Genomic DNA, 144,179 nt, shown 5'->3' with positions numbered 1-144,179 from the left:
CGTTTGTGGCAAACAAGGACCAGAATCCTATAGACTCTGGGTCTCCAAGAAAGGATGGCCTTTCTGATGCCTTGATTTTGTACCTCTAGATTTGCAAGCCATGAGCCAGTAAGTAATTCCTGTTTTGTTTTGTTTTTTAAACATGGGCTGGCACTGGGAATTGAACCCAGGTCTCTGGCATGGCAGGTGAGAATTCTGCCACTGAGTCATCATTGCACTGCCCTAAATTCCTGTTTCGAAGCCAATCTATTGAGTAGCACTTGTCATAGCAGCCTAGAAAAATAAGGAGGATTTTTTTGCTATCATTTACATTAGAACATTGACAATATTTTCAAAGCTAATGGAGAATATTGCTATGCAGAATTATCTTTAAGTTAAAACATGGCAGTGGGTTATCTGATCATTTTTCCTTCTAAATGGATTTCTAGGTTAAGGAAAGAGCCTAGCATACTGAAGGTAACTCTTATTCCATTACCTACAAAATCTGACCCAATGAGGCTAATCACATATCAGTTTATTCCCTGTTGACCCATGCCAGAAGAAAAAAAATCTATGGCTTTTGGTGGGGCTGATTTAAGACTAAATTCTCTGTTTTCAGTGAAAATATTTTGCCAGTTTGTATAAGCACCAAATCCAGATTCAACTGATCCCCAATCCTTCCTGCCTCTCATCAAGATAATACATTCTGGGATTAATGGTGGTGCTAACATTGTTAATATTTACTCTGTCAAAACAAAGGCTGCCCAATTTCCTAACCATCTTTGAGCTTTAGTTACAACCAATCCAGGTGGTCCAGGAAGAAACAAAATTGTTTTGGATAGAAAGTATCTGAATTGGTAAACTGGATCATTGTAAATTCAGTAAATTCTGCTTTTCTTCACTAGTGAAAGACAAAACCATGCATTGGTTTTTGGCACAATAATATGATTTTTCAGGCTATCAATGGAGAATTGATGTGCAAATGTATTATGAATGAATTATTTGTAGGAGATATTCTGTGTTGGGTAATATATCACTTAATATGAACTAGAGTTTTTAAAAATAGTTGAGTTGTTTATGAAGCAATTCTAAAATTGATTGAAAATCACAGATATATCTACTTTGTGTGACCAGAGATAAAAGGAAAATGAAACTTCCTCTTCTTATTACTACCTTTAACTAAGAGCCTCTTCATTTCATATTATGTTTTGAGGATTGATGACGAAGGCAAGAAAAAGGAAAGAACAAATACCTTAGCTGGAAAAAGAGATTGGGTATGGAGAAAAACAGAAGTGAAGAACATTTTTGAATGATTTTTTTCCATCTAAGAAATTGAAACGTTTTACTAAGATGCTAGAAATCCCTCCATATTTTTCACTCCATCTTAAAATGTGTGTGTAGTTCAACAATAATAGATATGGTGCAGTCTCCTGGGAATGATTTTGACCACTTTAACAGGTCGTTGAAACTTTTCATGAAAAGTAGTGGTGACTAAAGTTATGTTGAACCTTATTACATATAACTATGGCAGTAATAATGCATTTTAATTTTTTATAAAAGAAGTGATTATATATATATATATAAAGACTCGTTTTTATCAAATTAAAAAACATAATGTAGTTTTCTCTGAAAATATTTCACTTGGATAAAAAAGGATTATATGTAGCTATGTTGCATAATTGAGAGCTTTTAATATTATTCTCTCTCAAATAAATTTTACTCTCAAGTTCTTGAAGGAAACTGCACATTTATTTACTTTCACCCAATGACAAATAAATAGAAACACTGAATTCGGCTACTGACATGCTAAAAGGGGAAAACAGCCATTGTAGGGTCAAGGGCTAAGGAATGAAAGTTGGTGCTACTACCTTTTGTCTATCAAAATTCAGAAACAAGCGCTATCCTAGAGGTTTTCACTTTTAAGAATGTTTGCCTATTAAATCAAGTCAGTAGTGGAATTGATAGTAACTTCTCTGGCCTGTCTCTGAAGAGAGAAAAATTTTACTAGAATTATTCATAATGTGAAAGCTGAAGTTTGAACTTTTGGATACTGAAGATAATTTCAACCATAAATAAAATAATTGTCAAGGGAAAGTTTTGTCCAATAATAAATTCTCTGCTACTCAAAACAGTGCCTGGTAAATGGTAGATACTTAAGCACTTAATAAATATTTGTTTAATGAGTAAATGATAGAATAAATACTTAAGGTATATTCGATTATAAAACATTTTATTTCATGATATATTGGGAAAATAGTAACATTTCTCATGAATGTTTTGCTTTACTCAGTTATTTTTAAATATAGATAAATATTTTAATTTTAATTCCTTAAAACTTGACACATCAACAATTGGGAAATGTTTGTTTCACAAAGATAATCTGGTTGATCAGAAAATGTTAGTGTTATTTTCAATTTTCTCTGCTGGGTACTCATTCAAGCAATTTATATGGATTATCTTCTTTACTATAATTACCCAATATGGTATTAAATACTATCACCCCCAATTTACATTCAAGGGAACTGAGGAAGTGAGAGATTAAGTAATCTACTTGAGATTGTCATTTAATATAGGTTGTCACCTGATATAGATTGGAATTCAATTCATCTGAGTTCAGAGTCGACTCTCTTAACCACCAAACATCCCACAAGAGCAGTGCATACGTTGCTTCCCTTCACCTAACACTCATTTTTTATTAAAGTGAAATTTAAGTCAAATGTAATTGTTAAACATCCTCTCTGGATATACGTTAAAGTTCAGTGATAAAGGTGTGAAAATACACCTGCTATTAATGATAAGATTTGATACCTCATGCTTGTAGGTATGTAAGGTTTTTCACAAATTCATATACACCAGCTTTAAAGCTGATATAGTTATTAATGGTTGGTCTATTTTTGTTTTATGTATTTAAAAGAAGTTTTACAGCCATGAATATTCATATTTGTAATACTACAAAAAAGAGCTACAGTCATCTTTTCATGACTTGCTTGAGAACTTTAAATCTCAATCTACCCCCATTTTTGTAGAACATGAAAGTTTACTTCATGTTTACAAAATTCAGTATCTTCAGAAGGAAAATAGATAATAAAGTAATAAGAATGTCAATTGCTCACACAATGGATCCCAGGCAATCAGAGTCATCTTTTAAAGACTTTTACTTCTTCCAGCCAAGGCCACCTCCCATTCCAGCTGCATCTTGATGCCAAATGAACTGGAGGCCAGGTAGCCTAATTCTCTACTGGAACCAGAGAGGAGTTTTTTTTTTAATAGAGAAGTTTTGGGTTTAGAGGACAATCTTGCATAAAATACATGATTCCCATACACCTCCCTATCATCAAGGCTTGTATTATTGAGGAAAATTTGTTACAATTGATGATCACACTTTTTTTGTAATTCTGCTATTTTTTTGCAGTAATTATATTTTTTACAGTTGATGAAAGATTATTGAAGTAGTACTATCACTGCCCATAATCCATGTATGGGTTTTTCCAATATTCCCGGACTATTTTTTCATGCATGTCTTTATTTTATCACTTGTCTACCTATCCACTGTGTAAAGGAGGTATCAGTCACAAGATTTCTACACTCATACAGTCACAAGATGAAGGCAATATAGCTATACAATCATTATTGAAAATCAGTTCAGCAATGACAGGTATTACCTTCTGGCTATTCCAATACACCAGAAACTAAAAAGAAATATCTATATAATGAGTCAGTAGTCAAAATCATTTGTTACATCCTATCTTCTCGGTTGTAACTCCTCCCTCTCATTTGATCATTCTCTCAATCTTCAGGGACACCTGAGCAATGACCATTCTAAATTATTTGTTGAAAAGTGATGTCAACATTATAGGGTAGGGGAATGCAACTGGATGATCTTCTTGGACAGGCTGGCCTCTGGATTTCAGGGCCTGTCTGGCATAGAAGTTATCTGGAGGCTTTAAATTTCTGAAAAAATAAACTTAATAGGTAAAAATTTTATAGATTCTTAGATAGAACCCAGGGTATACTTTAGGGTTTTCAGAAATACTATTGGTTAAGGTTTACCATACCGTAGTACTTTGCAATATCTGACTGAAGCTTGCAAAAGAGTAACTTCAGACTCTTTTTTTTTTTTTTTTTTTTTTAATTTTTTTTTATTAATTAAAAAAAGAATTAACAAAACAATTAGAAATCATTCCAATCTACATGTACAATCAGTAATTCTTAATAACATCACATAGTTGCATATTCATCATTTCTTAGTACATTTGCATCGATTTAGAAAAAGAAATAAAAAGACAACAGAATAAGAATTAAAACAATAATAGAAAGAAAAAAAAAACAAAAAAAACAAAAACAAAAAACCTATACCTCACATGCAGCTTCATTCAGTGTTTTAACATAATTGCATTACAATTGGGTAGTATTGTGCTGTCCATTTCTGAGTTTTTATATCCAGTCCCGTTGTACAGTCTGTATCCCTTCATCTCCAATTATCCCTTCTCTTTTTTTTTTTTTTTAATTAACGGAAAAAAAGAAATTAACCCAACATTTAGAGATCATACCATTCTACACATGCAATCATTAATTCTTAACATCATCACATAGATGCATGATCATCATTTCTTAGTACATTTGCATTGGTTTAGAAGAACTAGCAACATAACCGAAAAAGATATAGAATGTTAATATAGAGAAAAAAATAAAAGTAATAATAGTAAAATCAAAACAAAACAAAACAAAACAAAACAAAAACCTATAGCTCAGATGCAGCTTCATTCAGTGTTTTAACATGATTACTTTACAATTAGGTATTATTGTGCTGTCCATTTTTGAGTTTTTGTATCTAGTCCTGTTGCACAGTCTGTATCCCTTCAGCTTCAATTACCCATTGTCTTACCCTGTTTCTAACTCCTGCTGAACTCTGTTACCAATGACATATTTCAAGTTTATTCTCGAATGTCCGTTCACATCAGTGGGACCATACAGTATTTGTCCTTTAGTTTTTGGCTGGATTCACTCAGCATAATATTCTCTAGGTCCATCCATGTTATTACATGGTTCATAAGTTTATCTTGTCTTAAAGCTGCATAATATTCCATTGTATGTATATACCACAGTTTGTTTAGCCACTCTTCTGTTGATGGAGATTTTGGCTGTTTCCATCTCTTTGCAATTGTAAATAATGCTGCTATAAACATTGGTGTGCAAATGTCCGTTTGTGTCTTTGCCCTTAAGTCCTTTGAGTAGATACCTAGCAATGGTATTGCTGGGTCGTATGGCAATTCTATATTCAGCTTTTTGAGGAACCGCCAAACTGCCTTCCACAGTGGTTGCACCCTTTGACATTCCCACCAACAGTGGATAAGTGTGCCTCTTTCTCCGCATCCTCTCCAGCACTTGTCATTTTCTGTTTTGTTGATAATGGCCATTCTGGTGGGTGTGAGATGATATCTCATTGTGGTTTTGATTTGCATTTCTCTAATGGCCAGGGACATTGAGCATCTCTTCATGTGCCTCTTGGCCATCCGTATTTCCTCTTCTGAGAGGTGTCTGTTCAAGTCTTTTCCCCATTTTGTAATTGGGTTGGCTGTCTTTTTGTTGTTGAGATGAACAATCTCTTTATAAATTCTGGATACTAGACCTTTATCTGATATATCATTTCCAAATATTGTCTCCCATTGTGAAGGCTGTCTTTCTACTTTCTTGATGAAGTTCTTTGATGCACAAAAGTGTTTAATTTTGAGGAGTTCCCATTTATTTATTTCCTTCTTCAGTGCTCTTGCTTTAGGTTTAAGGTCCATAAAACCGCCTCCAGTTGTAAGATCCATAAGATATCTCCCAACATTTTCCTCTAACTGTTTTATGGTCTTAGACCTAATGTTTAGATCTTTGATCCATTTTGAGTTAACTTTTGTATAGGGTGTGAGAGATGGGTCTTCTTTCATTCTTTTGCATATGGATATCCAGTTCTCTAGGCACCATTTATTGAAGAGACTGCTCTGTCCCAGGTGAGTTGGCTTGACTGCCTTATCAAAGATCAAATGTCCATAGATGAGAGGGTCTATATCTGAGCACTCTATTCGATTCCATTGGTCGATATATCTATCTTTATGCCAATACCATGCTGTTTTGACCACTGTGGCTTCATAATATGCCTTAAAGTCAGGCAGCGCGAGACCTCCAGCTTCGTTTTTTTTCCTCAAGATGTTTTTAGCAATTCGGGGCACCCTGCCCTTCCAGATAAATTTGCTTATTGGTTTTTCTATTTCTGAAAAATAAGTTGTTGGGATTTTGATTGGTATTGCATTGAATCTGTAAATCAATTTAGGTAGGATTGACATCTTAACTATATTTAGTCTTCCAATCCATGAACACGGTATGCCCTTCCATCTATTTAGGTCTTCTGTGATTTCTTTTAGCAGTTTTTTGTAGTTTTCTTTATATAGGTTTTTTGTCTCTTTAGTTAAATTTATTCCTAGGTATTTTATTCTTTTAGTTGCAATTGTAAATGGGATTCGTTTCTTGATTTCCCCCTCAGCTTGTTCATTACTAGTGTATAGAAATGCTACAGATTTTTGAATGTTGATCTTATAACCTGCTACTTTGCTGTACTCATTTATTAGCTCTAGTAGTTTTGTTGTGGATTTTTCCGGGTTTTCGACGTACAGTATCATATCGTCTGCAAACAGTGATAGTTTTACTTCTTCCTTTCCAATTTTGATGCCTTGTATTTCTTTTTCTTGTCTAATTGCTCTGGCTAGAACCTCCAACACAATGTTGAATAATAGTGGTGATAGTGGACATCCTTGTCTTGTTCCTGATCTTAGGGGGAAAGTTTTCAATTTTTCCCCATTGAGGATGATATTAGCTGTGGGTTTTTCATATATTCCCTCTATCATTTTAAGGAAGTTCCCTTGTATTCCTATCTTTTGAAGTGTTTTCAACAGGAAAGGATGTTGAATCTTGTCGAATGCCTTCTCTGCATCAATTGAGATGATCATGTGATTTTTCTGCTTTGATTTGTTGATATGGTGTATTACATTAATTGATTTTCTTATGTTGAACCATCCTTGCATACCTGGGATGAATCCTACTTGGTCATGATGTATAATTCTTTTAATGTGTTGTTGGATACGATTTGCTAGAATTTTATTGAGGATTTTTGCATCTGTATTCATTAGAGAGATTGGTCTGTAGTTTTCTTTTTTTGTAATATCTTTGCCTGGTTTTGGTATGAGGGTGATGTTGGCTTCATAGAATGAATTAGGTAGTTTTCCCTCCACTTCGATTTTTTTGAAGAGTTTGAAGAGAATTGGTACTAATTCTTTCTGGAACGTTTGGTAGAATTCACATGTGAAGCCATCTGGTCCTGGACTTTTCTTTTTAGGAAGCTTTTGAATGACTAATTCAATTTCTTTACTTGTGATTGGTTTGTTGAGGTCATCTATGTCTTCTTGAGTCAAAGTTGGTTGTTCATGTCTTTCCAGGAACCCGTCCATTTCCTCTAAATTGTTGTATTTATTAGCATAAAGTTGTTCATAGTATCCTGTTATTACCTCCTTTATTTCTGTGAGGTCAGTAGTTATGTCTCCTCTTCCATTTCTGATCTTATTTATTTGCATCCTCTCTCTTCTTCTTTTTGTCAATCTTGCTAAGGGCCCATCAATCTTATTGATTTTCTCATAGAACCAACTTCTGGCCTTATTGATTTTCTCTATTGTTTTCATGTTTTCAATTTCATTTATTTGTGCTCTAATCTTTGTTATTTCTTTCCTTTTGCTTGCTTTGGGGTTAGCTTGCTGTTCTTTCTCCAGTTCTTCCAAATGGATAGTTAATTCCTGTATTTTTGCCTTTTCTTCTTTTCTGATATAGGCATTTAGAGCAATAAATTTCCCTCTTAGCACTGCCTTTGCTGCGTCCCATAAGTTTTGATATGTTGTGTTTTCATTTTCATTCACCTCGAGGTATTTGCTAATTTCTCTTGCAATTTCTTCTTTGACCCAGTCGTTGTTTAGGAGTGTGTTGTTGAGCCTCCACGTATTTGTGAATTTTCTGGCACTCTGCCTATTATTGATTTCCAACATCATTCCTTTATGGTCCGAGAAAGTGTTGTGTAAGATTTCAATCTTTTTAAATTTGTTGAGACTTGCTTTGTGACCCAGCATATGGTCTATCTTTGAGAATGATCCATGAGCACTTGAGAAAAAGGTGTATCCTGCTGTTGTGGGATGTAATGTCCTATAAATGTCTATTAAGTCTAGTTCATTTATAGTAATATTCAGATTCTCTATTTCTTTGTTGATCCTCTGTCTAGATGTTCTGTCCCTTGATGAGAGTGGTGAGTTGAAGTCTCCAACTATTATGGTATATGAGTCTATTTCCCTTTTCAGTGTTTGCAGTATATTCCTCACGTATTTTGGGGCATTCTGATTCGGTGCGTAAATATTTATGATTGTTATGTCTTCTTGTTTAATTGTTCCTTTTATTAATATATAGTGTCCTTCTTTGTCTCTTTTAACTGTTTTACATTTGAAGTCTAATTTGTTGGATATTAGTATAGCCACTCCTGCTCTTTTCTGGTTGTTATTTGCATGAAATATCTTTTCCCAACCTTTCACTTTCAACCTATGTTTATCTTTGGGTCTAAGATGTGTTTCCTGTATACAGCATATCGAAGGATCCTGTTTTTTAATCCATTCTGCCAATCTATGTCTTTTGATTGGGGAATTCAGTCCATTGACATTTAGTGTTATTACTGTTTGGATAATATTTTCCTCTAACATTTTGCCTTTTGTATTATATATATCATATCTGATTTTCCTTCTTTCTACACTCTTTTCCATATCTCTCTCTTCTGTCTTTTTGTATCTGACTCTAGTGCTCCCTTTAGTATTTCTTGCAGAGCTGGTCTCTTGGTCACAAATTCTTTCAGTGACTTTTTGTCTGAGAATGTTTTAATTTCTCCCTCATTTTTGAAGGATAATTTTGCTGGATATAGGAGTCTTGGTTGGCAGTTTTTCTCTTTTAGTATTTTAAATATATCATCCCACTGTCTTCTAGCTTCCATGGTTTCTGCTGAGAAATCTACACAAAGTCTTATTGGGTTTCCCTTGTATGTAATGGATTGTTTTTCTCTTGCTGCTTTCAAGATCTTCTCTTTCTCTTTGACCTCTGACATTCTAACTAGTAAGTGTCTTGGAGAACGCCTATTTGGGTCTAATCTCTTTGGGGTGCGCTGCACTTCTTGGATCTGTAATTTTAGGTCTTTCATAAGAGTTGGGAAATTTTCAGTGATAATTTCTTCCATTAGTTTTTCTCCTCCTTTTCCCTTCTCTTCTCCTTCTGGGACACCCACAACACGTATATTTGTGCGGTTCATATTGTCCTTGAGTTCCCTGATACCCTGTTCAAATTTTTCCATTCTTTTCCCTATAGTTTCTGTTTCTTTTTGGAATTCAGATGTTCCATCCTCCAAATCACTAATTCTATCTTCTGTCTCTTTAAATCTATCATTGTAGCTCTCCATTATTTTTTCTATGTTTGCTACTTTATCCTTCACTTCCATAAGTTCTGCGATTTGTTTTTTCAGTTTTTCTATTTCTTCTTTATGTTCAGCCCATGTCCTCTTCATGTCCTCCCTCAATTTATCGATTTCATTTTTGAAGAGGTTTTCCATTTCTGTTCGTATATTCAGCATTAGTTGTCTCAGCTCTTGTGTCTCATTTGAGCTATTGGTTTGTTCCTTTGACTGAGCCATATTCTCAATCTTTTGAGCGTGGACAGTTATCTTCTGCTGCTGGCGTCTGGGCATTTATTCAGATTTCTCTTGGTGTTGGACCCAGCAAGGTTGTAATATTTTTCTGTGAAATCTCTGGGTTCTGTTTTTCTTATCCTGCCCAGTAGGTGGCGCTCGTGGCACACGTTTGTCTGCGGGTCCCACCAGTAAAAGGTGCTGTGGGACCTTAAACTTTGGAAAACTCTCGCCGTCCTGGGGGTTCGCTAGCCGAAGTGACTTGAGCCGGCCCGGGGTCCGAACGCAGGGAGGGTGTCCGAACGCAGGGAGGATTGCTGGTCGCCGCAGCCAGGGAAAGAGCCCGTCCGAATTTCCTAGTCGGCCCTGGGCAACAAGCGTGGCGGGAGGGCGCCAGCGGCAGCGGCCCGCCCGAGAGAGTGCACGTTCCCCGGGAGTCACGGGGTCACCGTTCTCCGCGGCCTGGGGGTTTCCGATCCAATTCTCTCAGTTGGTCCGGGGGCTGCGCGTGATGTGGGCGCCAGTCGCCTTGGTTTCAGGGGACCACCTCTCCAATTCTCCCAGCCGGCCCGGGAAGGGGGAAGGGAGTAACTCCGGCCGCTTGCCACCCCGCCCGGTAAGGCCCGCGCGCCTCGGCGATCTCACCCGAGCTGCTTCTCTCAGCCAGCCAGCCGTTCCAGGATGGGGTACGCTGTCTTTTTTATCTCTGTTGTGGCTTTGAGCGCTTTCTGTATCGTTTCTACTCCCCTAGTAGGTGTCCTGGAGAAGAAACTAAGATCCGCGCGTCTTACTAAGCCGCCATCTTCCAGGAAGTCCCCAGACTGTCTCTTGACTATTTCAAATCTCTTAGCCACTGCAACTTTATATCTCTATCCTGTATTCTGATTTACCTTATTCCTAACCATATCATCTGCATTCATGTCTCTAACTGAAGTCTGATCTCTTTTTCAGTCTATGTAACAGTCGCCGTATGGAGTAATGCTGGCTTTTAGACCTGCAAAACTCTAACTCTGAGTGTCAGGTGCCACACATACCTAAAGTTCCAGGGAACTGCCAGGCTATACACAAAGAGCACAGAATCTCAGAATTTAGAAATAACAGTTAAAACTCAATAGTAAATGTGACCGCTGTAAGAGCTTACAATCTAGGAACCTTTACAATAAGCTTAATTGAACATTCTGTACTCCTTAATCATTGATTGCCCTATCGTTGCCTACTTCCTATCACCTATAACCTATACTCTCAAATTTAATTTTCAGAGTTTTCTCATTATAGTTAATTTATATTAGTGAGATCATACAGTATCTGTCCTTTGTTTCTGGCTTATTTCACTCAACAAAATGTCCTCATGATTCATTCAACTCTTTGCATCCCTCAAAACTTCATTCCTTTCCGCAATTGCACTATATTCCATTGTACATATACACCACAGTTCACCCTTCTTCTCATCAGTAGATGAACCCTTGGGCCACCACTATCCATGGGCAATCATGAATAATGCCATAAATGCCAGTGAGCGAATGTGTATTCTTGATGTTTCTGCTTTCTGTTCTTTTGAGTATATTCCTAGTAACAGGATTTCAGGAGCATATGGCAACCCTACACCTAGCCTCCTGTGGAACCATGACACTGCCCCAACAACAGTGACTAGGTATAACTCTATCCCCACGTCTTCTCCAGGACTTGTATCTCTGTTTATTTTTAAACAATATTAGTTACACACCATATAATCCATTCTAATTGTACAGCCAGCGGCTCCTGATACAATCACATAGTTACAGCACCACATTCACCACCACAATCTAATCTATACGAAAACATTTACATTTCTTCCACAAAGAAAGAAGAGAAAAAAATCCTGTACTCATTGTTCTAGTTTGCTGGCTACCGGAATGCAATATACAAGAAATGGAATGGCTTTTCTAAAAGGGGAAATTTAAGAAGTTGCAAGTTAACTGTTTTTAGGCTGTGGAAATGTCCCAATTAAAGCAAGTCTATAGATATGTCCAATCTAAGGAATCCAGTGAAAGATACATTGGTTCAAGAAGGCAGATGAAATTCAGGGTTTCTCAAGTGAGAAGGCACATGGCGAGCAGGGTCAGGGTTTCTCTCTTATCTGGAAAGGCATGTGGCAAACATGGCACCATCTGCTAACTTTTTCTCCTGGCTTCCTTTCATGAAGCTCCCTGGGAAGCGTTTTCCTTCTTCATTTCCAGAGGTCTCTGTCTGGTGGACTCTGCTTCTCGTGGCTATGTCAATCTCTGCTCTCTCAGAATCTCTCACATTCTCCAAAATGTTTTATAGGATGTTTTACAGGATTCCAGTAAACTAATCAAGACCCACCCAAATGGGTGGAGACACATCTTCACCTAATCCAGTTTAACAACCACTTGATTGAGTCACATCTCTAGGGAGATGATCTAATTACAATTTCAAATATACAGTACTGAATAGGGATTAGAAGAAATGGCTGCCTTTACAAAATGGGATTAGGATTAAAACATGGCTTTTCTAGAGTACATACATCCTTTCAAACAGGTACACTCATCACTTACATACCCCTCTTATTGACATTTAGTCTTGGTATACTGCCTTTGTTACAATTGATGAAAAAATATTACAGTGTTACTGTTAACTATAGACTTAAGTTTGCAGTAATCTTATTTTTTCCATTTACCATTCCATTTTTAATACCCTGCAATTGTAATTCTTGATCATGTACAACACTTTCTTATATTTGCACATTTACTCACCATCAATGACCACCTTAGGTTTCATTAAGCTATACAGTACCAGTTTTTAATCCTCTATCTGTCCTTCTGGTGTCATACATGCCCCTAGCTTTCCTCTTTCAAACATGCTCACACTCAGCTTTGTTCATTATACTTACAATACCTTGCAAATATCACATAATATTGTGCTATCCATTTCTGGATCTTTACAATCAATCTTGTTAAATATTCTGTACTCCTGAAAAATCAAATGTGTAATCTCTAACAAATCTCTCTGAATAACCTGTGTTTTCAGCTTTAACTCTCAGAGTTTGCTCATTAGAATTGATTCATATCAGTCAGCCCATACAATATTCATCCTTTTGATTCGGACTTATTTCACTCAACGTAATGTCAACAAGTTTCATCCACTCAGTTGCATGCATCATGACTTTATTCTGTTTTACAACTGCATATTATTCCATCATTTGTATAGACTACAGTTTGTTTATCCACTCATCAGTTGATGGACATTGGGCTGTTTTCATCTCATGGCAATCATAAATAATGCTGCTATGAACAATGGGGTGCAAATATCTGTCTGTGTCCTTGCTTTCAGTTCTTCTGTGTATATATGTCATAATGGGATTGGTGTATCCCAGTATAAAGCAATTCTATACTGAACTTCCTGAGGAACCACCAAACTGCCTTAAAGAGCAGCTGCACCATTCTACATTCCCAATGGCAGTGAATTTTTATATATTTCTTTATATCCTTTCCAACACTTTTTGTTTTCTTTTTCTTAAATATATATAATGGCCTTTCTAGTAGGTGTGAGATGGTATCTTACCGTGGTGTTGAATTGTATTTGCCTAATTAGCCAATGAAGTTAGTGTCTTTTCATATGGTTTTGAGTCATTTGTATATACTCTTTGGAAAAGTATCTATCCATGCTTTTTGTACATTTGTAATTGGGTTACTTGACTTTTTGTTGTCGAATTGTAGGATTTCTTTATATAGTCTGGATATTAAACCCTTAACTGAAATGTGGTTTCCAAATATTGCCTCCTATTGAGTAGCCTTCCTTCTCACTTTTCTGACAAAGCCCTTTGTAGCACAAAAGTATTCAATTTTGAGGAGATCTCATTTCTTTGTTTCTTTCTTCATTGCTTGCACTTTGAGTGTAAGGTCTAGGAAACCACCTCCTACCAGAAGATATTTATTTTCCCATTTTTTTTCGTAAAAGTTTTATGTCCTTAGCACTAATGTTTAGGTCTTTGATCCATCTTGAGTTATTTTTTGTATAAGGTGTGAGATAGGAGCCCACCTTCATTATTTTTTGATACAGATATCCAGTTCTCCAAGAACTATTAATTGAAGTGGCTATTCCATTCTAGTTGAGTGAACTTGGCTGCCTTATCAAAAATCAACTGTCTATAGTTACAAGGGTCTATTTCTGGACTCTCATCGCAATTACATTGGTCAGTTTATCTATCTTTATGCCAGTACCACGTTGTTTTGATCACTGTAGCTTTGTATCGTGCTTTAATGTCAGGTAGTGTGGGACATCCCACTTCATTTTTCTTTCTCCAAATATTTTTAGCTACTCAGGGTAACTTGTCCTTCCAAATAAATTTGATAATGCATTTTTCTATTTCTGCAAAGTAAGTTGTTGGAATTTTAACTAGTATTGCATTGAATCTGTAAATCAATTTGGATAGAGCTGACCTCATAACTATATTTATTCTTCCAATCTATGTACACAGTATGTCTTTACACTTATTTAAGTCTTCCTTGATTTCTCTCAGAAATGTTTTGTAATTTTCAGTGTGCAAGTCCTTTAGATCCTTGATTAAGTTTATTCCTAAATATTTGATTCTCTTAGAATTTTTTCTCTTGATTTCCTCTTCATATTGCCCAATACTACTGTATAGAAACACTACTAACATTTGTATGTTGATCTTGTATCCTGCCATTTTGCTATACTCATTTAATAGGTCTAATATCTTTACCAGAATTTTGGGGGGATTTTCTGCATATAAGATCATATCATCTAGACAGAGAAAGTTTTACTTTTTCCTTTCCATTTTGGATGCCCTTTAATTTTTTTTCTTGCCTGGTTGCTCTAGATAGAACTTCCATCACAAGTTGAATAACCAGGGTGACAGTGGGCACCCTTGTCTCCTTCCAGATCTTAGAGGGAAAGCTTTCAGTCTTTCCCCATTGTGTACAGTGTTAGCTTCAGGCTTTTCATATATTCTCTTTGTCATGTTGAGAAAGTTTCTTTCTATTCCTATCCTTTGAATTGTTTTCATTAAGAAAGGATGTTGAATTTTTTTAAGTGGCTAAGCTGCATTAATTAAGATGATCATGTGGTTTTTCTACTTTGATTTATTGATTTGGTGTATTACATTAATTTATTTTCTTGTGTTGAACTACCCTTGCATACCTGGAATAAAGCCCATTTGATCATGGTATATAATTCTTTTAATTTGCTGCTGAATTCAATTTGCAAGTATTTTGTTGAGGAATTTTGCATTTATATTTATTAAAGAGATTAGTCTGTAATTTTCTTTCCTTTTAGTATCTTTGTCTGGCTTTGGTATTAGGGTGATGCTGGTGTCATAGAATGAGTTAAATCACTTTCCCTCCTCTTCAGCTTTTTGAAGAGTTTGAGCATGATTGGTGAATCATTTGAGCTAGGTCTTTCTTGGATGCTTATTAGAATTTCATATGCAAAACCATCTGGTCCTGGGTTTTTCTTTCTTGGGAGGTTTTTGATGATTTAGACAATCCCTTTACTTATGATTGGTTTGTTGAAGTCTTCTATTTTACTTTTTTAATCAATGTTCGTTGTTCATGTTTTTCGAGGAAATTGTCCATTTTGTTAAGTTGTCTAGTTTGTTAGCATATAGTTGCTCATAGTGTCCTATTATTATTTCCTGCTGGGTCAGATTATGTACCCCCATGTATTTTTTATTTAATTTATTTGCATTCTCTCTATTTTTTATTTTGTCAGCCTAGCTCAGGGTCCATCAATTTTCTTTATTTTCTCAAAGAACCAACTTCTGGTTCTGTTCAGTGTCCCAATTGTTTTCATGTTTTTAATTTCATTTATTTCTGCTCTGATCTTTCCTTCTTTAGCTTTGGGGTTAGTTTTTTGTTCTTTCTCTAGTTCCTCCAGATGAGCAATTAATGTTCTCAATTTTTTCTTTTTGTTTTTTTTATTTTTTTAAATTTTTAGGCATTTAGGACAATAAATTTCCCTCTCAGCACTACCTTTACTGCATTCCATAACTTTTGATTTGTTGCACACTCGTTTTCATTTGCCTGAAGATATTTACTGATTTCTCTTGTATTTTCTTCCTTGACCCACTGGTTGTTTAAGAGTGTGTTGTTTAGCCTGTATAGTTTGTGAATTTTCTAGCTCTCTTCCTGTTATTGATTTCTAATTTTATTACATTATCATCTGAAAAACTGTTTTGCATAATTTCAATCTTTTGAAATTTATTGAAAACTGCTTTATGACCCAACATGTGGTTTATACTAGAGAATGATCCATGAGCACTTGAGAAAAATGTTTATTCTGCTGTTGTTTTTGTGGAAGGTTCTGTAAATGTCTATTAAGTCTAGTTTATTTATCATATTATTCAAGATCTCTGTTTCCTAATTCATCCACTTTTCTAGATGTTCATCTATTGATGAGAGTGTTGTATCTAAGTATCTATCTATTATTGTAGATGCATTTACTTCTCCCTTTAGCGTTGTCAGCTTTTGACTCATGTATTTTGGGGCACTTCAACTCAGTGCATAGCTATTTATGATTGCTATTTCTTCTTAATGAATTGCCCCTTTTATTAATGCATAGTGCCCTTCTTTGTCTCTTTTAATAGTTTTACATTTGAAGTCTAATTTTTCTGATATTTGTATAGCTACCCTTCCTTTTTATGATTGTTGTTTGTGTGAAATATATTTTCCCAATCCTTCACTTTCAACCTATTTTTCTCTTTGGGTCCAAAGTGAATCTCTTGTTGACAGCATATAGATGGATTCTGTTTATTACCCATTCTTCTAGTCTATGTCTTGATTTGGGTGTTTAGTCTGTTAAAATGTAATGTAATTACTGTAAAGGCAGTACTTTTTACAACCATTTTGTTTCTTACATTTTATATGTCATATCTTTTCTCCCCCTCTCTCTAATAGCTTTTTAGACCCTTACTGATAATCTTTATTTCTACACTCTTCTCTAGAACTCTCCTGTCTTTCATTTCTGTCTGTAGTATTCTCCTTAGTATTTTTTGTAGAGCACATCTATTTTTCATGAACTCTCTCAATGTTTGTTTATCTATAAATATTTTAAATTCTCCCTCATTGTTGAAAGACAGTTTTGCCAGATGTAGAATTCATGGCTAGAAGTTTTTCTTTTTCAGTAACTTTAATATATCATACCTGTGCCTTCTCACCATCATGGCTTCTGTTGAGAAAATTGGACTTTGTCTTATCAAGCTTCTCTTGAATCTGAAGAATCTCTGTCCTCATGCTGCTCTCAGAATTCTCTCATTGTCTTTGGCATTTGACAATTTGATCTGGAAGTGTCTTGTAGTAGTTTGATTTGGGTCTATTCTTTTTGGAGTTTCATGTGCTTCTTGGACTTGTAATTTTATGTCTTTCATAAGAGTGGAGAAATAGTCAGTGATTATTTCCTTAATTATTATTTTTGGCCCTTTTTCATTCTCTTCTCTTTCTGGGTACCCATAACATATACATTCATGAACGTAATGTTGTGTTTCAAATCCCTGAACCCCTGCTCATATTTTTTCCATTGTTTCCCTGTCTGTTCTTTTGTGTGTAAGATTCCAGATGTCCTATCTCCTAGTTCACTAATCCTTTCTTCTTTCTTTTCAAATATGCTGCTATAAATTTTCATTATTTTTTTCATCTCTCCTATTGTGCCTTTCATTCCCATAAGTTCTGTCCTTTTTTTTTCTGCAAGCTTCCAGGTACTTCTTTATGGCCACTCAGTGTCTTCCTTCATCTCTTTTTGCACATTTTCCTTCAAATTGTTGATTTGATTTAGCAGATTTGTGTGAACATCTTTAATTTGTTGTTTCAGCTCCTGTATTTCATTTGAGGTTTAGTTTGCTCCTTTGGCTTGGACATTTGTTGGTGCTTTGAGTTTGACACATGAGTTTTCCTGGTGTCTGTGCATATGATTTTCTTGATTAGTTTATTCTGGAGGTTGTTTTCTGTCTTTTGCCTAAGGTTTCTTGTTGATTGGCTTTGTTCTATAACTATTCTTTGAGATTTGGGTTCAATCTATTCTAGACCTCTAGCTTAGCTTCTGTTTATACTGATCAGAATTTTTCAGCTCCCATTTTACTGATTATTGCCCTGCCTATATTTCAGTTCTCTGAAACTCCCCTTTTCTGTGTGTGTGCAGTTGTTTCACTACCAAGGCAAATCTGCTACTTGTTTTGTTTTTGCCTCTATATGTTTTTAACACTCCTTTCATTACCTCTAGCAACTTTTATCTGGAAGTCTGTCTCTTAGCAGACAGTCCCCCTAGACAGGATTGACCCCAGTCAGGTCCAAACAAGACAAGCCCAGGATTCCTGAAGGGGGTTGAATTAGTGTCAGGGCTCCCTGGGAATGAGACCCAGCAGGGTTCCAGTCTTTTCCATGAGAATGCTTAAGTCTGTGTTTTTTCTGTCCTGTTCAGAAGATGGTGCTTGTCAGCCTGTTGCTGCTCACAGATTTCAAGTGGCATTGTGCCTTTAATCCCCAAGAGACCCATCACTGTCAGGGGCATGGTCTGGATAGAGGCTGAGACTGAAGGCAGGCTTAAAATGTTTCTGTTTTCCAGCTCCTGAGTTCTGAATTCTCTAAATAACAGTCACCATCAGTGCTGGGTCTTTCTTCCCTTCTTTTTTTGGGGGGGTGAGGGGTGAGGGTGAGGAAGTGCCACTCTTCAGTTCTGTATTCCCGGCAGTTTGGAAAAATTGCAGGTCTCTCCAACAGCCCATCTTCTCCTCCTGCCAGGAACATGTTTGAGACAGGTTGGTCTCTGCATTTGTTAGGTTGAAACTGCTACTGATATCCCAACCCCTGTGGTCTAAATTCTCTGATTGAGAGCCACTACTTGTGCTGGGCCCTGCCCCCACCCCTTTCTTGAGGACGATATACCCTGTAGAGAACTCTGTCCTCCACCTAATTACTTTTTCTTTCATTTGGTCTTACCTCCACCCTTTCCTGGGCATGGCTGAAAATGGAGAATGCCTGCTTTTTTTGTTGTTGTTGTTGTTATAGTTGTTGTTGTTCTTGTTTCAATGGGTTGCTTAAATAAAAAGGAAAGCGAAGGGAAAAAGAAATCTGTTTGCAGACCCTGTCTCCAGCTCTGAGGGTTTGCCAATCAAGAACTGGGGCTGGTATCCAGCTCTATGTGCCCATTTTCTTGGAGTACAGCCCTTTTCCAGTGTTCAACTTCAGTAGTCTCTGATTTTTAATTATTTATTTATTTATTTAAATCGATTCCTTTATTTTTTCCCTCAGCCCCACCTTCTCTCTGTTGGGAATGGGGTTAATATGGGGTTTATTTCTAGTTGGTGCTATGGTTTGCCTGTACTCAGAGCTAGTATTAAGCAGTCCAAGTTTGTTAATCAAATCTGCAATTGGAGTGTGGTTGAGCTCCCCTTCTCCTACTTCTAGTAGAGCAGGCTTCTGCTCCCACTGGGAAGAGACTCTGAGTCAGCCTGCCACACCTGTGGTGAGGAGCACCAGCCTCTGCAGCATGAAAGGATTTGCTTGCAGTTCTGTTCTGTGATTTATAGTCTTGGCCCTTCAGGTCATTCCTGGTTGGTGTATGATGTGCATCTGACCTCAGAAGTCCTCCAAAAAAATTGTGCCAAGCAGCTCCTGGCTATTTACTAGCTGCTGTAGAGAATGAACTAAATTCCACAGCTCCCTATGCCACTATTTTGACCTCCCCAGTCACCAGAATGGATTTAACATGTTATTAAACAGGGCATATTTTATATGAGTTTAGTTGTTCCTCAACTGAGTGAAAAATATCAGACATCCCTTAGGCATCATTTAAAACTCCAGTGGAATTGAATGATTACCAACAAAGATTAAGAATCTAATGGAAAACTCTTGCTCGCTCTACTGGACACAACTTCTCTTGGTGCAAGTGTGTACATCTCATGAAATTCAATCCAGTTCCATTCTCCTATTGCATCACTTATTTCTTCCCCCCCAATTTTCAATGATTAAGGAAAAGGGCTATGGTTTTTCTGGTAGTTTTATAATTTTTATCTGAATTAAGATAATTTCAAGATCCAAAAATATGACAATTTAGGATCAACCTCTTCACAAATATTTTTTTCTGAAAATCCCCTGAGTTGAATCAGAAATAGAGAGATCATGAACCATGAACAAGCAGAGTCACCTAAAAGAAATCAAGCTTGGGTACTTGGCTCAAGTCCAGAATACTGCAATTAGTAACTAATTAAGAAGGGAGAGAGGCAAAGCCTTGACATTAAATATTAAAGCTTGCACCGTGAACCAGCACTGGTGTTTCGACTTCAGGAGAATAGATTTGAGAACCTTCACCATTCAAAGATGTTGGCCAAGTTACTTTTCTATCTGATCTTGATGGGAAAGGAAACCTGCCAAACCACTTAACCATGTATTTTATTTTTCCAGCTGCTAAAACAAGTACTATGCAATGTATTGGCTTTGCAGTGGAAACTTATTGACTCATGGTTTTGAGGCTAGAAGAAGTCTAAAATCGAGGCACAGCAAGGTGATGCTTTCTTCCTGAAAACGGTGGCGTACTGTGGCTAGCTGAGATGATCATTAGTCATTGGCTTTCCTGTCACAGAGTAATTCACATGGCAGCCTCTTCTCCTTTCCCTTCCAGGTTCCACTGACTTCTGGTTTCTGGCTGCTCCCTGTGGCTTCTCTTCATCTGATTTTCACTCTGCTTATAAAGGACACTAATGTTCTGGATTAAACCCAGCTTGATTCAAACTAACCATGCTTTAACGGAAATAACATCTTAAACACGAAATTATGACAATTTACATACCAGAATGTGGACCAAGATGAAGATCAACAACATGGCCAAACTGGGGCACACAATTCAATCTACCACACCACGTTTTGACTTGCAGTGACTGCTCTGATGGAAACTTTTAACTACCCATGAACATTAAGGATGTTCTTTTTCTATAGTGATAGACCCTCTAATTTTCAGATGGACACATACCCATTTCCAGTAAACACCATACTTGTTTGCATATGTTCTTCTTACAAATCAAACCTTGACCTAATCCTCACATTATACACAAAAATTTACTCAAAATGGATCATAGATATAGATGTAAAATGTGAAGCTATTAAACTTAAAAGTATAGGAGAATATCTTCATGATTTAGAATTAGGTAGCAAATTCTGGGAGAGAAAGAAACCAAAGGCACAATCCATTAAATAAAGTTCAATCATTGAACTTTATCAAAATTTAAAAAAAATTCTCCATGAAAGACCATGTTAAGAAAATGAAAATATACGCCACTGACTGAGAGAAACTATTTATACATCACAAATCATACTTAGTACTCATATCCAAATTATACAAAGCACTCTATAAACCCAGCAGTAAGAAAACCAGCAATCCTATAAAAAATGGGTAAAAGATTTCAACTGTCATGTCACCAAAGAATATATACAGATGGCTAATAAAGACAAGGAAAGATGTCCAGCAATATTAGCCATTAGGAAATGCAAATTACACCTGTATATACAATATCAGAATGGCCAAATTAAAAGAAAATGATAGTGTCACACATTGGCGAAGTGAAGAAACTGAACCTTTCATACATTGCTGGTGGAAATATTAAGTGGGACAACTACTTTGCACATAACTCTGGCAGTTCTTACCAAGTAAAATATACACTTACCATGAAAATTGACCTAACAATATCACCCTTGAGCATTTATTCTGAAGAAAGGAAAACTTATATTACTACAAAAAACTGTACATGAATATTCAGAGCAGTTTTCTTGTAGCCACCAAACTAAAAATTACCCAAATGCTTTTCAATGGTGAATGTTTGAACAAACTGAGATACATGCAGACAATAGAATTCTGTGCTGCAATAAAAAGACTGAACTGTTGATTCATGCAACAACTTGGATCAGTCTTAAGGGCATTATGTTGTGAGAAAAAGTCAGTTTCAAAAGGTCACATGCATTTTGGTGGTTCTGAATGCATTGTTTGCTTTCTTAAATAAAATATTTTTTAAAAAGTTACATGCTGTATTATTCTATGTATCATAACATTCTTGAAGTGACAACATTGTAGAGATGAAGAACAGATTAGTGGTTGCTATTGGTTAAGGAATGGAAAGTGGGGTGTGACTATAATGGGGCAACATGGGGAAGAGTTCCTTTGTAGTGATAGAACAAATCTTTATCTTTTTATAATGATGGGTAAAAGGAATCTATATATGGGAGAAATTGTCATAGAATTAATCATAAGATATATAAAAAAAATGGGCATCCGTAAAAGAAATAGTGAAATCTGAGTAAGGGCTGCAGTCTGGTTGAGTTGACTCTTCCAATTAACTTCCTGGATTTGATAATGCACTACAGTTGTGGAAAATGTCACCTTGGGGAGATCTGGGCAATGGGTAGAGGAGAGCTCTTTAAACTATTTTTGCAACTTGTTTTCAGTATGAATCTACAATTATTTCAAAACAATTTAAAAAAAAAAAAAAACATTGAGGGCAATGGAGTTACTTAAAAGGGTTTAAAGGGGATAGAAAAAGTCAAAGCCACCACTAAATAAATTTCAGCACACAAATACTTGTAGTATAGATATCTTCAACTGTGTACAGATGTTATTGTTGTTAATAAAATAGAAATTCATCTGAAAGACAAACTAAAACAAACAAAAAAGGCAAAGCCCAGTTGTGATGGCTGGAACTCAAGCTGCTTACTTGGATCAGAGGGTGGAAGCTGCCTTTAGAATATGGCAGAACAAGAAAGCAAGAACTTATGTCCCTGATAATTGTGGAGCTAGCCTGGAGTGACTGTGTTTACAAGTGGTCTTATTTATACACATTTTGGTTAAGCTACAAATACTTTGGCTCTCTTTAGCTCATAGTCAAATAATCCTAACAGAGCTACTTATAGATGACAAATTAATCAAATATAGTTAGCATTTATTGTCAAAGCTATGCTGAATCAAATAACTAAAATTAGGAACCAGTTTTACAACTTATTTATTTGTTTATTAGGATTTCAGCGGATGTGCTTTGCATCATATTCATGGTGTCAGCAGTCTTTTTCCATCTGAATATATGAAAATCACACCATGGAAACTTTTATGGCACTGAAAATAATATTGAATTCGATCACTATTTTCTTTCTTTCTCCAACATGAGAGTGTAATGCATAATGAGAAGATTTAATTTCAAGAGCTCATGGATTCTTATCCAAGCTCTGGAAACCAAACTCCCTCTGAAGCTGAGTAACTCTTTGATTCTGGACTAAAGACAATACTTTTGGTAGATCAGTGACTTGTATTCGATATTATACCCAGATCACAGAGCATCCTCTTTCATACATTTAACCTTATATATTTAATATTTTATCACTTTATAATTGACACTTTATCCTAATTTCCTTATTGGAATGTAGTTTAGAAAACTGACCTCATTCTAAGCACTATCATATAAACATGGGGGCATTTAATATAAAATTCTTGGCATCTACCTTTCATTACAAAGTGGCTGATCTCACTGGGTGCTGCTGGTTGCTGGAATGTCACCCCACACCATCCTCATTTCACTGATACTTTCAGTGACAGCCATTTGGTAAGTGTCCTTGGCTTGTGATTCTATTTTATACATCGCAGATTTCATTCTGCTAAAGAAACTATTTTACATTTCATGCATTTGAATATAATTAGATGCCTCTCAAATTAAGGTTTTTTTTACATGGGCAGGCACTGGGAATCGAACCCAGGTCCTCAGGCATGGCAGGCAAGTACTTACCTGATGAGCCACCGTGGCCCACCCTCAAATTAAGGTTTTTACTTGAAATATCTTTTATATCTCTTAAATATCTTTTAATGTATCTCACATAGTCCACAGTACAGGACATTACAACTAACTCAATTCCATTTCTAGCTTTATTCTGGCTGTATTTTTTACCTAATAGAGAATTTTTATTAGGAAGCCTAAAGTTGCAAAAGAGGTGAGTCATTCTGATTAATGGGTTAATGTGATGGCTTCACTTATCTCAATTAACTATTCATTCTTCATCTGCCATGACAGAATACAGCTGCCTACTAGTCATGTCTGTCCTTCTGTCTATTTCTTTACCTACTTTAGTTGTGATCAAGTATCAGAGGTTCATAATTTACAGAAAGAACAAAGAGAAATAACAGAACATTTGATCATTTAATTTGTTCCACTAACAAGTTATATTATTAGCATCTTTAATGATAGGATGTCAAAACTCTCCTTCTAATTAACACATAAAATTTTCAAAATTTAGCCTAGTAAGAATCCCTTAGTAAATGATGACCCATCTAGCATATATGGTTTTATTTCTTTCATGTTTAATTGTTTAGTGATGCAAACAAGCAAAGCATCATCTTTGGCACTGAATAATAAATGGTTTATCATGGTACAGGGGTTGGGCAAGGTTGGAAAATCATTTTCCAGGAAAATTTGGCTATGTGAGGACATGAAGAAGCTAGGCAAGGAGAGAAAAATTATAAATCCATCACAAATTTACAACAAACTGCTGGATGAGAAGAGCTTTAGTTGGACTATATTTAGACATAATCTAGTTTAATAGAAAAAATCAAAGTCGAATAATTGGATATTTAGAAAGTTTTGCACTCAGTACATAATTAAACATCTTTAAGCTTTTCATTGCTGAATTTTTGGTACAATTTCCCCTCTTGCTATGAATATATTGGTCTCTTTATTTTCCCAATCTGATTCATAAGAAATTTCTAATAATCCTGATGTGAAGAGCAAGTGCTCTATAAATATGTCCTATTATCTTTCCAACTGATCTCCTCAGGGTTCTCAAAAATCGTGAACATTTCATTCAGGACTTTTGAGGTCTTGACTCATTATATTTTGTGATGATTGTAAAAGAACATCCAAGCAAAGATTATTTCCAAATTTTGGATTAGGACCCAATTAAATTCTGTCTTTGACCCACTGACTAATCCATATATTGTTTTCTTCTAAATTGGGAATTTTAATATTGAGTGGGATGGGTGCTATTTCCAGGAAACGACTCGACATATTTGGCTCCTTTCCACAAATATCTAAAGTTTTAGAAGAAGAATTCCATTTCTTTTTTTATAAATGAAAAGTTGTGACTGGTTTTCCTTTTTTTTTGGTTTGGAGAACAAGAGATTAAACAGGGATTCAGTGTCTCATGTGTGTAGGGCATTTTTCAACTCTTTGTTTAAAATAATTAAGGTGTTCTACACAATTCCCACAGGGTGCCTTAGAGATAAGATCAGTTAGATAACAGCTGAGCTGACTAATAAAAATAGCTCAGCGTGCAACTGAAGTCAGTTTATGCAACCTGTGGTTTTCAAGTTTCAAACACTTCTGGCTAAAAAATAAAGGATATTGTCAACACATTCGTGCACCCATATGTATAATAAACTTCACATGCAAATTAGTTCAGACATTTTCTGCTGAACTAATTTTCACTCATCCAACTATTAATGTTAAGAATCAGTGGACATTAGCTAATAAACAATCACTAAAGGAGTCAGAATACTTTAGCAGGGATAGGAACATAGTCTTGAGTACTTACTGAGCCTAAATGTTTACTTGTCAAGCAAAAACAGCAGCTTTCAGGTGTCAACTTTTTTTCTACTTCATGGTCTCAAAATATGATACTTTGGATTCAATTTTCAGAGCAGATTGCACTTTAACTTTCAGGTAAGGAAAAAGGTCCTTGAAGTTTTTTTGATTTTCTAATACAAAGGCCAATATCCTAGTCTGGAAAGGAATGCTTGGAAGTAATGAAAAGCCAAATATTGGTGCGTAGTAATGAAAAGTTTTTCTTTTAAATTGAGCTGCATCTTTGGGATGGTTACCTTTCAGGTAAATAAAACAATGAATCAACATAAAATATCAAAAAAGAAAACAAAAACAAACCTCACATTTCCTCTCTAGAAACTTCAAAAGGATGAGAGGTTGGATTTAGGGAGGAGTCTAGGAGAACACAAGCCTATATGGGTGGTGACCTGGACTTTTGAATAGCAGTACACTGGTGGGTGAGAGCTACAGCCATCCAATCCGGGAGCCTGTGGAGATCCATGGCTTAAAGTATCCAATTTTTCTTCCTTAATCTATGTTTGGCATTTCTTTATCTTTTTTGCTCTCCACAAGTCTTTGGTGAAGTTATGCTGAAATTAAGAACCAGGTCTGAGAATTGCTTTGGACAACTCAAAGAAGGGGTTAAGTTATCCTTTAGGATAAACCGCATAGCAAAGAGGTAATTTCTGGAGTAAGGTTGGCAATAAGACAAAGGAAAAGCAGGGGCTGAGTGGCTATTGGGTGGCATGAAACACAAATACATTTATTGGGGTTTCACAAACATAAGGAGGGGCAAAAACTTGGCTTCTTCTGCCCAAATAATATAAGGGCAATTTGTGCACAAAAGAAGAATGATCCCTAAAGATTAGAGAAGTTGAAGACAGGTTTTGCAGGAATGTCTGCTTAAGTAGACTGTTTGAATTGAACTAGTAGACACTTGGGAGACATGCCATTTATTGAAGTAAAATGTTTAAAAATAAATGATCATACTGAGTTATGGTTTACTGATTTATTTGAAAATATATTTAAAAATCACAAAAAAATGTTGTTGGTGAGACACAACTACATGGAATGCTATAACTAAGTCATCTATGATTAATTGATTCAAAGATTCAGTTTGAAGAGACAGGACTGAAGTATACCCCATAGGGTTTAAGGCTTCAGGACACAAAGTCCATGCCGAAAGACAAAGCCAAGTGATTAATCAATCCAGTGAATTAGATTAATGCAGCCAGTCAACCTGGATAATATGGGAGAAGTCTTTTTATTTTTCTCAACTGCAAGTATTTTTCTCTGTACTTGCTGTTAATCATTTGAATAATTTCATTAACTACTTTATTCCGCTTGTGTGAATGACTTTCTTCATATATTTTTTTTCTCTGTAAGTTGAATATTTCATTTCTAAAGATTTTCTACCATGTGCCTTGCCTTTCTGGATGCAAAAGCAGTCCTTGTGATGTGATTTTTTTCCTCCACAATATGTATCATTTCAATTTACTGATGTTTCTCCCTTTCTTTATCTTACTATTCTAAATGAGTTCTACAATAACCACACAGATTGTGGCCTTGACCTTTCTTGTATTAAAACCCACTTTACCTACTCTATAAAATTTTCATTTACTCAATCTTAATTATCCTCCAGTTATTTCAATTAAGTATATCTCTATCAATGTTTCTTGTGACCAGGACAAGTGTGGATCACACTGCTATTTTAAGCAAGCATGAGTCAGACAACTGCAGCTCCAGGAAAGCTGTCATTTTCTCCTCTTTGAAAGTCCAAGGACCAAGAGAAGGACAAAGAAGTTATTAGCATGAGAGTTATGCCTTTAGAGTACAGGCAGGCTCTGGTGCTGTTCCTCAAGTTCGTTGGAGTGTCTATCAGGAAAGATTTTTGTTGATGTGACGATAATAAGGTTAGTCAAGTACTTAGATGACATTAAATGAAAATCAGACATTTATATAAGAATCCTTCAGATTTTGGACAAATATATGGCTTATTTTGAATAGGATGTAGATTTATGACAACTCAATTCTGCAGACATTTAACAGAAAAGAGAGTTCCTGCTTTAGTAAAAATGTTATCTTAGGTTGGGAAAGGGGACATTAACCCAACACCTAATAGCACTTGATTTCCCTATTTCTCTTGTCTGCATGGAAATGGAGAAAATACTATTATGAAAACATAGAAGCATTAACTTTTTTTCATGATCAGAAAGCTCTTGGAAGACAAATTTTCCCCTAAATGAAAAGAATATGTGGTTCATAGAGGAAGACATAAGTACTATAGGAAGACATAAATATATTCAGATATGCACACTCATAAAATTGTTCTTAATCTATATAATTTTTGCTCAGATCATATTTTATTTCCTTTGCAACCTATATGAATTGTTTTCCCATCTCTACTTTTGGACTTGAAGAAGGATTCTTGAAGAAATGTTGCTTGTTTTATTACTAGAAATTGCAATTCTATTGTTTTTATAAATCTTCTCTGTCTTTCAAAATGAAACTGTAGCTCAGTATATGTAATTAACTCATTGTTAAAAGAAAGTACAAGTAATAGGGGGATACTAAAGAAAATAAATATATAGGCTTAACAAAAACAATTTTTTGAATCTCAAACTCAGAACACAGCACTTTTTTTTTTTTTTTACATGAAACAATCATCAGATTTTAAAGCTGCAGGGCATATTACAAAGGATCTCATCCAATATCTTTTTGTTTCTAGTGGAGAAACTATAGCCCAGATTTCTTAAAATACTTATTCTGAGCTCTTGGATCAGCATACAATCAATCAGTTGTCTCGTGGTTCCCTGATGGGAGACTTAGTTATAAGTTATAGAAGGATAGGAAGACAGAGAACTTAATATATTTTAAACCTAAACTTGAACCTCTGGTTCCAGGTTGATGAGGGGCTGAGTCCTTTTTTCCCCTAAATTACTCAATTATTACCTCCCCTGCGCAGGCCAAAGCCAGCTGTGGATGGAAGCCTAGACTAAACATCTGCCTATTTAACCTCCCTCTGTACCATGCCTTAGGTTAAGAAAATACTGGGCTGTTTTTTCCTTTTATTCCTGCCCTTCACCTATTCCTTAGTCTCCTCTTCTGATCAATCATTTTTAGAAAAATCTGTGAACTGAATCCTCCAAGCTTGGCCCTTATCGAATAGAATAAAAAGAACTGGAAAATCTCCATTTTCTCATCATCAAATCCTATTTTGAATGCCAGAAATGAAATAACACTTCATTTTTTACTCTAAATATTCTTTGGGTAACCCAATGAAGTTCCAGAAAGACAGCTTCCTTAGCTGAAAGTCAAACCGAAATGCAATAAAGAAAGCACATTAATAATTTTCAAGATACTCTTCAGGTCACATTTATTTTGTAGGAGAACAAAAAGCCCAGGAAGAAACCACTAAGGAGAGGTCTATACCTAAGGCAATTTTGCTAATAGCTAGTAAATTGTGACAAAAGTCATATAGAATTCCTGAATGCCATCAATCAGGAGTTATAGTGTTTCCACCGAGGATGCACATTGCACTGCAACTGGAGGAATCCCTATGAGACATCAGAAAAATGGGGAGTCTAATAGATTTGAAACACAAGCTGGGTATCAGCAAGTCTGAGGGGCAGCTTTCTACCACAGAGGTTGCATAACCTAGTACAGAGAGCAGAAATCTGCTAAAGGGATGAGTCATCCAGGGAGAACTTGCATGATTTTCCCCATTCTCTCACTCTGTGAATCTATCAGTTTTGCTCTTATCACGAAGGCAAATTGCAAGAGACAGTTCACTTAAAATGAAAATAATCAAAGACTGGCAATTTTTCAAACTCATAGTCTTGTCCTCACCTCCCTCTTGGCCTTTAGCAAATATAAATAATCAAAACCATTCTAGGGCTTTTTATATATGCTTAATTATTTCATATGCTTGAGTATTTTCACTGTAGAAAGCAAATTTTAATTACCTAATCTAAAACACAGTCTAAATGCAAAAGAATGTTCGGGGCAACGAGGAAAGGCTTATGACATGAGGATCACTCAGCTTGAAGGCTTTTCTTCTTTTGGTGTTTTTATTTCCACAGGATTCAATCTACTATAGTTTTTTGAATAGCTCTAGTGATTTTGTCTGGTCATTCTTTTTTTTTTTTTTTAACAATTTCTAAGATGCTTCCTTGCAATTGCTTTGGATTTTTTTCACTTAATTCCCACTTATGCCCATGTTCTATTATTTTTAGGAATTGAGAAATTAAAACTTTGGTTATGTTCTAGGGTATTAAAGAGCCCAGGTACTTTAGTTGAAAACCTCTTATTATTTTGTTCTGGATCTAGGCTTCAGTGTGAAAAGATAAAGGGAAGAAGTTAATATTTATCAACAATACATATTGGCTTTCATTTTTATTTACCTTTAATAACCTGGGAATATTTCCTATGATTCTACTGCCACTGGGTAAGAAAAGTGATATCCATATATAAATTTTACCTATGGCATGATATTGTAAATCTATAATATTTGAATGTGAATCTCTCTATTTGAAAATGAAAATGAATAATCCATTTTCAATTTTCTAAATTAGGTAATTATAGACCATCAATCACAGATTTAGTGTTGTTTAGTAACCCTGTGATGAATATCTTCTCCAGGACTTCAGCTATAATTTGATTACCTTTGAATCAGGGACATTTTGTGTCATGATTCTTAATATACACCTAAATTTTACAAACATGATGATTTAGTCTTTTTTAACTATATATGCAAAAGGTAACATAATGAAGATGATCCAGAAACAGAAAACCAGGAAATGCACATTCATGAAAGCTTCTTAATGGGCATCTTATTACAATGAAGAGTTCACATTACAGGGCCAGTCCCTCTAAAATCTTGAAAAGGACTGTTTATTCCTCAGCTGTATAGGAAGAGCATCCCTTTTTAGATCTAAATATTCTACAAGGTGTAAAAACTATGCACCTGGATATTAATTCATCAACAAATACTTATTGATCACCTAATATGTGCGAGGCTATGATTTGGTCACTAGAGATAGACAGCAGGGAAATAAAAACAGTTATTCAATCCAGAGATGAGAACTCAATTCTGGGCATTGCAGGGGGCACATGTCACTCAGGACAGAAGTTTCAGGAGTCAAAAATGACAGTGTTCCCTGCTCTGTTTCAGGACCTGGCCATAGAGTTATTTTCACTAATCTGAAGGACCTTTTTTTTTTTTAAATAAACAACATTTTCAATGTAAAATAAAACACAGACACAAAAATATGCAAAACAGACATTCAGCTTAAGGAACCACCATAAGGCCAACACTGTTGTGCCATCACCCAGGTGAAGGAGCAAAGCTATGATCAGAACCCCAGAAGCCTCTCTGTGCTCTATCCCATAACAATCACTTCCCTCCCCACGAAAGTAACCATTTTCTTGACTCTTTTACCAGTGATTTCTTTGGAATTCTTTATAGTTTCATCACTCAAATATCCTAGTGACTAGAACAGAGACTCAGGAGTAGTAAGAATTCAGTAAGATCCTTAACAGGTTGTCACTGATGATGCATTCTCAAGTGTGAATTTCTAGTCACTGGAATTTAATCTTGGCTGTACTGTTTTTTTGGTGATTTTTGGATATGTCTCTTATGTTGCTTGTTGTTCTACAGTTTGCCCATCCAACTCTTACATTTTATAGAAAATTATTTGCTGAAGAACTAGGTCCACTTGACCTGTGGTTTTGCATATCTCCCTGGCCTTCTGTACTTTCCACAATTTGGCAACTTGATACAGAGTTTTGATCAGACTCAGGATCAGTCCCTGCAAAAAGTCTACAATTTTTATTGCGTTCTTTCATTAGAAGACATATGCTATTTAATTGTCTTTTTAAAATTTGATATTTAACAGCTGTTAATGGTATGCTTAGATCCACAGATTTGATAGGCATTATAAAATGGTGGTATTCTAATTCTGATATTAATTTTTCACTTTTTGAGTGGAATAATTCTACAAATAATGGGTGTCCTTCAACTCTCATTTTGATAGCCAGCAAAGTAAGTAAGACAGGATAAATATTTGCTTCTTTCATTTTATTTCCTACCCTTTACAATAATGAATTTGCTCCTAATCATTCTGAAGGTGACATTCACTTCTTTTTCTTCTTTGCAGAATTATGAACTCATAGATTTAAACATATTCAGTGGATTTCAGTGTATCCCTATTATTAACCTTACTAGAGTTGCAATTGTTTGGAGTGGCCTCACTCACATGTTTGATAGTTGTTAGTGGCTGTCAACTGGGGTGATAAGGGTGACTGGGCCCCGGGTCTCCTGTCCTCCAGCAGGCTGACCCAGAGTTATTCACGGTGCTCAGATGGTCCCAAAGAACAGCAGGAGCCTGCAGACAAGAATGTGTATGTACTTAGTAAGTCTCTGCTTGAATCAAATTTTGATCTTGTCTCATTGATCAAAGCAAATCACATGGCCTGGCATAGGGTCAACAGGTGCAAGGACTCATTGTAGAATAGAGGGGACAAGAATTATTGACCCAGTTTTGCAAACAATCTGCCACATAGTCTAATTTTATTTCCCTTATAAGTCATTTACTCTTTTTTGACCAGATGCCTAAATCCTTTGTTTGGTCTTTTTCTCTGAAATCCAGTACTTTATTAGAGTATGTCTGGTTATTGATCATTCTGGGTCAATATTGTCTGGTATGAAGTTCGCTCTTCTAACATATAATTTCATTTTTTCTTTAATAATGTTAAGGTAGTTTTCTTGAACTATAATTTTTCAGGGTTTTTTTTTTTCTTGTTTCCTGTCTTTGGTTTTCTTCTTCAGGTACTCCTATTATCCATATGTTAAATCTTTTCTGTTTCTATTTTTGGTCTATCTTCAAGGTCAAGTATTTTCTCTCAAATCATTTTTATCTATTTCATTCTATTTTTTTTTTAATTCTGTTGGTCTTCATTGTTTTATTTCCCTTAGGTCATTATCAGTTGTACACATTTGCTCTCTCAATCTTTCCAATCTATTCTTCATTTCCGAATTTTTTTTCCTTTTAATTCTTTCCTGTCATCTGTTACCTTATTTTTTTATATTCTAATATTGATATAGATATTTTTGATTTATCTTATATCATTTCTTAATATGTTTTAGCCTATTTTTAAAAACATTAGGTTATTGTTTTAATTACATTATGGGCATATTCCTTATTTTCTTTTCTTATAATAACTTTGTATAGGATCATTTTCTGTTACGCATTTTATGTAAGATTAGTTTTCCTAGGAGTTAAGAGGAGATGTTCACAATAGTGTTCTGGGATTTCCTGGCTTTTCACCTTTTCTACTTATATCTGGATCTTTTCTTCCTTCCTCAGTATTGTCCCTGTGCTGCTTAATTTTAATTACACTCCCATCAGTATCTTCCCAGGGTGTAGCACTGTTCAGGAAGGGCTGGTCAGTGTTGAAAGTTGATAGAATCTATACTGTTCCAGCGTCCATACTCTACAAGAAGCCAGCCCCTTGCATATTACCTATGGTTTTGAGCAAACCCCTTCTAGGGTAGCTTCCTGCTCTCATTTAGCCTGATGTGCTTTCAGAAGACAGTCATTGCTGAATGCGGTTACCTTGTTTTTAAGATCCACCACATTGCATTTGCCTGCTGCTTCTTTCTGCTTCTTCCCACACAGATATAACACAACTCAGGTTAGGGCTTTTTTCCCTTAACTACTTATGTTTTTAATTCATAGTAATACTGTGTTTTCTGGTTTATTGTAAATATTGTACATTAGTATTTGCTTTGCTATTTAGTTATTCTGACTCTTTAGGAAGGGTTTGGGGAAAATTCAAAACTTGTGCCAGCAGGGCTGCCATCTTCTTTCCAGACCTTCACTTTCCTTTTCTTTCTATTTTCCCAACTTCTGTACTCCTATTCGTATCCTATCAACCTAAAGCATTGAATATTAAATGCACAGTAAAGATTACTATTAGTTATGGTGATTATTGACATTGCATATGTCCTTTTCTTATTTGAAGGTATTATACAAAAAGGTAAAAACTGGTCTGGATGTCACCATCTTAAGAAATTGCTGATAAAATATTTCCCAGAAGGACATAGTAAGAACTGGGACATGGCTTTCTGAAATCTAGTTCCAAAGTCTTTATTTTGATTAAAGAATGCAATATGGAGGAGAAAAACTCTTTTCCCTAGAGCAGCATGCCACAGCGTTCTCTCAGTTACAAATTAATTCCAATAAAATATGCAAACCAGTTCTTGCCTGCCATGCTGAAGACCTGAGTTCAAATCCCAGTGCCTGCCCATGCAAAAAAAAAAAACAATATATACATTTATATATATACAAGCCAAACATGTAAAATCACAACAGGGAAATAAATGGGGGAAGTTTATATGAATTAGGGACATATATTTGTTTTCTCTGGTGAACTTTGCTCTTTTTTCTCTTTTTCAGGGTTAGTTTGCACTAAAAGATGTATAGTTTTAGCCTGATAACCCTTGTTAGTTGCAATAACCTCCTAATCAGTTGTAATAGCAAACAGACTTGACTGTGTTGTTTGTGACAATGGAACACAGTGAAATGGATTGGCTCATACTTTGTCTGACTCAAACACAAAGCTCTAACCAACTGATCTTATCAAAGTACAAGAAGTTTTTAAAAGAACAATTAGCATGTTATCTTTAATGCAAGAACTAAAGTAACAAAGTCATGTTTATTCATTTATAAGTAAGTGACATATTTTTCTATATGCACCAGGAGAAAATGGCCCCTGTTGAATTCAAACTAAGTATTGCAAGCCTCATGTTTATAGATTTTTTTTCTTAATTATAAACATTGCCAGGAACCAGTCTTTGACATAAAACCTGTCAGCCTGCATTGAGTTACAGTGCAATTTCCATCCCCCTGACCCTGACGTAATTGGTCAGACACAGTTTGATTTGTTTGATGAGCAAGTATAAAAATAGTGCAACAATACTCCTACCTTGGAAAGAGATGTAAAATGTCTTCTTCTAGCTGACAAAGTTTCCTTAGATATATCTACAGTTCCAATGTCTGAGAAGCCAAGCAGCTGATGGCAGTGAGAATTAAAGACCCAGTACTAAATCATCATGATTTTAGCATAAGGAGCATAACCAAGGCAAAGTCTATAACTGCACCTGCTTTTGGGCTCCCCTTGAAAAATGGTTTAATAAAGTTTTGTTTCTACACCAATGCAATCGTAGATGGGTGGTGGGATGGTACATGTGATATCCTGTATCTTATGTTTGATTGTTCTGCAAACCCAGGGCTTTCTCTAATTTAAAAGAAATCCCTCAATGTAATTATGGCACTTAGAGTTTTTCTTGTATGTGTGTGTGTGTGGGTGTGAATGCCTATATGTACATGTTTGGGGTCAGGGGAATAGATACATGGAGAGTAATATTGCTGTAACAAATTACTCGTCCTTTTCCCCATAGCATTGTCTGTTTTGCCTCACAGGATAATCATTTATGTACTCAGTGGTCACTCCCTATAGCAACTGCAAAGGCACAAAGGGTTTCCAGAATGATTGAAACTAAAATTATGAAAACGTTTAATTTGCAGAGCAGTGGGGAAAGTTCATGACTCAATGTAGAGTCAAAATGCACTGGCCAGGAAACAAAGCAAAAATACTTAAGTCAGAACACATTTGTTTATTCATATCACTGCCATTTATATTTTCTCAGTAATTTGCATCCTTCTTATACATATTAAATTTCCTGTGTGACTGAATTACCACATTATATGTCTTGATCTGCGCTTCTGAGCTGAGACATGTTCATGGTGTCACTCAATTCTCATTAAAGAGAATCAATGGGAGTTAGTTCTCTATATACTAAGGTCAAGGATTCTTACATAAGATTTTGCTAAGTTTCTAGAGCTTGGAATCTTGGATTAGTGTGTAAATTTGCACTGAAGAGAGATTTATAAGGATATTCCCATTGAAAAATGTTCCATGGGTTTCCTGGGTATGAAATATTCAAAATAATGTTTGTACACCTGACATTTTAATGTTTTGTTATAGCTATAGTATTCCAATATGACAAATGTGGTGGATTGATTTATGTTCTCCACAAGATGTATATTCAGATTCCAACTCCCGGTCCTATAAATATGGACCTATTTGTAAACAGGAACTTTGTAGATGCTACTAGCTAAGGTGTGCCCGATCTGAATGAGCGTGGGCCTTAATCCATGTGGCTAGAATCCTTATAAGCAAAGGAAATTGGACATGGAAAGAAAAGCTCCAGGAGCATTCAGAAGCCAGAAGTCAACAGAACACAGAAGATAAAGAAGATACTGCCATGTGCATCATCATGTGACAGAAAAAATAAGGTCCAAGTATTTCAGGCAGGCAGCCCCCAAATAGCACAGTGTTGAGAATGTGTCACCTTGCTGATACCTCAATTTTGGACTTCTCCTAGCCTCAAAAATGTGAGCCAATAAATTCCCATTGTTTTTAGCCAACTAAAAAAAATGTGCGGGAAACTAAAACAATAAGAAATAAATCATTTATAAATTTAAATAATTAAACAAATTGGCAAATCCATTTTCTCAAATTATCCTTTATCCTATCTAAAATAATCTACTCTGTACTCTCAAAGTTACATCTCCATGTACTCTGGAATCATGTCCACATATAAACCTTCATAGCTCCTAATTTCTTCTCATATTATCCCACTGAACTTTCTGAAGTCACCAGCGGCCTCTTAACAATCATTACATCTTTTATATTAATTCACACCAGCTATACTCTTCTTGTTCATTCATTTCTTCAACAAATTCTTGAGTATCCTCTCTGAGAAAGAGACAAGCCTACGAAATAAGGGTAAAGCGGTGACCAAAACAAGAAATTCTCTGCCCTCATGGTGCTTAAACTCTGAAAGACAGGAGAAAACATCTATATTAAAATGACAGATTGTTAGAATTTTTCTGAAGTAAAAGAAAGTGCATAATGGGAAAGGATTACTAATGATATTCAGGAAGCCCTTGTCTGGTGCTTAATCTGAGACATATGAGTAGAGCTGTTAAATAGGAAATTGGATATGGGTTAAGTAATGAATAAAACTAGGAGTTGTCAGTTTACAATGGTATTTCAAGTGATGAGTCTGGATGAAAGAATCAGGCATTGAATACAGATAGAGAAGAGAAGAGTGGTGAAGAGGAAGACGAGGTCCCCAAACTGAGCACTTATTTGAAAAAGGAGAATCTCATGAAGGTTATTGAAAATCAAGGGCAATGAGAGAGGAGGAAACCAATGAAGTGTCCCTCCAGGATACCAAATAAAGAGAGTTTTGTGAGAATGAACAACCCTGGAATGTTCTTCAAGAAGGTCAAGAAAAATGAACCCTTGGAATTTACCTTTGGAACTGTCAGTATAGCAGTCATTCATGGCATTGACAAGAGTGGTTTTCATCAAATGTTGGGAAACCAAAATGTCGCTGGTATAGGCTTGAGAGAGAGAGTATCCAGTGATGGAATGAATAGCATCTTTAAGGAATACTTTTGGTAAAAAAAAAAAAAAAAAAAAAAAAGAAGGAAAAGGAAATGTGGTAGTAAATATTATGTTGTGGTAGTAAATACAGCAGCTACTGCTGTAAGAGTTAAGTCAGAGCTAAACTGCTCAATAAAATTAGGGAGATGTTTCATAGTCTATCGTCTATCTGGCAGATCTGGAAAGGCAAGCTCCAAGTAAAACTATAAAGTATGTATGGGTACACCTATTAGGATCAAAGAGAAAACAAATTGGAGTAAGAGCAAGAGAGGGACAAGTAAAATGGGTTCCAGGATCTTTGCTTGGCATAGTTTCTGCATGGTGTAGAATACAGAGTAAGAGAGGACACTTTCCTTACTAAATTCTCTTCCTAAATAACCAAATACACTATCATAGACTTAAATATTGCTTCTGTGTAATTTCTCAAATTTAAAATTGCATTGTTAATTAACTTTCTAGACAACGGACCTGATTAATAACTGCCTATTGATGTTCTTTCTCTAGTTCTTCCAAGTGGACAGTTAATTCCTGAATTTTTGCTTTTTCTTCTTTTCTGATATAGGCATTTAGGGCCATAAATTTCCCTCTTGGACTGCCTTTGCTGCATCCCATAGGTTTTGATATGTTGTGTTTTTGTTTTCATTCACCTTGAGATATTTACTAATTTCTCTTGCAATTTCTTCCTTGACCCACTCGTTGTTTAAGAGTGTGTTGTTGAGCCTCCACGTATTTGTGAATTTTCTGGCATTCTGCCTATTATTGATTTCCAACTTCATTCCTTTATGATCCGAGAAAGTGTTGCGTATGATTTCAATCTTTTTAAATTTGTTAAGACTTGCTTTGTGACCCAGCATATGGTCTATCTTTGAGAATGATCCATGAGCACTTGAGAAAAAGGTGTATCCTGCTGTTGTGGGATGTAATGTCCTATAAATGTCTGTTAAGTCTAGCTCATTTATAGTAATATTCAGATTCTCTATTTCTTTATTGATTCTCTGTCTAGATGTTCTGTCCATTGATGAGAGTGGGGAATTGAAGTCTCCAACTATTATGGTATTTGTGTCTATTTCCCTTTTCAGTGTTTGCAGTGTATTCCTCACGTATTTTGGGGCATTCTGGTTCGGTGCATAAATATTTATGATTGTTATGTCTTCTTGTTTAATTGTTCCTTTTATTAGTAGATAGTGTCCTTCTTTGTCTCTTTTAACTGTTTTACATTTGAAGTCCAATTTGTTGGATATTAGTATAGCTACTCCTGCTCTTTTCTGGTTGTTATTTGCATCAAATATCTTTTCCCAACCTTTCACTTTCAACCTATGTTTATCTTTGGGTCTATGATGTGTTTCCTGTAGACAGCATATAGAAGGATCCTGTTTTTTAATCCATTCTGCCAGTCTATGTCTTTTTTTTTTTTAATTTTTTTTATTAATCAAAAAAAAAGGAAAGAAATTAACACAACATTTAGAAATCATTCCATTCTACAAATGCACTCAGTAATTCTTAGTATCATCACATAGATGTATGATCATCATTTCTTAGTACATTTGCATCGATTTAGGAAAAGAACTAGCAAAACAGCAGAAAAAGATATAGAATGTTAATATAGAGAAGAGAATTAAAATAATAATACTAATAAAATATATATATATATAAAAAGGAAAAAGGAAAAAAACAAAAACAAAAGATACAAACACACAAACAAACAAACAAAAAACCATATTTCAGGTGCAGCTTTATTCAGTGTTCCAACCTAGTTACATTACACTTAGGTATTATTGTGCTGTCCATTTTTGAGTTTTTGTATCTAGTCCTGTTGCACAGTCTGTATCGCTTCAGCTCCAATTACCCATTATCTTACCCTGTTTCTAACTCCTGCTGGTCTCTGTTACCAATGATATATTCCAAGCTGATTCTTGAATGTCGGTTCACATCAGTGGGACCATACAGTATTTGTTCCTTAGTTTTGAGCTAGACTCACTCAGCATAATGTTCTCTAGGTCCATCCATGTTATTACATGCTTCATAAGTTTAGTCTGTCTTAAAGCTGCATAATATTCCATCATAGGTATACGCCACAGTTTGTTTAGCCACTCGTCTGTTGATAAACATTTTGGCTGTTTCCATCTCTTTGCAATTGTAGATAATGCTGCTATAAACACTGGTGTGCAAATGTCCGTCTGTGTCTTTGCCCTTAAGTCCTTTGAGTAGATACCTAGCAGTGGTATTGCTGGGTCGTAATCCATTCTGCCATTCTATGTCTTTTGATTGGGAAATTCAGTCCATTAACTTTTAGTATTATTACTGTTTGGATAATATTTTCCTCTACCATTTTGGCTTTTGTATTATATATATCATATCTGATTTTCCTTCTTTCTACACTTTACTCCATACCTCTCTCTTCTGTCTTTTCGTATCTGACTCTAGTGCTCCCTTTAGTATTTCTTGCAGAGCTGGTCTCTTGGTCACAAATTCTCTCAGTGACTTTTTGTCTGAAAATGTTTTAATTTCTCCTTCATTTTTGAAGGACAATTTTGCTGGATATAGGAGTCTTGGTTGGCAGTTTTTCTCTTTTAGTAATTTAAATATATCATCCCACTGTCTTCTAGCTTCCATGGTTTCTGCTGAGAAATCTACACATAGTCTTATTGGGTTCCCCTTGTATGTGACAGATTGTTTTTCTCTTGCTGCTTTCAAGATCCTCTCTTTCTCTTTGACCTCTGACATTCTAACTAGTAAGTGTCTTGGAGAACGCCTATTTGGGTCTATTCTCTTTGGGGTGCGCTGCACTTCTTGGATCTGCAAATTTAGGTCTTTCATAAGAGTTGGGAAATTTTCAGTGATAATTTCTTCCATTAGTTTTTCTCCTCCTTTTCCCTTCTTTCTCCTTCTGGGACACCCACAACACGTATATTTGTGCGCTTCATATTGTCATTCAGTTCCCTGATCCCCTGCTCAAGTTTTTCCATTCTTTTCCCTATAGTTTCTGTTTCTTTTTGGAATTCAGATGTTCCATCCTCCAGTTCACTAATTGTAGCTTCTGTCTCTTTAGATCTACCATTGTAGGTATCCATTGTTTTTTCCATTTTTTCTTCTTTGTCCTTCACTCCCATAAGTTCTGTGATTTGTTTTTTCAGATTTTCTATTTCTTCTTTTTGTTCAGCCCATGTCTTCTTCAAATAAGTTCTGTGATTTGTTTTTTCAGATTTTCTATTTCTTCTTTTTGTTCAGCCCATGTCTTCTTCATGTCCTCCCTCAATTTATTGATTTGGTTTTTGAAGAGTTTTTCCATTTCTGTTCGTATATTCAGCATTAGTTGTCTCAGCTCCTGTATCTCATTTGAACTATTGGTTTGTTCCTTTGACTGGGCCATATCTTCAATTTTCTGAGCGTCATCCATTATTTTCTGCTGGTGTCTGGGCATTTGATCAGATTTCCCTGGGTGTGGGACCCAGCTGGTTGAAAGGTTTTTCTGTGAAATCTCTGGGCTCTGTTTTTCTTTTCCTGCCCAGTAGGTGGCACTCGTGGCGCTCGTCTGTCTGCACGGCAGTCGGCCCGGGAAACCGCACGTGGAGGCGGGGGTCGCCGGCCGTGGCTTGGGAGAGTGCCGGTCCCAACTGCCCAGCTGGCCCGAAACGCCAAGCGTGATGGGAGGGCCCCGCTATCCAATGTTCCCAGTCAGACCGGGGAGCCACGTGAGTGGAGGGGACCCCAGTCGCCAGCCACCCCGGCTGGGAAAACGCGCACCCCTCGGGTATCTCACCACAGCAGATTCTCCCTGCCCATTCAACCGCTCCAGAATGGGGCACGCTGTCTCCTTGGTCTCCGTCGTGACTCCGGGAGCTGCTCCGCACCATTTCTGTCTCTTTAGTTGCTTTTCTGGAGGAGGAACCAAGACCCGCGCGTCCTACCAAGCCGCCATCTTCTCCGGAAGTCGCTTGTTTCTGCCAGTCTATGTCTTTTGATTGGGGAATTCAGTCCATTAACATTTAGTGTTATTACTGTTTGGATAATATTTTCCTCTACCATTTTGCCTTTTGTATTATATATATCATATCTGATTTTCCTTCTTTCTACACTCTTCTCCATACCTCTCTCTTCTGTCTTTTTGTGTCTGACTCTAGTGATCCCTTTAGTATTTCTTGCAGAGCTGGTCTCTTGGTCACAAATTCTCTCAGTGACTTTTTGTCTGAAAATGTTTTAATTTCTCCCTCATTTTTGAAGGACAATTTTGCTGGATATAGAAGTCTTGGTTGGCAGTTTTTCTCTTTTAGTAATTTAAATATATCATCCCACTGTCTTCTAGCTTCCATGGTTTCTGCTGAGAAATCTACACATAGTCTTATTGGGTTCCCCTTGTATGTGACAGATTGTTTTTCTCTTGCTGCTTTCAAGATCCTCTCTTTCTCTTTGACCTCTGACATTCTAACTAGTAAGTGTCTTGGAGAATGCCTATTTGGGTCTAATCTCTTTGTGGTGCGCTGCACTTCTTGGATCTGTAATTTTAGGTCTTTCATAGGAGTTGGGAAATTTTCAGTGATAATTTCTTCCATTAGTTTTTCTCCTCCTTTTCCCTTCTCTTCTCCTTCTGGGACACCCACAACACATATATTTGTACGCTTCATATTATCATTCATTTCCCTGATCCCCTGCTCAAATTTTTCCATTCTTTTCCTTATAGTTTCTGTTTCTTTTTGGAATTCAGATGTTCCATCCTCCAGTTCACTAATTCTAGCTTCTGTCTCTTTAAATATACCATTGTAGGTATCCATTGTTTTTTCCATCTTTTCTACTTTGTCCTTCACTCCCATAAGTTCTGTGATTTGTTTTTTCAGTTTTTCTATTTCTTCTTTTTGTTCAGCCCATGTCTTCTTCATGTCCTCCCTCAATTTATTGATTTGTTTTTTGAAGAGGTTTTCCATTTCTGTTCGTATATTCAGAATTAGTTGTCTCAGCTCCTGTATCTCATTTGAACTATTGGTTTGTTCCTTTGACTGGGCCATATCTTCAATTTTCCTAGCGTGATCCACTATTTTCTGCTGGTGTCTGGGCATTTAATCAGATTTCCCTGGGTGTGGGACCCAGAAGGTTGAAAGATTTTCCTGTGAAATCTCTGGGCTCTGTTTTTTTTATCCTGCCCAGTAGGTGGTGCTCGTGGCACTCATCTGTCTGTGGGTCCCACCAGTAAAAGATGCTGTGGCTCCTTTAACTTTGGAAAACTCTTGCTGTGGGGCAGGATCGCCAGCCGAAGCGGCTTGGGGGAGTGCCAATTCAAATCTCCCAGCCAGCCCGGGAATCCGTGCATGGGGGGAGGCGCCGGCCTCTGCGGCTTGGGGAAGTGTGGGTCCAAATCTCCCAGCCAGCCCGGAAAGCCAAGCATGGCAGGGGGCACCAGCCACCGCGGCTTGAGGGAGTGCCAATCCAACGTTCCCAGCTGGACCGGGAAGCCACGTGTGTGGAAGGGACCCTGGTCGCTGGCCTCCATGGCTTGGGGGACCTCCGATCCAATTCTCCCAGCCGGCCCGGGGAAGGAGGGAGGGAGGGACTCCAGCCGCCAGCCACCCCAGCCCAAGGAAGCGCGCGCCCCTCGGGTATCTCACCGCAGTGGATTCTCCCAGCCGGTTCAGCCGTTCCAGAATGGGGTACGCTGTCTTTTTGGTCTCTGTCGTGGCTCCGGGAGCTGTTCTGTACCGTTTCTATTTCTTTAGTAGCTGTTCTTGAGGAGGAACTAAGACCTACGCATCTTACTATGCCGCCATCTTCTCCGGAAGTCAATAACTGCCTATTGAATAACTACAATGGATGTCTCACTGATGCCTATGACAGACATGCTTAGAATAAAAATCATTGCCTTCCTGAAATCTGCCTTTGCTCCAGTTGTCTTTGTTTAATATAATAGCCTCACTGTTATCCCCACCTCCTTGATTGTAACCGTGGCTGTCTTGTCTTTGTTGACCCTGCACCCATTTACTAAACTACCTGTACAGTATCTTCTACTTTCACTGTCACCTTTCTATTTAATTGACAGTGCAATAGATGCTGATCTGTTTTAGTTTCCTCAGGCTGCCAAAACGAAGTACCACAATAGAAAAGAATCTTTCCTTACCTCTTCCAGCTTTTAGAGGCTGTTGACATTCCTTGTGGCTGCATCACTCCACTCTCTGCCTCTGTGTTCACATAGCCTTCTCTGAATTTCAGTATCTCTTCCTCTTCTGTCTCTTTTAAGGACACTTATCATTTGATTTAGGGCTCACCTGAATAACCCAGGGTTATCTCATCTCAAGATCCTTAACTACATCTTCAAGTTTTTTTGAGTAAATGTGGTAACATTAACAGTTTCCAAGGATTTGGACATGGACAAATCTTTTTAGGGGACCACGATTCAATGTACTGCATTGTATGTGTTCCCTATTATTTCATATTCTAGCTTTTACATTGTTAAATTATTCTCTTATATGCGAAATCATATAATTTACATTCTCCTTAATCTTCTTGTATGTAAGGAATCTAACTCCTTAGGGAAACTTTCAAGTTATTCAGTCAATTGATTTCATTCTGAGTTTGAAGGGAAAGTGTTTGCTGAAAGGTTGACATCTGGGAAGTGGAGAACAGAAACAAGGGATGCCAATATGTTAAATGTGTGCTTTTAACACCCTAGAATAGAATATGGTCTTGATGTTGAATTAAACATGAGGTAAGAAAGCCCAGCTGCCTGTAATTTTTTTCTATCGAAAGTATAAAATGTTTGAACACATTTTTCCTGAAAACTGATGATAATCCCAATTATAACAGTATAAAAGTACTGGGGTACAGTAAGAATGTAATCTTCTCAGATGCAAAAAGTTCATAGTATTCTTGGACAGCTAAGCGTTCTTGCCTACTACATCTCAGAGACAAGACGGATATTCTTTAAAGGAAATGGAGTCATTGTAAAAGCATTCTTTGTGTAAAATCATCATCATCAACATAATAATAATAGTAGCAATAACAACAATAATAAGCAATAATAATAATAAACAATAATAATAATCTAAATTTATGGTGTGAACTCGTTCTTTTCTCAAAAAATCCAAAGTTCGTTATGAGTAGTTACATACATCCTGCCTCATTCCAGTATATAGCCTTTATATTATATCTTTTGGCCACACTGTGTGATTCTTTCATGTTTTCCATGCCACTGCCTCTACCTTTAATATCCTTCTCTCCTTCATCTCATATTGAAATTTGATTCGTTTCCTTTAAAATGATGTCACTTCTTCCTTTCTCTACCCTCAAAGAGCTGTAGTCATAGGGTTGTCTTACTCCTATTGTTTAATGAAATGTTTACAATGTTGGGAACTAATAGGGCAACTTAAATATCTTTTCTAGTACCATCTTCTATTGTAGCAAGATCCTTTGGGAGAGGATATTTCCAAAGTGAGTCTTCAAGAATGAATTTCAGGTGGTGTATTTATTTTTTAATCCTGTTTTTATTAAGAAAAAAATTCATGTAACATAAAATTATTCATATAGCTGTTTTAAAGTGTACAATTCAGTAGTTTTTAGTGTATTCCCAAGATTATGCAACTATTAATACTTTCTGATTCCAAAGCATTTCCAACATCCCTTCGAAACAAATCAGTAGCTCCCAATTTCCCTATATCCCAACCATCACTAATTCCCTTTCTGTCACAATGGACTTGCTACTTTGGAAATTTCTTAAGAATGGACTGTAGAATATGTGGCCTTTCATGTCTGGTTTCTTAGCCTAATGTTTTCAAGGTTCAACCATGTTGTAGCCTATATCAACACGTCAATTCCCTTTTAGAGTTGAACCATATTCCATTGTATAGATACATTACAGTTTGCTTCTCTGTTCTCATTTGATGGGCACTTGGATTATTTCCACTTTTTTGGCTATTATGATTGACTTGCTGTGAACATTTGCTCATGTTTTTGCATGAACATATGTGTGGTAGGTTGAATTATGTACCTCAATTTAGACATGTTCTTAAACTTAGGCCATATCTCTGTGGGTGCAAACCTATTGTAAATAGGAGCTTTGGAAATGTTATTTTTAGTTAACGCATTACCAACTGCATCAGGTGGGTCTTAAACCTATTGTTGGAGAACTTTTATAAAAAGTCACTAGTAAGAGGTGGATGTTGGAAGCCTGTGGGAAACTGGAAGAGAATGTAGAGGACATCACAATGTGATAAGAACTAGAGATGCAAGCCAGTTTTACTGTGAAAGGAATATGATCATAAAAAAAAATTCCAATTTTTATCAGCAAATACTGTTAAAAGATACCAAGAAAATACTGCTGAAGATTTGGAAAAGCAGGTAATAGATCAAATTACTAGTGTGGGAAGTAGAATGGAAGTAGATATTTCTAACATGTCTTATCTTAGGATAACTGATAATGATGAAATACTCAAGTTAATTTTCTGTATTTTATTTATTGTGCTTTAAAATAGTTATATGATCGATTTTATGTTGCATGATTTTTTTCTCAATAAAAACAGAATTAAAAAATAAATACACCACCTGAAATTCATTCTTGAAGACTCACTTTGGAAATATCCTCTCCCAAAGGATCTTGCTACAATGGAAGACGGTACTAGAAAAGATATTTAAGTTGCCCTATTAGTTTCCATCATATCAAACATTTCATCAAACAATAGGAGTAAGACAACCCTATGACTACAGCTCTTTGAGGGTAGAGAAAGGAAGAAGTGACATCATTTTAAAGGAAACGAATCAAATTTCAATATGAGATGAAGGAGAGAAGGATATTAAAGGTAGAGGCAGTGGCATGGAAAACATGAAAGAATCACACAGTGTGGCCAAAAGATATGATACAAAGGCTATATACTGGAATGAGGCAGGATGTATATAACTTCTGATAATGAACTTTGGATTTTTGAGAAAAGAACGAGTTCACACCATAAGTTTAGATTGTTTATTATTGTTGTTATTTCTACTATTATTATGTTGATGATGATGATGATTTTACACAAAGAATACTTTTATGATGACTCTCTTGAAATACTCAAGAGAAGATATACTGGATGAAATCTTGACAGTAAATGATTCATAGAATAGGAAAAAAAACTTTAAGAAAAAATGAATGCAACTACAATTATTGTGGATTGGTTATCTTGATTGCATTGAAAAAATGGATGGAGAGCAGGTTGAGGAAATAGCATCATGTATGAAATGCATGTATTGCCCTATCTTTTAGCAAGCTATTGTAGCCCAGACAATAAAGCCAGAAGTGTACAAAATGCTTCATTAAGTCAATATAATTAGTTAAAAGTAAAGATTTTTCTAAATAGTTGTCCTTAAAATGACGTATAACGAGAAGTGGTCTGACCTCACAAATTTCATATATTACTTTAGAAATGTTTTGCCTACATGTGACGAAATATTTAGGAGTTGAACTTAGATATTAACTATGCACATTTAAAAGCATTATTTTGGAAAAGAAAGGTTTTCCAAAGTTTGAGACATTTTTCTCATAATTAGTATCTCCAAGAGATTTTATTTTTAATCTCCCCTTTCAAAGTACAGTGACATTTTAAGAGTGGACCAGGAAATTATTGAGTTTTTGAAAGAAACTTGTGCTATGGAGTGAAAATGCTGGATATGACTGGTAATATTTCTATTATTTGATGAAAATAATATATCTCATCTATAAAAATTCGCATATTTGAAAACTTAGCTAATTTTCTAACATTTAAAAATCTTTGCTGCTATGCAAAAAGAGCCTCTCTACTAGTTTGTTAGCTGTGCAACTCTGAAAAGGGGCACAGAAACCAAACACGAAAACTAGGCTTCGGAGGAGAGGCAAAGTCTGCGCAGTCCTTGCTCGGAAAATGGCCTTCGACCTCTTCCCAGCCTGTACTGGAGTGACCACAGCCACTGGGGCCACACCAGACCCTCTTCAAATCATCTAAAATGCCTTCTTTTTAAATAAAAATCTCTGTAGTACTGATTTTTCAGCCTTTTAATGTCTATAGCAGCCATGGTGATAGCGCCTCTTTCATTCATCATATTGGTAACTTATGTCTTTCTCTTGCTCCCTTGGTCAGTTTAGCAGTGGATTTCTTAATTTCATTTGTCTTTTCAAAGGACCAAGTGTTGGCTTTGCTGATTTTGTGTTTTTCTTTTTTATTTCACTGATTATTGCTTTTAACTTTGTTACTTACATTCTCCTATTTAATTTAGTTTAACTTGCTTTTTTATTTCTAGTTTCTCATGATGGCTGTTTAGATCACCGACTTTAAACCTTTGTCTTTTAAATATAAGGATTTAGAGCTATAAGTGTTTTTCTAATAACTGTTTTGGTGGCATCCCTCAAATTTTGTCATGTTATTTTTAGATAAAATTCAGTTTGAAATATTTTAAAATTTTCTTGTGATTTCTTTTGGCCCATGGTGTGTTTAGAATTTGTATTTAATTTCCAAATAGTTGATGATCTTCCAGAAATGACATTATTGTTCATTTCTAATTTCTTTCCATTATTTAGAGAACATACTCTGAATGATCTTTTATATTCTGTTGAGGTTTATTTTATGGCCAAGCATATGGTATATTTTGTTGTATGTTTCCTGTGCACTTGAACAGAATGTGTATTGTACACGTGATGGTATAATATAGTATCAATTTCAATTAGATTAGGATAATTGAGAGCATTACTCAAATCTTTTATATCATTGGTGATTATTTTTTGCTTCTTTTTTCTATAAATTATTGAGAAATGAGTGGCAAAATATGCAAATATGAATGTGAATTTGCCTATTTTCCTCTTATTTACCTGCAATGTAATTTTTGATGTAGTTAAGGTTATGTCTACCATGTTACAATTTGTTTTCTCCTTGTTGCATATATTTTTTTTTTTACCATTTTTTTGGCTTCTTTTATGTTAATCAAGAATTTTTTAAAATTTCATGTATTTATCCTGTTGATTAACTATGCTTCTTTGTATTGTTTTTAACAGTTGGGATTAAAATATACCTCTTTGAGTTATTTGAGCAAACGCATCCTAATGAAGTATATTGTTTCTAAGTGTTCTGAATTGTTCACTCATAAAAGCCAAGAACCAAAGTACATATTGACTTTATCGCTCTGTATACTGAATGTGCACCAAATCATCTAATATCAAAATTTGATTTCCAGTTTGCTGGAAATAGAAATACTGCCGTAATTCTAAAGGTTCACTTGTAGTCTAATATAAAATAAGCATTAATCTGTTTCCTCTTAAAAAGCCTTTATCTGACCCTATATTCTCTTTTAAAATGCAAATATGTATGACAGGTATAAGAGTCTTAAAAAAATAATAAAGTCAGTTATTTTTCCTAAAGATTATGATTGTGTAGAATGTGCACTGAACAAGGGTCCTGGAAGAGGGGGCAGGTGGGAACTGAAATCTGGGCACACTATAAAGTGGTTAGAGTGGGGCTGGATTCCCCTGGATAAAATGGAAACTTTCCTAATGCATTGAAGTTGTCTCATGTGTCAGCAGTAAACCTAGATGAAGGCTTTAATTGCACGGGTCATAGGAAGCTATGAAGAAAGCATGTGAGCCATACCAAGAAAGATGGGGGCGGGGAATGAAGCTTAGAAAGAAGAGAAAAAGATGATGAAGACAAGTTTTCTGTTTGGTCATCAGTATACTCTCATTGATTATGGTCTTTATCTGTTTTTTTTTTCCTTTGCATAATCTAAACCTGTCGATGAAATATAAAAGGCAAAGGACCATGGTTCTTTTACTCCCCGTATTTTTGTTGAAAATCTATAAATACTAGATGGTTAGATACAATAATAATAATATAGGGTTCTTGTATCTATATTATCTTTGGTGAAACTCCTGTCTCCTATCCTCAGCAATGACGTTTAGGTGGACTTGACCTCTGCCATCTACTCTCTGTTCCTGGTAGTGATTTTTGTTTTGTTTTTTGTTTGTTGTATGACAGAGGTCACATTTCATTCTTTTTCCATGTGTGTATACCATTATTGCAATACCATTTGTTGAATTTTTCTTTGTTTGTTTGCTTGTTTTGGAAAGTACCTGGGCTGGAAATAGAACCTGGGTCTTCTGCGTGGCGGGAGAGAATTCTACCACTGAACCATCCTTGCATCCCCTCCTGGTAGTCACTTTAATTAGGTAAAGCTGAACCCTCATATTTGCAATCATGTGCAATCCAGTTTGGATAAATGAGGCACAAGGAGATGTTTTCTGACTATTTGGCTTATATAACCTCTTTTTTCTTTTCAATGGGAGCTACTAGAAGAGATGTTTCTCTTTGGGATGGCATATTGAAATGCTACCATTTGTAGAGCTGGCTTGATTACAATACCCCAGAGGAAAGTGTTGCTAAAAGGATAATAGAAAAACAGAACCGGAGCCCTGATAACATTGAATTTTTGTTTGTCTGAGCTGAGTTTAGAGGAGATTATGAGGGTGTGTATATAAATGTGCGTATGTCTGTCTGTGTGTAGGTGGCAGGAGGTTTGGAAGAAAATAAGGCTAAATGGTAAGAATTGGGCTCGAAAAATTGAATGATTTTGAATGTACTTTATCCTTTAAGCTTTGTGGAACCATCTATGGTTTTTTATGTGAGAAGCAAATACTTTTTATGACAAATGTCAAATTTCACAGCTCTGCAGTTAGAGATAACAGAGACCTAAATTTTGCATCACTAACATCCTGAAAGTTTTTATATGCAATATGATCTCTGTATAATCACAATGAAAGCTGTAATTAATTGAACACTGTCAAAATTAATTGTAATCTGAAAGGCCTAGGATGCCATACATCACGTCAAACTTTATTTGAGTCTTTTTAAAAGGTAAGTCTGTTTTTCAGTTGGCTTGAAACCTTCCCTAAAGCATTCCTTTCCAGTTGAAATCTTTTCATTGTGAGCAGGAATAAAGCAATGTGCTTGACATAGCTAGATGAAACACATCACCATTGTACCTGACAGCCAAGAAATTTAAACTGACAAGAGCTACTTAAAAGAGTCATAGAAAAAGTGGACTTTGAACTTATGAACGTAATCAACAGTCACTGAAGGGGCCCTGGGCACAATGGAGGAAATTTTCCTTTTTGCACATCTCCTTTCTCATATGTTTACTTAAATAACCAGGTTTCTTCTTATTATTTATAGTTCTCTCAAAATGCTTTAAAATGCTACTAAAAGCAAATGCAATAGACTGAAAACAGATACAGAGTTATATAACCCATTATTTTAGCTTTACTTTCTATAGTTAAAGATGAATCTCATTCTCTTTCAGCCTCAATAAGAAAAAAAGATATAGGGTTACATAACACAATTTTTCAGCTTTACTTTATATAATTAAGAATGAAGCCGATTCCCTACCTCACCCTACCTTACGTCAGTGAGAATAGAAATGGTTGTCCTCACTTTTACACATCATTAGAATTGGCATTATATATTGGTCACACTGGAAGAGGCACTTATTTTGCTATCAAATCACTCAGCAAATTCTGTATTTGCTTGTATAATCAAATATATTAAAACGCATTCACTTATAGCTCTCTGCCACTTTCTCATTCTGTATAATCATTTTACTTAGTGTACTTATCAATAGTTATGTTCACTGGCTATTTTGAGCTGTTTCTTTCCTGGCACATGGCAAGATTGCATTTTGTGACCTCATTTGAAGTTAGGAATGGCCTTGCGACTGTCCTTTGTTAATAAAATGTGAAGGGAAATGATGAGAATTATTTTCAGGCAGAAGATTTAAAGTCAACATAAAATTTGCTTTCTTTTTCGTTTTCTTTTGCCTTAGCAATTAAAGAAGCTCAGTGATGGATCCTCCCTCTGCCTGGCTTCAGGGACAATGACATAAAGCAGAATCTCCAGGTTGACCCTCAATGGCCATGCAGTTCATTCTGGCCAGGAAATATGAGCAGACATGGCATGAGTCTATTCCAGGTTAATGATACTGATCAAAAGTTGTGGGGTGTCTGCCTGATGTGCTCAAATGACCAATTCCTGAGACACCAGGCTTTAGCAGGAGATTAGATAGCCAATGAGCACAAAAAACTGTCTCCTTAAACTGCAATAACTCTGATGATTTTACAATACCGAAAGATGGGCTGGCTTTAGGATAATGAGCCCAGTGGCTCAAAATGATGTGGTCAGAGATGATCTAATTATTGAGCATGCACAGACTGATTACATGCTTAGTCAGAGAATGTATGTGAGAAAATAGTGGCCTTAATATGATGATGGGCATGAGTTTTAGTATTATAATGAGGTATAGATCATTTATACAGTAAAGTTGAAGCTACTGTGCACGTCACAGAGGCCAATTTTGGTTAGGTTCAGCTCTGTCTAGCAAGACAGAATTAAGGTGGGTTAATTCTGAGCTGATACAAGGCCCTTCATTAATAAACATTAGGCTCTGTCTTTAGTGATCATAAGACCCCAAAGTTGAAAAACAGGATAAGAGGATACAAGTGGTAGACGGTCTTTATAATCGTAAGATAAAGGCCATATAGTTATACAATCATTATCAGAGCTCAAGTAGCTCCACTACAGTTTAGAAATGTCAGGTATTTCCCTCAGACTACTCTAATACACCAGAAAGTAAAAAAGAAATATATATATATAATGATTCAGTAGTTACAATTCCTTGTTAAATCCTAATTTCTTGGTTACAGCTAAAACCAACGAGCCTCCTCTTTCCCTAGTTGCACCTTTTCAGAAATGACAATGGAGCAGTGTATTGAGGAGTCATCACCACCAGATTTTAGCAGTCTGGAATTCAGAGTCATCAGACACTTGGGAGTATGACCTAATTTGCAATGGATTTTGTGTGAGTACAAAATAAACTTCATAATGATAAAATGTTTAACTCACTAGAAAGACATTAAAAGTCTAAATTGTATATATTTAGTAAAATAAAAATATAAAAAGCTAATATTGATAAAATTACAAAGAGAAGTTGACAAATTCATTGTTATAGTCATGTCAAGAATAACCTTAACAATAGTATAAAATAGTGAAGAAACTGAAGATTTGGACAGGACAATTCACAATCTTAATTTAATGGACTTACATAGGGCATTTCATAAAACAATTAGAGAACCCGTCTCAATATTGCAAGTTCCTTCTCAATATTCCTTCTCAATAATACAAGTTACACACATGGAAATTGAACAAATATATTGCCATAAAACAAGCCTCCATAAAGTTCAAAGATTAGTATTATATCGGCTCTTCCAAAGCATGTATATCCTCTAGAGAAAGAGAACCAACAGGAGAGATCTGTAAATATGAGATTTATAAAGGTGTCTCAGGCAACAGAAGGAACGGAAGAGTCTAAAATCCATAGGGCAGCTGTGAAGCTGGCAGCTCGGATGAAGGGTCTTGAAGAACTCTGCAGGAGAGGCTCACTGGCTGAAGAAGAAGTGAAAGAATCTCCTTCCTTAAATGTCTCCATCTGATTGGATTATCTCATTTGCAGCAGGCACTCCCTTAGTTGATCTCAGGTGCAATCAACCACAGCTGCAATCAACTGACTGATGATTTAATAATCCAGCCTTCCGGTTTATCAACCAGCCATGAAATATGCTTGCTGTAACATTCAGGGCAATGCTTGCCTAACCAGACAACTGGGCATCATCACTGGACAAGTTGACACCAGAACCTAACCATCACAGCATGGAAAATAGAGGAAAAATTCCTCTACTTAGTAATTGAGCTGGCATAACTTAGAACGTTAAAAAGAGGCTAGGATGATACACGAAAGGTAAACAGTATAACATTAATTTATTTGGAAATTCCTAAAGACATTTATCCTAAGATAAAGTGTCATGACTGAACTGGGTATAGTCCAGGAATACAACAGCAGTTATTAAAAAAGAATAACTACAAATGTCATTCCCCATTTTAATAGATAAAGGGAAAATGATCTGACAGTACAAAATAATTCTGATACCTGCAAAGAAAGTGTTTTGATGAATTTCAGCACCTTTCATGAAAATAATGCTTACCAATAAGGAAAAAAAGGAAACTACTTAACCTGTTAAATGATCTACTAATATTATACAGCAAAAATAGGCTTATGTTTGAAGGCTGTCTCATTCAATCAGGGGTGAACAAACATGCCTTGTCACCACATCTTCTTTTGATTTTACTGGAGGCATCAGCAAACAAAGCAATAGAAGTTAAAACAAACAAAAATGAAATATCATCACTCAAGGAGAAAACAAGACTGTCAAAGCTGTCATTATCACACATGTGATAGAACTTTTTTCATGGAAGACAAAAAGTCATTTATAGAGTGTTATTAGAATTAAAATGTTTGGATAGAAGATTAAAATACAAAAATAAATTGGAATTCTATCAACAGCAGTGGCCAGCTTTGCACTCTCTGCCAGTCTTGGACTTACTTCTTCACTGCCTATTGATGAAAGCAGATCCATCTGTAATACTAATATTAGGTTATCTATTGTTTTCCTACATCTCATATCATTGCATATATAGAAAACGATAATGTTTGCTCAGTAATCTAGGTTAAATGAACAAGGCAGCCTTTGGCTGGAGAGGACCAGACCGGAGAACAAAGATCCTCATATTGACATAGCAACTTGAAGCGTACAAAATGTTTTCAAAGATGCTTTGATCTAGCAAGTAGAAATATGCTGCCGTTTCCAATGAAGTTCTTTTTTCTTGAATAGATCAGATTAAAATGTTGATTCTTCATATACAACTTTCGTTGGACACACCCTTTTGGCAACAAAGCCTTCTTTGAACACATTGTAAAAGTTGAGAGCTATTCTTATTATGCTACCAAATTGTCTCTTCAAACCATTCATTTGCCTGTGAAAATATCTATATTCTTAGCATGTATGTGATAGATAATGAGATTCAAACGAGGTATAGTAGTTGACTCAATAAGAATCAGATCTGGAATGTTCTTTTAATCTTAAGGCCTATAAGACAAGATTTATAGCTTCAGTATTTTGTCAACATTAACCAGTTATAAGTTGGAGTGCAAAACAACACGAAAGAGAGCCAATTATTTTGGAAACTTCGCACTAAAACTTGTCTGTAAAATATGACTCAACAACTGTTCTTTCAGTTTTTGCCTATGGATTTATACATTTAAATATTTCTGTATCTTAAAAAGTATATGATATATATTTTAATACCACTTCAACCATAACTTGAGGCAGAGGTAGAAGGTTAAAACATTAATGTGAAAATCAGTTATGTACATTACACTCAGGATTCAAATTCATGAGATTTGTAAATCAGTTTCCTCCATTCCCTCCATCCCAGTCATGCCATTCAAAAAATTTCAACCTACGTCGGAAGTTTTTTGTCAGCTAATAGGAGCTCGGCAACTCTGATGTGCTTGCTTCATTTACCTGCTTATTTCAGATTTTCATTTATCTTTTTTTTTCTTTTTGCATGTGCAGGCACTGGGAATTGAACCCAATTCTGTCCAGCAAGGCAGGCAAAAATCCTGCCACTGGAGCCACCGCTGCACCGCCCTCCATTTATTATTATTTTTAAACAGTTGTCAGCATTACATGTGACACATCAGCCCACTTACACAGCAAATGCAAATCCTTTTGAATTTTACTTGCAATTTCTGAACTTCTTTAGTTTGTTTCAGTTTTGTTGTGTCAGCATAATTTGACTTTTTTTTTTTTTTGCCATTAGGGATAGTTCTATTGGTGATTCTTCATTGTTTTAAAGACAATAGAGACTAAAACAGACATGTTCAATTAGACAGTTCTTCAGTTTTGTACAACTACAGGGTGTATATTTCAATAGCAACATTCTAGATTACTTCATTATCTTAGGACAGATAATACAAAATAATTGCATAACTGATTGCTGTTTGAGAGGGTACCATGAAAAGAAATGCATATATGCACACCCTGCTCCATTATGGTATTTAACTGTGTTTAACTTTTTTTTGGCCAACCGTTGTTTTATTTTTATTTGTTAAAATGACAATTCAGATTGTATTTTTGTGACTATTCAAATAGTGTATTATTATTATTTAGAAATTTAGCCTTATATTTTATCAGTATTGTCATTTATAGATCCTCTTTAGATTTTTAGTAAGATTTGATGCCATTTAAATTCTTTGAGCCTTTCTTTCAGGATCAATACGCATCAAAATCAAATTGCTGCATGTCTTTTATCAAAGAGCACAGTTATATATTCATGCAGATATATTTTCAAAGTTGTGTGAGGCTTAAAGCCACATACATGCACTTTCATTTCTCTCTGTATAAGGAGTAGCAAAGGTATTTGTTTAAAATCAAAGCAGAATATCCTGGATAAATTTAGAGGAGTAAATCTAGGCTCACAAAACCTCTTAACTCAAACATCTAATAAAAGTAATATCAATTAGAAAAACATGCAAAAGAAATTAAACAGTAAATTGATCATACACCTTCGTGCCATAAGGTATATGCAGCATTCTGGTCCTGAAGGAGAGTTCAACCTCAGATCTTTCCCCCTTTTCCTATATCTTGACACCCCCACCCTCCAATAGAAAGCACTGTCCTTTCCTGGAAGGATCCCTACAGATTCTCTCCTTGTATCTCTGATCAAACATAGATATATGAAGTCTGGGAAAGGGGAAGGACACAGTAATGGGCTTAGGAAAATCACGATTCGCCATCTGGGACCAGATGTATCATCTCCAGTTCCAAACTGGGTTTCTTTTTTTGCTAAAATCCTAAACATTGTCAGTTTGAAAAATCCACTGTGAGGTATGTATAGTTTGATCTTGCCATTTAAATTCTAGGTTTTGTTTGGTTGGTTGTTCTTCTTTTTGATCTCTGATAAATTTATCCAAAAAACAGAATCGATTCATATATATTAAAAAATGTGAACCGTTAGAGAATGAGATTTGAAAGCAAGTGTGATTTCAGTTCTGGTGCTTCTGCCTTTTTGTTGTTGTTGTTAAGCTTCTTAAAGACTGTAACAGGATAAAAGGATCACTGGCGCCAAGTCTCTTTGAGACAGCAAGTGATGAAATAATAAAAGGAAACCCGTACCCTTAAAGAAGGTCAGGTAACCCCATTCCCCAACCCCTTTCCCAGGCAAAAATATGAATACTTTTAGTAACAATTCAGAATTCATTTTTCTCTCATACCTGCCCCATCAGTGGAAATTTATAGTCATGATATTTTTAGACAACTATACTCACGTAGATAGGCCTACACATTTATATTAGATGGCAACTGATTTTCTAAAAACTCCAGGTAGAGGAAGAAGCAATCATCTCTAACTAAAACCCTTTATACACCTTTTGATTACTGTTCACTTTGCTATCATTTAGCAAAAGGCAAAATTTTATAGTGTTCACCTCAAATCTTATTGCTTTCTGACTGTGGTATACCTTCTGTTAAAAACAAAAAGATGAAACAGTCAATCCAGTGATCAATGTGACATGGCTTTTTGGGTTGGAGGGGAGGGGAGGCACAGAGAAGACCAACAGACAAAAGGTAACTTCAACATACAATGATTTTCATAAGAAAAAAAAAAAGAAATCAGAAAATGCATCAACAAAGGAAGAAAAAGCATTCAAAGCCTGTAAGTCAAGCAATAGCCGAGACCACCTATCTCTTTTTCTTTCTTTTTTTGCATGGGCAGGCACTGGGAATCAAACCCGGAGCTCTGGCATGGTAGGTGAGAACTCTGCCTACTGAGCCACCATGGCCTGCCCCAAAACACCTATCTTAAGAAGGAGTCTTCCTCCCTCCCTCCCTCCCTCCTTTCTTTCTTTCTTTCTTTATTATTATTATTATTAAATAAAACCTCCCCCTAAACCATCATCACTTATAATCCTCCCCAGACTGGGCTTCATCCTCAGACCCTGCATCCCCGGGGTTTTCAGGTGGAGGGCTTAAAGATGGTTTCTTCTCTGGAGGTCTCTCTGGTTCCTCTTCTTCTCGGGGGAAGGGGTCTTTTCCTTTGATGCCTTGCAAGCTGTGGGACCGCCCACTTTCCCTTTGCCTTTCACTGGACTTGGTGTCACTGTAGCCTTCAGCCTGGACTTGGGTATTTTCTCTTCTTTTCTCTCAGGCTCGGCCTTCTTTACGAGCTTTCTGGTTTTCTTTTTTGAACCGCCGTAGTTACTGTCATCATCCTCTTCCATTAAGAAATCTTGATGGCTGCCAGACTGTCTCATGGAAAGGTGCTGCGTCCTCTCCTTCTGGTTCTTCCTCACTGCCCACACCTTCCCCCAGCATCTCTCTCTGTTTAGAAGCTGCTTTCCATGCTGCCTGCTGTTGCTGGCGCACATTTTTATGATCTTCGTTTTCATCTTTGCTGTCTTCTGCTGAATGAGAATCATCCTTTTTCGGTTTTCACGTCTTTTTCCTCTGAGTCTTCACTATCTTCCTGTGAATTCTTTCCGGATCGCCTCTTGCTTTTAGCTTCCCTGGGAGATGATGGAATTCTTGTAGCTGGAGGGCCTGAATCTCGTCCATAATCTTCATCAGCGTCATCAAATTTCTGACACTGTGAATAATAAACTACTTCTAACAGGCTGAAGCATGTTCGCTGTCGAAACAGGACCCAGGTGAGAAGCCAAAGACCAGGAACCCCCACCCTTGGCACTCGGCACTCTTCCGCTCCCCTCCCCCTCCCCTCCCCCTTCCCTCCTCCTCCCCTCCCCCTTCCCTCCTCCTCCCCCTCCCTTCCCCCTACCCTCCCCTTTCCCTCCCCTATCTCCCCCTCGCCCAAACTTTGCTGTTGAAGCTGCTGCCACCGAACCCTGAGCTAGGGGCTTCTCAAACGCCACTGCTTCTTGATCAGAGGATTCCCGTGCGCCCCCATTCAAATTGGGATTCTTTTAGCAAAATACTGTGTGTATAGCACACTTATTTTCTCCAAGTTGGAGAAAAAGATGAAGGTTCAACTCTTACCTCTTCCCTCTTCAGACTAAAGGAAATGACTGGCTCTGAAGGATAAAATGTGAGAAACAAACAATTAAGATAGATTGTATTACAGAATCATAGGTCTTACAGCTCTCCATGGAGTTGGGGGAATAATGTGAATAATGAATATATCCCGACTGAAAAGTACATCACCCCCCCCCAAAAAAAAAAAGCTATCCATGTTCTGTTCCATGGAACCTATAAATGTTGCTTTATATGGACAAATATTATAGATGTGATTAAATTAAGGATCTTGTGTTGGAGAGATTACCTTGGATTATTCTGATGGGCTCTAAATGCAATCTCATGCATCCTTACAAAAGGGAGATGGGGGAGATTTCACAGACACACACCACATCCGATGTGGAGATTTCACACACACTCACACACACACACACACAGAAGAGAAGGTAAGGTGACTAAGGACTCAGACACTGAGCTGTTGCAGCCACAATGCTAGGAATGCCAGTAGCCACCAGAATCTAGAAGCAAGGGTGGATTCTCCTAGAGCCTCTAGAGAGCTTGGCCCTGCCAATACCACATTTTTGGCCCAGTGAGACTTATTTCAGCCCCCTGGCTGTCAGAACTGCGAGACAATAAATTTATGTTGTTTTAAGCCACCGAATTTTTGGTAATTTTTTAGAGCAGTCTCAGGAAACTAACACAATACCCTATAGGAATATGACATAGTTTCTACTTCATAAGTCTTCCCTATCTTTGGCAGGGATAGAGAAAACTCTTCTTCAATACCGCCGACCATCCTGTCTGTCCTTTGCAGTGAAGTTTCTGTAAAGAAGAGTTGACGCCTGAAGTAATTTCCTTAAGCCCAATCTTTCTGCAATCGGGTTTTCCCTTCACCCACTAAAATTGCAGTCAGTAGGACTTTCTCTTGACTTTGTTGAAGGTGACATGGCTGATCCCTTCTTCTGTCCTGAAACTTATTGCTTACCATGGTGGTTTCACAGACAACTCTACAAATTCTCCTTTTGCCTTGAGCAAAATTTAATGTTTCAGGGGCCTTTTTCTTTCCACCCACCTTTTAAAATTTATTCCAGGTCTCGATTTTGATCCTCTTAACTTTGCATTCTAGAAGCTTACCCTGACATTTTTCCTTTGCACCCATGAAAACATTCTGAAATGAATTAGCCAGATTTAACTAGGCACATATAAAAATGGCATTATTTTTCTATATAAGCAAAGAAGTATAAATCACATAACACTTCTATTTTCATTATTTCCCATTTCCCATCATAGGAAATCTGCTCACACTTAACTGAAAACATGCTGCTACTTTTTGAGATTATTCTGATAGTAAGAAAAAGAAGAAAAGAAAAGGAAGAAAAAAATTAAAATAAATGATTTCTCAAGCAAATAAACCTTAGGCTAATAAGTTAACTACATTCATATGAGTAATCCTTTCTTTAAAAAACATTTATGGACTATAGCACTTCAAAGTCATTTATTAAATGTTCATAACACCATAATATATTTCTTTCAGTCTGTTTATCATCATTTCACAAGAGAAAAATAATCCATACAATGTGAAATTGAGAGATTTAAAGTCCCTACACATGGTTTAATGATCTATACGCTTTCATGAAATATGAAAAATGTGTTTGGTGTGAAGTGAGTTTATTTTGGCATTTTCATAAAACAGTCTTTGGGACCAAGGTTGTAAGAACTGGAATTAGTTTTAGGAATTGTAGGAATTATCCTCATGTGTGGCATTGCTTCTTATTCCAGGTATGTAGAAAAATTCCTTTATTTCCTACTTCACAGCTAAATCCCTTTACTAAAACCTGACATTTTTCTCTTGGAAATACATTATTCTAGATGAAGTCTTTGATCATTTGGTAACAATTCAAAGGACTATAGTAACGATAACATATCAACTCAGCAAGTCAAAAAGTATTTGAAAATTTCCAAATTATAGTTTACAAATGAATAGGTATAAACCCATGGGTACTGGAAATATTGAGAGTCTTTGTGGAGGGAGGGAGTTAGAGAAAAGAGGAGCTAATGGTTGGTCAGCATGAAAGGAAGACAATAGATTGAAGAGAGTAACATTGCTGAAAACAAGGCTCAGAAATTCTACAGTTTCCACTGAGGGCTAAATTATAACTAAAGGCTATCCTGTTCAGAATTGCTTAACAGTTTTAATAGCACACAAGATAGTATCTCTGTGTCTCTGACTGAGTTCTACTCAATAGATAAAATATGTATAAGACCCTCAGAGTCATTAATTGTATAATTTCTATCCTTCTCCCTTAGATTGTATTCCGTTTGTTAAGACTTGCCCGTTTGTACAACACACATCATTACAACACACAAATTTGTAAGAAGCTTAGATTCTTCATAAATTGTGTATACTTAGAAATTATAAAATGGGTGAGAAAATTGATGATGCACTTAACAAAAAGTTCTTTTTTAAAGCTTAGATAATGACAGAAATAATTGATCATATGTACTCAATATATGAATGTGATATAAGTATTGATTTAGTTTAAAAAAAAAGCAAGCATATTGTCTGCCTTGAATGTAATATTGGCTTTGCAGACTACCTGCCTATAAATATACTTGGCACCTTTAGTCTTATGTACTTCCAGTTTATGTCAAATAATAAATACCTTTGCAAGAGATTTTATACCAATGCGTAAATTTCTAAAATCATATTCAGATATAAAGACAGAGAGTAAGTATCTGGAAGTTGATATTTCAAAAGTAGCACATAGTTTTCCTAAGATTTGGAGGGTACATTTTATTATCAATTATCCTACAAACATAATAACTTAATATCCTCAAACAAGTTTGGGGGTTTTAAGTTATTCTTTGAGAATTTGTCCCTAAGACTCTGTTCAGATAAACTATGAACTGATTGGAAGTCAGAAGACTTCAAGCATAAAACTGCTAAAATGACCAAGAGTCAATGTAATATTCTAAATGATATGCACCAGTCCAACCAAAAGGGACCCCAGAGGCCCCAATTCATCTCCTGGCAGTAGTGGAAGCAGATGTTGAGTAAGTACAGAATAGAACTCACCCAGGAGAACTGAGTGCAGGATGAAAGTTCTGACTTGGAGCAAAAAGTTTGTAAAGTAAATGGAAAAAATTCTAAATCTAGTGGTGTGGTAATCTAAAGAGTGAAAGAGATCAGAGGGAAGATTTAGTTTTCAGAGATCATTGATGACTTTGGCAGACTTAAAACAGACGAGATAGAGGGAAGAAAGAGATGATAGATACAGAAGAGTGATTCTTATGTAAGAGGCAATAGCCCTTTATGAGACTGTATCTGAATTTCTTAGGAGGGGAGCAAGAGGACTAAAATAGTTCATGTGAATTGCTAAACAATAGTTGATGACATTTCATATGAGAAGGAGTTAAGTAAAATTGAGATAGAGTATATGTTTGAAATGCTTAGAAAGAAGGCATTAAATAAGATTGGTAATAGCTAGAGAGGATGTATATGTGGAATAATTATGTTGAGCAAAACAATGTTGATAATATTGGTTTCTTAGCTACCTTTGAGTACACTTTTGTTGATATATTATTCAATGAATGTGAAATTCATTGCACTCGTCCACGAGAAAGCTCTATATAAAGTCCCTGATATTACAGCAGTTTTATTGTTATTAATGGTCCAAACTGGAATAGAGCTCATTTGAACTCCCATTTGCTTTTGAGTGAGACAGCCAATCTATTTAAAAATATATTATGATTGAGTGGTCATAGTTGAGAGAACTGATTAGGAACTACTTCAACATGGAAAATGAAGAACTCATTGGCTTAATTTTCTGTTAACAGGGCTTTTGAGCCCTTTTAACTAGCTCCAAGTTTTCACGGCGATAGCAAAAGTTAGTGGTGAATTGGGTGAGAATACTGCTCTGATTCTCCCTAGCCGCTAAAATGTTATTCTCACATAGAATTGGAGCCACAGCTTTTTGGAGTCTACAATGACAGAGCTACTTTGTAATAATAGAGATTTAAAACGGAAGTGTCTCCTTGGCCTTTCTGAGGACTCTGACTTGTCTTTCAGTGATCTTGGTGCTTGAGGCTTTTGATTGAGTAATTTACCGCACTCTCTTTTGTAAGGATTGTGCTATGGCTCATTCAGTCTTCAAGAAAATTCATTATTGTCTCATCATGTCATCACAAGAGCTGTGGCAAATATTATGTCTTTTATTTTATGAGCCCCAGGTCTGTTCTGCATTTTATATACAAGTTACAAAAATCTGTTCAAGATCGAAAGATCTTATTATCTATTTTTCTTTCTCCTTCTCTCTTCCTCTGCTGCTTTACAGGACACTCTAGAGATATATCCTGGAACAAGAATAAAATTTATGTATTTTTTGATTAAACATTCTTGATCATTTGACTGGAATTTATGTTATCACATTTATTGACCATCAAAATAATTTAGTAAAGTGAGAGATTAACATGTGTCGCTTATTCTATATCTGGCCCTATACTATAAATTTTTTTAATACTTATTGAGTCATATAAAAAGAGAGTGCTCTTTCTTAGAAGATTATTAAAGTAAGGGAGATCAAGAGGGTTAAAGTAAAATTTCAAAGGATTTTCCCTTGCAGATGGATGTTAGCATTTGCCTAAGGAAAATCAGAAAGAGACATCCTCATATGCGCAACTTCACTGTCCCATTGCTCAGGTGAAGTTGAACATCAAAGGATAAGCTTTGCGTACACAAAAAATGTATTTCTTTTATGGGAGGCCTATCGCTGCATTTGTGTTCATTGGTCCATGTCACCAGCATTATAGAAGGGCTTTACTGCAAATAAAAAACAGCATTTTATTTAATCCTTGGTTTATCATATTGTAACATTCCTGGATTTTTTAATTTGGATAGGACATGAATATGTGCACATATGTAGATGCATACAGAATAAAAGCAGGCCATTAGACTTCAATAATGAGCTATGATTTTGAAATATATCTGCATCATTTCAAATTGCATTCTTTAAAGACACACCAGCAAAAAAAAAAAAAAAAAGTTTTCATGTGCTGATTATTATTAGTCTTAAAATCTCTTTTCTTTTTTTTTAAATTTTTATATTAAACAAAATGCATATTATTTTAGAGCGATAGAAAATAAAAATTACCTGTATTCTTACAATCTTTAGGAAACCACAATTACAATTTTCAAATTTTGCTGCATGCCCTATAAAAAGAGAGATTTTTAGCTAAATATGCATTTCTATTAAATTATTTATATTTGATGAAACTCAGAAAAATGGTGTTATACTATATAGATTCTTGGTAATCAGCTTCCCCAATTTACTAATTCATAACCACCCCTACATGATAAACATGCATATATAATTTTTTTTTATTAACGGAAAAAAAAAAGTTAACACAACATTTAGAAATCATACCATTCTACATATGCAATCAGTAATTCTTAACATCATCACATAGATGCATGATCATCGTTTCTTAGTACATTTGCATCGGTTTAGAGGAACTAGCAACACAACAGAAAAAGATACAGAATGTTAATATAGAGAAAAGAAATAAAAGTAGTAATAATAGTAAAAACAAAAAACAAAAAAAACAAAAAAAACCCTATAGCTCAGATGCAGCTTCATTCGGTGTTTTAACATGATTACTTTACAATTAGGTATTATTGTGCTGTCCATTTTTGAGTTTTTGTATCTAGTCCTGTTGCACAGTCTGTATCCCTTCAGCTCCAATTACCCATTATCTTATCCTGTTTCTAACTCCTGCTGGACTCTGTTACCAATGACATATTTCAAGTTTATTCTCGAATGTCCGTTCACATCAGTGGGACCATACAGTATTTGTCCTTTAGTTTTTGGCTGGACTCACTCAGCATAATATTCTCTAGGTCCATCCATGTTATTACATGGTTCATAAGTTTATCTTGTCTTAAAGCTGCATAATATTCCATCGTATGTATATACCACAGTTTGTTTAGCCATTCTTCTGTTGATGGACATTTTGGCTGTTTCCATCTCTTTTCATATATAATTTTAATGACTTTCTAATATTTCATTTTATGACTATACCATGATTAATTTTATGTCTTCCCTATTTAGTGGAATTTAGCCTGATTTTACTTAAATAAGTTGTTAGGAGCATGTTCATAGATTTATTTTTATGACATTTATTTCTGTATAATGTATTTCTAAGCCTGAAATTGCTTGTTAAATAAATGATCACAAGTTTCAGACTTTTGCTGCATATTCCCAAAATGTCTTCCAGAAAATGGTCTAATATACATACCCAGTATAAATATATCAGTATTTCTCATACTTTTAATAGTTGTTTGCCTGTCAGCATGGTTTAAAATCAGATTATATATTTTATCATTCCAACACATAATCAATATATTGAGTTATTTCAAGGTACTGTTTTTAGTTTCTTCGACTGCTCAAGCACATACCTTGAAGTGGGTCAGGTGAAACAATGGGAATTTATTCACTTATAGCTTGAGGCTGGGTAAATAGTCCAAATAAGGCATCGTCACAGTGATGCTTTCTTCCTAAAGAGTGTGGCGTCTGGGACTGGCTGTTGGCGATATTTGGTCTTTAGCTTGTCCCCCAGCAAGTCACGTGGCAGCAACTTTGTTCTCTCCATTCTTTTCTGGGTTCCTCTGATGGTTGCTATTCAGCTTTTTGCTCCCTGTGACTTTGTCTATCTGAAATACATTCTGCTTTTAAAGGATTCCAGTAATAGGATTAAGACCCATCCTGATTGGACTGAGCTAAACTTAACCGAAGTAACCTCATCAAGAGTTCCTCCTTACTATGAATTCACACCCACAAGAATGGATTAGATTTCAAAAGATACTTTTTCGGAGTACATGCAGCTTCAACCCATCACAGGTACTAAATCTCTGAAATCCACTGTATATTTTTATTTTCACCACATTTCAACTCAAATGCTGAATTTTCCTTGGAAATACTTCTATATTTTATTAAATGTACAGTAGAAAAAGTAGATTCACATATCTAAGTTGAGCCAAACACACAAGGTTTCCAATAATTGAATCAAGTACCAATGTAAAAGTTTCAATTCGATTTAATTAAAATTAAATTGAAAAAACTCAAACCCTCAGTCATGTTGCAAGTGCTTAATAGCCACATTCGGCCAGGATTTTATAGCACAGATATCAAATGCTTAGAGATCAACTATACCCTACACAATCTGATCCCATAAATTCTGTGACCTCATTTCTTACTTTTCTCCTCATTTGTTCTTCTGCAGCAATCTATCTTCCCTCCTGTTTTTGAGACACTGCAGGCTTCTTAGGATCTTTGCATTAGTTATTCCCTCTGCCTAGAGTACTCTTCCTTTAAATCTTCTCATGTGTGGCCAGTACTGCTTCATGCCTTTGCTTGTATGTCCCCTTACCAATGAGCTTTCATGACCTTTGCTACTCCCTTCTCACTTTTCTATATTCCTTGTCCTGCTTTATCTTTCTTATAATTCATTTCCTCCTATTTGTCTGTCTCCCCATATTAGAATATAAACACTGCAAAATCAGGGACATCTGCTCACACCTAGGTCTCAATGCCACGCACATAGAGGACAGACAAATATTCATTTAATGTGAAAACGTCATTTATAACTCCTAATTATCAGGTCCTGTGTGTGTACCTGTGTATCTGCTACTGCTCCTTTCTCTCTTCTTCTTCCTCCTCCTTCCTTTCCTTTTCATTATAACTATCTATCTTAAGAACCATTTTCCCCCACCCTAAGTCTTACCATGCACTCCACGAAATCTCCTACCAAACCCTAATTTGCACTGATGGATCAATGGGTGAGAAATATTTTCACTTCAAATATGGATGGGTTGTAAACTTCAGGCATGCAACTAAATATGCTTAGGAAAGAAAAAATGCTTGCAAGGACTAGGATTACACAGTGTTTTGACCCGCAAATATGTTCTACCATGTACCTGAAGGTAGGTGAGTTAAGGCAAGTAATTATCTCTCGTTTCTTCTGTTAGACAAAAATCAGTTATTCCCAAAGTAGAGCATATCTGTGATTCTGTAGTAGACAGTAATTACAACCTCATGCATATATGTATTTAAGAATTGTTTGCATAATGAATACTTGGCGCTGAAAGATCATATAAACAGAAAATTTTATCAAGAGTATTAAAATAAGGCTCAGATCATCAATAGCTGTATCAGCTATTTATCAATCAAAGTACTTAGATCACATTTATAAATATTTATTATAAACACTGGTAATTTAATAGATTGCAAAATTTTAATTATAATAAAGTACCCATAATTACAGAAGGAGCAATCAGCATTTTCAGAGAACTCTTTTCTCTTTTGCTATATCTTTTACAATCTTCTTTCTGATCTGCTCATAATACAGAAGAAAATAAATTTTGGTGGATGAAAATTATTATAAGAATTTTAATATGTAAGAAATACTTACAATCTTAGGTAAATCTATCTATTCCAATACTTCTTCTTGTGAAGTTGCAAAAGTACTGCCTCCGAGGTAATTTTCTCAGTTGCCCAATTTCTTGGTATTACTGAAGGGAATGCACCAAGTTTTTACCGGTGTCATTTTACTATGGCCACCACTGCCTTTGTTATTTCAGGATGGGTTCCTCTAATGCTTTCTAATTAAATATCTATTTGAATACTCTCGAGGGAGTCAGGTCATAAAACTGCTCATTTGCAGTGAAATGGAGCATATGGAATGCATAATGTTGGTCTTGGCGTCCTTGGAATCGCTCTCTGTTTGCTTTGAGTTTGAATTGAAGATCCAGATGAAACCCATTTTAACATAGTGCATGAATCCCCAGATTAAATAGGAAATTAGAATTGCACAGGGATTTGACACCTTGCATTGTATTCCTTGGCATTACTGAGTTGATCTGGAATGTGTCCTTCCCATACCCCTCTGCCTCCTAAGCAGCTAGTGATGCTTCAAGACCCAAGACAATCTCCATTTCCTCTGGGACAATGTTTCCAATTTCTGCAAGCAGTTAGTTGTTTCTTACTCTGAGCTACCATAGCCCATTGCTCACACAGCTCTATGTTTAGCACTTTAGACACTAATTTGTAAAAAAACACACTTAATTTATAAACTACAACTGTAGGACTCATCTTTTATTCCTTTTTCTTCCTTAACCTTTCTGACCTAATCAGTCACCAAATGTTTTCAATTTTATCCTTATTGGATGTGGTAGAAAGAATCACAAGCCTTCAAAGGTGTAAATGTCCCAATCCTTGCTATGTGACCCTGGACAAATTCAACCCTCCATGCTTCAGGTTCTGCATGTTTAAACTGGGGATTTTAGAAGTTACTGAATGGGTTGTTATGGAGATTAAATGAGTGGCATGTGTGCACAAGGAATGTCTAGCAGAAAGTAAGCACTCAAGAATGCAATTATTATGAACTATATAGAAATTCAGAAATTTACCTGCACTGTTTCATTTGAACCTTGCTAAAGTCTGTGAAGTATTCACATTATTCCCGATGCAGATAAGGAAATTGATACCTAGAGAAGATAAATAACTATGTGAGGTGTGTCAGAACCAGGATCCAGGTACCCAGCCATCTAACCCCAAAGCCTGCTTCTTTACGATCTTTATTTAAACACTTACTTTTATTTAATCAATTCAGAAATTAATTTTTTTAAGTTTTGAAATTAATTTTCCATATTGAACTAACCTTTTATGTATGTAACAAATTGAGATCTCTTAAAGAATTGATTGGATTTGGTGGTGCAGCAGGGAAGGACTGTTATAAACTCTCAGCATAATAATGACTGAGCTGTTTATACTCAAGGAGAGTTATATTCAGATGAAAAATCTTCTCCTGAATATGAGCTCAAAGTAAAATATAAGAGTAAGTCTGATATTTATCTTAAAGCCTGTTTTGCAATAAAAGAATCATGCACATTAAGAAGTCAGCAGCTTATATATGGTAAGTAAATTGCAGAAGAGCCAATTAAATGTATTTCCTCTAAGTAAGGAGTAGCTGAGCAGACTTTTAAGTGAGAAGCTGTTATTGAAGTAAAATTATTGCAAAAAGAGAAGAGGAGTTGGGCCAACAGTCTTGGTTCTATTATTTCTCAGAATTTGAACTTGATCTTAACTAGCACATTTTACACCATCTTTACAAAATTTCATTTGGACATATTTGCATCAAATGTTCTGCACTTAAAATTCACAACTTAAGGTTAGTGTAAGACCCTGCTAGTCAAGGACTGTAAACTATGTATGTTTATAATCTCATGTTGGCTCATTCATGTATTCACTCAACAAATTCTCACTGCTTACTGTGTGCCAGGAACTGCTCTTAAGTCTTAAGATAAAAATGTGAGCAAGACAGTAAAAGATACTGTCTAATAAAGAGTTTAGATTTTAGTGGGGGAAGATAAGCAATAACTAAATACATGTGATATTTCATGTTTTCAAAACAAATGCATCTTGAGTCAACACAGTTAGCTTGCAGTTGCTAACCACTTTTTTTTTTTTTTCACGTGCATGATCTGGGAATTGAACCCAGGTCTCCCGCAGAGAGGGCAAGCATCCTACCACTGAACCACCCACGCACCCAGCTAACCACGTTTTTTACTTTCTCTTTATTTAGTGTGATAACAATTCTGAAAAACAGTTTTGGCAGATATTTTTATTTTTCAGGAAGGGTAGCAGAGAAGTCTGTAGATTTAAAAATCTTTTTAAGCTTACACAGCTAGTTAACAATCAAACCAGAATGAAAACATGTATCTTTAGATTCTTCAGTACGGATGTCATGCAATTTTATGATAATCGTTTAGATCATCTGGTATGTGTAAAACCTAGGACTATGCAGAAATAACTTTGGTGGCCTTTATCTATACCTGTACCATGCTGCTCCAAATAGCACTAGCTTCTCCAAGGTGATAATATATCCTAGCCTATATTTAAAGTCTACTCTTACAGGATCATAACAGTTTTAAGAGCCAAATGCAATTTATATAACAATGGTTGGTGGTAAATAGAAAGAAAAAAATCAATTCTTGCTTTTCCAGCACAAATACATTATTTTTATATAAGAATTTCAGTTCAATTCCTCTCAAAATGGTGTCTAGGAAACAGAGCCGGACTCAGTTACCTTCAAATTTTTGTTCAAATATCCAAAAAGTGAATAAAAACAAAACAGAAAAAAAAAAGCAAATAACTCAGGAAGCTGACCAAATGCATAATAACTCAGAGGAGTTTTGCTAAATGTAAATCTTGAAAGTTGTTGGAGAAAATCAATTTGTGGTCTGCTTATGCTTCAACTCTTGAAGAAAGCAAACCAACCATCTATAAGAACATAGAAAATACAATTTAGCCTAATCTCTTACTTTCTGCCCAGTAATTCAGAGGAACATATTTGTACCAATGAGTAAGCTGAGTCAACAACCCCCTCTATTATACATGGGAAATAGCTCTACATCATACTCCTTTTCCCCAGTTTTACACCACTCCCTTCCCACACTCTGTTTCCCAAGTTGCCTGTTTTATGGAGGATTCTACCGCAGATCATGATATGAAACCAGAACTAGATACCAGAATTAGACTAGGCATAGGAATAATGCCTGTACTCCAGCCATTAAGTCGAAGCTAGTGTTCAGTCAGTACACATGGCTCAGCAATTGCTGTCTGTCCATTTGTAGGCTGGAGGGGAATATGAGGCTGCTCCATGGTAGATATTTACTGACAGTCAGTCCTGGTCCTCTCTGAGACACAAGACCAAAGAAATAGAGGGGAAGGCGGAATCCAAGGGACAAATAGAGAAAGACTGAAAGCAAAATGTGTTGCACAAAGGACACAGAGTAGCAGAAATTATGAGATAGAGAAACAACAGCAAGGGAATCTGTTGGAAAAACCAATGTAGTCATCCCAGGCTTGAAAGAAAAGGGCTACCAGCTACCAGAATCCAGAGTGAGTAACTATCTACAGAGTGGTTTTTCTCTGTTTGTTCCTGTGTCTTTGGCTGTGAGGAATACAACCAATGCTTAGCACCACATCATGGAGGGAGCTGGGGGAATAAGTGCCTCCTTCACCCCTTCATGCCCTCCAATCTCCTGTTGATACTTCCATAAAGTGGAATTCAGCTAGAAGCTAGATGACAGAGGAGCCACTGATAAGGTTCACGCCAGTCAGGTCAGCTTCCAGGGTCCAGGAAAGGAGGAGTTATAAACAAATAAACCAATATGCACTCAAGTGAGAAAAAAAAAATGAAGTAATATTATGAAGAGAAATCTTGCAAGTAAATATTTTGGTAAAAATAATGTTACCTACAAGACTGGAAGATTGGTTTCATGCACCTGCCCTATATATAACATTGCATTTTGTAATTCAAGATGGAAACGCCTTTTCAAAGAATTCTTAACTTGAAGATTAATGGATGGGCTTCAGGCACTTCTTGAAATATAACAATCCAGATAAAATTTTATTAGTATTTTGTATTTAAACAAATGCATGTTTTTTTTTGTTTGCTTTTTTAATGTAGGGCCCCATACTTTTCATTAAATTCTTAAAGGTGTTTGAACAGTACAAAGCAATGGATCAGTACAAAGTCAAGATAAAAATATTATAAGCAAAAAAGTTATATTCAGGATAGGTTTCATATAAAATAGAAGTAGAAGACAATCCTGGACATATGCCTTTGAAATATATTCCCTTGGTGACCTTGAAAAAACCTACTTCAGTAACTGAAGCATGAACTAAGATTAAAAGTGCAAGAATGAGAATATTGTGATCTAGAAATCAAATAAGTTTAAAATAATTGTTGAAATTATTTTGATAAAAATAAATATACATTGTGAATTAATTTAATAATAAATATTTGTGTACAAATCATCAATCTACTATAACAAACACTAAGTTTGCATTTGGGGTGGAGAAAAGTGGGGAGGTGGAGGTGGGGAATAAAAATAAAATGTTTTAAATTTATAGTCTTGTATATAGAATAGGTAAGGGATGATTTATTATTAATTAAATTTGAGAAGTATAGTTTAAATCATGTTTTTGAGATACTTCCTGGAAATTAGTGGAAGAATTAACAAGGGCATGAATTCCAAATCACTGTGGAAAATGGCATAGTTCATATAGCAGAAAAGAGAAAAAAACAAAGGAAACAGCAAGATATATTAATATTAGATTAAAAACGTAACCAACCACATAGATTATATAAATATCTATGTAAATGTAATATGTTCCCATATTAGAAAAATATCCAACTATAGTATGCTCATAAGAAACGCATCTAGGAAAGTTAGAGGTTGGAAATTAAAGGATGCACAAAGATTATTCAGGAACTTATGAACAAAATGTGTGGGCAGCAATAGTAATTTATGAAACTTTAATTCGAGGAAAATGCATTAAAATGACAGTTTTCTTTGCTAAATCTGACAAAATGCAATATACCAGAAGTGGATGGGCGTTTACAATGAGGCTTTATTAACTTACAAGTTTGCAATTCTGAGACCATGAAAATGTCCAAATCAAGGCATCAACAGGACATGGACTCTGAAGACAGGCTGCCAACATCTTCAGCAACTCTGTCACATGAGAAGGCATATGGCATGTCTGCTCCTCTCTTCCTTCTCTCCCCGGTCTTGTTGCTTAAATTTCTGGCTTCAGCGGCTTTCTCTCTGAGCTTCTGTGTGATTCTTTCCATTAGCTTTTCTCTTTTAGCTTCTCTGGCTTTTTTCTCTGTGTCTTCTTTTTGCCTTTTATCCTCTTATAAAGGACTGGAGTAAAAGGATTAAGACCCTTCCTGAAAAAGACAGTTCACGATTCAACTTAAGATCCTACTCTCCAAAAGATCCTACTTACAATGGGTGCATACCTGCAGGAATGGGTTAAATTTAAGAACATGATCTTTTCTGGGATACATTCAGCTTCAAACTACCACAATGACGAAAAGATGTGATTCACCTTGATGACAGGAACAATTAATTTATTAAAATTTATGTGCTAAAATTAAATTATGTAGGTGAACATAATTTATATATGGTTTGAATACATGAAATTTACAGAAGTATATAATTGTGGGAGCAAAATATTGACATGACTAAGTTTTGATAGATGTTAAAAATTTATCAGGATGTGGAAAATGTTAATGTTTATTTAAATTAAAAAATAGATAGTAAATATTTTTTATGAAGAAATCCTCAATTTTTTTCCACAAGCTACTGATATTTTTAATAAGTGTAGAGCTATATCAACCATAATATATGATGCCCAAATTGAATCTTAAAATATTATATTTAATTCCCCAAATAATAAGGGAATTATTGGGGAGAGCTGGGGAGAGCTGGGATGAAGAACTTGCAATTTGATTGTAAATTTTCTGAAAGAAAAATAAAGATATGACTTGAAGATAAAAGGTGTTATGTATTATGTATCTTAAATGTAGTTTGCATTTTCAATGTATTACAATGTTACGCTATTTAAAATTTATATGGCTCTGGCACAATAATCAACAGATCATAGTAACTCCAAAATGCTTTCTGGGTCATGATAAAATAACTTTATAAAAATCATATCAACAACAGCAATTAACATTGAGATCAATGCACATGGCTACCTTGAATAAATTATTTCCTAGCCTCCCTTGCCGTTTTATTTGGCCTTTTGACGGTTCTGGCCAGTGGAATGAAAGTGGGAATGATTTATTCAAATGTCTTGTAAGTGTACATAAAGGAAAATGGCATGCTAGTCTACTCTTTTCCTTCTAATAGCTCACTGAAATATGGATGCAATGACTTGAGCTGAATCGGCCAACTTGGGTCAAGAAGTGGAAGCCACAAGTTAAGAATACAAAGCAACAAATCAGAAGAGGCTCGGCCCCTAATGATTGTGTGCTTAACATTTTTCCTACTCCTGAATTTCTTATCTTTTCAGTAACATATGAGCAACATAAACTGTTGTCTTGGTATTGCTAAAGTCACCACGTTTCAGAGTTTCTGCCACTGAAATATAAACTTAATCTTGGTATGTTTTAGTTCCTTCCACTTTTTTTTTTTTTAACAGAAACAGTTTTGTTCCATGCCACAGTTTTTATTTTTTAACTGAAATTTAGAATGTGAAAAAAAGCTGCCCATAATAATGGAATTTCTCTTTTTTAAAAAACTTTTTTGAAATATTTTAGATATAGAAAAACTATTAAGGATAATACAAAAAAAACCCACTTAAAATGACCACTATACTTAGAAAGTAAAACATTTTAAATATTTTTGAATTTCCCAATATAACCTTACAATTCTCTTTCTTCTGTTCTATCTGCATGCATCAAATTTTTAAGAGGAATGACTATTTTGAATTTTGTGTTGATCATTCCCATGCATTCATTCAAATTCTTACTATAAAAGTTTGGAGTATAAAAATAAAAGAAAAAAAGTTCAGAGTATAGTTGTTTCAGTTTGAAGGGGTTTCTGTATGCTAGAAAAGCCATGCTTTAATCCTAATCCAGTTTCGTGAAGACAGCCATTTCGTCTAATTCCTATTCAGTACTGTATGTTGGAAAATTTAATTAGATTATCTCCATGGAGATCTGATTCAATTAAGTGTGGGCATTAAATTTGATTAGGTGGAGATGGATCTCCACCCATTCCAGGTGGGTCTTGATTACTTTACTAGAATCCTTTAAAAGAGGAAGCATTTTTCGAGAAAGCTTCAGAATGACCTAGCCACGAGAAACAGAGAGTCCACCAGCCAGCAACTTTTGGAGATGAAGAAGGAAAGCTTCATGAAACCGGAGGTCTGGAAAGAAAGCCAGCAGATGCCACTATGTTTGTCACATGTCTTTCCACTTGAGAGAGAAACCCTGAAATACACTGACCTTCTTGAATCAAGGTATCTTTCCCTAGATGCCTTAGATTGGATATTTCTATGGACGTGTTTTAATAGGGCATTTTCTCGGCCTTAGAACTGTCAACTAGCAACATATTAAATCTCCTTTTTTAAAAGCCATTCCATTTCTGGTATATTGCATTCCACAGCTAGCAAACTAGAACAATAATTTTTCAGATTTAAAAAAAATTCAATATAAAAACAAGATGCTATATGTAATCTCCTGCAAGCTTTTTTTTCTAATACTATGGATTTTGAGATTGATCCATGATGGTATTCTTGCCTATATTTCATTTATTTTCAGGACTATACAGCATTCCAATAGACTATACTAAAATTCATTTATCTATTTTCTCTTTGATAGTCATTTATATTGTTTCTAATATTTTTCTATAAAAATCAATGCTTTATATGAACAAGCTTGTGTGTCATTTTCTGTACAAGTGACACTTCTAGTGCTTAGCCAGTGGTGGCATTTCTAGGTCATAGAGTGCATGTGCATGTACCTTTACTAATTTTAATCAAATTGCACAGCAAAGTTAAATCTTCTCTATGTCTAGGTCACACCCATGCCAAAACTTATTGCTGTTATATTGCAAATTAGCCAGCATATTAATTGTAAAATGGTATTTCTTATTGCATTGATTAGCATATAATTTTCTTTAACATTGTGTCTTTGTTTGCCAAGCCTGCCAAGACAAATACCACAGAATGGTTTGGCTTAAATAAAGAGAATATTGCCCGATGGTTTTGGAGTCTATAATGTCAAAATCGAGTTATTGCAGGGCTTGTTTTCTTCTGTAATCTCAAGTGCTCCTCTAACACTCCATCACATGGCTCTCTTTCATCTTGTGTTTGCTACTCCAGTTTCCTCCAACATCTGGCTTCTCCTTCGGCTCATTCTTCTGTGTCTCTCTCAGTTTTCTTTCTTTATAAGGACGAGTCATATGGATAAGAGCTCATTCTGATTCAATTTAGCTTCATCTAAATAGTATCTTCAAGGATCCCTTTCACAAATGAGTCCACACCTTAACTAGTAATAATATCTTCAAAAGTCCTATTTTCAAGTGGGTTCATACCTACAGGGTATCAGGTTTTATGCGGAACGTGATTCAATCCCCAACACAGTGTGTTTAAACTTTTCATGTTCTATTCGTTAAAAAAATTTTTTTTAGCTGTTGTGGGAACCCAAGAGTCGGGGACTCCCTCTTTTAGGGGGAAGAGAAGAAAAACAGAGCTTTAAGTGCATAGAAGCCTGTGTGACCAGCACAGACCAGAAGGAAAACCACCACTCTGGAGGATGAAAGAATGGTCAAGTCACTTACATAGATCTTCTGAAGCTTCTTTGAAACATTATACCCGGTTTTCCCTATATCAATTCTGAATCTATATTCTGTATGTTTCAGGAAACCTTGAAATGTTACTGTTGCCCAAGAAAATAATTAACTTTGTTAGCAGCATGTACCTTCACCTCTTGGCTCTTTGCCTTCTATGTCTAGCCCACTATAAAGCCTTGCCTTCCTCTCTGATCAATGTGGAGCACTGACTTCCATTTCCCAACCAGCCACCACTGGGAAGACTCTTCTCCTGTTAGTAAGTCCCAAATTAAACACTCATGGTTAACTTTCTACCTAGTATGTTCTATGGTCTTGGGTTTGTGCTGGGCTGGAAGAGCCACTTAGGTTTTCTCATTTGTGAATTGCCTGTTCTCACCTTTGCTCACTCTTCTATTCAATTTTTTTGTCATTAAAACAGTGGAGAAGACTGCATGTTTTTGTTTTTGTTTTTTGACTTTAAAATAGCATCAGTTAATATAGCTAACTAAATCTCTGCAAGAAGACTTTGCTACTACATTACAAGTTTTTATCATCCTGTGTAGAAGCCTATGCTCCTGGATCCAACTATTAAAAACTTGAGAGAGGGGCACTCTTTTCCGGGTCTGTCCCTGTGTTTTGTCTTTCATAATCAGAGCTTCTGCCAGCACAGTCTCTAAAGGGATAATGACAATAAAATAAGCAGCATTTTGTCCCCTCTTTTTATCTCACCCCTGTGGCTGGTTGTAATACAAGTTTCTCTTCAGGCTTTGAAGAATTGCTGACATTAAAGTACAGAGAAAACTTAGCAGCTGAAACAGATCAACGAAGCAACCCACGCTACTCCACCCCTATGCTGGTGGTCATATTCTAGTGTTCTTCCCTCAGCTCATTCACCCCCGGGTGTCACTCCCCAAGCCCTGGAGTGTTATTAGGCCACATTTATTCTTCATCAAATACTAGGATTCACAGTCCCTCATTAGAATAAAATCATTCTGTATCTACTTTCATTTTATATCTCATAAAGTGATTTGTTTTTTCCTTTAAAAATATTATTTTTATGATAATATTTTTACATGATTCAAAATTCAAAAGGTACTAAAGGGGATGGATGGGTTGTTCAGTGGTAGAATGCTCGCCTGCCATGGGAGTCCTGGTCGTTTCCCACCCCATGTACTCCAGAAAAAAAAATTCATCAAATAGTGCTGGGATTATGAGTTATTCGCATGGAAAAAGAAAGAAATGTGAACCTCACTGCACAGCATAGAAAAGAAAAAAGGTAATAAAAAGAACACAAGGGAAATACTTCCTCTTATTTCTGATCCATCCCTTCTCCCCTTGGGAAATCAATATTAATAATTTTACATACATTTCTGGATCTATTTCGCCCGTCTGATCTCTTTCTCCTCTGAGGATATACATGTCATATATATATATATATATATATATATATATATATATATATATATATATATATATCCTCATTTCAAAAGAAATATTAGCATTCTATTTGCTTGGATATCTTTTGTGGTAGATGGAATAATACACGCTGAGGATTTCCACACCCTAATCTTTGGAACCTGTGAATGTGTTACTTTTCATGGCATAAGGAACTCTGCAGATGTGATTAAGGTATGAACCTTGAGATGCAGAGATTGTTTTGGATAATACAGGTGGGACCAATCTAATCAATGAATCCTTAAAAGCAAGAAACTTCCACCTGTGATCAGAGAGAGTTATGATGAGAGATGAGTCAGAGAGTGATGAGGTATTCTTCACTTGGAAAAAGAAGAAAGGTAAAGAGCCAAGGCATGTGTGGGTGGCCCTTAGAACCTGGGAAAGGCATAGTAATTGATTCTTTCCTAAAGCCTCTAGAATGTTACACAACCCTGACAACATCTTGATTTTAGCTCAGTGAGACCTGTTTTGAACTTCCAACGTATTGAACTATAACATAAATGTGTGTTGTTTTAAGTCACAAGTTTGGGTTAATTTTTATAACAGTGATAGAAGACTAATACACACACTTTTATTATTATTTTTAAATATCAGTATGTGAAGGGCTTACTCGGTTTTTATACTGCATAGTATCCCATCATATCATTGAGCCATATCACACTAATTAAAAACCAATGAATTTCTTAAAAAAAAAAGGTAAACAATGAATTTCTTCTGCTGCTGTTCCAAACAGGACTGGAATGAATATCCTTGTATAAGTGCCACTTCTCACATGTATAAGTTAATGTGCTGGATCATTCCTAAGAATTGGAATTGACTAGTCAATGGAATGTGCATTTTACATTTTGATGATATTTACAAATTATACTCCACAGAGGCTAGTTCAATTTATATTCTACCAGAAATGTCTGAGTGCCTTATTTCACCATACTTTTGCTAATACAGAATGTTACTGAACTTTACCTTTATCTACCTGAAGTTGATAAAGGGAATCCTGCTTTGAATTCCCACATCCCCTCTGGGGATTGAACTTGAGGATATTTTTATGTTTAAAAGCAATTTCTAATTCTTATCCATGATATTTTTCTTCTCCTTACAGTCTTTCCTTCTTTTCTTTCTTTCTTCTTCATAATGGTTTGCTTATTTATACTCCTGGACTGATGGGCATATATTGATACATCTTGTTTTATATCTCCTAGAAAAACAAAATCCTCTTCATCTGACCTTACATTTGGAAGCTTTGACCATGCAGATCTTCTTTTTTTCTTTATTAATTTAGGGTAGTCAAATTTGTCAATATATGACTTTTTTCTGTATTTTGGGTCTTAGGTCATATTTGGAAAACTGTCTTTCACAATGTATTATTTACACTCTTATGGGTTATTTAGTATTTTTGTGATTTTAAGATTTATATCTTTTATCCCATTTCTTCTGTTGAGAGTTATGGCAATCTTCCATCCTTTTGTTTTTTTTTCCAGAAGCTACCTAGTTCTAACTAGTTGTTTTTTGGATAATCTACATCTGCTTTTAATATGCTTTTCTTTTTTTGATAATTTCCTTTAAGACTAAAGTTTTCAAGCTCAAAATGTACATATTACTTATTGTCATGGTTAGGGACAGGTGTCAACTTGGCCAAGTTGTGGTACCTGTTTATCTGATTGGGCAAGCGCTGGCCTGTCTGTTGCAATGAGGACATTTCATAGGATTAGCTCATGATCACGTCAGCTACATCCACAGCTGATTCCATTTGTAATCAGCCAAAGGGGAGTGTCTTCTGCAATTAGTGATGCTAAATCTAATCATGGGAAGCCTTTTAAGGAGGACTCAGAGGAGACAGGTTCCATTCCTGCTTGGGCTGGTGAGCTCTCCTGTGGAGTTCATCCAGGCCATCCATTGGAGTCATCGGCTTCGCAGCCTGCCCTGTGGATTTTGGACTCTGTGTTCCTACGGTCACGTGAGACACTTTTATGAATTTTATATTTGCAAGTGTTCCCTGTTGATTCTGTTTCTCTGGAGAACCCTAACTAATACACTTATATTCAGAAGTTTTCAGCCTCAATTTACTTTTGTTGCATTAATGATTGTTAAGCTCTTATAAAAGGCTAATATGATTTATGCATTCTTATGATGGGAGCTGATAGTTTGAAATAGCTTGGTTGGAGATGAGGTAGATTCCAACTGGGTTGACTGTCCAATTTGTATCAATCTATCCATTGTTCACACCATCCTACAGATCTTTCTTACCTCTCATTCTAAGTTCTAGTCTGATTGTGCTGCTGGTCATTGTATCTTACCACTCCAAACACTGAAGAAGTAGAAATTTGATTTACCCTGACCCAGTCATTCAGTATACTATGTAACCCTGGCAAGCAATACCTAAGTTCTTCACTGCTTTCTTGTTTGTGTATTTGTTTACTTATTTAAAACATATTTAAACTTTGCTGGAGGAGGAGAACCTTTTCCAGCTCTGGTCATGATGCTGAAAACATACCTTGGTGTAATCTCCCAGAGAATCTTGTTTTCAGTCTATAGAAAAATGTGGTTTGAGGGGAAAATATTTACCCTACCGAGTGGAGAGGAGGCAAGAAAGAGTCCTGGACAATTTTGAATCTGTGAGTTAAATCATTATGGTGTGAGAGCCCTCAGATTCCTGTTCTACTCAAAACATATATTTAATTTTTTTTTTTAATTCTGTGTTCATATTAGTTTCCTTGCAGTGCCCAACTCCCTGCCTATACCCCCTTATTGTTGTTTTAATCTTGATGGAGTACTTGGCACTTGTATAACCATGACTGAAGCAAGAGTACTGCTTTTAAAAGAAACATGCACTTTCCTGGGAGGTAGTCTTTAAAATAGCTTTATTATTAACAGCAGCATACACAGTTTGTACTCAGGGATTTAATTTTTAAATATTGTGCCTCATGACTGTGTAAATTATGCCAGATGCCCAAAGTGAGGGATCTCGTTCATTCTGTGGAGATATGTATTCTTTAGACTGTAGACAAACCAGAAATCTGCTTAAATTATCCAGTGAATTATAAAATAGTAGGTTGACACCAAGTTGCTTTCCATGTTTAAATATTTAGGATTCTGCTTGCTGAGTGCTTATGAGAATGAAATAAATTAAGTAAATTATTACATGGAAGGCAATACTGATCTGCCGGTGGCATAGTAGGACTTCAACCATATTAATGATACTATCTCATAAATAATAATTATCGGCTCATTTACAGTGATCTCAAAGAATTCCAACAATATCCTATAATCTTTTCAACGTTTCATCAAGTCTAGCTAGTTTACTGCATGAAATGGTACTTTGTACTAGTGGGAGTGCAAAAGATTTTCATTGACTGTATTTTTGAATGGGTATTTCCAACATAGTCACAACTGAAAACTGCATTTCTGCCTACCTATTCATTTCTGCTACTTCTGCCGTATTTCAGGTTCTTGCAATATCTAGAGTAGTCCAACTCAACACCCTTCTAACTCACCACTTACATATATCCATTCAGATCTTCTGGAATAATGTCTAAAATAAACTCAGAACAACTTACTACCATTCAATGATTTCCCAATTTCAATAACATATTTAGTATAGCTTTAATGGATTAAAATGATTTTAATGTGCTTCCACTTTTTGCTATGCCTTGCAGCATCTGTCTTTTGTGTCCTTAGCTGGTGTCTGCTATACATTAGATGCTGTGGGTTAGGTATTAAAGCACCTTCTGTTGAGTCATACTTTGAAATGCTCTATATAACATCAGTGTCCATCAAATAAGCAAATATGATCAGAGTCAAGGAGTCCTGTTCAAGAAAAACGTGAATACAAATGGATTTGTTGGCAAATATGAAGGAAATTAAGTTATTATAAAACTCAAGTGTTGAGCATTCAGAATATAAAGTGGAAGAAGCAGCAATCACATGGACATACCACAAACAGGTTTATGGCTAACATAGCCTCTTCAACAAATATATTACAGGGGTGTTTTTCAATTTGAGTAGCATATAGCACAGGTATCTTTTAATAGAAAACAGAACTCAAAACATGAACTCCAAAAAGACATCACTAATGTCTTTAATTAGAAATGTTTTTCATTGTAAATTATAACTAATAGAGGAAAGTGATCCTTAAAGAGAAAGTAGATATTGGGTGCATTTGTATTCCAGAGGTGTCCACTCCTTTCTGTCCTTTCATTGGGTCTTTTGCTACCAATTAGGCCCTAGGATATAGTTTCCAAAACTCCTCCTTATCACCTAAGGCTTGTGAATTCATTTGCATGGAATCACTTTCATCAGGTGTTCAGAGACTTGAGTCACGGCCAGGACAATATTTCCGCTCACGTGACAGGATGACAACATTTGCTTAGTGAGCCAACCCAGAACTTGACCTGTAACCCTCACAGTGTTTCCCCTCTTGGGAACCTGAACCCAGCTCTTCCTGGGCTCCCTCCCAGACTGTCTGAGTTTGTTATAGGGGTGGACCCCAAGCATTTAAACTCTAGAAACCAGGTATCTTTTATTTGTCCCTCTTGTCCAAATCTCAGCAAAGCAATGGAGAAAAAAAAAGAAAATTATCTTTCTTCACCTCCCCTGCCTAAACTGTCTTAATAATCCATGCAAAAGAGTGTGAACAACCATCATAAGGAATTCTTATCTCTTAGAATCCCAAAACTTAATTGAGAAGCACAAAGATTTGCCTCCCATCCTGGATGAAAACAGACGTTATTTTGTTACTTCCTGATAAGTTTCCCACCTCCAGAAACGGTTAGAAAGTTTTCTCTCTAAAGTAACACAAAACAAAAATATAATGGGGATTATCAGCCATTCAAAAGCTAGCTAGATATGTGTTTTGAAGGCTTTTATTTTCCTAGATTACAGTTCCCTAAAAACCAGATCCATTAATCAACTTCGCATCCTTGGACCTAGCACTGCTACAGAGAAGACACTTAGTAAATGCTTTTATAATGCATGAATAGATGCATAAACAACCTCTGGATGGGATTGCTTCCTTTTTGGAGCCTCTGCAAGAAGCTGCCTGGGATGGCCAATCACATAATTTTTCATACATCCTTTTACCATTATTAGCAGTGCATCTCTGCAGTTTTAGCTCTGTGGCTCCTCTAGTATGATTCTAGACCTTCTTCTGGCTTGTGGCCTCTCTCCCTTGCTCAGAGTTCCGGCAGCCATCCTGGACCACCTTGGGTCACTTTAATCAGCAGCCACAGTGCTAAGAATAAAGTACCCGGTCTACTATTTTCTGATTTCCCAGAAATTTATCAAAGAAAATGGCAGTCACTCCTCAGAAATTGACTTTTCTAATCTCTTTTTGGATTCTTCTTTTACTCAGGCTCATCAGTTGTTTCTCAGAACGGAATAAGTAACATTGCATCAAAACTTTGGTCCTACCCACCAAAGGGAAATAAGTTTCTTAATTCATACACATGAGGCACTGAATGATGGTAAGATGTAGAACCCCAGCCAAAAGCCCTACCCTGGGCCCTTTGCAAGTACACCTGGCCTGGAGAGTTGTCTTTCGCATCATTAGTGAACAGGGACTTTGAGGGGAATGGGATTTTGGGTTCTTCCTGAATTAGTTTCTTATTGTTTCATTATAGTTGTGGAGGTTAGAAATCTGAAATCAGGGTGTGGGTGGACCAAGCTCCCTCAGAAGTCTATAGGGAAGAATCCTTCCTTGCTGCTCCTTAGTTTATGGAGGTTGCCGCCAATCTTCAGAGATCCCTGACTTGTAGATAGAACATTCCAGCCTCTTTCTGGGGCTTTACATGGCCTGCCTATCTGAATCTGTCTATCTCCAAATCTATTTCTCTTATAAGGACACCAGCAGCTGTATTTAGGTCCACCCTAATCCAGGCTGACTGCATTTTAACTTGACTACATCTGCCAAGACCCTATTTCCGTATAAAGTCATATTCCCAGGTACTAGGCATTGGGACTTGAATGTATAGCTTATTGGGACATAATGTAACCCACTTCTCTCCCCTGGCATCTAGATTTTTAGCTATATCAGTTACTTTATCAAAGTGCAACTTTTCTGGTCCTAAGTAAGTCTCTGGAAGGGCCTGAACAATGCATTTCGGAAAAACCTCCTCATCTGACTCCAATGTATTTGCCGGGTTAAGTAATACTCTTGAGTAATAATTCTCACCAATCAAATTGCCCTGATGTCAAGCATTAGCTTTGCCACCAATGAGTTTTTTACCTACAGGCAAGTACCTCTCCAATCCTCATTTATAAACTGCATAAAATATTACCTCTTTCGCAGAACTTTTGTGAAGATTAAATTATACAATGCTTCTCCATTGCATAGCAAATGGGTATTTAATACATGAAATTTTTACTATATAGTTAATCAGTATGACCCTATTTCCAGCGAAAAGTGAAAAATGTTTATTTATTATAGTAGTGATCGGAAATAAACTCTTTTGAAATATTTTATTCTGGGAAAGCTCATTTGGTCAAAAGATGATCTTAGAATGAAGTCCAATAAAATGTAGGCTAAGTTCCTAGAAAGAGCTATCACAGAACCCATTGAAATTCAATTTAATTCTTTACTTGAGCTTATAAATAAGTGTTGAAGTTGCCTTTCTCCATTTAAAGTGCTTTCAGCCAAGACAAACAACTCAAATCCTTTTATGTTCCTTTAGTCGCCCTTAAATGAACACCTTAGTTATTTCTGACATCTCTAATCCAACCTGAAGTCCTCCATATATTCTACAGCTGCTATTTATTTTCTTCTGAGTCTAATAGTTCCTGTCTTCTAAATGATGTATTTGAAAATCTCTTCCAGATTTCTTGTGGTTGCTTTAGGTCTGGGAATTTACTTCAAAATCCATTATATCACCAAGCAGTAGACCCAAGACCCTTCACTCATAAAAGGGATGTGGGGGAAGAAACATTTGCCTCAGTATTTCCCAATTAAGCATTGAAGCAGCAATTATGAAACCCACAGCTGGTGATTAATTATGAAATCCTTGGGCTGCACCAAGGAGGCTATGTTTCACTATGTGGCAGAGGAGCATTAGAGGAGCTATAATTTCAGAGAGATACACATACAAATGGCTTAATATCACAAGCCAGGGAGACCTTTTTATCCATTTCATTGCTGCAATTCCAAGCAGAAGTAACCTGGTCAGATAAGGAGTTTATGGAAAAGAGCTGTCACCTAGAAAGAGAGAAACTTCTTCCTTCAACAGGTGCCTGCATCAAGTTGAAAAATCACTACTATATAGAAAGTATAATAGTGTATTAACAACCGTAAATTAGAAACAGAGGTAGGGTGACAAACATAAAATATATGGAGATTATAATTTAAACATGTTCTTTGAGCAATTAGATGTAGAAATGAAATTTACGAATTAATGGAAAGTTCTAACTCAATAAAGCTACCATGTTGTTGTAGATTAAATGGTATGTGAATAATATGCTGTAAGAGTGAGAGAGAAAACTATATGATAACACCTGTTTCTCAGTTATTTTTGGTTAAATATTTCCATAATTTCCTAACAATAAGAAATTAAATGACTGCTATATAATAGTTCTAAATTTTATGTTAGTGTGTGTATACATAGTCATGCTTAACTCTTTAGTGCATTTCATGGTGTGACTTCAGATATTCTTGTTTAAATTTCCTCATTGCTTTAGAAAACTTCACAGCTTCCTCTCAGACTTTTAAAAACCAAATAAGCAAACCAAATACATGTCCTCAAGTATTAGCTTTATTTTAAAAATTGAATTAATTTTTATTTTAATTTAAATGTCACTTAAATTTTTACTTTGAATACCTCAGTTTTGTATGTTTTCTATAGCAGTATTTGATTTTGTTCCTCTTTTAATTTTTATTTATCTTCTTTTTATAAATGTTTTTAATTGAACTAGTACATTATATGACCATTGCTTAAAAAGTTAAGTTCATTGAATCTTTTAATAAATATTTGAGTAATTACTGTAAGTCAGGCATTTTTCTGGGTAATGGAAAATTCAATAGTGGGCTGGTTTGAAAGGATGTATGGTCCCTAGAAAAGCCATGTTTTAATCCTAATCCCATTTAGTAAAGGCAGCAGTTTCTTCTAATCCCTATTCAATACTGTATGTTTGAATCTTTAATTAGATAATCTCCCTGGAAATGTGACTCAATCAAGATTGGTTGTTAAACTGGATTAGGTGGAGACATGTCTCCACCCATTCTAGGTGGGTCTTGATTACTTTATTGGAGTCCTATAAAAGGGAGGTTCAGAGAGAGCAGAAAAGAACCACAGAGCCGCAAAAAAGCCACAAAAGAGAATGTCACAGAACCACGAAGGAGAGAATCCAAAAGACAAGTGACTTTTAGAGATGAAGAAGGAAAACGCCTCCTGGGGAGCTGGAGAGGAAGCTAGCAGATGAAGCTGTGTTTGCCATGTGCCCTTCCAACCAAAAGAGAAACCCTGACCGTGTTCACCATGTGCTTTCCCACTTAGAGAAACTCTGAAACTTCACTGGCCTTCTTGAATCAAGGTATCTTTCCCTAGATATCTTAGATTGGACATTTCTATAGATTTGCTTTAATTGGGCCATTTTTGTGGCCTTAGAACTGTAAATTTGTAACTTATTAAATTCCCCTTTTTGAAAGCCATTCCATTTCTTGTATAGTGCATTCTGGCAGCTAGCAAACTAGAACAAATAGTAAACAAAATAATAAATATTCATAGTCTCATGTAGTTCCTATTTGGGGGGAACACATATTCAGGTTATAAGATTTCAGGGGGGAAATGGAATGAAGAAAAAGGATCAGGGCTGTTCAACATAAGAGTAAGGAGAAATAATTGCAATTTTAGATAGAATACTTAGGGAAGTCCAGGAAAGATATCATTTCAGTAAATATCTGAAGGAGGTAGTAGATAAGCCAAAAGGACATATAGGGAAGGCATTTTTGGCAAAGTTTAGGCAAGGGAGTGAAAAGGATGTGATGGAGGAACACTTATGTTACAAATGACAAGGAGGCCAGTGAGTTGGAGGCAAGTAAGAGAGTAATGGGAGAATGAGAGGAGACAACCCAGAGAGGAAAGAGGTGTGCATGCACGGTCTTGCTGGCCTTGTCTGTACTTTGACTTTTACTGTGTGTGAGATTTGGAGCCATTGGAGGTGATACAACTTATGTTTTAAATGGGCTCTAGCTACACTGAGTAAAGATTGATGGGGGTAAGGGTGAAGAGGAGGGGTCAGTTAGGAGGCTATTGTAATAATTCAGATGATGGTGGCCTTGACTGAAGCATTTGAAATAAAAACCAGGATGGGGGGTAAGGGTGAAGAGGAGGGGTCAGTTAGGAGGCTATTGTAATAATTCAGATGATGGTGGCCTTGACTGAAGCATTTGAAATAAAAACCAGGATTTACTCCTCATCCTTACTCATGACTGGTTCTTCCCAGAGGTAACAGCCCTCTACTCTTCCCGGTCTTTTTCTCAAGAAACATTTCTTAATGGCATTCCATTTACGACATATAAATTTTAGGCATTATCCATTCACTTGCTGCCTTGGGAGAGGAGGATTTAAATCTCACACATCCTTTAGGGAATCCCCACATTTCAGTGACTAGGGATTATTTCTCATGAATCATTTAGTTTTCTGTTTTGTATTTTTCCAGTACTCTTCAATATTCTATTCACAGAACATCTCTCTGGCTATGGATATTCTGGGAGTAGGTGGGATAAAGAAAGGAAAACTCCCATAATTCAAAATGCAGACTTGAATTGCCATGATCTCATCCTAGGCTTTCTCCTGCATACCTGTCATCCCCGACTGTGGAATGCACCCATGCACTGCCTCCAGAGAATAAACCAAAGACCTATGATCATGCTGGATGGAGAAGAGACCTGAGCATTCAACTACCTTGCATACAGCATTTGCATGAGTTGAGGTTCCTGGGACATGGCTGGCTAAATAGGTATACTTATTGCCAATTTCCCTGCAGGAATTTTACATTATAAATTCCTATACTCTGTTGAGTCAACTGCCATCTTTCTATTTCCATTTTCTCTTCCAGATATCAAATCATTTCCATTTCTCTTTCACCCTTTATAAGTTTCAAAATTTTTAAATTAACTTACTGTCATTTAAGTGGAGTTTGTGAAGGAAAAGGAAATAAAAAGATAGGCTGATTCATGGTTTGAAAAGATCAGCCAAACAGGGGGTGCAAGGGTAGTTCAGTGGTAGAATTCTTGCTGCCGTGCAGAGTTCGATGCACTTCCCAAACAAACAAACAAGCAAACAAAAAAATGGGAAAAAAACAACCGAAAATAATTTAATAAATTGAGCTGTAATAAGGGGATACTCACACGGAAAAAGAATGAAATGTGACCCCTGCTACGCAGCATACAAAAACAAAAGACAAGCCAAACAATAGTCATCTTTTCCTACTGATTCACTTCCCAACAGGTGCCTTGGCACTTCTCTTTTAAAAACCATCTCTTCCAGATATTTTTAATGATATGAATCTGCACACAGGAAGAATCCAAGTGATAACTTAAGTAAAGACTTTAGTAGTTAGAATTGGATGGCCAGGAAAGCAACTTAATCATTCTAATGGTTTCTTAATAAAGCTTATTTCTGTCTGTTTTGCCAGACATGACAACTATATCTCACATTGCAAGCTAATGAGCACTTGAAAAGTCAAGTGCCTTATAATTCTCTACATTAGAAATATAGTAACAGTTACTCTCCAGTAATTTAATTAAATATTTATTTTAAAGGTCAAGCCCACAGGTATATTTGGTCTTGAATGGAATTTGCTTGCAGTTTTTCCTCTCAATAAACCAAGTCCATTTCTTTTGTTGTCATTTGATTTCATATACCTTTTCTAAAAAAGTCTCAGTTATATACAATGATGGCAGTGCAATAAGTGTAAATACAGATATAATGTTGGCTTCTAATGAAATTAACTAATGTTTGCTTTTGAATCACACTTGTATCATTCTTTCATTAATAGATGTAAACTAACAGCTAAAAGCTATGTATTCTAAGGTTAATGGATTTCTTTGATTCACAATACAATGGAAAATTTTTGAGTGTGTAGTATGTGCTAGACATTAGGTTAAGCTATGATAAGTTAAGTCATTAAAAACCTCTTAACATAGCTGAGTTACAGTGTAATATGATGCAAACTATAGTAGAGAGAAGCACAAAGTTCCAACATCGAGAGGGTATAGTAAACCACAGAAACAGATAATGTTTTAGAGAGGTAGGGGAATCTGAAGTCTCCGGAACAATAAATAGTTGTTCGGGTGGGAATCAGAGGTAAACATTCTGGTCCATGACATGTGTAAAGACATGAAGAAATTAATTTACATGGTGATATCAGAAAACATCCAGGATTTCTTTTGAAATGTGAAACAAGGAGTTTATGTTTGCAAGGGATACTTGCTGCCTGGAAAACTATAAGGTCTAATGAGGGAGCAATACTTGAAAACTCAAAATTTCTTGTACTTGACTCTGTAGCAGATGCATTTGTGTTCTGCCCATATCCCTTATCCTTTGGTGAATGAGTATCATCTACTAGCACCTGCTTTTCTTTGTTTAAGGACATTCTTTTGTCACTGAAGCCTGTTTTGCCAGTGAGGGCAACAGGCCAAAAGTGCTGGGGAATTACTGCTTACAAGGTTCATCCCCTAACCAATGACTCTTAGGAGCTCATGTTTAAATACTGCTTTTCCTTTGCTCATTGAGTGCGACAACCCTGAATGTGTGTTCTCCACTGGCTCCTAGTTTCCTTAACAAATTTCCCTTGAGTCTCAGCTAGTCCCCTTAGCGTGAGATTCCAGAACTGATCATGTAAGTGAGCATGCTGTAGTCTCACAATTATTAAGATGCTCACCTATGTTAAATTGGGGTGTGATTTAGGTAGAAAGAGATACACATTGGCTTACATAAATATCTCTAATGTTTGAGAGTTATTTGGGCCATGGCAATTGTAAGATTTGTCCACTTGGTTGATTGTTGATAAGTGTTATGGACACACTGAAGACAAAATAAATGGCCTATTTAATTCAGCTAACTACCAACCCAAGGAAAAGTGTGAAAGCCAGGAGGTCTTTGGTAGTATTTAAAGAAGTCCTGATCTTTGTAACTAGAGGGGAGAATGGACTGAAACCTAAGTTCAGAGTAGGATTATGAGAGTAATGCAATTGTAAGGAAGTCTGAATTCTTGGCCTACTTGTCTTTGTGCTCAAAACAGGGCCCTGAGACCTCAAATGGAGACAGCAGGTGGGTGTGGTTCAGAAAAGCCTGGAACCCTAAATTTAGGTTCAGAAGAACATTTACTGTGTTCTTTGGTAGAAGCATTTCCACTCCTGGACCTCTTATTTGGTAAAGACTTAAGTTTTGAGAAAGGAAAGCAGAAATTCCCAAGGAGAATTATTAAGAGGGTTAAAAAGATTTACTTCTACTTCTATCCTTTGGCTTCCAAATCCATTTCTTTTAGCTATCATAGACATAATACCTTATAATCATTGTTAGCTCAAAGCATAAACATGTGTTTTCACTGACCACATCCAAGTTCCAAGTTAGTGTCTCATTCGTGTTATCACTATGTTCTACTAAAAAATCTCCAGAGAGATTTGATGTGTAGTAGAACCAGTTAATTCTATGGTCATCTGTCCATTGTTGTATACTCCACTGCAATGTTAGTTTCTTGGTTTATGGCAACATTATGCAAAATCAAACGTCTTAATAAGAATTGTGTGAGACCTGGGAAAGAGATGATGGCTGAGGTAGAAAGTACAGGGAAGACAAATCCTTTGGACCACTCAGAGCCACTTTTTTTTTTTTTTTTGCATGGGCAGGCACTAGGAATCGAACCTGGGTCTCTGGCATGGCAGGCGATAACTCTGCCTGCTGAGCCACCATGGCTGGCCACAGAGTCACTTTTGACACATGTTGAGTTCAGTCTCTCCTGTCACTGATTGTAAGCTTATGATCAATTAAAATTTATGAAAAATAAAAGAAAATAAAGACAAAAGGACATATAATAGGAAAAGATATTGTATCTGCAGCTATGGTTTCTCCTACGGAATTGATATTTCTCATCTCCCTTCTCTACCAACCATTATCCACAGGTTCACAGACCTTTATCCTTAAGCGTTTGAGATCTTGACTAGCATGCTCTCAATTAACAATTAGCCAGTTATGGTTATCACCAGGTAGGGAAACACTGAGAAGCTCCCTAGTGAAGCAATCCCCAAGTTTTATACTCCACTGTATCTCAATTATGCAGTAGCAATATTATCTTGTCATGAAACTCAGGGTCAATTACCATTGCTAGTAATTACTCTCTTCTTCTGCTGGTGTACTAGCATGATGAATCCACAATAATAGGAAACGTGTCCTCTATTTAAGATGGAATTTACATATCTCTGCTCTTTTCCATTATTGCATGATTTTAGCTTTTAACTGTAAGAGGATAATTTTATTTCTTTATATTCAACTATTTAAGAAGTGCCCCTTGTACAGACTAAAATTCAATATCACTGGAGATTAGTGTATATGTGAGATAGAGCTGTCAGAAGATAATGTGGAAATGTAATCAGAGACCAATTTATGAAGGAGTTTAGAGTTTTTATAGTACACGACGGTATGTCATTGAAGAGATTTTAAACAATGGAAGATAGGACCAGATATGTGATTTTGAAAATTAATTTAAATGGCTTGGAGCAGGGATAAAACTGGAGGAAGACCAAATGGCCAGAAGGTTCCCAGTGATCCAGTAGAAGATCTAAAGAAAAAACAAGACAAATGGATAAAAGGGGACAAGGCAGAATTGAGAAAACTATTTCAGAAAAAGGTGCTAAACTTTGGTAACCAATCAGATATGGGAGTTAAAAAAAGGAAAGAAGTTGAATTAGATTTCTTCCTTTGGGTTTATGTGCTTTCCAGACTTATCTCTCACCCTCTGCTGCCCGTGATTTATTGAGAACTAAAAACTCAGAGGCAGTTGAGGAGTAAAAAGGACTCTAAAGAACTCAGAACTTTGGCTTTACAGAAAAGGACATGGAAGAATATTAGAGACAAATACTTGTTGAAGAACCAAGATACAATAGAGAAATTGTCCAAATAAAGAGTCAGAGATATGTATTTTCTAAGGCTTTATCTTTGATAGGTTGCATGACTTTTGAAGCACTTACGCATATCTCAGTATGAAATAAAAGTGGCAGAGATTGTTGGGAGAGAAGATGTTCGAGTACGATTTCTGGAGTGTAATATAGTCCCACCACCAGCATCACTGCCATTAAGCTGTGTGCATGTGAAGGGTGCAACTCCTAGCCTCAAGTCTCTTGTGAGATTCTCCACTAAGTCCTCATGGAGAGTTTGATATGGACTACATAAGAGAGAACACTCCTTTAGGACCTTTTCAGAAATTTCTGAGGCTGCTCAAGCAAAAACCATGTAATGGGTAGGCTCAAATAATGGGAATTTATTAGCTCATGGTTTTGAGGACAAAACAAAGTTCAAATCAAGGTGTCATCAAGGTGATGCCTCTTTCCAATGGCCGGCATTTTGAGGCTGGCTGCCTGCGATCCTGGGTTCTTAGCTCCTTTGTAGTATGACATTGTACATGGCAGCCTTTTCTAGCTTCTCTGTTCTCTTCTGGGTTCTGCTGAATTTCAGTTTCTAGATGCTCCCTGTGGCTTTCTCTCCATCTGTCTGAATTTCATTCCATTTATATAGGCTTCCAGTAATAGGATTAAGACACATCTTGATTGAGGTGGGCTGCACACCTTGACTAAAAGTAACTGCATCAAAAAGTCCTACTTAAAATGGATTTGCACCTGCAGAAACGGATTAAGTTTAAGAACATGTGTTTCTGGGGGTACATACAGCTCCAAAACACCACACTTCACCTTCTGAACCCCCAAAAGACATGTTCTCTCTACATGCAAAATGCATTCATTTCATCACAACATCCCCAAAACTAAGTTACTTCAGAAACATTGTTAAATACAAAGTCTCATCAAAGCTGGTTATGAGTGTGGTCTGTCCTGGGGTACAATTACCCTCTATCTATGGGCCTGTGATATTTAGAGAACAAGTTATTTGCTTCCAATATACAATGAAAGGACAGGCATAGGATAGACATTCCCATTTCAATAGGGAGTAATTGGAGGAAATAGGATTCATGAGTCCTAAAGAATTCTGAAACCCAACAGGGCAAGGCCACTAAATTTCAAAGGCTGAGAGTCATCTATGGATTGATGATTTGTCCTCTGGACCTGATGGAGCAGTGGCCCCACCTTTACAAGGTATTTGAGTGGTGGCAATGCTTTCCTTGAATACTGGGGTGAAGGCTCTAACTTCTCTGAGCATTGGGATGGCAGGCAAGCCTTCCATGAATGCCAAGTCACAGACCCCATCTTATTTTAGCATTGGAATGGTGGCCAGCTTCTACACAAATGCTGGGACACAGGCTACACCTTATCCAAGCTTTGGGGTGGCAGCTTTCTCCCTGAACAAGAAGGTAGAAGGCCCATCCCCTCCAGAGTGCAGAGGTGGACCCAATCTTTTCACACAGATGTGTCAGCCCACACTTTTGTCCCGAGGAGCTCTCTTTGGCTCAGAACTTGGCTTCCATGGGTCTCGCATTTGTAGTCATTCTTCCTTTAGTCTGTCTCTTCTCTGTTCCTTTCAGTCCAGCTTGGCAAGGGGACAGTTTGCCAGTCTGCTCGTACAAATCTTGCAAATAGAAAACTGCCAGCTTTGCATGTACTTCACAGGGGTCCAAACCATCAGGCAAAAACTCTTTCCATAGATCCTTCCTGGATAAATGCATTTCTAATCCTGACTTCCCCTGAAATGGCTGACTGGTTCCATGTTCAGTTAAAACCTTACATGGAGCCCTATTCTCTAGAAATTTGTGTCTAGGAACTCAGATAGGGCCACTTCTGGTGCTAGTCATCTGGATAGGGTATCCGGATAGTCTCAGAAATTTCTAAACTATCAATTTCATGTTTCTCTGTGCCCAAGAGTTCAGTTATCAGCTTATCCTTCTGCTGTAAGCTGCAGTGAGAAATCAGGCTCCACTTTCTGTACCTCGCTTGGAATCTCCTCAGCTAAATGTCCAAGTCCATCACTTTCAAATTCTGCCTTCCATCCAACATCAGAATTAAATTTTGCCTAGTTCTCTGCCACTTTAAAACAAGGAAGGATTGCCTTTCCTCCACTTTCCAATAATATATTCATCATTTCCTTCCAAAGCATCTCTGGAAATGTGTTTAAAGTCCATACTTCTGCCAACACTCTGTTTAGGAAAATTATGTATTCTCTAAGAAGATACAAACTTGTTCTATAACTCTCACTTATTTTTGAGCCCTCACAATTCTCCCAGCCTCTACCGATTACCCAATTCCAAAACTGTTTTCACATTTTTTTTTTTTTTTGTTATTTGCAATAGCAGCACCCTATTTTCCTGCTACCAAAATTTGGTTTAGTTTCCTAGGTAGATCAAGCAAATACCATGCAATAAGTCAGCTTAAACAAAGGGAATTCATTGGCTCATGGATTTGAAGCTAAAACAAAGTCCAAATCAAGGTGTCTTTTCTAATGACTGCTTATCTGGGGCTGGCAGCCAGCAACCCTTGGTCACTGCCTCCTCTGTAACATGGCAGTGCACGTGGCAGCCTCTCCTGGCTTTACCAACCTGAGCTAGGGAGGGGAAGAATAGTCTTAATTATAAAGCATGTTTTAAGTTTTTACTATTATGAAGGACTAGCATTCCAATTGCTAAGGTGAAATATTGTTTAGTAAGCTAAAGATGACATAATGTACATGGAGCTAGCTACATTAAGCAAGTTTATAGACAGAGAAAGATAACAATGAAGTTTTTTTTGAATACATCCCTTGCATTAGGCATATTTATGTGACAGTTACATGATGTCTGATGTTACCAGGAAACAACTGGGTGAGTGGTAGTCTTATAAAGAAGAGAATGGATGCAGAGATAGGAGAGGTTTTACTTTTATTGAAGGGGGACAAGTTCAATGTGATTTTGTTGCATTTGAGGAGCTATGGCACTTTCATGTCTAGATAAAAGGAGGCAACTAGAGTTAAGTGTATGAATTAATTGTATGAGCTTGTCATCGTGATCAAAATTAATGAAATCATCTTTCAGGAAAAGTCTGTTCATAAAATAGTGGAAAGCACTGACAATGAAGAAGGCAGTGTTAGGGTTGGGAGGACCACAATGCTGTAGAAGGAGGTACATTGATTATGATGCAGGTCCCTCGGGGTATTGCTCCATTTTGGTATTGAAAGACTCTCCTGTTCTTGTAATAAGTTGTGGCCCTACTTATTTATCTGCTAATTTCTCCTCAGCACACTGCAATCAGACTTTCTTCCACATTACTCCACTAAGAGGGTAACTAATGGAGGTCTATGAATGAATGCATTATTAAGTCTACCAATAATCTGGGTGTGGCCGAATCCAATGGTTACTTTTTTTTTGGTCTCTGTTACTTGAACTTTCATTAGACTTCCACACAGCTAACTATCCTTTCTTTCTTCTGATAGTTGATGATAGGATGCCTCTTTCCTTACCCCTGGCAGCTGTTGGCAATCTATACTTTGCAGACACATTTCTCCAATTTTCTGCCTCTGTCTTTCCATTGAGTTCTCCTCTGTGTCCCTGTGTCTCAAATCTACTTCTGCCTCTCTCGTATAAGGACAGGTGTTAGATTTAGGGGCCACTTTAATGTGGATGATCTTACCTTGCATTAAGTCTTCAAAGAATCCTTTTCCAGATAAAATCATATTCAGATGTCTAGGAGATTTGGATATGAACACATCACATGGATATCAGCTATCACTTCTGTGACCCTGTACTCTTCTGCTTATTTCCCCTACCTCAGTGGCTACTCTTTCTGATTTCTTTCCAGACCTATCTCATCTACTTGAAATAAATGTAAGAGTGAACCAAAAATTTCGTCTTGGCCCCTTTCCGTTTTCTGCTTACCTTTTATCTCTAAAAAATCACATCTAATCCTTTAAGTCTGAATGTCATTTACATGCTAATGATGCTCAAAAATGTATCTTTATTATCTTTATTGTGGAATTATCAAATTGCTAACTTGATATGGCTACTTGGCTGTCTAATAGGCACCATAATCCAAAGCAGAAACTTTGATTTCTGTGAGCTTCATTTGCCACCTGAGTATTTTCCTCTTTGAATCTCCCAAATCTTAATTTACAACTAACCAATATTCACCAAGTTCCTCAATCCAAAGATCCAGCAGTTATCTTGACTTTCTTCTTTCCCACCTGAACCCATCCAATCAATCCTATAGCAAGTCCTGTGGATTTTGTATATGAAACATATCCTGAGATCCTAGACTTTTACTACTGTGATCCTTGTCAAGAAGCCACCTTTCTTTCCTGGATAACTTATATAACCTTTTACATGCTTTTATGGACTCTGCAAGCAATTCCCCATAAGACATTTCTCCCATCAGCCATTGTACACCACACACAGCTTATGAGACATCATTTCAGCCAAACTTTTTTAGATCTCTCTCAGTCAGGAGCAACCATTCAGTTTTATTTCTCTGTATATATTTTTATGTACTTTCTTCTTTATTTTTTATTTATTTGCTCTCTCTGTACAGGGTAATCTTAAAAAAAAAACAGTGATATTGTGTCTCCAGTGTCTAGAATTATGTTTGAAGCACAATAGTTATCCAAAAATATATGTTGAGTAATTTAAAAATAGGTGAATAGTAGGGATAGAAGTCAGATTGCAGAGGATTAAGATTTAAATTAGAAATATTGATTAATACTTTAAGAATTTGGGATTGAAAGGGAGATAACACAGAATGGTAATTTACGAGAGAAAATCACTAATGAAAACTTTGTTGTTTTTTTAAGAATAGGAAAGAACAGAATTAATTTGAAGTATATGGGATGGGACTAATGGAACAAAAAATTGAAGATGATAAAAGGATAAAGGATGAAGCATGATCGTCAAGTAATCAGAGGGATTGGTACAGAGGGATTGAGGGATTAGCCACAGAAATGGGAGGATAGGAGAAGACCTCCTTCCTTCCTACCTCCCTGCCTTCCTTTTCTTCTTTCACCCTTCCTTCCCTTACTCTCTTTTTTATTCCATTCACTCTTCTTTCCACAATGTTGTTTTACTACTTAGATAGTATTAGATACGGTGAGATCAACTCAAGAGATTCAATTTGAATGAAAAGTAAATGAGACTTGACAGGAGACAAGGGGAGAAAAATTGCCTTTGTGCTTAGAAAATTAGTAGCAACCCCCTTAATAGGTGTATTACAGCTGCTTTATTATTCAAAAATAATAAAATGAACTCTGGTTGACTTGTATAGTAAAGGAGTTTATTGCAGGTGTGTGGGATATATCACATAATCTACAGAAAAGCTGGAGAAAGAAGCCAAGGCATCACCAACGGCCTTTCAGCTGTCATCACCTCATGCTATCCCCTTCTGCTGGACTCCACTATTCTGAATCCCTGCCACCAAAACATTGGACACTCCATTCTATTGCAGGAGCCATAAAAACCCTTTATTTATCCTTCCCTTGCTTCACTCCCTCAAGAATCAGACAGGGCGGTCTGACTGGTCACACTCAGGTCACATGGCAGGTAGGAAAAAGAATGCCAAACTTCCTTTCACCTCTTTTATAGGGCAGTGGGACTGGATCCTGCCTTTCCTCAGATTTGCAAACATGGGTATGAATGGTGGTCAAATATTCCACTAGGCAGTTCTTGAAGAGAGAGGCCATATGGTGTACTGAAAGTGGGAGTGACTCTGGCTTCCTGGGTTCTTATTCATTGTTGGCTATGAACCAGCTATGTAACTTTGTATAAATAATTCATCTTCTCCAGGTCTTTTTGCCTTACCTGTAGAATGAAGCTCTTGATTCTATGTGTTTTCTGGTCCTTTCTAGTGCGAAGATTCTCAAGGTAGCGTCTTATAGCTTAAGAAATACACCAGTAACCCAAGTCCATACCCAGGTTTGCAGCACTTCATCACTTAATGACCCTTTTTGACAAACCCATAGGCGGTAACATAGGTCAGAACATCTTCACAAGGTGTGATCAATGTAGACGAATACAAATGAGTAATAGTAAAGGTCAGATATATGTACTCTAGTCAGGTTAACTGAGATGAGAGTCTGAGAACAGACTACTAACTCTGTGGTTATGTTTGTGTGCCTGAAAAGAAAAAAAAGAAAGAAAAATGCCAGAAGAGCCAGATCTCTGTTTTAACAAACAGTTCAACAGAAACATTGAAAATATCACAGTATAAAAAGCAGGATATGTCAAGTCAATGCAAAAATCAGTTGGAAGTAACAGGCTAGATACATCTCTATTTCCATAGAGACGTCCCAGGTGCCTGAAGTTCGGTAAAGGCTGGCACAGATTACAAATGATCCAGTACTTTTCTCCTGTGATAATATCACAGAAGGCCATAGAGTAAAGCATATGAAATACAGACAGGTGAAATATCCAGTGTATTTTTAGTAATAAGTATTAGAAAAGTAGAAGATAACAATAAACTGGAGTTATTATTAAGTTTCTGACACTCCTAATAAATACACTGGAGGGGACAATTAAGTTTAACCTCAAAAGCAGAAGAAGACTATTGAAAATTACATTTGATCACAGTACCTGAAAACATAACTCATTCTAACTGACAGACAGATTAAGTTAATTCACATTGCAACTATGGATTGATTTGAGTTGGAGTCTGATATCCAGTGGTAGAATCTTTTTCTCTGGACACCAATTATTTGGTGTATGGTATTCAGTTTAGGAATCGATGATTAAGAGGGAAAACTGGTTAATGATGCACTAACAGGTAATCTTTTAGAGAAGCACCTATAGCCTCAGTTTCCTTACAAACATAAAACTGTTTTATTTATAATTTGATATGATTGCTCTCTCTTATACATGAAAAGTAATAAATTTTATCAAATTTAAAAAGATAAGGTTTTTCAGGCACTATGCCAGTTGGAAACTATTATGTTTTAATCCTGATCCAATTTTGTGGGACCAGAACTATTGTTTAGGGCAAGAAATTTTGATTGGGTTGTTTCCATGGAGATGTAATACACTCAGTTGTGGCTGTGAGCTTTTGGTTAGAATACTTCCATCTAATGTGGAAATGTGACACATCCAATTGTGGGTGTGGCTTTTTGATTAGATGGAGATGTAACTCCACCCATTCAAGGTGAGTCTTCTTTAGTTTACTATAGTCCTTTAAAAGGGGAAACATCTAGATGCAAACAATCAGATGCAGGTGATTGGAAAGCAATTGCTTCAGAGCTGACAGACATGGATGTTTGGAGATGCTTGTAGTGTAGATGAGAAAGCAGATGCCTAGACATGGGCAGAGCCCAGTAGATATCACCATGTGCCTTCCCATAAGCCAGAACCTGGAGACAGCCAAGGGAAGTCAAGAGATGAAACCCAGCCCAAGAGAAGCCAAGTGAGGAACCCCAACAGGAATAGAGGTTCAAAGCAATGGAACCGAGGAGCAAAGGACCAGTAGAAGGCAGCTACATGACTTCCCAGTTGACTGAGGTGTTCTAGATGGCATCAACCTTTCTTGAGTGAAGGTACTCTCTTTTGGTGCCTTAGTTTGGGCATTTTCACAGCCTTAGAACTGTAAACTTGTAATGTAATAAATCCCCTTTTTAAAAGCCATTCCATTTCTGATATATTGCATTCTGGTAGCTTTAACAATATGCTGCAAGAGTGAGAGAAAACATGAGAACATCTTTTCATGATTGGGAATAGTTAATGAACTGCATATTTTTACTCTTTAATACTTCTATGACACAAAATTCTTGTAGCAAGAATGAGAGAGATCCTATATATTTTTTCTGATCAAGCAAGGTTTTAAGATTAGAGGAAGGTCGCTAAGACTCTGGGAAATATCCCATTATCAAAGAGAATAAGAGCGTGCAAAATAAAGAGCTAAATACTTTCATAGCCTTTCAGTCTTCCTCCTACAAGTCCGAAGATGAACCTGACCATGTATGTCCCTTAATTTTGCCAGGCTAGTGGAAGATGACCATGTATGTCCCTTAATTTTGCCAGGCTAGTGGAAGAGAGAGATGAGTTTCCAAAAACCATAAGTGGTACAGTGAAGAAGATTGTTCAAGGTAAAGTGCTTTGAAGGGGACTCGCCACAGTTGGTCAACATGGTTTTCCTAGAGGAGATTATTCTTCTAGAATTGAGAATTTGTCTGTAACATAGAAATACAAAAAGAGGGAACTGTTTATGGTTTTGTAACTTTTATCTGATGGCTAATATTAGACATCAGCAGCTCTTACAGCTCTGGCTCCTTCCTAACTTTCCAGACATATATCTTGTCACACCTCCTTTCATACCGACAAGACCAGTCATGTTCAGCTACTGGCATTTCTCCTAACCCATCATGTGCTCCTACATTTTGTATCTTTGTACATACCAGTTCCTTAACTTTGAACATCTTCCAACTCTACTGAATTATTTCCAGGAAATCTGCATTAACAGATACCCTATAGTTCCTTGGTGAGTTCTTGTAGAATGAATGAAATGGTAAAAAATTTGTGTGGCATGGTGGAAAATATCATGGGCTCTAGAGGCACAGAACTGGAGTTTGATTCGTATATGATCCATTTAATGTAATATCTGGATGATGTTATAAAAGATAATTAACCTCTCTGTGATTCAACTTTCAAGTTTTCAGATAAAATTTCCATGAGAATAAAATGAGAAAATACCTACAAGTCTCTTAGAAAAGCATCTGACAGATACCAGTAACTCCATAACTATTAGGTATTCACAACTAAAAAAAAAAAAAATGCTGAGTGGATATGTATGGCAGATGCAGTAATTATTTTCAAATTTCTATTTGCTTCTCTAAATTTGCCAGCACCTTTACAGTTTAGGCTGTTCCCTATGTGAGTTCTAACCAATAAGATGTGACTTAAGTGGTGGTGTGTGATTCTCCGTTGTCTCTGTTCCCCTGCCACAAGGATCACACAGGCACGTGTTAAGATAGAAGAGCCATAAAGCGGAAGCAGCCAGGATAAAGTTTGCATTTTCTAATGATTGAGATTTTGGAATTACTGATAGTGCAGCATAAGTGCACTTATCTAGCTAACTGAGAATTATCCTAAAGTCATATGACAGAGATGCTTGTCTTCTTTATTCAGTTATATAACCTTTGATGATAGAAAAGAAGTGGGTGGAATCTGGAGAGAGCATCCTGTGCAATGGTAGAGAATAACGTATGGAGGTGTGAAGAGAAGGCTGTAGTAGAGTCAGAGGTAGAGAGGCAGCCATACCAGTGACTCAGTCCTAATTCAGGTCATGTTGGAATCAGTGCAGTGTGTTTTCTTTTTTGTTATTGTTGTTGTTGTTTTTGCATAGGCAGGCACCATAAAACGAACCCCGGTCACCGGCATGGCAGGTGAGAACTCTGCCTTCTGAGCCACTGTGGCCAGCCCAGCGCAGTATTTTTCAAGATTTTTAGAAACCTTGAATAATGATCAAAGTGATGCCACATTCTTTCACTTGAGATAAGCTTCTTGTCTAACAGTAAAACATAGATTAAAATCAAGAATTTAGAAAGAAAAATTAATGACTTTCACAATGAGAATAAACGAATAAATAAAAAAAATAAGTGATGGCGTTTCTTAAACTTCTTTTGGAGATGGGTAGAGTTTGTGGGTATAGTTGGGAATGAGCTACAGACTCCTTTGAAAATATGATGAAAACTATGAACATTTTCTCTAGTGAAAAATGAAGTTGCCCATATAAACACACACATAACTTCAAAGAATCTAAAGACCCAGAGTTAGAAAATCTAGCCTTGTGTGTGTGTGTGTGTTTTATTAAATCCTGATTTGAACCATTCACAAATCAGAAAGAAATCTGAGAGCAATTTCCTTCTAATTTTTGTTTATCAGGTGCGCAACAGATTGCCCCAAAACATTTAAATTAATGTAAACATTTTGAAGGAAACAATAGTCATCAAATTTAAAAATGCTCACAGTTTTTGAGCCAGCAATTTTATAGATTAGGAATTTTCCCTAGAGACACATGCACAAAATTATTCCATGACATATGTACAAGAATCTTCATTATAGAGTTTATAGTAGCAATAAAACCTGGAAACAAATGACTACTGATAGTGAGCTGGTTAAATTATGATACATGGACATAAAATAATAGTCTGAAGACATTAAAAAGAAAGGATATATGCATGCACTGATATGGAAGATTGTTTTATTTAAATCAATAAACATAAATACATGTACTAAACAATCTTGTTAGATAAATTTTTAAAAGGTTATACATATGTATGTGTGGGATGTGTGTGCATGTGTATATTCTGAAATAATATCTAAACAGTATTAAAAACAGTTACCTTTGGAGAAGCAATATAGAGCTCTTCAATAAATATGTTTGTGTTTATTTTTATTTAACTCCTAATTTCTCTATGTTCAATAATCATTTCTGTGCTTTGCGGCTAACAGAAAGAATCTGGAAGACATTGGTCCCTGATTTTTAAATCTTGTTGTCAATAAAAAAACAAACAATCAGGTATTTGAAATAATTAAAGAAAATGTAAAAGGTAGTATAAAATAAGTGAAAGTTGAAATTATAAAAGCTATATAAGTGCTGAATAGTGAGTGATCAGAGTGAGAAACTGCTCTATCAAATAGAATATACTCACTTGGGGGTAAATGCTTGTGTGTGTGTTCATGCTTTGCAGAAAAGAAAATATGCAAACTGCACAATTTGCAAAGGAAGAACTCAAGAAAGAACTTCTAATTCTAATGTGCTGAACACATATGTGATAAAAATTCTTACAGGCAATGTCACAAACTCCATTTGCGAAATTTTGGTTTATTGAGGGGAGAACAAACTCTGAGAATACTTAAAGTGAATTTATCAGGGATCAAATGAGAAAACAGCAAATTGATTTAATGTAGCATGTGGCATTCCTCTAATTGTTTCTAGTTGTATAATTTAAGTCCTTATGTGTCTGTGTCTTCAACTTCTCAAACAACAGCAAGCTATATTTAGCAATGTTGGCAGGTTTATTAAGATAGCTGTTAGCGATGCTAAGAAAGTACGCTCATTTTCAGCTGAGCCTGACAACATTTGATACTTAGGCTGTGCTGACAATTGCACCAACTGAATCAGTTTTGAATCCTTACCGTAGACAAATCTGTCAAAAAGTGTGTACCTACAGAATCGCAGGCCTGACTGACATTTTTTTCGAGTGATGCTGGGATCAGTTCTCTCTGGGAGAGAGTACTAATATTTATAGTAGGTTTAAACAGAAGAGCTGGTCAAAACACCCTAAAACACAATAATACTTCTATGATAAAGATTTGCAGTCAATTAAGTAATTGGAAAATCTACAAAGAGTGACTATTTCCATTCAGATAAATTTGTTTCAAAAAGCAGTCCTTTTAAACATTTCAGTTTGAATATTGCTACCAGAATAAAAATACTTTAAAAAGGTCACAGAACTGTATAACACAAACTGTAAGCCCTAATATAAACTACAGGCTTTAATAATAGGGAAAACTGTGTGTGTGAGGGATGGTGGTATATGGAACTCTGTACTTTCTGTATGATTTTCCTACAACGTTTCAAGTAAAAAAGAATTTAAAAACAAAGCAGCCCCTTGTATATGTTGAATATTCAATTATGACAAGCATGGTATTTTGATTGTCACATGTTGTTCTAAGATGATTCTAAAGTGTCCTTAGTAAGTATCAATGAGGAGGTTAGCTGGCTTGAGCTTAGGGGCACAGATGAGAACCAAACTGGCAGCATCAACTTTCAGTCTGCCCAGATATGCCATCAATCATTGCCTCACAATTAATGCTGGACTCTTGGTAACACCCAAAGGCAAGGTTCACATTTAGATAATACGAGAGAGTGAGACCCCTCTCTTGCTATCACTCCTGAGTCCCACCAATGTCAGATTCCTCTCCAGGGGTTCATTTGCTGGTCTGATTTTATATAAATCTGGCTCAGAATTGAGGACAGATAAAAAGGCACTTTATCTTACATGTGAGTGATTTGTTGGACTGCTTGCCCATGATTGAGTTGACAGCTCGCTGTATTTCATCAGTTGCCCAGAGATTCTGAGAGGGAACTTGTGACAGTTAAGTCAATTGCTGTAGAGTCGCCTTACTTACTCCATGAATCAAGTCAGTTTCCCCCTCCCAGCCTAAGTTCCAAAGTCCCTTAATTAATAACATTATTTCCTGCCATCCCTCTTAGAAAGTTAAAAACTATGATGTGATTTATTAACTTAGATGAGGAACATCTCAGAATTGAAGCCATGTTGCTCATTTAAGAAAAGGACCACTGTGCTGAACAGGCCCAGCTGTGACGAAAAGATTCAGGCATTTAAAAAAATAAAATCTTACACTGTCTAAAATGTTGAAGAACATTAATGCAGATTTCCTATTGTATTCTTCTCCTAGGACAGAGTGGAATCTCTTCATTAAGTTTAAGGATAAGCAAATCTGTGAACTTCAGACTGCCAATGGTGAGAGCAGAAGTGTGCTTTGTGGCTAAATGGAAAGACAAATCTTTGTTCCTGCACCTGCAGATGTCTATTGATAGGATTCTCCTAGATGTTGGTTATACATAGTTCTAAAATTAGAATAAAAATTATTGGGTTAGATAGATCTCCTGCAGAAATCAGCAGGTGATATAAGAGAAAAGAGTTTTATTTAATACAAATTCTTAGTACCTATCCAGTGGATGGTAAAACTGACATGATTCAAGGATTAATTAAACCATTCCAGAACTTCTTTTTTAGTTGTTTAATACAGGGAAAAAATATCAACCTCATCACAGGCAAACTTGCTAGAAATATCTGATGTTAACTCACCTCTCCCAGTTAGCATCCAGCTAACAGCTAGCTGCTGTCAAACATGTACATTGAGTGATGGACTCTCTCTAAATGAAGAATTGTGTTTTCTCTATGAAACTCAAAGTGTATTAGATATCTATGTATATAATCATGTTGGAAAATTATGGAATTTCTGGAATTCAACCTGTATGGACACACTTAGCTTTTGGGTGAGGCAAGACTACCAAGAAGATTTTGCGGCTCTTGTCAAGTTCCATCAAAATCTGAGTTCAGACATTGCTAAAAGGAAGTAGCAGCTACTACACTGTAAGCTTTTTTGATTTCTTTCATTAGCAAATCAAACTTCACCTCAAACTAAGGTGAGCTGGACAAAATGCTTTAGGATTCAGAAAAGCAGAAAGAGACAGATATGATATTGGTTCTATGAGGTAATACAAAGTACGTATTATGTGATATATTTGGAAATTTACATGCATCATGTCATTAATACCATCACATTCCTAAGAGTGATATATTATCATTTTTGCTATTATCATTATCATAACCACTTTATAAATGAAGAAACTGAAGTTTTCTACAGTTTAAGAATATTGATCAAGATCACTTGGCAATGTCACAGTGGTCAAAACAGCATGGTACTGGCATAAAGATAGATATATCGACCAATGGAATAGAATAGAGTGCTCAGATATAGACCCTCTCATCTATGGACATTTGATCTTTGATAAGGCAGTCAAGCCAACTCACCTGGGACAGAACAGTCTCTTCAATAAATGGTGCCTAGAGAACTGGATATCCATATGCAAAAGAATGAAAGAGGACCTGTATCTCACACCCTATACAAAAGTTAACTCAAAATGGATCAAAGATCTAAACATTAGGTCTAAGATCATAAAACAGTTAGAGGAAAATGTAGGGAGATATCTTACGAATCTTACAATTGGAGGCAGTTTTATGGACCTTAAACCTAAAGCAAGAGCACTGAAGAAATAAATAAATAAATGGGAGCTCCTCAAAATTAAATACTTTTGTGCATCAAAGAACCTCATCAAGAAAGTAGAAAGACAGCCTACACAATGGGAGACAATATTTGGAAACGATATATCAGATAAAGGTCTAGTATCCAGAATTTATAAAGAGATTGTCCAACTCAACAACAAAAAGACAGCCAACCCAATTACAAAATGGGAAAAAGACTTGAACAGACACCTCTCAGAAGAGAAAATACAAATGGCCAAAATTTGGCACATGAAGAGATGCTCAATGTCCCTGGCCATTAGAGAAATGCAAATCAAAACCACAATGAGATATCATCTCACACCCACCAGAATGGCCATTGTCAACAAAACAAAAAATGACAAGTGCTGGAGAGGATATGGAGAAAGAGGCACACTTATCCACTGTTGGTGGGGATGTCAAATGGTGCAACCACTGTGGAAGGCAGTTTGGCGGTTCCTCAAAAAGTTGAATATAGAATTGTCATACGACCCAGCAATACCATTGCTAGGTATCTACTCAAAGGACTTAAGGGCAAAGACACAAATGGACATTTGCACACCAATGTTTATAGCAGCATTATTTAGAATTGCAAGGAGATGGAAACAGCCAAAATGTCCATCAACAGACGAGTGGCTAAACAAACTGTGGTATATACATACGATGGAATATTATGCAGCTTTAAGACAGAATAAACTTATGAAGCATGTAATAACATGGATGGACCTAGAGAACATTATGCTGAGTGAGACTAGCCAAAAACTAAAGGACAAATACTGTATGGTCCCACTGATGTGAACCAATATTAGAGAATAAACTTGGAATATGTCATTGGTAACAGAGACCATCAGGAGTTAGAAATAGGGTAAGATAATGGGTAATTGGAGCTGAAGGGATACAGACTCTGCAACAGGACTGGGTACAAAAACTCAAAAATGGACAGCACAATACTACCTAATTGTAATGTAATTATGTTAAAACACTGAATGAAGCTGCATCTGAGCTATAGTTTTTTTTTTAATATTTTTTATTTTTTATTTTTATTTTTCTCTCTATTATCATTTTATTTATTTTTCTGTTGTCTTGCTATTTCTTTTTCTAAATCGATGCAAATGTACTAAGAAATGATGATCATACATCTATGTGATGATATTAAGAATTACTGATTGTATATGTAGAATGGAATGATTTCTAAATGTTGTATTGGTTAATTTTTTTTAATTAATAAAAAAATATTTTTATTGAGAAATCTTCACACCTATACAGTCCATCCACCGTATTCAACCCATGGCTCACAATATCATCACATAGTTGTGTATTCAGCATGATGATTATTTTTAGAATATGTGCATCACTCCAGAAAAAGAAATAAAAAGAAAAAACTCACACATCCATAACTTACGCCTTACTCCTACCTCTCATTGAGCACTAGTATTTCAATTTACCCAATTTTTTTTACCCTTTATCCCCCTTTATTATTAACCTATTTATTTTTCCTTGTTGTTTTTACTCATCTGTAGGGCAAGTTCCTTAACTTCTCCATGCTTCACTTTGCTTGCTCATGTAGCACAGTGCTTGGTCATAAGCATTCATTACACATCAGCTGTAATGACTGCCTTCATCCTACATATGTTATCAGTTCTGCTTTCACCTTGAGGGCATCCTGCTCACTCATTTATGTTTATCTTGTCTATTTTTAGCATCAGGATAATTTCTGAGGTGAGAAATCAGATCTTCTGACCATCTGTGTGTACTTCTTCCTCCAGAGATGTGTCTGGGATACTTGTCCTGCTGCCTGGGTCTTGTCACCTTTGTGGGGAAAAAGCACATTCACACTGAAATTTATTGAATTCAAATTTATTGAATAACCTGCTGTCTGATAATATCTAATTTTGAGTATAAAAAGTTAGAGTATAATTAAATTTGAGAATTTTCCTGGACTCGGTTGAGACTCATTAGGTAAATTATAGGTACTTTTCCAAGTTGTACCGTGTCCAGACCACAGCTAATGGCACATGTTTATTACATTGGATTTCTCTGTGGAATTCCTTTCTGATGAAGGTGTGCTTGGATTTTCTACTTCCTCTGGAGGTTTGCATGTTATTTTTGATGGTTTTAGATGAATAGCCTTCTAGGGGTTGGACGTAACATTTTGTTTTAATACTCACAGTCCCATGACACCACAGAGTTCTTTAGAGAACTATCAGGGTAATGATGGCAGTTCTAGTAATAATAACTATAAAAGCAGATGCAATTTATTGAAAGATTATTGAAATACATGTCAAAAACCTACTCTCGGAAACAGATGAAACATGCTAAGTACATCCAATAATACGTCCATATTTTTATATACTTACACCTCTCAAAATGCTTTCAAGTCATACATTCTTATTGCAATATTCAAAATGAAACAAGATGGTCAAAGCAACTCACTTCCCTCACCTCCAGTTGTGTTTGCTTTCTCAGGAAGTTCTAATGTGTAAAGCATCAGCATGCACCTGAAAAATATTTAAATAGAATGCTTAATATGCTTGTTTCCCCATTGACCGCCTCAGTGAGAATTATCCAGCCTTTCCTACACAGTTGCAGGAATGGAAATGTCAACTTCCAGGGTGGCCCAAAAATGTCTTCCACAACTTTTGCCAATTGGTTGTGTTCCAATCCTGAACCAACGTGCTAGCTTCCTTGTTGGTCTCCCTGCCCCCAGCATCTTCCCTCTTGAGTTATTGTTAAATAAATGTCAGCCTGTTGATAAAAATGAGCAAAATGAAACACTGCCAGGTCCCCAAGTTTCTAGCGTATTCCTAAGCCAGGCACTTGCTAATACCGGTACCTTTCTTGAGACTCAAAGTTGAGCTAATATCTAACTCACCAGAATAAAATTTCAATAAATGAAAAAAAAAAAAAAAGATCACTTGGCAATGAAATGACAATGCCCAGGCTTTTAGCAAATCATGTTGCCCTGAGCTGTCCAACTGCTCAAAGGAACTTTTCAAGAGGCAAGGGACATTATGAACTCAACTAAAAAGCTCATAGTAGGGTCTTTTGCAGGGAGTTTAGACTATGGCAATCGTCAATAACAGAAGTTCCCTTGTGCAAGCCATTGTTACTGTGACACCTACAGAAAGCATTATTTGGAGCTGACGTTAGTCACAAAGCCCCTAAACACTTCCTATTCAAAGTGTGATCTCCAGACTAGCATCACTGATGCTTTTTATAAATGTGGAATGTCAGGCCTCGGCCCAGTCTTACTGAACTGCATTATAACAAGATCCTTAGATAATTCACATACAAATTAAGTTTGAGAGGCACTGCCAATATACTATCCATATGTAAATGCAGGGTGCCAGCTGGAATAGAAAGTTGCCACTTTGCTTTCAATTTAAGATATTGTGGGGGTGGGAATTGTATATATGGGAGTTTGTTATTTATTAGAAAGGCCATTGTACCAATATTTAGATAGGACTAGGCAGGTGTCGCTATTGTCTATGAGAGGAATTTTTAAGGCTGCCTGTAAACTGCTGGGTGAGATTAGTTTCCAGGCCATGAGGTTCAATCCAGACCACAGAAAAACTTCTCACAGACAAATTAGATGTAAGATCAAGGTGCAACTTATATGTCAAGACAACATATAGAGACATATATAAAAAGCCAACATAAAAAGCAATCAATGGAAATAATCTGTTAACTTGAAAATTGTAGGTTAAAATATGGAAAGAGTGTTGCTGTAATGACAAGTATAAAATGAGAGGTGATGTTCCCTTTGGGATCTAGAAATATGAAATCTAGAAAGTAAGAAACTGCTATGATCTCTTCAGCATTGTCCAGAAAAGAAGGTGTTCTCAGCAGCCACCAGTAATACTCCCTCCATTGGAAGCTGTATCTATACAGAACAGGATGTCTCACCAAACCTCTGCTGCTTGATGAATAGCTACTTTAGGCCACTCAACTACCTAAATTCAGATCCTGAATTCATCAAGCAGACCTTTTTCTTTTCCAATTCACTTTATTAGATCATTTTCCTAACTGGAAAGATTTGTTTACCAGGTGGTGCATATTTTCAGTCCTTGTTATAAATTATTGAAATGGATTTATGTTGCAAATCTCTTTGGACAAATTTAGTGATGTTATCCTCTATCAAGCTAAATGAAATTTCCAAAATTGCTAGTGAAACACTGGAACTTGGATTAGGAGTAGCTGTGATCAAAGGGCTGACTTAAAATAGTTTATTGACATTAATTGTCTAGTATATTCAACTATTTTTAGGTTGTAATGATGTAGAACTTTGAATTGCTATCATACTTGATTATTGTGTTTATTATTTGTCTTTGTTTACTATTAGTCTCTGATACCTCAATAAACTGTAGGAGAGAAGCAAAGGAGGGAGAGAATGAGGTAGATGGGAAAGAGAGAATAAATGTTTGCTCCATACAGTACCTCAATCATGTATTCCCCCACATACAGTAAGTGGAGCAAAGCATGTTTTTGAATACATATATGAATTAATGAATAAAGTATTGCACAAATGACTGGCAGGGTATATTCAATCTTACCATCTTGCAGACTATTGCCACAGTGATTTTCTATATGTAAATTTAAATGTATCACTCACTCTTAACCTTAAAATCTTCTATTCTATGACCCGAAATATGAAGCCAACCTGATGTAGGTTCTACAATATATTTTATGTTTGCTTTCACCATTCTTCCAAACTCTCAAATATTTGCATTTTTACCCTTTTCTGAAAACATCTTTTTATTTCTTATGACCATGTCTTTGTGCATAATATTCTTTCTGTCCAGATACACTTCAGCACTTATTAAGTCATTCATTTGGAGAAGGAAATTGAAAACATGAGTTCTATTACAGGGTTATTGAGTTCTATTTTGATATTCAGTTCTGTATTTGCATCTCTGCGTGAGAAGGTGAACCTTCCCAAGATAAGTATGAAGTCTCTGTATGTTCAGGTCTTCCTAGGCATCCATGCATTGAGTAGTAGTGTTGCATATTTACTGAATGAAGAAAGAATGAGTGAATCAAGACACACACCACCGAAGATGCTTTGGTGCATTCAGGCACACATGCAATTTAATTTGGGGAGCTATCCATCATTGGATTGAAGGTCTCATTTTGTTTTCTTTTTCCTGGTGGATTTAAAGTAATACAGTTGATAATTGAGACTTGAGGAAACTGAGAAATAATATTTCTACCTTGACCTGTGTTGATAAATGAACATTATAGAAATTTCAATCAAGGTTTGGAATAAGTGGCCATATATTTTTCTCAGAAAGTGATACCTATTGCATCCATTTGCATATATTTGAATTTGCATATCTTACTCAAAAGTATTACTCGCAGTTTAAGATTCAATCAGGCTCTAGAAAGATGCAGAACTTGGCAACTCTAGTATTTTCGCTTTACGTCTGTATGAAATTGGAGAAGTTAATTAACCTCTGTGAGTCTCAATTTCCTTAATGGTAAGATAAAGATAACAGCCTGTAATTCATAAGATCAGTTAACTATTGGGTGTGATGATGATGATGATGAAGTATTTGTTACGTGTTAGCTTCTGTGATAAGCACTTGATGTAATCTATTTAATACCATCACACCCGAATGGATTATTGTCTGTCTCATGTGGGTGTGAAGACCTATATGTTAATCTTCCCTATCATTTACTTGTTATATACCAATGCTTATATAGCAAGTAAATGATAGAGAAGATTAACATAGAGGTCAATCAAATTTCAAAGGTTATGCACTTATCTGCTATACTATGGCAAAACTTCCTATGGCATAATCTTTCAGAATATATCTAATTTCTAAGAAATTGCACATAGGCAATTTGGAAAAAAAGCGTTGATTTTTAGATAAAAATCCCTTGAGAACCTCATAAATATGATTCATTAATGGGTTGTATAATTTCATTCATCTCTTCTCCTTGAAAAGGGTGATTATTTCTTTCTTAATTTACTATAGAGTATTTTATAGCATTTTATTATTTATTCAGTTCAGATATCACAATAATGCCATACGATAAAAATAAATTGAAGTCCTCGGGTAGAAAGCAAGTAATTAATATTTTGACTGATGGAGTAAATGAATGAGTTGTAAAGATCTGTTTTTGATTGTAAAGATCTGTTCATTTATTGAAATGTAGTTGTATTATCAACAGATTTTCTCTCTGTTTTGCTCTTTCTTGAAGAACATTCAGGCCTGTTATTTTCTACCAATAATAAGGAAGATAGTTGTACAGTGTTATTCAGGGATGGGACTACTGCCTCCTTAGGACCTCCTGAGGTACACTAAAATGTTCATTTGAAATTTCTTTCAGTTATGTAGTATTTAGGAATCAACATCATTGTTATCATCATCTGCCTTGTAATAGGTTTTTACTGCAATTGTTCTGAAATTGTATGTGTTCCAATTCAGTAGTCTATCCACATATATTCCTGGACACGGAGCTGTGGACAGAATGACCTGTCTCACAACGTAGTGCAAAGCTGACTTTGGATTCTCTTGAATGCAGAAGATGATGTGAGCCTGGAGGGGAAGGATTGGATGAGGTATAAAGGAAAATAAGAAAAAGGAAAAAAGTAGAAAAAAAGTTCTAGAATATGCCAGAAATGCTAATTTCAAACCATAACCATAATTTACCTTGTATCATAATGGATTTTTAAAAAAGGTATTTATATAGTTGATTATTTCTGTGAATATGTCTTGACAGCACCTGGATGAAAGCAATCATAACGCCAGATAATTTGATACAAGGATTGAAAGGAAAGCTACAGAAAGAAAAGGAGAAAATGACGGATGTGTTAGTGCCTGCACTTTCTCCTTCTCGTCATTCATTGATTATTTCAGTAAATATTAAGACGTGGTCATCAAGCAAGATTTTCTATTAAGAAGTTACAGTTGAAGTTAAATTTGAACTAATATATAATAAAAGAGTAAGATTTAATTAGAAAACTAAGTGAAGGAGAAATAAAACCAGAAAGAACATTCTAGGTAAAGAAAACGAAGGCGTTTTTGAATGCTGGAAATTTCTAGGTTAATATCCCACAACCAAAGCATGTTATTTATTAATATATTACTTTCTTGTATTATTTTATTTTACTCAGTAATAGCTAATTTTGCATATCTTGTAATACCAAACACTTTATAAGATACTGAAATTCTGGCTCTCTTATTTATAATTTACAGCTTCAGAAATACAGCAGCACTGATTTTTGTGAAACTATCTTCTTTGTTCCTGATTACAATTAACAGGCACTTTCTCACAGTTCACTATTAAAAGTATTCAAGTGTCAAAAATAGGTCTTATATCAGCACCTGCCTTTCATTAGTCTCAGTGGATTTAAACTTTTGTCATCTTTATTTGTGTATTTTTTATTATATTTGGATGCCTATGTTTTCACAAAATCAAAGCCTATAATTAGCCATCTTCACATCAGTTGTACAGATGAATGTAGACTTTTATTATGCTAATTTTATCAGGAACTATATTTGCCCTTCATTTGGAAGTACAGTACTCCTTAAACCAGGGATTTGTTTTAACTCTCAAAAGCAGTGCAAACCAGCAGTCCCGGTCTAATAATGGTGAAGGCTTCCAGATGCTGTGCTAGGCTTATGTCTCAGGGGTTATACTAAAGTAGTTTTTCACTCAGCCAATGTAGTAAAGGCTGAAAATCATTATTCAAAGAATGTTCTGAGTTTATTTGCCCTAATAATTATACCAACAGTGTGCAGGAGTATGGGAAAGAATTTGAAGGTGACAGAAAATGGATTTTCATATTAAAAGATTAAAGCCTAAATATTTGCATAAAGCAAACCACAAGAATTCCCTTATCACAGACTAAGGAAAACCTGGGAGGGATAATATAGGACATTGAAGATGGTCTGAATAAATGGAGAGACATCATGCTCTTGGAAGGTACAACTTAACTCCTTAAATATGTCAATTTTCACAAAGTTAATTTATAAATTAATGCAATACCAGTCATATTCCAGTTGGATCATTTTGTGAAACTTGATAAACTTGCCATAAAATGTATAGAAAGAATAAATGTACAGGAATAGCTAGCTAAAAATTAAAGCAGTAGAATTTACTAGATTCTGATAGGGACCTAGTTCATTAAAAATAACTGGTTCCCCATCTGGCACTACAATGGGATGGAATCTAGATTGAGTAGACCTTAGATAAAGTATAGCGAAATTTAGGTAAGCCTATAAAGTTAACAGGAGAAAATGTGAGAGGATATCTTTGTGACTTTAATATTTTCTTTCTCCTCTCTCCTCCTTCTCATGATTCTCTTCTGCTTTCCCCTCCTCCATCAGCAATTGATTTAGGCCATTTAGAAAGACAAATCATTTACCAAACGAAGCTGCAATGTCAATCTTGATGAATCAGATAAGTGCGTTAAAGTGATCCTAGAATTGGAAAGAATATACTATTTATGAATCCCTATATATTTGTTTATTCTTGCTACGTTTAAAAAGCTAGAATTTAATTCTTCCTTACGATTATTTCATATAGGTTAAATTATTCAAGTAGGTGGATTGTCTAAAATTAAGTGACATTAAACCACCCTATTCACACGAGTTTGGGAATAAAATAAATTTATTCAGGTAAAATAATTAATGTAATGTCAATTCATAGGTGATTCTGTGTTTGTTCAGACAGGCAAACATATTCTCAAGTTGTTGTTTTTTTTTTCAATAGTAGAAAGCCTCTCCATCTTCCTAAGAGCCAGAGCACATTGCAGTCAGAGGCTAATAACGGAATGAAATTAAACTTGCCCTCAAAGGAATAGATTTGTGACCTTGATCTCATTAATTGCATGGTGTGCTCTGAGTTAACAAGTTGTAGCCTAAACAAGTTAGATATATTCATATGCTTATAATATCCTGATAAGTTTTCCACCTTCGGAAAATAATATTCATGGATCTTCATTACTCACTGTTAGGCCTAGGAAGGTGTCCAGTTCCATTCTTGGTGTAAAGGGAAGCCACAGGCTTTTGTTTCCTGTCCTCCCTGCTCTCCAGGAACTTTGGTTAGTTAGTGCCTACATTATTTGGTTACTGAGAAAGATCAGGCTACTGACCCTATTGGAAATTTAGACTGTGATTGAAATTTCTCTCTCATTGTGTAGCCTACAGTGATACTGAGTGGTAGATGTACTCCATGCTGGTGACAGTCCAGCCCAGGTCAGGGCTGAAGCTGAAGCCACAGTAGACTGGTCAGCAAGCACTTCTTGAGGCTTATGGCATTCAAAACTCTGTTGGCAGCCATGAAGCCATTGCATCAAGTTCTGTTTTTAAACCACCTGTTTCTCATTTGAGAAAAACATGGCAGAGAGACAGGAGTTCAAGAAGCAATTCTTTCAAGAAATTTATGTGATCTATATAAGTCACATAACCTATCTGGGTCTCAAGTTTTACAACTATAAAATTAAAAGTTGGACTAGTTGACCTTGAAGCTTTCTTCAAGCTCTGATATTTATTATTTCAAATTCCAGAATTCCAATGTCGTATTCAAAGAAAATTTTGTTCAAGATTTCTGGCAGAGTTTAGACTGGGGTGCAGGTGAGGAGACTTCGAGTAAGAACCTACATCAGCGGTTGTTAAGGAGATAACCTGCATAGTGGTTCCAGTTATTAATCAGTAATATGTTCCACAGTAGTTATCCATGGTAGAAGAAATACCATATGAGAATAAAACTCATTTTGATTGCATTGTATATACAGTAGTTCTGATTAAAATGCAAGTATCCAAGAGGCACTGATTTATTAGCTATTAACAATTTATTACATCAGTTTTAAAGTCCTGGGGCAAATTAGGTTCATTGTGATGAGAGGAAGCATAGGAAGGAAGATTTAGAATATATCATGGCTACCTGGGGTGGGGATGTATGGGGGAGACCAGGTATAGCTTTACATAAAAGTACCCAGTCAGTCAGGAAAGAACATAAAAAGGTCTTAGGAAATTCAGGGAAATGGGGCACCATGATAAGGGTATAGAGAGGTAGGTAATTCAGAGGATAACTTGCTTGATACTGGTTCTGAGAATCAATATGCCCCATTTACCTATCCTTCCTATGGGGCATGCTGATGATGTGTTGTTAGCTTTTCAGCCCCCAAATTGCTACATAATAACAAATGTGCATTGTAATCAGTGTATTATGATCATATCAGTTCTTTCAAAGTCAGTCTGACTGATCATTGTACTTTTGTTATTCACTCCGTTCACAGATGGCAAAGCATATAGCCATGTTACCTCCTCGTCTCCCAGTGATAAGTCCAAATTATATTTTATGATTGAAAGAGGAATTTGTCCAACCAAGAAAAAAAGTACAGCAAGGAGACAAAATGATAATGCTAGAAGTAAAATTGCAATTGAACATAAATGGAGTGACAGAAGGAATAGAGGAACAGTTGACCAAGATGGTTAGTTTCATGTGTCAACTTAGCTGGGTTATGGTGTCTAGTTGTTTGTTCAACATTCTCTGGCCTGATTGTTACTGTGAGGATATCTCATAACTGTGTTCACATGTATAGTGAGTTGATTGTAGCTATGACTATTGCATCTGCAGTCAACAATGAGGGGAATCTCCTCCCTGCATCTGGAGGTTGCGCCAGTTTGAAACTATCATGTACCCCAGAAAAGCTATGTTCTTTGATCCTGATTGAATATTCTTGGGTGGGATCTTTTGAATAAGTTATTTCCATGGAGTTGTAACCTATCCAATTGTGGATGGGGCCTTTTGATTAGGATTTTTTTATGGAGATGTATCTCTACCAATTCAAGTGGGGTCACTTAATGGGGTCCTTTAAGAGGGGACATTTTGTAAAAAGCTTTGGGGCTAATGTGAGACCTGGACATTTGGAGATGAAGAAAGAAAATGCCTTTGGGGAAGCTGTTTGAAACAAGAAGCCAAAGACCCCAGCAGATACCAGCAACGTGCCTTCCCAGCTGGCAGAAGTGTTCCAGACCCATGGGTCTTTCTTGAGTCTGGGTATCTTTCCCTGGATGCATTAATTTGGGTGTTTTTATAGCCTTAGAAGCATAAATTGCAACTTAATAAGTTCCCTTTTTAAAAGCTATACAATTTCTGGTATATTACCTTCTGGCAGCTTTTGCAAACTGATAGAGAGGTCTTAGCCACAACTGATAACTTCAGAATTCAAAAAGAAAATCTCCTGTCTCTCTTTACTTCAGCCAACCAGGTTCTCCTGGGGAACTCAATTTCACTTTCATCAAAGTTTCCAAGTTGTATCTTGGCCTATGGAATTTGAACTTGTCATTCCCCACAGTTCTAGGAGCCAATTTCTATAATCAATTGCTTAATATTTGCATATTTATAGGCACATGTATATTTAATCTATTTGTCCTGTCGGTTCTGCTTTTTAGAGAACTCTGACTAGTACACTGACCGTGGGAATGTTGAAACTGCTACTGTGTGAGTGACTTTAGACACCTGGCCAGATGTGAATTTGAATGACAAAAGTGGTTGTAACGAAAAGGATGAAGATATCCCAGAGGAAATGATGCTGAAAAATCTTTGCAATACAAAACTTCTCACAGACATTTCACAACTTTGAAAGCACAAAGCCTTCAAACTTGGAAAAAAAAAAACATATGACAATTCACCAAGGCATCAAAAAAATACTGACACCATATCATAATTTTTATGATGTGAAGACGAAGTCAAATACTGTTCAAACCACTCTTGATCATTTTTTTACAGAAATAAACAGTTTAATTTTCAGCATTTCTAGTGTTTTAAATTACAATGTACTGACTATTCATTTTTATGTTTTTTACCTCCACATATATTTATAACCAATAATAAGAGAGTATTTTAATGTTTTGACAAAAACTTTTACAGGTCATGATAAATCATAATTCTCCTAGAGATTTTTAAAATTGCTTTGTGCAGTTTCTGGTTGTATGGTCATTTTACAGTCCCACACTAATGTATGAATCAAAGACTGTCTATAATCTGTCACAAAACTATCATCTTCAAGACTGAACTTTTTGTCTTCTCTTTAAAACGTACTCTCGCTGCAAAGTCTGTTGGTTCCACCAGCAGAATACATACAGAATCAGATCTCTTCTTACGTCCACACCTAAAATCTTCCAGGGCCAGTCACCAACATCTACATCTCTCATGTTCATTCATGCAGCAGTCTCATTTGGGCTCACAATTGACACCATTGCCACTTATATCCACATTCTATTCTCATCACAGCAGTGACTGAGTGTCAGCCATAAATCAGAGCCTGTTAGTCTTTCCTAGAACCTACCAGTGGGTCTCCATCTCCCTGAGTAGAAGCCAGTCTGTCTAATAACCCACAAGTCCTAAATGATTTGCTCCCCTTCCCTTCATGTTTCTTTTCTTATCTCTTTTCTTACCCTTTTCTTCTCCTTGTCCTGCACCAGTTACACCAGTCTCCTTGTCATCCCTGGAACATTTTCCTGCCTTAGGACTTCACACAGGTTGTTACTTCTGTCTGATACAATCCCCCAAATGTCTTCATCATTCCCCACCCCCTAAGCCTTGGTGCAAATGATACTTAGTGAAGCCTGATCAACCTAACTAAAATTGCAAACCTCCATACCTTGCCTTATGTTACTTTCAGTCTTTTCTATAGCACTTACCACATTGTAGCATATCATGAAGTATACCTTTTTATTTTGTGAATTATCAGTCTGTCCCTCAATAGAATGGAAGTCCCACAAGGACAGCGATTTGGTCTGTTATTTTCATTTATGCATCTTCAGAGCCTTTAACAATGTCAGGCATCTTTTAGTGCTCAATAACTATCTGTTGAATAAAGAAATGAAATGAGTGATGTACGAAAATAAAGAGTAGGTCTCCAATCTTGTAATCATATTTATTTTCTCATTGCTCTTAGAAGGAACCTACCACAAGGCATAAGTTTAAAAAGGTAAGAGAGAGAGAGTACTGTGTACATACACGGGACTTGCTTTATAATCTGGCTTACGAGCTGTCAAGGAGAATGTCACCCAGGGTGGTGAAAGGAACTAGAGACTCTAAAGTGACTAGGCAGACCAACACCAGTGGTTTGGCAGCAGGAGACTGGTTACCACGAGATAAGCAGCTTAAGCAGTCCAGGGAGAGAGAAGCAAGCCTAGGAGCAGGTGTCCCCAAGGGCTAACTGATCACAAGAACTATATGTCCAAAGATATAGGGGAGAAGGGAGAGCACATCGGCACAGCCCATTCTGTAGATAGTAGGAGCTAAAAATAGAGAGATGTTAGCAGTAATTTTAAGCAGCTACAATTTGCAGGAAATGTTTTGGAGAGGGAGAGAGGAATTTTCAAAGAGGAATTTTTGGAAGTTTTCCTGCCAAGTACTCACTGGCGTTTTAATCTATATTGTAGATTTACATTATCCTTCAAAGATTCTGAAGGATTTTATTAGGACTCAGTAAGTCCTGTTTCTTTGAAGCAAAACAGTAAAGACTTAGACTAGGAGGGAGTTATGTTTTTTGTAATCACAAAACTAAAAGCTAATTATAACTGTATTTAGAGCACCCCACTCTCCTTCTTTCTGTTCAGTATTTTCCCAATGGCATTCTCTGTGAAAATGGGTAAGCCTGGCTTAAGTCTTGTGAGAAGCGAGTAAGAAGTAATTATTGAATGACTTAAGGAAAGTGTCGAAAAATGATATTTGAAATCATGAAAAAATATATGAAAACTTGGAGATATAAATGATATGAGCTATTTGATTTAAAATTGAATTTTTATTATCCACTTACCTGGCATCCCTGGTGTTGCTTGAGAATATTATAATCATCATAAAATTAATAAATCGGCGTTGCCACCACCTCTGGAGTGCTATATAGGGAGTTGGGAGGGGCAATTCAATTACATATCAGCAGCTGTATCTGGAAGGTCAGCCATTGCGGCTCCCAATTTGGAATTCATATTTGAAACCACTGTTAGTTTTCTGCATTCACAATGTCATCATTTATATGGTTGACCCTCAAGGTCAGAAGACACACCTCAGTAACAGGTTTTCTGTCCTCTGAGAAATGCCTGCTTATTTATTCTCTGCGGTGCCCACCAGGACAACCTGAAACATTTCCACTCCTGTAAATACATCATAGACATTTGCTAATTATCCATGCAGATATTGCACATTGATTCAGCCACAGAAAAGCAGATAGAAACTTAGCAAGTTCGTTTTTACATGTAGGAAGTACTTCATTATGCCTAAAAGTGAAAAATATTTCAGGAATAAGTTTTTAGAAAGCCTCTTTGGTTTGAATCATTTTGACAAAAAGAGGCCAGAATGACATACGAGTATGACCCGCACACATGCACTCATGCAGGACATGCCTTATGTCATGTTCTAGTGCATGCACGTATGTACACGCTGTGTCTGTGTGTACATTCCCAAGCACAGATCTATTATGTCACTCATTATTCATTCACTTCATCCATGTAAAGTACTTACTCCTGGAAGACAAATGTGAGGATAGAGGACAGAACCATCTGCCTGTGTAAAGGATCCAGACTACCGAGAAGAAGATTGAGATACTTCCAAGGAAAATAACCTGACTTTCACTAGGAAGACCGTGACTAACCTCAATCAACTCTAATGCACAGGATGGAGCAACCTCATGAACTATTTCATCCTGAAATTCCTTGCCCAGCAGCCCAGAGGTGCCAGATAATCCAGCCACTCCTAGTGAAGACAGTCTTTCTCCAATATCAGCAAAGAGTAACAGTGTCTTCTTTATCTTTCCTCCTATCCCTCATCTTTTCATCTTCCTTTTTTCTTTGAACTTTGTTTCTGGGTCAGAAAGGGGAAGATATAAGGATACATTCAGGAAACCAAGCCCAAAGTTTTGCTTTGGATCCTGGCCTTATCTTACTTAATCCTTAGAATAAAACTCTCTGCCATGGAGAACAGAGAAATAATCTTATTTTTTACTTTGAAATGCATAATTAAGATAAAATGGTATGTAAAAATTCTCAATGGCAGTTTTTATCCCCACCTGAAATTTTATTTGAAAGATAATGTGAGATGATGGAAAAGTAATGCCTTTGCTGCTTGGAAGAGCTGGCATCAATCCTCATTGCGCTGCCAACTCTGTGATACTTTGGCAAACTCCTGAGAGATTCTAGTTATCAATTTCTTCATCTGTATTAAGGTGCTGAGGAATCATGAATGCATGAGAGAGGGTAGAATCTAAATACAGGATGGCTTCTCAATAATTACTTGCTCCTTACCATTCAACATACATGAACAAGATCTTTAATCTTCATATTTTTAAACTGAGGAATAGATAATAATAACTACTAGCATTTATTGAACACTTCCTGTGTTTCAGGCACTGGGCTTGGTGCTTTTGTAATTAACACATTTAGCTTTTATGAAAATTTCATAAATTAAGAACCATTACTATCTGTATTTTATAATCAAGGAAAATGAGGCATGGAGAGTTACTGTGACTTGCCTGAGGTCACACAACCAGCAGAATCTGTTAACCATGGGACTTGCAAATCTCTTCGCTTAAAACATCAAAGCGGGACATTTCTTTCAAATCAACATTATATGAAAGTATAGGGAATGCATTCCATCCAATATATTTAATAAAGTGAAATGCTCCTAATCAATATATTTGAAGGGACTGTTACTTAGAGGAGAAAGTTGGTCCAGAAAATAGTGGGAAAATCCTGAGTAGAGATGACAGCTGTGAAACCAGACTGATCTCCGTACCACTAGGGAACAGTGAACTCCTTAACTATGTTTCTCCTCTTTAATTCCCTGCAAAGTATGCCACAACTTGCACATATCTGGAATTGGATGCACTTGATTATCAAAGTCAATGTAATTATCAAAGTGAATCTAAATATTTCCAAGTTCTTATCATAAAAAGTGAGACATAGGTGGTGGCTCAGCAGGCAAGAATGCTCACCTGCCATGCCAGAGGACCCGGGTTCGATTCCCGGTGCCTGCCCATGTTAAAAAAAAAAAAAAAAAGTGAGACTTTTTCTTTTGAATGATGCTAAACAGATAATCGATTAAAATCTAAAGGCACATAACTTCTTTAAGGTAGAAGGAAACACTTCTTAATATGTTGGAGAGAATTACTAAAGGGAGATGAAGCTTCACTCTGTCAGGCACTTAACAGTGAAGTACAGGTAATTGTTTACTCCAAATGGTTTAGCATCCACCTCCTGTAGTTGGAGAGAGGTGCTGCGTAGGGGTGTGTGTATGTGTGTGTATGTGTATGTGCGCCTGTGTGGGTGTCAATGCTGTGGTCACAAAACTTTTTAATCCCAATCATTCCTGGTGATTCTCATGGGACTTTTTCAGTCATCAGCCTGAAACCTCTCTGACCTAAGGCCGGTGATTATGATGATCAATTGTATTTCTGTCCAGCAAGCTGTTAAAGGTGAGAGATATGAGACTCCCTGAATCCCTGATCATCTCACACTCTGTAGCTTTTCTTTACTTCTGGCACCATCATTGTACTTTGGCCCTTCAATCATTACCTCCACTTTCACAACCAAAGCTCTTACTGAAGGGTCCTAACTTGTCACCAAGATAAGATGTATGACTGTGTGGAGGAAATGGAGAACGCCCTGTTCTATTCATATTAGTCTTAATCTTGCCAGTAGAAGGGGGTGATAGATATCACTTTCTGCCTGGCAAACTATAAGAAAAAGGCAACTTACCACAGGAAAACTATTTTTCCCCAGAGGAATGGTTGACTTAAGCTCTTAAGAAACCCTTTTTGTGTTTTGTGCATGCGTGTGTGTAGTAAACCTTGGTTTAAAAAGACAATTGGATGGTTGTTTGGTTGATTAATTTACAATGGATTCTTAGTATATATTCTAGTTACAAATATGTAGAATTTTAAGAGAGAGTCTGGTTTCATTTCACTACAACATATGTATTTTAGTGTAAGTAGTACTTTCTAACATAATTGTCAAGTAGCTGCACAGTAGCATTTGTTAGAGATGTGTATACAATGCTTACAGTTGGAAGAAGGTTGGATTAAATTATTTCTAAATACCCTTTCCAGGATTCATGGCCTCTTTCTCTACTTGGGTCACCAAAAGAAAATCAGAGGTTGCTCTGTTTTCCCCTTGTCTGAAATGACAGTTCTGGCATTTCTCCTTCACTTAGTGTGGCTATCACTTTCTTTGAGGAACCATCCTTAATAGTGCGATTGCAATGTCTTCCAGGGTCCTTGAAAAGATATTAAATCCTTTGTCTGAAAGAGTGTTTCCATCCAGAAAAACTCTTCCTCATCCAATTTGTTCTTTCCCAAACTCTTGATTCAGCACCTTCAGAATCCAGGCTTATACAGATTTTCATGGTTCCTGACCTTAAAAGTTCACTGGGTTCTGCAGCTCCTTCAACATCTACTCTCCTTCTTCCATTTGCAGATTTAGCTTTATATTGTTTCTCAACCAGCTGATACATCTCATTTACCAGTGAATTTCCTTCCATCAGTTTACTATAAGTGAATATTCTAGCAATTACACCAGTACCTTGTTTCAGGATATTTCCACATGCCATCTACCTACAGTGATGGAGCCCTCCCTGCCAGCCAGGTCGTGGTGATTCAGATCCAGAATTCTATCTTAGAATCCATTTTTCTTAACCACTTCTAGTGCCAATGCCTGCATGATGGGTTTCCAGGAAAAAAGACTCTAAGATACAAGCTAGCATGCAGGAAGTTTATTGTTGAGTGCTCTTGGGATCAGTGCCCTATCAGATACCAAAGTGGAATCAGATGTTTAAGATATTTATTGGAGGAAATGTCAAGTAAAGGAAAAATGAGAGGGGAAGGCAGTGAGAACCTTCAGGAGTGATATAAGTCTGACACCTCTGAAGAGAAGTGAAGAACATTGGATTGGGTAGGAAGAGTGCCGGACTGCTGCACAGTTCTAAGAAAGTTTGGCTAGGTCAATGAGGGAGTCTCTGAACCAAAGTCCCCCATAACAGAGTCCCAGATTGGGCAGAAATGGGCCTGCATTGGTACCCGTATGCTGCTTCAACACTGACAGCAACAAGCATGGCCTTGGAACAAATGCAGCAATGAATTCAGAGAGCAGTTTGGCCCGACAGAAACTGTGGTCCCCACAATAAAGGTGAGTGGTGCATTTTCATGATCATCACACAGATTTATTCATTTAGTACTATTTCAGTCTTGAGGTACTTGATGCATGCTACTAGCTAATGTGATACAACCATGTCCAAGGAGTGTAACCAAATAAATACAGGTAAGAGCTCTCACACAAATGCTCAACAAATTTCAACTTGAATAAGTGATATCAGTATTGGTGCCAATGTGCCACATGGGTTTGTAAATGGTACTGAAAACATCTAAATCTCAATGTAAACACTGCTATTTATGCTAAGACATTTGTGGTGGCATGCAATTGTAATTACATGAATAAGATTATGAAACATGAAAGAGACATTATGAAATTGACTTCAATACCATCGTTTAGAAAAATAAAGCTATTCAAAAGTATTGATGGATTTTGTATTTGTTTTTGTTAGTTTCCTAATATCACAGATACCTTATTTTTGCTTTTGTGAAAATGCACATTTTCATGCAAACCCAGACTTCTTTCATATTTTGTGAATATTTTCCAGCTGCTTTGTGATAGGAAGCCAATTATGTACAATATATCATAGAGAGGAAGCAATTACATTCATTTTCTTGGGCACTGAGAAATTTGATAAGGTTGACACTTGACACATGGAACTGTGATAACAGTTAATTTTTAAAAAGGCATAACACATAGGCCAGTGAAATTGAAGTCACTTGTTTTTAAATTGTTGGCAATTGTGTTACCTAAGATGCTTTCAGATGACAAGAGAGAATGAAAAAATTAATTTAGCCTATTTTAAATGCAGAATGACTATTAGGCTCATTCAATTAAAACAAAATATTTCATTCCAAGAATAAACCAATTCTAGAAACCTTCGGATTAGTTTCATATGAGGCTGGACCTTGGTGAAACTGTGAAGTATATAGACTTCTCACTGTGCTTAATATTTTATTGAACTTTCCATTTGAAAAGGCACCCATTTTTCTGCACCTGCAAGGAAATCGGTATCCACATTTTGAATCCTCCTCCTCATTAAAATATTCTCTCAGAGAGGATAGATATATTAATTAATACTTTGAGGTAAGTGACACACAACTTTAAACGCATGAGATATGTATTCATCCATTTATTTATTGAACGTCTCTAAAAGACAGATGCTTACACTACACCACCACTTTGGACATGTTGAGATGTCATGTACTGGGCATGATAGTGGCTCAGAAAGAAAGGGCTTGGCATGAACTAGGTTTGAAGGATGCACAGGTGTTTGCCACATGATGTGTTGAAGTGGGACTGGGGAATAAACCAGTTGGACAGAGTAGCTTGATCACAGATATGAAAGTGGGAACCGAATGGCACATTTGGAAAATTAAAAGTGATTCATAAACCCTGTAACAAGATGTGGACAATGCATCCTGGTTTGCCTGGGACAGTTCTGATTTGCATCTTTTATCTTGGTATCATTAATAACAGTGGTCACTTTCACACCCAAATGCCCTGCTTTGGGCAATATATTATACGGTTACTGCACATGTAGAAAACAATGTGAAGGAGATGCATGATGAGGTTTAGACCCAGGCAGGGACTGTGTTATGGGTACATCATACGCCAAACAGGAGTTTGAACTTTATCTGAAGGCAGCAAGAAGCTTCTATTTCATTTCATCTAAGTGAATAGAGGTCTAATGGTGAGATGTCAGGTATGAGTAAAATGGGGGAGGCATTTTATACCTGGACCACTTACTGACTGCATTAGTTCATGCCATTTAAGTAGCCTCTCATTTCAAACACTAGCTTTTCTATAGATATATCTGCCTTCACATATAAGCATTAAAGCTTTGCAGTTTGGTTCTCTACTTCATAATTTTAAACCTGAACGTAAATAAAAATATTCTTGGAAAGTCTATTGAATAAAAAATCTGTTATGTATTGCTTTTAAATATAATATGGGAGGGATATGTGTCAGTGAATTGTTAAGGAGAATTAACAATTGATTTAAAGAGCCGAAAAATCTGTTGGACAGTTTGCCTTAAAATTCAAATATTTATAATAGAGAGAAAAATTGAAACCCATTCTCAGGGTTTTCTTCCCATTCTTTAAAATGAAATTCTGCAGGAAATTTGTCATGCAAGTCTATGGGTTTCCTGAGACCGGGTATTCTTGGTTGCCTCAGTGGGAACCCAGACTTTCCTGGACTTCATTAAGGTTCTGTTATGAAAACTGTCTCTTTTCCAGGGACTCCAGAGAAGTCAGTGCAAGCTAATGGAAATGAATAGGATAAGTACCAATTACCAAGCACTGCTCATTTTATAATAACAGTTCCAGTGATGTCTTATCGACTGCACATTGGAGTTTAGTTAACATAGTCTGCTGCTCCATGCCAGGAATTTTGCAACCACAGCAACAACAGCATTTCCCACATAAAAACAGACGCACAAACACAAGTGTGTAGAACATAAAGCCACCACAATATCAGCATTTAGTGCTCTATTTCACAATGGAGAAATTTAGAGCTTACCATTACATGGAATGGTGGAACTAATGTGTTTTATTTCTTTATTTCTTTGGGTGCTATTTTAGCATTTCATTTGTTCTTCCAAGAATAAGCTTTCATTTTCTTCCATAAAATAGATATCATTACATTTTTTACATGAATCTTTGTAATGAGATAAGGATGCATGTTATTTTGAGATGAGGACTTCTGACTATTTTTTGAGTAGAAGGAATGAGGTGAAGGAGAGGAAGGATAACGGTGGTGCACCGTGTAATTGGGAGGTATGGAAATGTCTCTGCCTGTGAATTAGTTGATTTTCAAGCTTTAGTATGCATCAACTCCAAAGCATCCTATTTATTTTACATACATTTGTTTGTGGACATTTTCTTTGCATTTATTGAGCTCTGTCCAAGCTGATATAGATTGTAGGCATATATTCCATAGAATATAGAAAGGTTCTAAAAATATAAAAATGAACTGAATGAAAAAATGTAGGGACGATGACAATAAATGTCAAAATAACATCGGTACTAATGTATCCACACTCTATGTATAGAATTTACTAGCCTTAGAAAGCAGTAGACATAATTCATTCTATGATGTTCCGATGAAATGAAGCTCCCTCCTTCTTGGGGGCAGCCATACTTAAAACATGATTAATTACAAATTACATATAAACATCATTAAAATGCAAAGCAAGCCAAAACTAATATGTAAACACACATAACAAACAAAATGAATGTTACTTTTGTTTTTTTGTATGCTGTTTGGTGGGGTCGCATTCTTTTTCCATGTGAGTGTCTCATTATTGCTGTACCATTTGTTGAATTTTTGTTTTATTTTGTTTGTGTGCTTGCTTGTTTGTTTTGGGAAGTGCGTGGGCCTGGAATCAAACCTGGGTCTCCCCCAGGGCAGGTGAGAATTCTACCAGTGTACTACCCTTGCACCCCCTGCGTGCTACTCTTTATAAAATATTTTAAAAATTAAGCAAAACAGTAACACATCATGAACAAAATGTTTAAATTGAAATAATAAGAAAAGCAAATTGCTAAAAAAATCTCAAAACTATGGTAGATAGTAAAAGAAAATCAATTGAATGCAAAAGAAGACTAGTTTTCATCCATGAAGTCAGAAGAGAAAAATATAAGAATAATAGTACTATTGCTGGTGAAAATGTAGTGAATTGGACATTTTCAAACACTACAGGAAGGAGTGTGAATTGATGCGATTTTCAAATAACAGTGAAAATCAGAATTTTTACAAAGGTCCTTTACCCTAGTAATTATCTTTCTAAGAATCTGTTCTAATGTATTAATTAGAGATGTGTACAAATATTTATGTAAAAATGACCAGTGAATTGTTTTAGACATGAAAATTTACTCAACCTATATATCCAACAATTAAAAAAAAAAATCATCTTCCCCATTCCATCTGAACATTTGGCTGCCTTTACACACGTTGTTTGTGAAGATTTGTAGCATTGAAAGTTAATAAAAATGATGTTAAAATGGAAAAAGCAAACTATATAATGATATATGAAGGATAAACTGAGTATCAATTTAAACATAAAGAAAGAAGAACTATATAAAAAATTTGCTAGGTGTTTTATGTTGGTTAAAGACATATGAGTGATATGAATTTTCTATTTTAAAATTTTCCATAATTTTATCTTTCCTACAATGGGTATATACTTCTTTTTTTATAACATGAAAAAATGTTGGTTAAAATGGAAAGTGAAATCTTGAAAAATATGATAAAATATGTTGAATTTAATACTAGAAGCAGTAGCTGAGAGGATAGTTGTAGGAAATAGTTAGCTAGAAATATTAATAGATGTTTCTGGCAAGCTGTAGTCTTCTGAAAAGTGTATCTAAATTTGGAAGAAAGAAAAATGAATGGTATAATCTCATCAGTAATATTTACCCTTCTCTGGTTGTTTCTTTTATTCCTCTGATCAGACCACATGCTTTCTGTGCTTAACTGCAATTTGATATGGGACTTTGAGTTGTGATAAGCTCTTTATATTATTTGATTTATTCTACCGAATAGACTTGCCTGCGCTCTGATTCTTTTTGTAGTTGTTTTACATTGTTAACTTTTTTCAGTGCGTAGTATCTTTAAAGGTATCTTTTGTATCCCTTTTTTTTTTTAATTAAAGAAGTTTTGGGTCTACAAAAAAGTAGTGCATTAAATACAGGGGTCCCCTATACCACTGGCGGTGGTTTGGAGCTGTATGTAGCCCCCAAAAATGTTCTTAAATTTAATCTATTCCTGTGGATGTGAACTCATTGAAAGTAGGATGTTTTTGATGAGATTGCCTCAGTTAAGGTGTAGCTTACCTCCATCAGGATGGGTCATAATTCTATTACTTGGGTCCTTTATAAGCAAAATGATGCCTGTCCATGCCAAAAAAAAGCTATTGTAATTCTTAACATATATGAGAGAAATGAAATTTAGACAGATGGAGAGAAAGTTATGGGAAGCAAGAAGCTGAAATTCAATAGACCCCAGAAGAAAACTGAGAGGCCAGGAGAGGCTGCCATGTTCATGGACCAGGGATTGCTGGCTCCAGCCCCAGAATGCTGCAGTTGTCTGGGAGAGAGCATCTACTTGATGAAACCTTGATTTGGGACTCTTTCCTGGCTCCAAAACTGTGAACTAATAAATTCCCCCTGTTTAAACCATCCCATGGCATGGTATTTGCTCAAGCAGCCTAAAAAATTAAAATGCCACTTTATTATTAACACCTGATGAGTATCGTGCATCTGTTAAAGTTGATGAAGGCACATTTTTATCAACGGGCTGGTTTAACACAGAGTTCACTGATTAATTTTGAGATAAATTAGGGAATGAATAAGACACTGAGTAATTAATACATGCTTGGGTTGGTATTTCAGGGTACCTTTCATTTTACCCTTCGTATTGAAGGCTTTCTTAATCTTATCCAGAGTCTAAGGGGTTATATTAACTTTCCAAGGGGTTGAGGAAGTATAACTTGAGTTTTGTTATACTATAAAAAGTAGATTCGAGGATAATAACACTGAAAACTATTTTTGATAAAAATGAAGGACAGTATTGAGAGAGTCACAGATTTTGTTTGCAAAAGTGAGAAAGTATTGAACAACGTAAGAAAATAATCCTTAACTATTTACTTAAAAGAGTTTAGAAGGGACAAATTCATAATTCTAAGTGGGAAAGTATAATGTTCAGAAAAAGGACATCACCCAGAAATGTCTACAAATGATTTCTTTCAAGAATATCCCAAGTGGCCTAATCAGCACACTGTGCAGTCTTATACAAAGATAATCCCTTAATGATATTTAACCTCTTGTGTTCTGACACTATATTAACTAAACAGAGTTTGACCTAATTTGGGGTTTTGTGTCAAATTCTCCATCAGAAAGAGCTATGAGCAGATAGAATTATCCAAGCTTGCTTTAATATACCCTATTTTCAAATACTGAATTAGCATCTGGATTACAAATGTGTCTCCTGAGGGTTTTCCCATAATAAATTAGGTTCTCATTGCCCCTTTAAGCACAAATGCTCTTGTATAGCCAATACAGTGTAGTGGGTAATAAGCAGGCACTGGAGTCTGACTTTGTGTGTTAATAGTATACACACTAGCTATGTAACCTTGGACAGATTAAGAGACAGTTTTTTTTTTTATCTCTGAAAATAAAATAATAATAAATACTTCAAAGGATCAGTGTGAGGTTGAAACAAGTCAGCATATTATTATCATCTAAACTAGCATATCTACTTACTATAAGAAAAAAAGTCTTACTGAATACAGCATTGATGTGTCTCACCTTAAATAGTGTATTAGTCTTACTTACCAGTACATAAATTCATACACTTTTGGGTGGAGTAAGAGCTATGCTTTGGAAAAATCAATATACTGAGGTGTTGCTGTTCAGACAGTTATTAAGTGGCTTGCCAGTTTCACATTTAACAATTACACACACACACACACACACACACACACACTTTCATATCACATTCTAATGTTTAATCGTTTAAAAGATATCCTTTTTGTTCTATAACCTAAGCTTTAGTCAATACACCCTCTCTGGCAACATGAATATATAATTTTTTTTGACAATTAGATCAGCAATTAAAGTAGAGCAAGCAAAAGGAAGCTCATTGTATCACAATCTGAGGTCACTTCCATGAGATTGGTACTTTCTGAATATTTGATCACAATAAAATGCAGATAATTTACTTAATTTTATGGCAATTAGGAGAGTATTTTGTATTTCAAGCTTTAATTATGGGTGTTTATCTCAATAAATGCCAAAAAATGCATTTCAGGGCTTTGCAAAATTAACTCATTTCTACCCTAAGTGAGAGAATTAAATCAAAATGTTTCTCTTTCAGTATTTTGGTGTCCTGATTATTCATGTTTCTGCTCTAGAAACACTGATGAAAGCTTCATGGTAAAGCCCTTTGCAATCCAAGCAAAAGCAGCATTTCAGGGAAAGCTTTGTCACAGTCAGAATTCCGAGAGATTCATTTTTCACATTCCACATTGCTGCCTAATCAGAGTTCCTCTTTCTCTCACATTTCCTGATCATTACATCGAAATAGCACTCACTTGTAGTGTTAGAGTATGAAGAAGAGGGGTAGTTGCATATATGATATTATAGAATACAATTGGAGTTTGCAGTATTAATATTAAAAGAAAAGAAGTTCTATGCTGCTGTTTTACACAGTGAAATAAGCAATAACAACCTGAGATAAGCATTTTATAAATCAAAAGAATGATTAACTTTATTTTTTAAAAAGAGAATTTAATTCTTAAACTAGCCAACTCATTCATTCACTCATTCAACTAATAAATTGCTTTAATTTCAGCCAGAAAGATTGGCTGTTGCAAGAACTAAATGTGAGTTTGGGAAACTGAGTGAGGTCAGAGAGATTAGCAGAGGCCTAATCGCTGGAGTGTCTTTGGGACAGGCTCAAAAAGTAAAGGCTTTGGGGAGCTATTAAACAGTCAAAAGCAAGGAAGTAAATTGGCCAGATGAGTTGATTTCATTGTATATAAAGAAAGATGATTTAAAAAATAGTTTAATTACGGGCTTAACATAAATTTTCATTTTAATTAGTAGTTAATTTGAAAGGTAGCCTCATATAAATGAGTCACTAGCATGTAACTCAGTTTGAAACTTCAGAATTGGAATATATGCACAAATATCTGCTCTCCTTCCTTCCTCTTTCCCTTCCCTTTATATTCCTTTCCTTCATATTAATATTTATCAAGCTCCAGTCAGGTGTCTGGCACTGTGCTGGGTGACAGGGATGGAGTAGGCATAAGACATATGACAAGTGGGCACCTGGTCCTCTGACTCTTCCGGTGGGAACTGGGAGCTGGGAGAGCTGTGCCCTTCTGGATTGTTCCCATGGTGATTACTGCCTCACTTTTTTCTCACATGGGATTATCCCCTTGCAGAGTTGACGCCAATAGAAAAAAATATAGGCCAATAACTTTTTTATGAACCACAAACGATTTCTTCAAGTTAGAATTATACCTGTTACCAAAATAGTTTATTCATTATTTAACATTTCTTTCCCACTAATTAGATGCTGAGCTAACGGTAGGAGATGTTAAGATTAAAAATAATGCAGTACCCTTAATGCACAGATTCATATCTAAAATGATATGTGTGTATAATTGGAAGGTCTTTCTGTTAGATAAGTAAAACAATATGCCTGAGAAAAATTTAATTTACTGCTAATTACTTTGTTTTGGACCACACACGCTGTTGCTCAACTGCTGGCCAATAGTGGGCTGGCCTCTCAATTCCTGAATACATTCAAGACTCTGGAAAAATTATCAAAATGTTGTTTATCTTCACTATAATGAAAAATTGTCAAAAGAGCTCCAAAGGCAAAAAAAAAAAATAGTCAATTCTCTCATAGTAACAGTTGTCATTCATTAAGAACAACATCAAGTCATTATAAAAGCTAGCAACTTCAGAGTGATTACTAAATGCCTGGCATTTTCTAGAGTGATTTACTTTGTTTACTTACACAAAACTCATAAATCCAACTGAGGGAAAATAAAGGGAAGCATACAAATTTGTATACCCAGTAACAATGCATGAAACATCTTACATTTCCATATCCTATCGACTCTGAGTATTAGTAAACATTTGTCCTTTGCCTCGTGTTAGGATGATGATTTTTTATACAGAATTTTTCTCCTAGTCATACTACTAATTTTCTATTATTGTAATAGTTTTATTTCTGATAATTTTTCTGAGTTCTTAGGTCCTCAGACTTTCATCTACAATAGTAATTATTTTCCTTTTCCAGTTTTTTTCATATGTTCATGGATTCATTGTCAAGCTGCATTCCTTTTTTCATTCTTTCTTTTGTGTGTGTGTGTATGTGTGTGGTATAGCATTTATTTATTTATTTAGAATTTGTAGATTTTGTTGAGATAAAGTCACATAGCATATGTTCTATCCAAAATAAATAAGTACTTACTTATTTGTACAGTCATCACTCTCAATTCTAGACAACTTCGTTGCTCCAAAGAGAATAATAACAGATAAGACACAACCACACCAGAGAGTAAACGCAAAACTCCCTGTAACTCTTACCCCCCCCCAATTATTTATACCTAGTATTGTTGTGGTACTAGTGGGGTATTTCTGTTAAATATAGCCCATAGCATGCAGTAGGTAGTTTCCCCATATGCCCCTCTATTATTAACTCTGTACAGTGTTATACCTTTGAAGTAGTTCATGCAAGAACTTAACTATATTTGTAGTGCTAATCAGTGAGATACACAGCTTTAAATGAAAGCTGAGTGAAAGGATTCACTCAGATCCAAATTTAATCAGGCACTATTACTTGTAATACCATTAATGAACTACCATCACCTCTATCCATTCCCCTACATTTAGTTCAACTTTATTAACCAGTTTATACATATTAATGAACCACTCCCTCTTCTCTAGCTTTTATCTCTAGGTCGCCTATGTTCTACATTTTAAGACTCTGAATTTACATTTCCTAGGAAACTCCTATTAGTGAAGTCCAGTTTTAGCTTCTCATTTATCTTTTACATTTGGTTGCTATTTAGAACAATGCTAAATAATTTTGGTGATAGTGGATATCCTTACCTCGTTATCAATCGAATGGAAGAATTTGAGGTTTCAACATCAAGAAAATTGTTAGGTTTATCTTGAAATTCATATTAAGGAAGTATCCATCTATCAATACCTATTTGATTTAAAAATCATATGTGAGTATTGTATCAGATAAAGCTTCTGCTTCTTCTTCCAATGAGTTGCCAGATTTTATTTGCTAATATTTAATTAATGATTTTTTCATTGGTATTGATAATGAACGTATTGTACCGTCATTTTGGATTTTATTAATGGTATCAGTTTATTGATACCAGCAATAAAATGAATTTGGGCAAGCTTCCTAAAATGAATTTGGGCACATTCCTTTCTGAATATTGCAGGAAATGCCTGCTGTTTATTGACCATTCAGAATTCGCTGATCACCCATCATTGTAGCTGCTACAACTTTTGTTTCTGTTTTGCTTTTTTAAAAAAGTTATTGTGGGTGATGCTTCTTGCAACTTTCACATTCGTTCCATTTAGCTTTTGTCTTTTTCTTAGTCATTATGTTTTATAATTTTCAAGAAAATCAGTTGTTTAGGTTTTCAAATTTTATTTGCATACAATTGCAAAAAATAATCTTTTAAAATATTTAATGACTTTGTCTATGTTAATTTTCCTTCTTATTTTAAATATCTTTTGCCACTTGTGCCTTTCTCCTTTACATGTTTTGATGGTTAGGTTAGTCAATGATCTATATTGACTTTTTTTTTATTTTTATATACATTACCATCTTTTGGATTTATTTATTGGTTCTATTTTTTTCCTTTCTATGTCAGTTGTGTCTTCACTAAGTATCTGCCTTATACTTTCTTTAGGTTTATTCTGTTTTTCTTTTCTTCTACATCCTTGAATTTATCTTTATTCTTTTTTAATTGTCATGGTCCTTTATTTAAGTGTACAGTCTTCATGTGAACTCTGCTCAGAACATAGGTAATGTGTAGTATATAATATTTTATTCACACAAAGTTTCCAAAAATTTGATAATTTTTGTTGTAATTTTTGACCTAAGATTTTGAGATAGAAGTATTATTATTATTTTCAAATGCCAGGTGTTGTGATTGGATTATATATCCCGAAAAACACATTCTTATTCTTTTCTTTCTGCTTGGGCAGGCACCGGGAATTGAACCCGGGTCTCCAGCATGGAAGGGGAGAACTCTACCTGCTGAGCCACCACGGCCCGTCCAACATTCTTACTCTTAGCCACATTCCTATAGGTATGAACCTATTTGTAAACAGGATCTTTTGAAAATTTTATTATTAATGTGTGGCCACATTGACTCAGGACAGGCCTTAATCCATACGCCTAATAAAGACAGAAAATTTGGAGGAAGTCAGAAAAAGCCGAAAGTCAGAGAGGAGACCGCAGTAGACAGTGCGATGCAGGCAGAGATGCAAACCAAGGAATTCCAAGAATTGAGGCAAGCTAGCACCAGACTGCTACAGGCACTGGGGAGAAAGCATGACATGTCAAGGCCTTGATGTTGAATTTCTAGGCCTCAAAACTCTGAGACAATACATTTTTGTTATTTAAGCCAATCCATTCTGTGATATCTGTCACAGAAATTCTGGCAAATCAAGACAGCAGGGTTTTCACATATTTGCTCACTTCCATTGATCTATAATTGTATTTTCAACTTCTAGTTTTTTAGCTATGATTATATGATGCCATATAAACTATTTTTACTATGGTGAATTAATTGAGCTTTTTCTTATGCCTTAATATGAAAGCCTGAAACATTGTGACTCTTTCAGGACACTGGAACAGAACAGTTGAAATTTACTATGGATCATGCTTTTACCTTCATAAGCTCTACAATCTGTATCCTAATGGCTTTAGCCTTACGTTTAAACCTGTCTGGTATTGCAATTTTGTCCCTGTTATATGTTTATTAGGCCCATCTTTTGATTTTTAAACTTTTAAAATTAGTTTTGCTTTAGGTATGTTTGAGAGACAAATACAAAAATGCTGCAAGCTCATTTCTTCTCTCTGTAGGTAGTTGAGCAACAAGTTGGCTCAGCAGATCCTGGTTAGCTGATTGAAAGAATAGGCAGATGACAGGAAGAGGCCTGGAGACCATACTTTATAACAAGACCAGAAGCTCCCCTTTGCATCTTCCCTCCTTTTCTTATAAAGATAAAAGTGTTAGGAGGGCAAGTTTCCTTTGCTGGAGCCCTTTCCACAGTGTGTACAATCCAGATGTCTCCCACCCAAGCAATGCTTGCTGCAGGATGGCAAGAGAATGGGGTTCAATATACTTTGTTTCTTCTTTACCTGTGAGCTTTCCCAACAATCCACATTTTGTTTTACATTTAATCTATGTGGTGGGGGTTATGTGCACCTATGTTCCCAGCCATCACACTCTCTTATGTAACACATACAGCTTGGTGTTGCCATGTGACTAAACTGAACATTTATAAATTATAAAATGAATTTAACAAATTTATTTACTTTTATTATAGGTAAACTTTATCTGAATACTGACATCTTTCCTTTTGTTTGTTAATGCTATTATTGTTTTATTTCTCCTCATTTTCTTCTATCTCTCGTTTTTTTCCTCTATAGGATGGGTTTGTTTTGCTTTTTGTTTTGTGAATTTTTGCTCTTTCAGAAAATCTCAGTTTTTCTTTCTTATGTTTAACTTTGTAACAGTAGCATTATACTCTACAATTCTTTATTTTGTGGAGAGTATGTATTTATTCTTCAGTCTAAGTAATAACATAATTAGTGTACCCCTAAGGTGATTAGTATTATTCATCTTTTAAATAAGGTGAGTTCTTCTTGGACTAGTGAAATGAGGGAGAACAAAGGCCTAGGACATGCTTATGACTAGCAGGGCAGCTCTCTGACTCCCTGAGGACTTTATATATCATCTCTATGTAATATAGCAGCTGAAGAACAGAAGCAATTGCAAAGCAGTTTAATAATCACTGCCTATTGAACACCCTGTTACAAGTTTGAAAGCAAGTTGCTTTCAGGAAATTCTGCATTGATTGTTCTCTCATTTCATGCTCTGATGGCAAATGGTATCTAGGAAGGCTCCTGTAGTTAGCTTATTTTCCTTGATCTAGTGGAGGACCAAGGGATTGGGAGAAGCCCCCATCTGAGGCATGTCACCTTCTTTGGATGAAGTTGTCTCTGCTGGACCACCTCCTTGGTCCAATTTCTACTGTACTTGGCTTCAGATATATCTTTCAGATGTGAACTTCTTGTTATAAAAGATGTCAGTGTTTGCTTCTGTTTCTCACTTTCCTCTATTTTTGGTTAGTTTCAGAAAACAGGAAAGGCAGAAATGACTAAAAACAGAAATCAGGGCTCTTATTTAACTTAAAATTTATCCAAAATATTAAGTTGAAAGGAATTTTAAATATTTCAAATTGAAATATGTATTTTCAAAATATATATTATCTATGTATGCATTTAAAGGAGTCTATCTAACTAATATAAATGAAGCAAATGTCATGACATTTTTACTTTACTAAAAGATGCATTGTTGCTGTGTTCCCTTTTAATGCATTTTTCTATTCATTTTAATGTGGTTGTATTTTTAATTGTAATCTACAGACAATTTTTTCAGTCTTTTAGAATTTTCATTGTGAAATGTAACATATATACAGAAAAGTGTTAAATTTCAAAGTTCAGTGTAACAAGTAATTATAGAGCAAATTTCAAAGTATAGTATGAGTTATAATTCCACAATTTCAGGCATTTTCTTCTGACTGTTCAATGCACTAGAAATGAACAAGAAATATCTATATTATGATTATAACAATAATCATTTGTTAAATGCTAACTTATGTGTTACAGCTCCTCCCTCTCATTTGATCATTCTCTCAATCTTCAGGTATAGTTGGGAAATGACCATCTACCTTCTCCATGTTGAAGAGGGGTATCAACATTATGGGGTTGGGGAATGCAACTGGGTGATGTCCTGGGAGAGCCTTGTATCTCTATGTTTCATGGCTTATCTGACAAAGGAACAATCAGGAGTTTTAAGTTTCTCAAAAATAAACTTAAGAAGTATAACTTTTTTAGCGTCTTAGATGGAGACCTGGGTTTTCTTTCATGTTTTCAGGAACACTGTTGGTTGGGGCTCAGCATAGTGTGGCAATTTGTAATATCTGGCTGAAGCTTGCATAAGCATAACCGCCAGAATGACAACTCCACATGAAATCTCTTAGCCAATGAATCCTCATTTTGTTACATTTATTTTACCCTTTTTGGTCAAGTGAGCATTCTCAATCCCACGATACCAAGGCCAGGCTCATCCCTGGATGTTGTGTCCCACATTTCCAGGGAGACTTACCTCCATGAAAGTCATGTCCAACATAAGAGGTAGGGTAATGAATTTATTTGCAAAGTTTGGCTTAGAGAAAGGCCACATCTAAGCAACAGAAGAGGTTCTCTGGAATGACTCTTAGGCATGTTTTTAAGTAAGCTTAGTTTCACTAATACAGAAATAAGTTTCTTAAATGCCAACCTCAAGAATGAGGGTATAATTTATTAAATTGAGAGTTTCCATTGCTTGAGAGAATATTAGGAATTTTCCAGGTGGGGAAGTTTAATAGTTCCATATTTTTTTCTCCAGTCCCTCAAGGGACTTTGCAAATACTTTTTTATCATATGCCCAGAATACTCTGGAATGCATTACGGTATTATTTTAAGTCACACAGAATCATCAGATCTCATTCCCTATTCTAGACTCCATGTATTTAGGTTGTTTAAATAAACTGGCCAGACAGGTTAAGTTAGATAGCGTGCTACAGAAAATTTAAATTTGGGACAAAATGAACACCTCTTCCTTTGGTCTCAAATAGAAGCTGAAGTTTTAAAATACAGACAATATTCTCATTTACCCTGTATTTAGATTTATGTTAGTCTCAATTAGATCAGCTTTGTTCATATCTCTAGTTAAGTGTGATCTCTTTTTCTTCTTCAACAGTCATTGTATGGAGTTGTGCTGACTTTTAGAGTTATAGAACTCTAACTCTGAGTCTTAGGTGTCACACAAGAACCTATAGATCCAGGGAACCACCAAGATATACAGAAACAGCACACCATCTCAGAATTTAGAAATAACACTTAAAAATCAGGAAAAAATGTAACTACTATAAGAGCTTACAATCTAAGTCCTAGTTTTCTTATAAACATTTTCTAAATGAAACCATTCAATATTTGTACCTTTGTTTCTGGCTTATTTTGCTCAACATAATGTCTTTATGTTTCATTCACTTTGTTCCATGCCTCAAGACTTTATACTTTTTTTGAAGCTGCACAATATTCCATTATAGGTACATTACAGCTTGCACTTATGCGCCTCAGTCGATGGATCCTTCAGCCACCTCCATGTATTGACAACTGTGAATAATGTCCATATGCAATTTTTGTATTCTGCTTTCTAAATTCAACAATACTAATAAATATTTTCCTTGCTGCTAAATAAATAAATGAGGTACTTGTATAAATAAAAGCCATTTTTTTTCAGGTGCCTAGAGCCTGTCATCTTCTTTCTGATAATTTTTTCCTAAAGCATACAGTCAGTGCTTCACAGCATCATCATATAGTTGTGTATTCATCACCACAATTGATTTTTGAATATTTTTATTATACCATAAACAATAAAAATAAACATAAAAGTAGAAAAGAATACCAAAACATCCCATGCTCCCTAGCACCTCCTATTATTTAATTATTTTTTGACTTTATTTTCTTACTCATCTGTCCATACACTGGATAAAGAGAGGGTCAGTCACAAGATTTTCACAATCACATGGTCACACTGTAAAAATTATGTAGTTACACAATCATTTTCAAGAATCAAGGAGTACAGTTCAGCAGCTTCAGACATTTTCCTCTAGCTACTCCATTACACTAAACACTGAAAAGGGATATCTATATAATGCATGTGAATAACCTTCAGAATGACCTCTCAGCTATATTTAGAATCTCTCAGCCACTGAATCTTACAATTTTAAGAGGGTCCTATGCTTGGAATAGAAATATTGGAAAAATACAAATAATGTTGGGAACTGACTAGTTAGTAGCACTGCCTCTAAGTATGTATTATCCTGGTCTGGTTAACTTGAAGTAGTAAAGTTCAAATTAATTTCTTCTTCCTCACTTCTATTGAAGTGCTTTGTGCGATATGCACTTGCCTAATAAATGATTCACTGTCCTGCAAAATGCTATGTGGCAAAGTAATTATAACTAATTTGTGACATTATAGCCCATTGTCTGACTTCCAAGGTAGATTTGAAACATAGAGCTGGTCACAGAGAATGTTCAGGACTATTTAGTATTTGTGAAATCACCAGCATAGATTATATAGCAAGAATATTGACAGGAAGAAGGACTAGGATAGCTAGAGGTGTCACTTTCTGCCAAGAGGATGTAGAGATCTAAAAGAGATTTCAAAAGGCAGAGTGTGATAACAACTTCTAATGGATTATGGGAAAGTTTCAATATTGATCCTACAATAGTTGGTAGAACTGAAAATTCATATTCTTCTTCTTTTACAAAGGTGATCAATGAAGAATTCAAGGATCTTTTTATGATCCTTAAGTCTCCATGTGAACCATTCTAGGTTTAGGGGATTTATTACTTTCTAAGTCAATCCATCCAACTCATGTGTCCTTGAGGGAAATGTCCAGGTTAGTAGGACAGAATACTCACCACAGATAAGAAAGGTGGAAGGGGCTATGGCAAGCAGGAACTGTTCCTTGTCCTAAATTCCTTCTTACCAATTGGAATCATGTCAAATCCTCAAGGAAAGAATGGGTATAGGTAGGTAGGAATAGAGAGAGAACAGGAGTAATTTACAGTGGATGTCTTTTTCTGTGGAAGGAACTAAGAAAGTAAGGATTAACTGTTTAATCACCCAATAGAGATTATAAATAGAAAATATTTGAAGACTCAGACCTTAGAGCTAAGGAATGAGCATCTGTAGACATTCACAATACGAAGCATCAGGAGAAAAGCAAGTTTACAGACGATGCACCCAATACTGTTAATAGTCTCAGAAAAATAACCAAGACTATTTCAGCACCAATAAAAGATGAAGGAAAGTGTTTCAAAACTAAGAGTTTACTAAATAATGTTAAAGACAGAACAGTATTATGAATTTTGAGTTAACTAGTGTATTTTAATTATCCATTGGGCCGAAGGTGGCTAAAGGCCAGAATATTCCTCTCTACTCCCATATATGCCAGGGTCTGTTAAATTTACCTTAAAGACTTCATAATTTACATGTGTGTTGCCCCCCCTCTACTCCCTTCTTTCTTCCTGACAGAGGCATATCATGTGAAATCATCATATAAATTGTTTCTACTTTGAGAGAATTCACTATCTGAGGTCATTTTGGGAGTAATATTTTAAGGGAGCAAACAGAGTCAAGTTGATCAATATGTTTCCTCTCATAAGATGTGCTTCTTGATTGAATAATGACAGAATTTTCTTTTGGCCTTAATTCTAGTCAAGGTGGTGGACAGTGTAGTGGCAGGCTGAATGTTGGGAAGAGAACATCCAAATGACCATAATAGAGATGCAGATAGACAGTCAGTCATTTCCAGGACAGGTCTTTATAAAGGGAACTGATGGTTGGGTACACCCAGAACTGCCACCACCATGCTAAGACATATTCATTCTCTTCCGTATTCCAGGTTGTAGGACTTATCCAAGAGTAAGCAATTTGGGCTCTTCCATCTCAAACCTGTTCAGTATATAGTAAAATATTCTGAAAAAGCATATTACTACAACTCAAGAAGGTTTTCATAGACTTCCTGGAAGATGGCGGCTTAGTAAGACGCGCGGATCTTAGTTTCTTCTCCAGGACACCTACTAGGGGAGTAGAAACGATACAGAAAGCGCCCAAAGCCACAACAGAGATAAAAAAGACAGCGTACCCCATCCTGGAATGGCTGGCTGGCTGAGAGAAGCAGCTCGGGTGAGATCGCCGAGGCGCGCGGGCCTTACCGGGCGGGGTGGCAAGCGGCCGGAGTTACTCCCTTCCCCCTTCCCGGGCCGGCTGGGAGAATTGGAGAGGCGGTCCCCTGAAACAAAGACGGCTGGCGCCCACACCACGCGCAGCCCCCGGACCAACTGAGAGAATTGGATCGGAAACCCCCAGGCCGCGGAGAACGGTGACGGGTGGGGGAGGCCCCTTCCAAACCCGTGACTCTCGGGGAACGTGCACTCTCTTGGGTGGGCCGCTGCCGCTGGCGCCCTCCCGCCACGCTTGTTGCCCAGGGCCGACTAGGAAATTCGGACGGGCTCTTTCCCTGGCTGAGGCGACCAGCAACCCTCCCTGCGTTCGGACCCCGGGCCGGTTCAAGCCGTTTCGGCTAGCGAACCCCCAGGACGGCGAGAGTTTTCCAAAGTTTAAGGTCCCACAGCACCTTTTACTGGTGGGACCCGCAGACAAACGGGTGCCACGAGCGCCACCTACTGGGCAGGATAAGAAAAACAGAACCCAGAGATTTCACAGAAAAATATTACAACCTTGCTGGGTCCAACACCAAGAGAAATCTGAATAAATGCCCAGACACCAGCAGCAGAAGATAACTGTCCATGCTCAAAAGATTGAGAATATGGCTCAGTCAAAGGAACAAACCAATAGCTCAAATGAGTCACAAGAGCTGAGACAACTAATGCTGAATATACAAACAGAAATGGAAAACCTCTTCAAAAATGAAATCGATAAATTGAGGGAGGACATGAAGAGGACATGGGCTGAACATAAAGAAGAAATAGAAAAACTGAAAAAACAAATCGCAGAACTTATGGAAGTGAAGGATAAAGTAGCAAACATAGAAAAAATAATGGATAGCTACAATGATAGATTTAAAGAGACAGAAGATAGAATTAGTGATTGGAGGATGGAACATCTGAATTCCAAAAAGAAACAGAAACTATAGGGAAAAGAATGGAAAAATTTGAACAGGGTATCAGGGAACTCAAGGACAATATGAACCGCACAAATATACGTGTTGTGGGTGTCCCAGAAGGAGAAGAGAAGGGAAAAGGAGGAGAAAAACTAATGGAAGAAATTATCACTGAAAATTTCCCAACTCTTATGAAAGACCTAAAATTACAGATCCAAGAAGTGCAGCGCACCCCAAAGAGATTAGACCCAAATAGGCGTTCTCCAAGACACTTACTAGTTAGAATGTCAGAGGTCAAAGAGAAAGAGAAGATCTTGAAAGCAGCAAGAGAAAAACAATCCATTACATACAAGGGAAACACAATAAGACTTTGTGTAGATTTCTCAGCAGAAACCATGGAAGCTAGAAGACAGTGGGATGATATATTTAAAATACTAAAAGAGAAAAACTGCCAACCAAGACTCCTATATCCAGCAAAATTATCCTTCAAAAATGAGGGAGAAATTAAAACATGTATAGACAAAAAGTCACTGAGAGAATTTGTGACCAAGAGACCAGCTCTGCAAGAAATACTAAAGGGAGCACTAGAGTCAGATACAAAAAGACAGAAGAGAGAGGTATGGAAAAGAGTGTAGAAAGAAGGAAAATCAGATATGATATATATAATACAAAAGGCAAAATGTTAGAGGAAAATATTATCCAAACAGTAATAACACTAAATGTCAATGGACTGAATTCCCCAATCAAAAGACATAGATTGGCAGAATGGATTAAAAAACAGGATCCTTCTATATGCTGTCTACAGGAAACACATCTTAGACCCAAAGATAAACATAGGTTGAAAGTGAAAGGTTGGGAAAAGATATTTCATGCAAATAACAACCAGAAAAGAGCAGGAGTGGCTATACTAATATCCAACAAATTAGACTTCAAATGTAAAACAGTTAAAAGAGACAAAGAAGGACACTATATACTAATAAAAGGAACAGTTAAACAAGAAGACATAACAATCATAAATATTTACGCACCGAATCAGAATGCCCCAAAATACGTGAGGAATATACTGCAAACATTGAAAAGGGAAATAGACTCATATACCATAATAGTTGGAGACTTCAACTCACCACTCTCATCAAGGGACAGAACATCTAGACAGAGGATCAACAAAGAAATAGAGAATCTGAATATAACTATAAATGAACTAGACTTAATAGACATTTATAGGACATTACATCCCACAACAGCAGGATACACCTTTTTCTCAAGTGCTCATGGATCATTCTCAAAGATAGACCATATGCTGGGTCACAAAGCAAGTCTTAACAAATTTAAAAAGATTGAAATCTTACACAACACTTTCTCGGACCATAAAGGAATGATGTTGGAAATCAATAATAGGCAGAGTGCCAGAAAATTCACAAATACGTGGAGGCTCAACAACACACTCCTAAACAACGACTGGGTCAAAGAAGAAATTGCAAGGGAAATTAGCAAATACCTCGAGGCGAATGAAAATGAAAACACAACATATCAAAACTTATGGGACGCAGCAAAGGCAGTGCTAAGAGGGAAATTTATTGCTCTAAATGCCTATATCAGAAAAGAAGAAAAGGCAAAAATTCAGGAATTAACTATCCATTTGGAAGAACTGGAGAAAGAACAGCAAGCTAACCCCAAAGCAAGCAAAAGGAAAGAAATAACAAAGATTAGAGCAGAAATAAATGAAATTGAAAACATGAAAACAATAGAGAATATCAATAAGGCCAGAAGTTGGTTCTATGAGAAAATCAATAAGATTGATGGGCCCTTAGCAAGATTGACAAAAAGAAGAAGAGAGAGGATGCAAATAAATAAGATCAGAAATGGAAGAGGAGACATAACTACTGACCTCACAGAAATAAAGGAGGTAATAACAGGATACTATGAACAACTTTACGCTAATAAATACAACAATTTAGAGGAAATGGACGGGTTCCTGGAAAGACATGAACAACCAACTTTGACTCAAGAAGACATAGATGACCTCAACAAACCAATCACAAGTAAAGAAATTGAATTAGTCATTCAAAAGCTTCCTAAAAAGAAAAGTCCAGGATCAGATGGCTTCACATGTGAATTCTACCAAACGTTCCAGAAAGAATTAGTACCAATTCTCTTCAAACTCTTCAAAAAAATCGAAGTGGAGGGAAAACTACCCAATTCATTCTATGAAGCCAACATCACCCTCATACCAAAACCAGGCAAAGATATTACAAAAAAAGAAAACTACAGACCAATCTCTCTAATGAATACAGATGCAAAAATCCTCAATAAAATTCTAGCAAATCGTATCCAACAGCACATTAAAAGAATTATACATCATGACCAAGTAGGATTCATCCCAGGTATGCAAGGATGGTTCAACATAAGAAAATCAATTAATGTAATACACCATATCAACAAATCAAAGCAGAAAAATCACATGATCATCTCAATTGGTGCAGAGAAGGCATTCGACAAGATTCAACATCCTTTCCTGTTGAAAACACTTCAAAAGATAGGAATACAAGGGAACTTCCTTAAAATGATAGAGGGAATATATGAAAAACCCACAGCTAATATCATCCTCAATGGGGAAAAATTGAAAACTTTCCCCCTAAGATCAGGAACAAGACAAGGATGTCCACTATCACCACTATTATTCAACATTGTGTTGGAGGTTCTAGCCAGAGCAATTAGACAAGAAAAAGAAATACAAGGCATCAAAATTGGAAAGGAAGAAGTAAAACTATCACTGTTTGCAGACGATATGATACTATACGTCGAAAACCCGGAAAAATCCACAACAAAACTACTAGAGCTAATAAATGAGTACAGCAAAGTAGCAGGTTACAAGATCAACATTCAAAAATCTGTAGCATTTCTATACACTAGTAATGAACAAGCTGAGGGGGAAATCAAGAAACGAATCCCATTTACAATTGCAACTAAAAGAATAAAATACCTAGGAATAAATTTAACTAAAGAGACAAAAAACCTATATAAAGAAAACTACAAAAAACTGCTAAAAGAAATCACAGAAGACCTAAATAGATGGAAGGGCATACCGTGTTCATGGATTGGAAGACTAAATATAGTTAAGATGTCAATCCTACCTAAATTGATTTACAGATTCAATGCAATACCAATCAAAATCCCAACAACTTATTTTTCAGAAATAGAAAAACCAATAAGCAAATTTATCTGGAAGGGCAGGGTGCCCCGAATTGCTAAAAACATCTTGAGGAAAAAAAACGAAGCTGGAGGTCTCGCGCTGCCTGACTTT

The 144,179-nt window shown here is 36.1% G+C and overlaps 1 long non-coding RNA gene and 1 pseudogene across 2 annotated transcripts; one reads left to right on the top strand and one right to left on the bottom strand.

The window, feature by feature from the left end:
* Positions 1-45,022: 45,022 nt before the first annotated feature.
* On the top strand, positions 45,023-115,964 carry LOC143687217 (uncharacterized). 2 transcript variants are annotated; one of them, XR_013177467.1, is made up of 4 exons: positions 45,023-45,131; positions 50,607-50,752; positions 51,514-51,638; positions 115,659-115,964. It is a non-coding gene; the product is annotated as an uncharacterized LOC143687217 (long non-coding RNA). The 2 variants fall into 2 exon arrangements; XR_013177466.1 differs by having other exon boundaries at positions 51,484-51,638.
* On the bottom strand, positions 56,632-58,649 carry LOC143679433 (nuclear ubiquitous casein and cyclin-dependent kinase substrate 1 pseudogene; annotated as a pseudogene).
* Positions 115,965-144,179: the final 28,215 nt, after the last annotated feature.

This window comes from Tamandua tetradactyla, chromosome 1 (genome assembly GCF_023851605.1).
Source record: "Tamandua tetradactyla isolate mTamTet1 chromosome 1, mTamTet1.pri, whole genome shotgun sequence".
In the NCBI taxonomy this organism is placed as follows: domain Eukaryota; kingdom Metazoa; phylum Chordata; class Mammalia; order Pilosa; family Myrmecophagidae; genus Tamandua; species Tamandua tetradactyla.
Note: the sequence above shows the minus strand (reverse complement) of the source record. Positions and strands in the feature narration are given on the sequence as shown.